This window comes from Myripristis murdjan, chromosome 15 (assembly GCF_902150065.1).
Source record: "Myripristis murdjan chromosome 15, fMyrMur1.1, whole genome shotgun sequence".
NCBI lineage: Eukaryota > Metazoa > Chordata > Actinopteri > Holocentriformes > Holocentridae > Myripristis > Myripristis murdjan.
In genome coordinates this window covers 18294748-18438926 of record NC_043994.1, presented here as the reverse complement: position 1 = coordinate 18438926, position 144179 = coordinate 18294748, and the positions used below count along the sequence as shown (strand labels likewise).

Genomic DNA, 144179 nt, shown 5'->3' with positions numbered 1-144179 from the left:
TTTAGTAGATTATTTGGCATTTAGTGTTAAGCAGGTGAGTATTCTGGCATGGAGAATTAACTAACAAGTTGGAAAAGTCTTTTTTTTTTTTTTTTTTCATTTTGTTGGGACTTCCCAGACCAGCTGAGAGATGTGTCATGTCCTGCCTCTGCCTGAGGCCTCCTCGCAGTCAGAGGAAGAGGAGAAGACCCAGTGGCTTCTTTATCAAACGACCAAACCACCTCAGCTGATACCTCTCAACACAGAGAAGCAGCAGCTCTACTCTTTGATCCTCATTCAGGCATATGTACTCGGTCTATGTTTGCCACACACACACACACACACACACACACACACACACACACACACACACACACACAAAGTAAATATGGTTTCTTGCAGTGTTCACCTACTCAAACCCCAATTTCTCCTTCATCATCCTGTGGCTTTGTCTGCTGATGTCTGAGGATACATAGACATCATCTGCTGTTGGAGCATTATCCCCCCACTTTTGCTTTCTCTCTCTTTTTGCCTGTACCGTCATGGCTAGGCCCATTAGTCGTGGCGTTTTGCTATAAACACTTGGATTTATTGAGGGAAACCGTCCATTCACTGCAAGTCTTGCATGATATTCTTTCATTGCATGAGAAGTGATCCCGTTGCACACTCAAAACACACAAGCCATGCACATGTTCTCCTTGCTGTCTCGTGTCTTCTGCAGGTTTCACATCACAGCCAAACACTCACATTTAGGGCAGCTGTCTTCTATTCCATTTCAGCTCCACAGGGAATGGTGTGTGTGCGTGTGTGTGTGTGTGTTTGTGTGTTCATGCATATATGTGCTGTTAGTTGTGCGTGTTAATGATCATCTTGTATCCTTGGTGGTGGTGGGAAGAATTTCTCCTCCCCAACTTGTTCTCTCAAGTGATGACAGGAGCCGTATCTCCCCCGCATCCTAATTCTGCACAGTGCAGCACAATGGGAGACATTCAAGCCACAACTGGCACAGTGAGTTGATAATCATTCTGTGTAGCCCTTCCTGTGTTTCGGTTGCTTGGCAGTCATCCTGAATTTACATTTTGCCATGCTTCATAATTCAGTCTGAACGTGGTATCCTTGGAGTCATCTTGTAAAGATAAGGATATTTTTCAAATTGACAATGAAACTCAGTTGTTGACCATTCTTCACTTTTTTCTTAACTGATTGTTGTGCAAAACAAGCTGATTACTGATAACAGGGTTTATTTTTGCTCTTCCCACATATTTTCCTTTATTTGTCTGAGAAAATGCAAAACATGGGCATGAGTAGATACTGTAAATGTGGCGTCAGGTTAATATTTCAGGCAAAAGAAAAGCCCACCTTTCTCAGAAACATGATTTATATCAGATTGCATGAATTCAATTACCCATTTTTGCCTGCAGTGAATAATGGAAACGAAACACAATAAAAATCAGAGATAGCATCTTCATTCACACCTCTAATCCACTCAGTGTCAGCTTGTCTGCAGACAGTGGGATTACATGGCCTTGCGTTTTGCAGACTAACACAGAACAAAAGTCAAAGTGATATGCACTGGCCAAAAAGCGTAATGCAGTTTATTTTATTTACTGAATTTATGCACTGTTTGCACCCACCAGAGCCTCTCTGCTTCATGCCCAGGACTATCCTCATGTCTTGGCTCCGCACCTCCTCTCCTCCCCTCCCATCTGCTCCAACTCCACAGAGTGGGAGCGACTGGAGCAGCCAAGGGGATTACAACAACAGCTCCTTTATCCAGCAGCACCCCCAAGGAGCGTGAGATCACAACCTGTATGTGTCTGTGTGTATCCCAGTGAGTTAGACTGAGAGTGTGTAATCACACCTCATCCATTAGCTGCTGGCAAAGATGGAATAAAATGGACATTATGGCGTAATCCTGTATCACTCTCTAATTCATGCTGAGTGGTGTAGTCATGATTTGGCTTAATATATGGAGAGAGATCTGACAAGAGAAGCAACAGAAGAGCCATAAATATGTAGAGGGGGAGAGAAGCCGAGCGAATGAGGGGAAGTTGTGGAGGACCAGAGTCCTTCAGGCGTCCACATTCCTAAGTACCCTTGGAGTGTGTGTGTGTGTGTGTGTGTGTGTGTGAGTGTGTGTGTGTGTGTGTGTGTGTGTGTGTGTGTGTGTGTGTGTGTGCGTGTGCGTGTGTGTGTTTGAGTTTGTCTGAAATAGACCCTTCCACAGGTGCTTGCTGTGAGGGGCTCTGACCTGAGGCTTGAGTTTCCAAAACATGGGCTTACACCAATACACAGGGGAGTGTGTGTGTGTGTGTCTATGAGCCAGTGTATGTGTGTGTGCATGTGTGTTCATGTGTGTGTGTCTGTGTGTGTGTGTGAAAGAGAGAGAGGGGGAGAGAGAGAGAGAGAATATTGCTCACTTTGAATATCCAAATAAAGTCAGATGTGATGGCCTTGAAACGGTGATAATATTCAGTAGGGGGAAAGGAGGGAAACTATTCAAGATTGTTTAGGTAGAAGCAGAACATACACGCACACATGCACACGCGCACACACACACACACACACACACATACACCACCACACACAGTGATGAAGGTCTTATTAAAGCTACATAACCCCTATGCTGTGTAAATACTTTATCAATTAATGATGTATATACACACCCACAAGATAAATACCTGAGGGTAAATATGATATGACGGATTAAACTGCCACACATGCATGACAAAGGCATCTCTCACTTTCTCTCATTTATTGCATTTATGTGCTACAAAGGTAAGTGTGAACTGGCTGCCTAATTGCTGAGATACAATAATGACACAATGTTTGCTAGTGAAATTAGTCATCAAACAATATTACGGATCTTGTCAGCACACATGAAACAGACGTGACTTCTGTTTTGACAAGAGAGCACCATTTCCACAGATTCACCAGCGGAATCCCAAATCTATACATGAGGAAGATAACTATTGAGCATTGATGGGTAGGTGTGAGGCAATTAGTATTCAAGATTCAAGATTGCAACAACTCCAGCACTGTGCAAGTAAAATAAGATAAAAAATAAAAATAAAATAGAAAAGTATATATACAATTATGAACATTAAGTGTGCTGTAATATAATAAATAGGAAATAAGATCTGTTATGCACGAGATACCAAATCCCGAAAAAAACACTTCTTCAAATATTTACAGTTAAAAAGCTATATGTCTTCAAGGAGTCAAGCACAAACAGTTAATGTGTCTACCGTCTTTATCTAAATTAGAGGAAATAACACTTGCAAGTGTGGAAGGGAAGGGTCATGTATCTAAATATTACAGAATATTAGATGCACATAGAATCGAATCAACATTAGATAAATTAAATGCTTGGAAAAAGGATATGCAAGAAGACATTGATGAGTTAGATTGGAATGATGCCTGTTTAAAAGCACAAAAACAAACAATAAATACAAGGTTTCATTTACTTCAATACAAGTGGTTAATGAGAGTATACATAACCCCCGTTAAACTCCACCATATGTCTAATTATATTCCAGATGTCTGCACTAAATGCTTGAATGAGAAGGGAACTTTATTTCATGGCGTATGGGAATGTTCAAAGATCCAGAAATTCTGGAAGGACGTCATAAAAAGTTTGTCAGAGATGTTTAACGCTAAAGTCCCCTTAAATGCCAAACTGTGTGTGCTTGGAATATACCCGAAGAACTTTCTGCAAACATCGAAGCAGTATCCAGTTCTGGACTTTGAGCTTCTTCAAGCCAGGAGAGCTATTGCATTGTGCTGAAAGAGTATGGATGCTCCTACACTGAGAATGTGGATATGGGAGCATATTCTGATTGTATTGGACTGGAAAGACTAACGTACATTGCCAAGGGCAAACGAAAACACTTTGCTGAGCTGTGGTAACCATATCTGCATATCATGACAGATGCAAATACAAGATTTATCTGAAAAGAGGTTGTAATTTTTGTGGGAAGTATATTTGTTTATTTATTTTGTTTTATTTTATTTATTTATTTTGTTTTTTTCCCCTTATTATCTAATTAATACAATTTAATTATCTATGTCTAAATTGAAAACGGTGCGAGTTAAGTGTATGTGTATGTCTGTGTGATGTGAACATAAATGTTGTATGTTTGGAAAAGTTAAAAAAATGACAATAAACACAGTGGCTGTGAGCATCAGACAGCAGGGGGTAGTAAGGTGCTGAGCTGTCTGATACTGCAGGTAGGTGATACGTGATGTTGTGATCTGTTATGAAGTGTTTTTGTTATGAGGTGTTTAAGATCCATGTGGCCTGGGGGAAGAAGCTCCTTCTCAGCCTCTCAGTCCTGGCTTTGATGGAGCGCAGCCTTTTACCAGAGGGCAGCCATTGTGGCTGGGATGGTGAGTGTCTTTAATAATCCGATTTGCCCTGGACCTGCACCGCCAGGTTTAGATGTCCTGGAGGCAGGGCAGTGCTGTTCGGGTGATGCGTTCAGCACATCGGATCACTCTGTGCAGGGCCTTCCTGTCCTGGGAGCTGCAGCTGCCATACCAGGCAGTGATGCTCCCAGAAAGCATGGACCCTACTCTGGTGGCGTAGAAGGTTCTCAGCAGGGAAGTAGAGATCTTGAATTTCCTCAGCCGCCTGAGGTGGTGCCACCGCTGCCTAGCCTTCTTCACCAGGGTCGTGGTGTGTGTGTGGTCCAAGTAAGGTCCTCAGAGATGTGAACCCCGAGGTACCTGTAGCTGCTCACTTTCTCCACCGGGGTCCCGTAGATCTTGAGAGGTGTGTAGTGGATCCTCTGCTTCTCTCTCATGAAGTCTACTACCATCTCTTTAGTCTTGGCAACATTCAGGTCCAAGTTGTTGTCCTTACACCATATTGACAGCAGCTCCACCTCCTCCAGATAAGCCGTCTCGTTGTTGTTAGAGATCAGGCCTACCACCACTGTGTCATCTGCGAATTTCACAATGATGTTGGATCGGTGTGTCACTGTGCAGTCATGGGTGTAAAGGGAGTAGAGCAGAGGGCTCAGTACGCAGCCTTGGAGGGCACCAGTGTTGAAGGTACAGGAGCTGGAGGTGTGGGTTCCAACGTTCCAACCTGGTAACACTGTCCAGTACAACTATACATGCCACAACCTGAGACACAGTGAGTAACCCACTAACAATGTACCACGCCAACAGGATACAATTTCGAAATAGCTAGTTAGTAGAATAGGTTATTGTATGATGGAGAGCTGAGGTGACATATTGAGTGTCCGAAGGGAAGGATGAGGGATGGAGGGATGGAGGGATGGGGGTAAGGGTCAAGGCATGAGGGGATCAGGGTTGAGGTTGAAAGTTATAAGGATGAAGGAGGGAAAAGGATCGAGGTATACGATGATTGGCTGATGTAGACTGGAGGCTGCAAAAGAGGAGAAAGCAGGGAGGTAGAGACTCTGAGTGGGCGATCTCATAAGACTGAGCCCCCAGTGGTTTCTGTGTTCAACAATGGAGAGAACAAAGAGAAAAAGGGGGTGCGGTTTGCGGACAGGGATGCTGACACAAAAGAGAGACGAACTGACTACGGTGTGTGTTTGAGGCGTCATCTTTGTTCCTGAACTTAGTTATAAATTTCATAAGCTGAGAGAAAAGTTGCAATAATAAAATAACGACTTACACTTTACATATCAGCATACACCACGGTTATATTTTCTTTTAATTGATACATTTTCTATTCCACAATACCCTTTGTGATATTCATGTCCCCATATTTACACCAATCTGCTCTTCATTTTTCATGTATTGTTATTATATTGCTACAATTATTATTACCATTATGATGCTTTTCCATTTCATTTAATTGAACTCTTTTATCATCACTATTAATGCAATCCCATACTAGCACAACTTCGGCAATATATGCTGGATTGAACTTCATGTCACTAGAGAAGAGAAGAGAAGAGAAGAGAAGAGAAGAGAAGAGAAGAGAAGAGAGGGGCAACAGTTATGTAAATGGACAATGAGAGTGTCAGATTACTGAGACGCAAGCCCTCAGTATTTCTGGCCTTCACGACACTCTGTGCTTCCCTATAATGTTCAATACACAGACCAATTAAAATATATTAAAAAAATATGTAACGGGTGCACACTCCCTCTCAAGCACACACACACACACGCACGTACACGCACACACACACACACACACACACACACACACACAAAGAAAAGGGCAAATGAGCTCAGTGCCAGACTAAATAGTTTATTCAACAGAGGCTGCTTAGATTTGGAGAGGACAAGCTCAGTCACACTCTCTCTCTCTCTCTCTCTCTCACACACACACACCACACACCACACGCACACACACACACACACACACACACACACACACACACACACACACACACACACACATACACACACTGGAACTTAAAACAGGAATAGCAAGAAAATTGAAACTCATCTCTGGCATCTCTGTTCACCTTCTACTGTGTGATTTTAACTTTCTTTCATTGTTTCTACACACATGATCCTGTTCTATCAATGGTCCAAGTGCCAAACTAAGGCTAATGAAAACAGAAGAACACACACACACACACACACACACACACACACACACAAAGACCAAACCTAAATTTTCCTGCTCCAATCAAACCCTGTCAGTCAATCTCTCATGAGCAGCATCACCCCAGAGGCACAGTGGGCAAGCTCTAGCTGGCTGAGAAACACACACACACACACACACACACACACACACACACACACACACACACTCACACAAAATATGCTATTTTAACATAGCATATATTGGAGTAGCAGACAGGAGAGAGGGAGAGAGAGAGAAAAGAGAAAGAGAGGGAGAGAGAGAGAAAAGAGAAAGAGAGGGAGAGAGAAAAAGAAGTAGGTGGGGGACAGAGAGAGGGAGAGAGGGAGAGGGAGAGAGAGAGAGAGAGAGAGAGAGAGAGAGAGAGAGAGAGAGAGAGAGAGAGAGACGGCTCATTAACACTCCCTGTTTGAACAGGTGTGAAGACATGGGTGTGAGTGTGTATGTGTATGATTTTTGTGTGTGTACATGGAGAGGGTGGGGTGGCAGAGTTATCACTCTTCATCAGGGACTGTAAAAACGTTAAACCTGCCTCTCCAAAACCTGTTAGCTGTCCACTGATGTTTTCGCTCTCTAACCAAGTGATTTGTTGCTTATTCTCTGCACAAGCACATCTTCTTATATATATGATTGTTGTTGTCTCTTTGGTGGCTTTGTTTATAGCGTTCTTGTCTTGTGGTGCCTTCTTGGCCAGGTCTCTCTTGCAAAAGTGATTTTAATCTCAATGAGATTAAATAAGGGTTAAATAAGGGTTATGATAACATCCCAGTATGTGCACACCCAAAATGTTGTCATCACCTGTGCATACTATAACAACTATAACAAAACATGAAGTGAAGTAAAACCAATTATGTTTTGAAAGTTAAATTTGAGTGACTGCTCTGTCGCCCAGTAACTAATGTTTGGCCTCTCTGATGTTACTGCCAGTTCCCTCCCGGCCCTGCTGCCATGTGCCTACTCCTCTCAGCTGCTATGATGCCTGACAGGAGCTTCTGTATTGTGGAGGGGCAGGTTATTGGCTTGCAGTTGGATGGGGTTGTTCCCTTTTGGGAGTCCTTCAGGATCAGGACTGTCTCACCTTGGGTGACCTATGGTGATTACATTATGTCAAACATTACATATTACAATTGCGAATTAAATTGCGGATATTTTAAATTTAATAATTACCAATATGTATAGTTTTAATGAAAGATCTATATACACTTTAGGTGGAATTTTCCTGTGGACATAAATATACCCTGAAAATTGACTTTATATTCACATGAATGTCCTTCCGTTCTACATATAATTCTGCAGAAACTGTAATTCATTTCTCTCTGAATGATGACAGTCTGCTGTAGAGTTTGAAATATTAAGCAGGTCTAACAGGATGCAGTAGCATCAGTAATTCTTAACTGTAAGTAGATTTTGATTATTCATCCATTTCTTCTTGACCTCTGTACAACCACTTCACTTTCATTTGGCTCTTATTTACAAGGCTCTTGATTACTATTTTTATTGATTGAACTACTTGTTTCCTCTACATATGGAGAGCACTTACACTTGAATGTATGGTGATGTGTTTCCAATAATTGTTCCTAGAAAAATAGTTTTTACAAAGTTTTTACAAGTTTTTAAGATGACACCTGCATGACCTCATGAACTCAGTATTTAGATTTTGTTTCTGGGAAAAGCCCACCTATCCGCTGTAGAGACTTTCGTGTAATTTGAAGCAAAAGAGAGAATGAACATCTCACTGTTGTTGTGGGATGGGGAAGATATGCTGGCATAAGATGTGGTGACCAAAGACAAAGGCTGGTCCTGATGATGGCACAGTCTCTCCCAGCCACCAGCTTCAGACTGTCAGGACCAGTTCACAGGGTAGACTGGATGTTACTTCAATTACTTAAAAGTTGATGTTATTACGATGTTGACATCTTGCGTTATTACATAAGCAAACAAAATAATATGTTTCTTTGTGCCTGTGACACAATGGGCACTTCAAAACAAGCAGTTAATGAGTAATAATTGTAATTAAAAAAATAAAAACTGTTGCATTTCTTTTTCCTCCAAAAACAGCAATAATACAAAACATGTAAAAAAAAAAATTGCATGCAAACGTGCAATGCATCTTTCATTTCTACGCTAATAACACAGTTATGACAACAATTAACATTAGGCTATAATTCATAATTTGCTCAACCTCAAAGCCTCCTCCTCACCTAGCTGTTTGTATGCAAGTTATGTGTGTGCACAAGTACAAATTGTGTTTTCAGTCCTGAGGGTCAAAGTTGACATCTGCACCTGTGTCTAAGCCTAAACAACTGTACCTGCCCCCAACTAAAAATAAATACCTGAAAACACCAACAAGCTCCCCATGTTTCTGGATATACACATGTGGTTAGTTACTTTTCCTTCTTCTCACCCAACACATTCTTTGAATTCTCTGTAGCAGAGTAGAGATCATGTCCTTGTTTTCCAAGTCCAAGTCGAGTCATGTCCTAAACTTTGACATAAACAAGTCATAATGCGCTAATCTTAATAATTTACTGTACCCTACCTCTGCCAGTCCTTTATATGCAACTTATTATACGCTATGAAATTCATAGCATTTGTTGGTCTGTCATATCTGAACAGACTGTTGTAAGCTCTGAGCCATACTCTTTTCTATTTGTCGATTCGGTGAGCTTTAGTGGCATGAAGTTCAATCCAGCATAAATTGCCAAAGTTTTGGTAGTATGGGATAGCATTATTAATGATGATAAAAGAGTTCAATTCAATAAAATGGAAACAAGTAGCATAATGGTAAAAAAAACAAAACAGAATGACCAAATAGAATAAATTTAGTGGGAAGAAGGCTATCAAATCTTTATCAAGTCAAAAGGCTTTAAGTTTAAGTAAAGTCAAAGTCAAGTCACAGGTCTGTCTTAATTTTGCCATCAAATGTGTGACTTGAGTCCAAGTCAAGTCAAAGTCATGTGACTTCAGTCCACATTTACGCTGTTTAGTGGGAAAATGATGGGAAAATAATAATTCAAACAAAAGGTGAGTTTCAGCATTTATGAGCAGCAAGTAGATGCCCACTACTCGGTCTTTATTGAACAGGGAGTGCAATGCAGTGTGAGGGACAATCAGACATCAATCAATAAGAATGACAACTTCCCTTTATGTCAGTACCTTGACAGTAGGCTACAGATCAACCTTTGTGAAAAAGTAAACTCATCTTTATAGTTCTTTGTCAAGTTGTACACTATGCATGGACTTATTATATTGTACACACACTCCAGGCTATGAAGCATTAGCCTTAAAACGCATTAAGTAGCCTAATTACCAGCTTAAGTAGAGCCCCTAGTTCCTGGTAATTAATGTATGGCAATATCCATTGAAAATGCCATCCTTTTTTGTTCTACCAAACTGACACGAGACATTGATGAGGTTGCATAATCCATGGGGTGATCAAATACAACCATGGAAACCAGGGCAAATATATTACACAAACATTTGTTTGAAAGAAAATACCATTCTAGGGATCAAATAAAAAAAATAAATAAATAAAAACAAACTTTAGATACTTCAGAGCAACTGCAAATTACAAATTTTCTCTTCACATGTCATGGGAACAAGCATAAACTGACAAATGTCTGCTCACAATTTATGAAAGCAGACAAGTTAACCTCCTGAGACTTCTAAGAATCAAGGTTTGGGCATTTAAATTTCCAGAATGTGTCAATGGAAACTACAACAGCAAAACGTGTCGGGGTAGATGTAGATCAGCAAAATGGCGTATAGGCCTAACAACAAAATGTTCTCAGCTATACTCTTTTACTTTTAATCCGGACAGCTGTGACAATCTTGAATCTTAACACTGAATTGGATCAGATGGATAAAATTGGACATTTCTTCAGTAAAAAAAAATAATTTCACATCTTGTGGAAGATTTAGCCTAAGTTATCTAAGCTGGATATCAAAAGAATGCTGTCCTTTACTTTGATTTGATTAGTGTAAGGATGTTGTGTTCTTCATAAACGTCTGGTTTTAACTTTCTTGAGTCCAGGAAAGGTTCTGGACCTGGATCACTGCTTTTTCACTCCACATTCAACATTCAGATAGGTGGGCAATAAATCTGACGCTAGAAGAGCAAGATCATTGAAATCCTCAGAACTACAATAAATCTTAACAAAGTAACACTACTGCCCCCTGTTGACTATCTGTCCAACTAACAATCAGTGTGTTTTTCTCAACTTAACTTGGGTCAACTTTGTGGCCATTTGAATAGCTGACCAAAAAAAAATCCCTGGATATAGCACTATAACACTGGGTAAAAAGCTTCTTACAGTCAGAAATAACTCAAACCATGACCAGTTTTTTGACAGTGTAGCACTAATTCGACTGTCCAAACTATATATGAAGATGTCTTTCTTATTGGCTTTGTCTGATCGTGGTGGGACAATTAAGGTGGCGAATTGGTTAGATTTTCTGTGCGTTTAGACTTAATCTTCACCCTACAGAGAGGGCAGACTGACATGATGGGAGACTAGAGCAAAACCACAGGTCTACATCTCAGCCTCCCTGTGCTGTGCTCTCCTCTTGTCATGCTGGTGCTTGGTGAGTCCATACTTGAAGAACTCATACACTGACCAGCTGATGGCTGTGGAGGGCATCTGGTAGATGACCCGAGCCTGGACTCCCTTAAAGAAGCCCTGCAGGCCGCCCAGCCTGTAAACTGTCCGGAAGGCATGGGCTAGGCCTGAGATGTGTCTGTGGGCTCCCTGGCCTTGGCCCTGACCCTTGCCAGAGGACAGGGAGCTGAGGGCTAGGGACTCCTGGGTATTGAGCAGGGTCTTGCAGACATCCAGAGGCGTAGTGGCTGCAGCCGCGATGGCCCCTGCCATGGCTCCGGACACCACATGAGATGAAGGATTGTACTGTCTGTGGGGGTTGAGCAACTCCTGGAGGTACTCGTAGGTCATGAAGTGGATTGCCTGGAAGGGCACGTTCATGGTGAGCTGAGTGGTGTAGCTCCGGTAGAAAGCTGCAGGGCCTTCTTTCTGCCACACAGCGCGCACACAGTCCAGCACGCCGCGGTAGGGAGAGTTATACATCTGCATACGTTGCTTCACAACTAGGAAGATGTGGACAGATGCAAAGAAAGAAGAGAAGGCCAGGTGCGTATGCGTCATTGGATCCCATGGTGATGTGAAAAAAAATAGAAGGAAAAGGATCAAATTAGTGATTTATCAGCAGCAGTAAAACATCTTAACTACATGCAGCTCCTATGTAAAATGAAAAGGAGATTATGTTGTTTTTAATAGTAGCCAATCCTTAGACAGCTGCACCCCATCCAACAGCTGCACACCATGATTGGTGTCCTTCACTGACATGCTTGGGCAGGTGGTCCAGAGGCAGCTGTGAATGTGAATATGTGAAACTGCAAGGTTAAGGCCACTGACTACAGATGGCTGGCCCAGAAGTCACACCTGTAAGCTCCTACTTGGACATTTTTCACTGGCAATGTCCTCATTCAAGAAAGCAAACATCTTACAAACTATCCAAATTCTTCTCAACTGAGCTGCAATGCAAATAGCATTGTATAAAGACTTCTTTCTAGGACATTAATGCATAACTTATGCCTGCAAGACAAACATAAACCACAGATCTGCAAACATATAAACCTCACTTCCCTCCATTGTTTTCATATCCTCATTTTGACATTGCCAACTTTAATCCATTCCACCTGAATTCCTGCTCTGGAGTAATTCCTTACCTTCAGCTGGGTTCATGACTGCATCATGAAGCAATGTGGCCACACACCCAGCTGTTCCTGTAACACACACCCATCAGCAATTACCATGCAATCAGTAGTACAAGAGCACAAGAGGAGAATACAGGCAAACAATAAGAGGCCATCAATCATTTCCATCTGCAAAGGTAAAGAACTTTTTTCTCTACTTGTAACGAACTCATTTCTTCCCCTGTCACTGCCTCAACTTTGATAGGTAAGGACATCATATCCAAGGACTAAAACCATCCTAGCAGAGTTGGTGCATGCATTCATATAACACAGGCACAAACTAAAGAGATTGCTCCTGGTTGGGGTCAGGAGGCTAAACCTGAACAAAGAGAGACACCTAGTGGGCAAGGTTGTTCATTGCTCCTTTGGGACATCTTAATTAACCCAGCCCGTGAGCTAGAGAGAGAGGGCCAATAGAAGACAGTAGATGAGACGCGGGAAAGAGGACTTACCCAGCCTCCCACTAAACTGGAAAAGAGGAGAGAGAGAGTAGGGAGAACAAGGGATAAGGAATAGGGTGACATTCAGAGCAGTTTTCCAAGTTGCATTTTTGGTTGAATTTACTCCTATTTTGCAGCCGAGGCCTCTTTGCTAAACTCGTCCCTAACACAGCAGTCCAGTGTTTAACTTTTCCAAAAGCCAGTGGATCTACAGTTGACACTAGCACTTCCTCAGTGCCTAATACTGTGGCTATGAAAAGGCTCTATCCCATTTGATGGCCTGCCAGGGTTTTTAGGACTGGTCAGGTGGTGTCTGGTCTATACTGTATATGGATTAGGCTGAGTCAGCAGGTCCACAAAGATCATACTGAGGGAGGCATGGGATGGGGCTTGGAGTTAGTCAGCTCAGGGCTGCAGTCTTAGATATCAACATACTGTCTAATGGTGATCTCATGGATCAGAGAGACATACAGCAGCTATACAGCTGTATGACACTGTTTGCATGTGTATATGTATGTTTTATGATACCATTAGCCAAATGACTGTTAGCCCCTGGGTGAATGACATCACTTAGAGTCTTTTTGAGTTTCTCATAGCAGGCGAAATAGAGGGCATGGGCAGGTCCCGCCCCTACAGCCGTCGCATTTAGCCCTCTCATTGGCCGCCAGATGCCCTCGGTGGTTACAATTCGCCGGAGAGCGTCCATCACATTCCTGTAGCGGGCTGCAGGGTCGGGCTGGAGGCTCTGCATGCGAGTCTGGAAAAGGGGAGAGGTTGGAATGTAGAGAGCTGGTCTGATGTTCAAAGTCAAACTTTTACCACCTACTGAGACCTGTCAAATCAGATAGAGACTAGCACTCAGATTATGACTACACTAATACAATGTGGCTTGAAAAAGGTAAAAAAAAAATAAAAAAAAATAATAAAAAAAAAAGAAGAAGTATGGAGAAGAAGTATAGCAGAGAAAATGGTGTTGAAGGCAGTGTGGTTTGGGGGTCAAATAAAGGAAATGAGAGTGTTGACATTGTGTGTGTGTGTGTGTGTGTGTGTGTGTGTAACTGAATAGAAGGAAGTATGCAGTTACAAGCTCAAGGTCACAGAGGGACATAGGCTAACTTCCTGTAAGTCACTTTTCAATGACCCTATGGCACACCTTTCTTATCCCAACACACACACAGAAAAAAATACCATAGATTATAGATTATAGCAACATTATCTAAAGCACATGTACTACGGATCAGGGTTTCAGTCACCTTCTAGCTGGTATTTAGTAGGGGTCACCTTGAGACTGAGTGAGCAAGTCATTAATCTGAGCAACTAGCTTTACTAAATGAAACACCAAACATCCAGCTGAATGGACAAACTTATATCCCACTGTGTGTGTAAGTGTGTAGTGGATTATCAAAGTGTAAACAGGGCCTCAAGTCGCAGCTGTGGAATGCAGGGCCCAATAAGAATTATCTTACAGTGGAGTGGGTATTTGCTTCAAGTTACTCCACATATTAAGGTTGCATGTCCACTTTTATGCAGCCACGCTTTGAAACAAAAATGACAGCAAATCTCTGTAGCAGTCAAGAACAGCTATGGAAAAAATGCAATCTCATCACTGCTCTTATCTTCATTCATGGCTGTCCCTACATGCACAGATGTACAACATTTGCTAGCAAAGACCGGCAAAAAAACATTTTAGTAATACAACTAACTAATGGACCTTTCACCAGGTATGGATGTTCTAAGTTTAACTGTGCTGTGTGTTTGCATACTCACAAAGATCCGCTCTGAGAGAGACCTTTGCACTGAATGTAAATACAACTTCCAACACTTTTCCCCTGAAGGCTTCAAGGCAAAGGCTGCTACATTTGTGATTTTTTTTTTTTTTTTAAATATTGATAATTCCACTCCTATGTGTTGTGCAGTGCAAACTACCTATAAACTGAAGATGACCTTTTTAATGTACAGACAATTTCTGGGGTTTGTGGTCAGTAAGGGCAGCATAACAACCTATTACAAACCATTTTGACACTACAAGCTTCCAAAGCTAAAGGTCACATAGACAGGAAGAGATCTGCATACACAATAGAGGTAACCTATTTATAATCAGTCTAAATGGGGAAAAGGCACGAATGCAAAAAGAAAGGACGTTAAGCAATCTGACAGACAGATGCATCTTGAGTATTTCTCCATTTTTGTTCGTTTTACAAAATGTGCTAAATCACGTCTTTTCTCAGCCCAATGTCACACACACTTCTGCGCATGAATGTCAAGTTTGTGCCTGGCTCCTGTGCACACTAGAATTAATTTTGCTGAGTCACAACCCTATTTCGAATCTCCTGAGGCTTGCACTGAGAGCCATTAGCTGTGTAACATGAACTCGGTACATGAGAAGGATGAGTAAATGTCCGTCTGGTCCAGGTTCAGGCTGCTCTCCCGTTAAACGTAAGCCAGGCAGGCTGCAACAGATGTACACTGCAGGTGGAAGAGACATGGATGAAGCCGAGGGGCATGAATAGATTTTCAGCCTGACACAGGCAGCTGACTGCACTGGGCTCGCAGTCATTCTTTCAATCTCTCCGGCTCTGTATGTGTTGTACAATGGCCACCGCTGCACAGGCAGGCCAGCTAGCATGTAGCTAACATTATGTGGCAATCAAATATTCCTTAGGTTTATGTTAAATAGAGCTCAACGACCTGGTTGGTATTTACACCTGTGAGATCCATGACTGCTCCCAGTTGAATGGCTGCTATCAGAGGGCTATCACTAGTATAGGAGACTACCCGGTGAATAACAATAGTGACCACATGATAAAACTGACCCTAATCAAATGGCATGACAACCATGTGATCAACTGACTACAGTAAACAATCAGTTATGGACTTGTGTGGAGCTGTTGGCCTACTACTTAGTAGACATATGGCAGCTCTTCAATAATCTATCACATTTTGTTGTGTAGCAATGAAAAATGTCCCATATCAAGACCAAACAATGCTTTAACTCAATGCATTTGTCTTGATTTAAGTGGCAGCCAAGGTGCACAGGAGCTAATCCAGGAACATTAACTCTTGGCCTTGACTTTCTGTAAACATAGCAGTCTGACTTCACCAAAATACGTGTCTTTTGGTGAAGTCAGACTGCTTTGTTTGTCCATCTCTTAGCAGTAACTCTATACTGGGCCACTGATACTGCTGGTGCAGTGAGTTGCACCAGCTAAGGAATGTCTTATGACTGACTACACATGCATGCCCTTTTTTGCATTGCATACACATTACATTACATAACCACCGAGGCTCTGACAGCAGGATCGGTCGATGAAGGTTGACTGTATGGGCTGCTGTGCTTTGACCCAGCTGAAGGTTAGCTTAGCTAGCCAGCAGCTACTAGCTAGGTGAGGTTAACTTGTAATGGCATGCTAGCTAGTAGGGGGTAAAGATGCTAGCCGAGCTGACTGACCTTGCCCTCGCAGCAGCCAGGCGTGCAGCGTGTCTCGCAAGCAAGCTAACCGGCTATGCTAACAAACAGTGGCTAATGTTATGAGAATTAGCAACGGTGAAGCTAACGCCACAAATGAGGTGACCAGTCTCCAAAAGCAAGGACATCCAACATAAAAAGTTGTGGGTTAACTAGCTATCCACCTGATTAACGTTAGCCGCTAAGCTATGCTACCTTGACACAGTCGATGGGAAACATTAGGCAGTGCTCCATGATTCCGGCCACGGCTCCAGCCAACATGTGGGTGCTGGTGGAAGCTCCCTGTGGCAGACCCTCGTAGTCTGGTTCACAGTCCTCTGTCTGATCTTGTGCACCCAAGACAAAATGAACAGTCTGTAGCTCTGTCTCCCCTCCAACCCTGGGTGTCAGACTTCCCACAATACTTTCCGAAACTCCCCAAAATCGACCCCCCCAACCATCGAACTTCTGCCCCGGCAGAGGCACCAGCAACCCCGGGATCATTGCCTGATGTCTCCGCTGTCATCCGACGCCTCCTCACAAAACCATCTGCTTCCATTAGAAACCAGGTAATTCGGTAAGTCTTTCAGCGCGCTGACACGGCGTCTTGTGGTCGATTTAAATTGGAAAGTTTTACATTCCCTTGAGATGATATCCAGTAGTTTGTTTGCTACGCCATTCCCCCACCCGCCTCTATAGATCCGAGCCGAGGCCGAGGCGGACAGACACACGCCGAGCCACACCACAGGCCGCAGCGGGGGAAATGCACTCTGATTGGCTACGGTGACACGTCCTGCTCATGCCATTGGATAATAGACACGCCACTCTAAGTAGCGCTGTGGCCGCAACTGGCAACCAAGCAGCATGAGAACTGACTGTGGGTTTCAGAGCTGACCATCTGAGCCACACATGGAAATAGACACCAATCTAAAGGGGATTTCTTTAGTTAAATGATGCTGGAGAAAATGGCAAATAACACAGACATGCCTCTTTATATATATTGTTATTGCATTTAAGTGTAGCCAGTTGTTCTCGTTTGAAAATTAGAAGTGCCCCTTGCATGCTGTAGCCTGTCTGAAGCTCTCCAACAGGCAGCACAACTTGTTAATACAGCGAACCATGGGCTGGCACAGCTTTAAGTCTATTATCATTATCCTGGTCCCAGAGTCTGGATCAGTGCTCAGAAATAGGTGGCATGGAATCATATACAGTGTATGTCCCTGTTTGCTGCAGGCCACTCAAATCTGTTGTGTCCTGTATTTTCATTTATTTATTTATTTTTGAATTCATGGGTGTTGAGGACATGACACAAGACACCCCCCCACCCCCGTTATCTGAGCCAAGTCAGACATAATCATGATTTACAATGTGCTCATGGGAAAAGGCTAAAATTACAGTAGATTTAATTAATTAATGCAGGCAATGTTGCAATGAGGAAGGCACCTCTTAGGCCATCCACAGGTATTCATTCTACATCATAATACCTTTTATGGACTGCTACAGGAGAGATGTTGATGATTTAGTGCTTAGGGACGCTGCTGTCTGTAAGAGCCATCAGATAAATGTCTCCAGGCCAAGCATCTTCACCACTGAACCTCTCTGCCTGGAGAGAAGGAGCTAATTTCTCCAGAAAATGAGGTAATTGTGTTTTGGTCCGGAGCTGTTATAAGATAATTTAATTTTCTCCTGTATTGCCAGGGAGAGCCTTCAAGGGGTGCAGTGTTGAATTTCTGCCGACAAAGGGGAATGAAGTGTTAATTTCTGCTTACAAGAACAAAATCTCCTGCTTCTGATCTAGTTATGGTTGATTGGCTGTTCTCTGCAGACGTTCCTTAAAGGAAAACCAAGTAGACAGCGTACCAGGGTCATTTCTCTTCCCTGAACCTAATGCTACTCTAATACACAGTGGGAGAAGCATGTTCAGTCTAGCGGGAAACCCTAGATCGCAAATAATACCTCGCTTCATTCCCTCTCCTTAGAGAGTGCACCATCCACATAAGCCCGAGGAATTATTTTACACAGGCTAAGCAAAACATGGTCAAAATTTGACATTATATGGACAGAAAATGAGAAGATAACCTGCTTATGTTCTGCTGTGTTTGGTTGTTTTTATACAACTAGTTAACACCCTTCCTTCCTTAAATCCCTGTAGACAACCGACTGCCTGCTCTGGCTACTCCCTAGGCTCCTACTTAGGCCCACAGTGTAATCTATGGCCTCTTATCATATTAAAGCACAGCAACTAAGCCACTTAGCGCAGTGGCCAAAGCCAATGAGACATCTTAAACAACAGCACTAAGAAATAGTTTTATGTTAAGAACCCACCGTAAAACTCTTAAAGTGGGCCATTATCGTAAGATGGCTTGTACGCGACCCCACCCTGGCTGTGAGAGGGTGTCTACAGCTGCTGTTTTTGTTTATTATATATCATATATTATATTATATATTTGTGTGGAAACATAAAAGAGCCATGTAAAAACCCACACATAAATGAGAGCATGAGAGCACACATGCCTTTTCTCTCTCTCTTTTTCCCACATTTTACTCATTACATCTGATTCTGCTTTATTTCAAATGTAAAAATTTCAATTCAAAAGTCAAAAATGCTTTTTACTGTTGTTTTCGTTTTGTTTTTACATATGTGAATATGCTTTTCTCATATTTTCACCTGCAACAGCATATGGAAATGTTTGTTTCACTTGTCAACATGTAATTTCACATGCAACGAGATAGTTCACAGATAAAATGTCTCTTAAATATCAGAAATGGGGAATTTTCATCCATTCACATCACAAAACCAATATTGAATGTTGTCCAAAAATCACATGGTCTTTGAATTCAAGTGTGTTTTCATGTGACTTTTCAGGGTAACAGCCAAGCTTTTGAACCAATTTGCCCCTCAAAAGTAACAATAAAAACAAACCAGTTCCTCTTGCAAATTAACTAATGAAGAGAAACTCTCTGGAAATAAATAGCTAAATATGGTACCTTATATCACTTGTCTACACCAGAGAACTTTACTGTTCCCAAACATTACACATGTTATGTGCATTGTCAAATTCTAGTTTTAACACCTTGCAATGGTGACTGGCCTTATGTGAGTTAGTTTGATGGGTCACGAGCAGGGCAACTCTGGAGTTGTAGTGTGCTCTGCCAGCCCGTGGAAACCAGGCAGCCTTTGAGAGGAGATTTTAATGGAACAAGTATGCCATCAAGAGGAATAGTGGGTAATGGCAAGTACAGTAATAATGTTAAATCTATCATTAACAGTGACAGGCTGCTTGTAAGTTGAGTGAATTGGAAATTGGAACACGATGCGACTCACTTAACAACTCATTAACACTGAGATATGATTATCAAACATTTTTGCTTGGTCTTGTGTTGCATAATGTGTAAACTGGAGCTGTAAAGTGTTAGAAAACCTTTGACTTGTTCTAAACATGGTTGCTAAATTGCATTCAGCTTCATGATTATAAGGCCTGCTGGGCTTTTGAAAAATATGATGATGTAACTCATTACAACCTATAGGTACCCACTGAAACCTATTTTCTCAATAGATTAATAAACACTGATTTTCACAATGACAGTGACTTTTTTTGCACTAAGTGCAGGCCTCCTTCCTAATTTATAGAGAACCATTACCCAGCACAGTAAACATCTGCAAAGTGTTTATATGTATGTATATATATATATATATATATATATATATATATATATATATATATATATATATATATATATATGTGTGTGTGTGTGTGTGTGTGTGTGTGTATAGATAGATAGATATAGATATAGATCTATATAGATCTATCTATCTATCTATCTATCTATCTATCTATATAACGATCTGACTCAATAGGGAAGTTACAAAATCTTTTCTCTCAGTCTCAATGTGACATTTCCTGTCAGCTGAGTGTTCTAAAAAGTATAGGCCTATACGTTGGTACAGGGCACACACACACACACCCACACACACACACACACACACACACACACACACTAGAGAGAAAAAGGAAGTTTTACAAAAGCCTGTTTACCAGAACATGTAGCTTACTATATTTCTTGAAGAGATAATAAAGCTAAATATGATCTTAAACACGAATAAACCCCACGTGCACACACACAAGTAAATATGTAAAGTCTTTAATTAAAGACGCAGTTCACCCAAAATACAAAACAGGCTATGTCCCCTACTTATCCTTAGGGGAATGTATCCATCCACATAGTATCGATGTGATGTGATTTGATCTATCTATCTATCTGTCTATCTATCTATCTATCTATCGATCGATCGATCGATCTGCGTGTGTGTGTGTGTGTGTGTGTGTGTGTGTGTTTTAAATAATTAAATCAAATCTAAATTTCGCGCCCCTCAGCTGAGATTAGTGAGTGGGTGGTCAAAGGAATCCGAGACGTGCTCTGCTTCAAGGCGGAGGGAAAAAGTGGGAGGGCAATGATCCCTGAATTCCTCGTCAAACTCTTACCATGGCTGCAGCGGTGTGGACGGAGCGCGGCCGCAGGGCAGTGACAGCCCTGGGGACGGTGACCAGGGCCAGTCACTCCACCGTCAAATCCCAGTACGACGCGCTAGTCATCGGGGGAGGTAGGACCATGAGGGGTTTTGGAAGAAAGAGGTGCAAAACACGAGTCTTTTACAGACTACGCAGATTTGCCCCAGCAACGTGCGCCACTTTTTGTATCGTATTGTTACAAAATTGCAGTTTAAGGAGTCGGGGAGTTTGCAGGAGTCGATAATAGCCATGTCTGCATTAGTCACTGAAGTAGGTTTGTCTTGCCAAGAATACATTGGCTCTGTCTCACATTTCCAGTGGTATGGGTTAGAGTATGATCAGAATAGGTAAACTTTGGACTCGTTCTAGTGCAGAATACGATGAATGCTGCAGTCAGCATGGTTTCTGCAGCATGCACTAGTACAATTAAAAATGTGATGTAGAAATGCATTTATACACCAAAGAATTCATCCAAGAGTGGCAACAAAAGCACCCCTTTCAAGTTCTTATTGCACAGGCTATAGGAAAATATAAACAAGGTTTAATTTTTAAATCGCAACAACAACAAGTTGAATATCAGAATTTAGAAATATTACTTGTAAGGTGCTCAAAAGTTATCTGACATACACATTTCATTACAGGACACAATGGACTGGTGGCGGTGAGTTCATGCATCATTTGAATCCAGACACTCTTGTTAAGTGAGTTTGGCCTCAGGATAAAGGTTGTGTGTGCTTGTGTGTCCAGGCTGCCTATCTTCAGAGAGGGGGGGTGAAGACAGCAGTACTGGAGCGCAGACATGTACTGGGAGGGGCAGCTGTTTCAGAGGAGATCGTCCCAGGTATGTCAGCCTCTTACCTGCAAAATACCTGGCTTCACTGAGTTCCTGGTTGTGGAATAAACAGCATCATTTTGATTATAGACTGCAAACAAAAGTGCAGATTGAATAAGTAATATATTATGTATGCTGTGTCGTGTGCAGGTTTCCACTTCTCCAGGTGTTCCTATTTACTCAGCTTGTTAAGGCCACACATATACTCAGACTTGGAGCTCAAGGTAAAAAAACACAGGCATGAAGTAGTCTGCCATTAGTTATAGTTATAAAATGTAACATCCCCTTGATTTACAGAAGGCTCAGTGTTTGTCTAACCAGTGGATATGAGTGTGAAGTTGTACACGTTGCCTTTTGCTTTATTTATCTTTGTCCATATGCTTTCAGAAACATGGGCTGAAAGTGTACATGAGGGACCCTCATGCCTTTACCCCCATGTTGGAGGAGGGGGTGAGAGGTGCCCCACCAAGGTCTCTCACCCTGGGCTCAGATCTGGCCATGAACCAGAAGGAGATTGGAAAATTCTCACAGAAGGATGCCAAGGTAATTTAGGCATCATTATAAACACAGAGGAAGTTCAAATTTATTGTCTTTGGCAGTCAGTTTTATGCTCAAATGCTTAAGGGCTTATACTTGTCACACCGGTATGAACTGAAAAAGCACCTCAGTGCCTCTGCTTGATATTTCTTTTCCTCCAGTTTCTTTTTCTGCCCTTTTTCTCACACAACCTCCCCGTGCCTTGACCCCCACTGCCACAGTCACCTTTCTATTCACCCATTCTTTGTTTTGCACCCAGGCATTTCCAGAATTTGTCACACACCTGGAGAAGCTAGCGGGAGCCATCCACCCTCTCCTGGATGCTCCACCTGTAGACATCCCAGGTGTCACTGCAGGGTCCCTGAGGAAGAGGCTGTCTGCTGCCAAGACGCTGATGCCCATTGTCAGATGTGGTGTGTTACAGTTGCGTAAAATAAATTTTGATGCACTAGCTCATCGAGTTAGTAATTTATTAACTGTGTACTCTTGCATACTGATAACATTATATTTTGAATTTGATGAGAAATGTTATTTGTGTCAAAAGGTTTGAAACTGGGCAGGAACATTCCAGACTTCTATGAGATTATAACTGCACCAATAATGAAGGTCTGTTATAGCTAACACATGGTTTAGCATTACTAAATTACTTGATTTATTACTTGCAATGACTTATTCAGGGCTAACTGATGCTTGTGTATCTTTAGATCCTTAATCGGTGGTTTGAGTCAGAGCCACTGATAGCAACGCTGGCTACTGATGCTGTGATAGGAGCTATGACCAGTCCTAATAATCCTGGCAGTGGGTGAGACACAGTGTGCCACATTTAGACGGATACATGTATATTTGCTTACATATAATTAAACATATGAGTTCTCCAAACAATGTGATTATGTATTTTATGTCCTTCTCCTGAAGATATGTGCTTTTGCACCATGTGATGGGAGAGCTGGAGAAGGAGAAGGGAGCATGGGGCTATGTAGAGGGCGGCATGGGAGGCGTGTCGAAGGCTATTGCAAGCTCTGCCCGCTCCCATGGAGCAGATATTTTCACTGAAAAAGTAAGATGATTTTGATTAATCATATTCCACTATGAATGATTACTATTATAAATAATGTAATTCGTAATTTTGCAAAGTTTCTTATCAGTTGTTAAAGTGTAGGTTAATTTATGTACATCAGCCTACAGTGTTCTCTATTGTGTATTTGCATACAGGATGTGGGGCAGGTCTTGGTTGGCTCAGATGGTGCTGCCAAGGGAGTGGTGCTGAAAGATGGCACAGAGATCCACAGCAGAGTAGTCCTATCCAATGCTACCCCATATGTCACCTTCAAGAAGCTCACCCCACAGGTAATAAAGAGAAGTAAAGCACCACATGTAAACACTGAATATGAGAATAAGATTTGTTCTCTAACATCCTATTTCTTCCATGGCAGGGCTCCCTGTCTCCAGAGTTCATCAAAGCTGTAGATCAGATAGATTTCACCTCTCCTGTCACCAAGATCAATGGTATACCACTTCCCATTTTCTCATAAGTTACTTCGTAACTATCATAACTTATTCTATTCTGTTCCATTCCATATAAATGAGGAAATTCTCGATCAAAAGCCCTCCAACAATTTTGGCTGGCAAAAGCTGTAAGTTATAAGCTAGAGTGAGATGCAGCCTTTATTCCTTGTAATGTGACAATTACACTTGAAAGAACCAGTAGTTAAGTAGACATGTGATGTGGCTACAAACTGTTGAGCTCACTGTCTCAAGCACAGTTTCTTCCCCTATAAGGTCTAAAGGAAAAAAATCATCCAAAAACACTTTAACACAGTGAGAATACGTGGGAGTTACAGTGACTTGTTGAGAGGTTCCTGACCGCTGTGTAGCTCCCTGTTTGTTAATTGGAATAAGGCATGGGCATTAATGCTTTCTTCAGGGATTGTTTACTCCCAGTTGAGTTTTTGCAAGGCTTATCTACTTTGTCTTTACGAGAGCCCACTTTTTTTTTTTTACAATTAATTTTAAATAGTCTAAATGTTTTTATTTTAAGGTAATTGAATTTAATACTATTAAACAAGCCAGAATTGCATGCATGTATTAATTAATCTAATGGGAAATTGTCTGGCAAAGTGAAGCTCAACCTGACACCTTGGTATTATAAATAAACAGATAACAGCAAATATAATTAGGGCTGGGTGATATGGACAAAATCAAATATCACAGAGTTTTTGACCAAATACCTCAACATCAATATTGTGATGATATTGTGGGGATGACTATTGGAGCTTTCACAAAATATTTACACAGAATCATCAGTAATGCCTATATCTGTCACGATATAACAACAACCAAAATCTTAGATGACATCTAGTCTCATATCACAATATCTATTATATTGATATATTGCCAAGCCCTAAATATATTACAACCAAATAATACATAATCTGTGCATAAACACTGATTCCATGTATGTTTTTCCTACTGTGTCCTGTTACAGTGGCAGTGGACAAGCTGCCTAACTTCCTAGCAGCTCCCACACCAGATGGGAAGCCTGGCCCACACCACCAATGCTCCATTCACCTCAACTGTGAGAGCGTGGCGGTGCTGGAGGCTGCATACAAAGATGCCATGAACGGACGTCCCTCAAAAAGGTACACACATCTATTTACACATATGAGCACATTTATACATATGACGCACTGACCACCATCATCACACATCATTTGTCTGTCCTATAGGCCGATGCTGGAGATGACAATCCCCTCAGTACTGGATCCAACTCTGGCTCCCCCTGGCTGCCATGTAGTGTCGCTGTTCACCCAGTTCACCCCCTTCCATATCGAAGGCAGGGAGTGGACGGACCAGGACAGAGAGGCCTTCGCTGACCTTGGTTAGAAACACAAAATAGTTTCAGGATTTCCCATAAGGCAAAGAAAGGTTAAGGCTTGGCTTTGCATATTAGTCAGGCAAAACTCTACTTCAAGTCTTTTTTTCTGTGATGGAAAATGAGAATTTCGGGATGTTTACTGATTAACCTGATCCAGTGATAATGCATGTGTATATCTATCTGTCTCTTTAGTGTTTGACTGGGTGGAACGATACGCTCCTGGGTTCAAAGGCTCTGTAGTGGGAAGAGACATCCTGGCTCCCCCTGACCTGGAGAGGATCTTTGGGCTTACCGGAGGGGTATGTAGATGTGAGGGCAGTAAGCCGAGATTTGATCGTCGATGCAGAGCTGATTTGCTTACCATCACGCTTTACAGTTCTCTGCTTGAGGAAGTAAATTTGCATCTTCGCCAGTCTTCCTCCTTTCGTTTTCCTGTGAGGCATGGTTGTTGGGCAAGCAGTTAATGGTTACAGGCTCTTTTACTACAGTCCATCAGTCAGAATCAAAGTTCATATCAACCATGCAAAGTGACTCCGCCACTTATTGTATGAAGTCAGCCACTGCTTATTACTCTTATTGCTTTATGTGACATCAATAAACAACTATGTTTCCTACTGACTAAATCAATGGGTATCCATTAATATTACACATAGAAACAACTTAATTATAACAAGAAAAAGAAAAGAAAGAAGAAGAAAAGAAAAACATATTCTCCTCATTTAAACAAATGCTCATGTTCTGTTATCTGTACAGAATATTTTCCATGGATCAATGTCACTGGACCAGCTCTACCTAGCACGACCTTTGCCCTCTCTCTCAGACTATCGCTCACCGATTAAAGGGCTGTATCTTTGTGGCAGCGGCAGTCATCCAGGTTTGCCTTTTCTTGAATATACAGTAGCTGTAATTGTGCCTTTTGGTTGGTTGTACATATACACTACCAGTCAAAAGTTTGGACACACCTTCTCATTCAATGTTTTTTCTTTATTTTTTACTACTTTCTTATGAAGCAAGATATATGGAATTATGTAGCAAAGAAAAAATTGTTAAATAACTCTAAATATGTTTTATATTTTAGATTCCTCAAAGTAGCCACCCTTTGCTTTGTTGACAGCACTGCAAACCCTTGGCCTTCTCTCAATGAGCTTCATGATGTAGTCACCTGAAATGGTGTTCGCTTCAAAGGTGTGCCTTATCAGGGTTCATTTGTGGAATTTCTTGCCTTCTTAATGGGGTTGGGACCATCAGTTGTGTTGTGCAGAAGTCAGGTTGGTGCACAGCTGACAGCCCTATAACTGTTAGAATTCATATTATGGCAAGAACCAATCAGCTAAGTAAAGAGAAACAACAGTCCATCATTACTTTAAGAACTGAAGGTCAGTCCGGAAAATTGCAAAAACCTTGAATGTGTGCCCAAGTGCAGTCGCAAAAACCATCAAGCGCTACGACGAAACTGGCTCACATGAGGACCGCCCCAGGGAAGGAAGACCAAGAGTCACCTCTGCTGCTGAGGATAAGTTCATCCGAGTCACCAGCCTCAAAAATCACAAGTTAACAGCACCTCAGATTAGACCCCAGATAAATGCCACACAGAGTTTTAGTGGCGGACACATCTCTACATCAACTGTGCAGAGGAGACTGCGCGAATCAGGCCTTTATGGTCAAATAGCTGCTAAGAAACCACTACTAAGGAAAAGCAACAAGCACAAGAGATTTGTTTGGGCCAAGAAACACAAGGAATGGACATTAGACCAGTGGAAATCTGTGCTTTGGTCTGATGAGTCCAAATTTGAGATCTTTGGTTCCACCCGTCGTGTCTTTGTGCGACGCAGAAAAGGTGAACGGATGGTGTCTACATGCATGGTTCCCACCGTGAAGCATGGAGGAGAAGCTGTGATGGTGTAGGGGTGCTTTGCTGGTGACACTGTTGGGGATTTATTCAAAATTGAAGGCACACTGAACCAGCATGGCTACCACAGCATCCTGCAGCGACATGCCATCCCATCCGGTTTGCGTTTATTTGGACCATCATTTATTTTTCAACAGGACAATGACCCCAAACACACCTCCAGGCTGTGTAAGGGCTATTTGACCAAGAAGGAGAGTGATGGAGTGCTGCGGCAGATGACCTGGCCTCCACAGTCACCTGACCTAAACCCAATTGAGATGGTTTGGGATGAGCTGGACTGCAGAGTGAAGGCAAAGGGGCCAACAAGTGCTCAGCATCTCTGGGAACTCCTTCAAGACTGTTGGAAAACCATTTCAGGTGACTACCTCATGAAGCTCATCAAGAGAATGCCAAGAGTGTGCAAAGCAGTAATCAAAGCAAAGGGTGGCTATTTTGAAGAATCTAAAATATAAAACATGTTTTGAGTTATTTCACACTTTTTTTTTGGTTACTACATAATTCCATGTGTTCATTCATAGTTTTGATGCCTTCAGTGAGAATCTACAATGTAAATAGTCATGAAAATAAAGAAAAAAAAAAACATTAAATGAGAAGGTGTGTCCAAACTTTTGACTGGTAGTGTATGTACATGTATGTAGGTTAGCATGATCATGTATGACATTCTGGTGTTAAAAGTGCACAGTTAGTGACCTTTGGATTACATCTTATCCTGACTACTGATGATATGGAAATGAAGTCAGAGTAGTAAAGTCATGTGAGTGAATAACAACTACACCTACCACTGACTGCACTGAATAAATGGATTCTCACCCCTTTTGTGTGTTCGATGGCCTCTCAGGTGGCGGTGTGATGGGGTCCTCTGGCTGGAACGCTGCTCTCGCTGTCATGACTGACCTGAAACGTAGCTGAGACATGGCACGTCATCACAGGCTGGTCTGCAGTCTGCAGTGTTCAACCTCTCCCAGGCCAGATTTGTAACAATCACTCCAGCAGCCTCTCTGATTAGCTGTGTCCTCATCATGTTATGCAAATAAGTCTATTTACAAAGATAAGTGTCCCGGGCATGGAGGTTTATTTAATGATACACAGCTATGCAAAATGTGTGACACTGGTAATACTTAAGCATCATAGTATGTGAAATGTAAATTGATTTAACAGCAAGTCTGTTATTCTCACAAAACAGGGATGTTGAAGAACAAGGCATTTTAAATAACCTGTTTCTGTGTTTTGTGTAATTAACATTTCAAGAATACCCTGGCCAAAGAAATCCATCTAACACTCCAATAAATAAGACTAAAACTACACTTACTATGGAAGGGTCAAATTTGTTGATCTGTATACTTTATAGCTTAATGTTGGAAATGATACCACACTGAAACTTTGTTTAACTTTAGCAATTTAATAAATCCACACGAAATTGTAAGCAGATGTGTTCCAGCTGTTTTTTTTTTTTTTTTTTTTTTTTTTTTTTAACTCAACATCATGTTCCGTTCAGCATTAAAACCATGAATAATTGCAGTTGGTAGTATTCCTGAAAACATTTTTTTTTCTCCTGGAATTGATGTAAAATAATAGAACAACAGGCAGTAAACGCCACTATTATTATGCAGCGATTGTTTTTGCTGAATTATAGATCATATTTTCACTGGACATATATTTATCTCTGTAGTAAATTTCATGGAATAAAAATATTTAAGTGACATGATGAGGCTACAAGATTACAGTAAAGTCCCCAAAAGGTAAAGAGGCCTTAAGGCGTGTTTGGTATTTTCTTATCCTTTGCGTCAGATGCAGGTGGAATGTATGTCATAAAGTCGTGTTATAGTGTTTTTTTTTCCCTCGTGCTGATATGGGTTTAAAGCGCAGACATGTGCTTCATGTGATTTGTACAGTACATGATATTATCAAAGCGGTGTACTGTGCCTTTAAGACGCTGGTCAGGGTGGTTCCAACGCCGATCCAACGTCAACGTTTGACGCTCAGGAAGCGGACTAAACCACCAAGATTCCCGCAGATTCGATACCGATCGTCCCAATGTTACAAACGTGTTTACACAAACCTAAACATTTTTAATTTCGGGGAGATATTTGAGACGATAATGCTGGATGGTTGCGCTCATGAAATTCACCAGGGATATATGCAGGCTCTTGGGACTCGGCAGCGGTAAGAAACGTCCCACTTTTCAAAACTTTCAAAACTCAGCCAGGTCCAAAGAAAGTTAAATTGATTCCGCAAGTGATAATGAAACTCATGTACCAGCGTAACTTTACATGGTGTTTTTCAGTGCCGGTTTTGTCGGGCGTTTTTTGACAAAGTTTCACGCTTTTCTTTGTCGTGAAGTTGGAAACATACTCTTGGTCAAACAATGAAAGTTCCCATCTTGCGAGTTACACCCTGTGCAGCACTTGGAGGTTTGCGCAGTTTGCTCAGTTAGTTTCTGTTAGACTATTTAAAACACGTTTTTTTTTTTTTTTACGGTTTGAAAATATCTTAAACTTGCTATAAAACAAACCGTGGAGCCGATTTGTGGCCTATTTTGAAGGAGATGTCCTTAGTCCAACACTATTACAGAAGAATGCTGTGGGGAATGTTAAATATTGCATGTTGGCATGATAACAATGCCACAAAATGATGGCAAAAGCTTTTTTCCGCACAGAGTCGCCCATTGTAATTTGTAACGTTATGTTATTGGAGAATCAAGGGATGGGACCTCATGCTCATTATCTCAGTTTTGCTCACATTTGTTTGTATATCTTTAATTTCCGTGTGTTAGCCCTACAAGTTGTGGAGTCGTTTGGTTTTCTGGCTGTATAAACCACATCCAGCCACATTCATGCAGTTCATCCTCAGACGTGTTTTGTCATCTACTGCAACTTTTGTAGTTTTCTTTTAAGTGCATTATGCTTTTATTGTCACATATCCAGATGACTGCACATTAATGGTTTCAGGCAGACTGAAGGATACTTGACTTTTATGCCCTCTTCCACAAATTGGCCATGGCATGTCGATTAGCTGTGTTTCCAAGGCCTGAGTCCTTGCTGTCCTTTTGTAAAGACTGGAATCCAGGCACAACAACTGTACCTTGCAGCCCTGCTCTGTGTTTTATGAAGACAGAGGATTCACTGATTACCCTGTGTATTGCACTGCACAAATGTAATGCTGGTCAGCCGCCTGACTGAATTTATCTAGGCAGCCAGCATAATGAAGAGCTTATCTCTTTGCAGAGCTTTCTTGAGGCAGTTTGTTTAAGTAAAAGATGAGGTGTGGAGTAGTGTTTAAGCACCAGAATGCTGTTGGTATTTTACATTCCAGTGGAGAGAGCTCACCTTTCAGGTCAACACTAATTTAGCCAGACTTCTTCAAGGAAAGAAACAGACACTCTTTTGTTGCCTTTGTCCACAGATCTTGGATATTTTATTTGTTAAGACCACGTTCCGCTATAGTGAAGATTTACGAAAACAAAGCCTGATTCAGCTAATGGGGATTGAGCTGTGCTTTAGGAGCGCTGTGTCTTGACATTTGAGTAGTGAGTGCACCAGACGTGGACAGCTGAAATTCCTTCCACCGTCTATGTATGGTTGGAGACGCTATCTCCTTGCTATGGTGGAGTGGTAGCCTCTTAACCGAAGACAAAGTCAGTCATTGCTTCCTGTTTGTTGGCACAAATAATTATATAGGTGTGTTTGTGTGGGTGGGTGGATGCCTGATGGGCTGAGCAGAAGGGTGGCATAATGGCTTTTATGGTTCACTATAATCACATGCCACTGGCACTTGTTTTTGTATATTTCATTTCTACAGTATATTTTTTTTTTGTTAATTTTTCATTGAGAGAGTGCACAAACACAAGGTGGAGACTCCCCATAAAAATAGATAATTATTAATCTTCATCAGACATTTTCAGCAACTAGGCCTACCACCCCTATGAAAACCAATTTGTCCAAGATGTTTGAAGAATAATAAGTATACAGGGCTTTTCCTATATATGATGGGAGAAGAGTTGTTCAGTTTTTTTCCTCTTAAACAGTGCAAAATTATGACCCAAACTTCAAAACTCTGAAGTGGGAGAAAGAATAGAATGAGAAAGTGGGGAAGTGCAGTTGATTATGCTGGGATCATGCCACAGAAAAGTAATATGGAAGACTTCAGCCTAGACCTTGCATTCACTGAGAGGCATTTGGCATTGGGCATCAGGAGAACTGTAGAAACCCCATCACTGTCTCATGAGATGAGTCACAGACAGAGCATGAATGTGTCATTGCTCAGGAAATCTTCGCTGAACAAATGGAAACCTGACACCACTCTGGTTCCTGCATGGTCCAATGTTAAGCTCCCTTTTGTCTTGTCATTTGTCTGCTACCATTGGGCCTAAATCAGCTCTGGGGTTCTGGTTCTATCTCCACCTCCCTGCCACAGACCCCTTTCCCCCCCTCCCCCATTCAGGGCTGTGGTTGTTTTCTATGTCCATATTCAGTCATTGACATTTCTGAGAAAAGATACCATGCTCTGATACAGCCATGCCTGAGAGTCAAGCTGCATACGAGGCCTACAGCAGTGGAAAACCCGTTTGCGTAAACATCTCTTTTTAGAAGAAAAGAGAGACATTTAGAACCAATCTTACCCTAGCAAATTTTATGTTCTGTGAGCATGTTTTCTTCAGCTATTGTGATTGTGTTTTTACAAGGACTCATTACGTCATCTTTTTCCTGTCTCCACCCAATTTCTTTTAGGATTTTGCCTTTCTGCTATCAGAGGTCATAGTTCTTTGTTTTAAATATTAATTGAGTAGGAACATGCTCATTTGCCATTAACCAGAGAGTCATTGATTTCTTTTTTTGACATGTCTATCAAGCTTATAATGCTCAGTCAACTAATTTGCATGGGAGGTGACCTGGACAACTGTGCTGCTACATAATTTGTGTTTTAATCGTGATAGGGCGATTAATACATCCTTGTTTCATTTCTGTTTTTTGTGTCAGTGCTGTGTAACACTGCAAAAAGGCAAGTTTTTGAAGATTTCCCTGCACAGGACTGTTTTTGCAGCTTTCTGCAGCTGGCCACCCTCCACAGAAATGACCAGGAAACTCATTTATAGCAGAGAAACACTCTTGTTACTGCTAACCTCCAACAAGGGAATAATACAGCTTTTTGCCAACATGCCATAGGAACTGCAAACACCACAGAGGTACTGATGATGAGACAAACAGTCTGGGAAAGGCTGTGGACACAGCATCAGAGAGGAAAACAAGGGGGAATAAGACAGAGGCTCTGAAAAAGAGGGAATAGGCCACCCTTGCCATCAGTGATCCTGTGTAATGTGCACTCCCTTAGGAATAAGATGGACAAACTCAAACATTACACCAGAACCTGCTAAAAGTACCGTGAGTCATGTATTGTGGTTTTCACAGAGCCTTGTCTGCATCTGGATAGTTCCAGCTCACTTGTTGAGTTGGATGGTTTATGGTGGATAGGGGTCCTGAGTTGGGTAAGACAAGGGGGGCGGTCTATGTATTTATGTAAGTGATAAGTGGTGTAGGCAATACACAACACAAGAGACTATCTGAAACCCGGACGTTGAACTACCATGCTTGAGTCCCAGGCCATTCTCTTCTGGGGGAGTTTGGGGACATGGTGATTTGTGCTGTTTATGTGCCCCAAGTGGAAACTCAGGGAGAGCTGCTTGCCCAAGTCACCGACTGTGTACATAGACAATTGCAACGTACACCAGATGCTCCCATGCTCATTTTAGGGGAATTTCAACCATTGCAAAATTGAAATAGCTTTGTTCGAACAGTATATTAAATGTGACAGTAGGAGCAGTAAAAGTCTTGACAAATGCTATGGAAATAGCCAGAATGGACATATAGCTAGAGCCAAACCACTGGTGTCCAATTATGATTACATCACTCAGCTCATTCCCATCTACCATTCAGTCCTTAAAAGGAGCAAAACCTCATGTTAAAACTGTTAAAGTCTGCTCCACAACAGTACTGAAACTCTGAAGGGGTCATTACAGCTTATGTTCACTTTTGTGTGAATGTTGTGATACATCAAAACACAAAACAGTATCCCAACAAGTCCTACATTACTAAAGACGTCAAGGATTGTATCAAATGCAAAAAGCTTGCTTTCAGGAATAAGGAGCAAGTACAACTAAGATCAACACAGAGGGGGCTGAACCAGTAACCGAACACAGCTTGAAGACTGTACAAGGAACCACTGAACAGGACTTCGGTGCAAATAATATGAGGAAATTATTGGCCACAATGAAATCTAGATCAAATATGACTCTCACCAGGAAACCACTGCACACAACAGATGAGAATACTTAAGCAAATGATTTGAACAACTTCTACAGTAGGTTTGATTCTCATGATTTCTCTTAGTGACAGTGTCATTAACACCATAATAATTGATGACTGTGTGCCAAGGATAGGCAGTCGTCCCAGTGCAGTCACAAGACTTTCTAAAAGAACAAACACCAGTAAGCAACAGGTCCTGATGGTGTCTCAGCTTTCCCTTTGAACACATGTGCAGAGGAACTTATGGCAGCCTGAGTCTCTGTCTTTCAAAGGTCCGTTGATTCACATGCAGTTGCATCCCTCTGGAAAATGGCAATCAACTTGGAGAACAATCAGTCATTGTTCCCCAAGATAATAATGATTGTAGACCAGTAGCCCTGACCTCTTGTGCACTGAAGTGTCTGGAAAAGTTGATGGTGTAGAAGCCGAAGTCAAACTGGACAGCTAGTTTCTTATCAGTTTGCCTATGAAGACCATTGTGATCATGCAGTACTAGCCATAATACACATTATTTTGCCGCATCTTGATAACAGTTCAAGGATGACTGATTGTACAATCCTTGAGGAACACCTGTGTTGATGACTTTAGTCTCACACAATGTCTGGTTTGTGTTTGTGTAGGGAAAGAGAACTGAAGGGAGAAGTAAGGTGAGAAATAGTTTCAGTAAAAGTAAATGGAGAATTAACCAGAATTAAAAACAAACAAACAAACAAAACACTAGATATAGGCTGATGTATTCTTTCAAATAAACTACTGAAGACTGGCTAAACAGGCTAAACAGGCTAGGGAAATTGTCAATGATCTCTGCCATGTCCTTTCTTCAGAATACTAACTGCTCCCATCAGGTAGATGCTACAGGCTTTCAATTAAATCCAGGAAAAGATTCTTGAATAGGTATAAATACTCTTTAATCCCTCCATCAGTGCATCTCCTTAACTCAGGACACAAGGAGAGTGTGAAATAGGGGCTGTATTGCAGATATTTGAATGCACTTAATGTCTGCACTTGTCTGTGCTATGCTTTTTGTCTTACTGTACCATAATTGTATGTATTTTATTATGTGGCAGCCTTTATGTCCAAGACAAATTTCCCAAGGGCAAACAAAGTAATCTGGAATTTGGAACTTGCAAATATACAGATGTGAAGAGATTTTGTCATTTCCATCTGATGCAGTGCAATATTAACTTTTTATTGTTCTCAGGCACAAATCTTGTGTTGAATGGCACAGCCTGTTCTTTTTGATACCCTCTCCTTCTTTTTAAGGGTGACCTTCTGCTTTTGTGGTTACTTTCTCCACATTACAGCCATTGGAAGATTTTGCATCAGATGTGGAGGCAAAGAGAAGCGACCAGTTCTATTCTGTCATCTTATCAAATGCTAATGTTACCTGTCTCATCTCATTTTTCATGCACAGTGAGCACTGTGCACTTCTGTTTCAAATCACAAGACCTAGGTGAGATGTTGTTCCTCTTTGGGGAGCCAAGGGAACTTCATTTGAGATGTTTTGGTCAAACCATGTTGCAGAGACAAACAGAAGCAGATTTTCAGTTCTGTTTTTCATTGAAACAAACAAACAAACAAAAAAACCCTAGACTTATTTTTCTCATCTAACTATGCATTACTGTTGGTGTAACACAATAATGTTTTACTGGCTTTCTATGCTCTGACTTTTCTTTTTTTCAGAGCACACAAGTAGAACTTTGACATTCTTTGAGAAGAGTTGTTTTGACTTACGGCATAATCAAAATTGACACAACTCTGGACACCACAAGAAGGTACAGTGAGGTTGTTTAAGGCTGATGTGTGTATTCCCAACAGGCCCCACTGTCGAGCAGCAGGAGGAGCAGATGGACTGTGGCGCTGCAACCCCTGACCCCGCTGATGATACCACTCTGTCACAGGTAAACAAATAGTGTCAGACTGACAGGGCGTTTTCAGTACTCTAAGAGCACAAGGTACAAGGTGCAACTCTGTGTGTGTGTGTGTGTTTGTGTTTGTGTGTGCAGGGCACATTAAATGGAGAGGAGGGTCTGAGTGAAGAGGAGAAGGTTAAACGCCGAGCAGAGCGACGCAGAGCCAAGAGGAAGGTGAGCACATACCCATTGGTTGTAGCTACTACCTCCAGGCATGGGAAATACAGTTAAAGGGTCATTAAGTAATTTATGACTATTATAAACCTCTGCTGGTGAAAACTGCAACAACATAGGCAGAACTCACCTGTGATGTGTACCTGTGATGGCCAATAATTGGCATTCATAACACAGTCATACCTTCAGAATAGAGAAAACTATCTAATTTGAGCAGAGATGCAACAGAAGAGTCTATTTAAGAAGCATAATGATGCACAGTACTGTAATAATATTACCTGGGCATTTTTTGTTTTGGGAAAACCAAAACCTCAGTTCAGGTTGTAGCTCCATCCTTCATCTTTGAGCTGTTGAAAATGTGAGTACAAGTGGAAGTGGGGGAATGTGTAACACAAAATGGGCTACACATTGAGTTTTCAAAGACAGAAAATCTCAGCAACTGATGAAACAATTGTTGAGTAGCATGAGCGGTCCATTGAAACCAGAAACCAGAACCAGAGCAGATATTTTAGTGTCATTTTGTGCTATGTACAGTAAAAGTCTTGAAAGATTATTGTGGTGTGTATAATAGATGAAGTCATGCATTTTTCATGCATTTTTTGATGTGTGAAATACTGAATCTGTTTCAGCGTCGTCGGAAACGTAAGAAGCAGGAACAGGTGAAGCAGAATGAGAGTGCTGAACAGGTAATGAGTGATGTAATCACCAAACAAGTCCTTTTGGAAATTTGCAGCAGTATTTTTCTCTTCATCTGCTATGGTTTTGAATAGCTGAATGTTTTGTTAATGTTTGTACACCAGGATGATGAAGATGAGGATGGTGGTGCAGAGTCTGAACTGGATGATAGTGAATCAGAGGCAGAATTTGGGGGTGAAGGGGAGAAGGAAGCACCAAAGGATGAGAAAAATGTGGAGAAACTAGCTATTTCCCACAAGTATGCCACCGCTCCTGCCATGGCTCCTTCAGGAATCAAGGGCCTTCAGAAGACTCAGGCCAGACCCAGTGAGGAGGTAGGAAAACAGAAAAGAGTGTTTTGTGTGTGTACATCCTCTACTGCAGTGCTGCAGACAGAGGTGCAAGGGAATGCGGGTTTTCTACAAGCATTAACATCACAACATTAGTTGCCTGTTTGAAGGTATGCCACTCTCAGCTTCTGTAGTGCTCGTTGGAATGAAAGCCTGCATACTTGAGGGCATTTATGGCACATAATGGAAAATCACCAATGTCTGTCTTCCTGTTTCCCCCAGGAGCCAGAGTGGGATGTGAGCAGTGCCTTCTTTGCTAATGCTGCTAGTCATATCAAACCCAAAGGCTCAAATCGAAAGTCCAAAGAAAACAAGGAGAATGAGGCCAGAAGAGAGGTAAACGGATGCTGATATATAGTGGGAGATCAGTAGGCATAGCAGGCGTATATATGTGATGCATCAGGGAAAACCATCCACTGTCACTGTGGCAGTAGTGTTGGCTGTTAAATTATGACAGGACCAAAGTCTAATGTGACGGAAAGTGGACTCTGGACCCTGAAAGCATTAAAAAAACTGTTGGAATGCTTGTGACATTCTTTAGCTCAGCTCTAATGTGAAGCATAGAGCCTGGTCAGTTGTCTTTGATTACATGAAGCTAATGAATTGCTATTTGAAATCTGTCAAATCCTTAAGTGATTCATCACTAGTAAAAGCAAATACATAGCAAACACAGGGAATAAACCCTGCTTTGAGTTTTTCTACAGTTTTGAACTGCAAAGTCAATGCAGTTTGAGTAATTTGTGAGTAGTCAATATACCAATACAAATGTATTAGATTATGAAAGGCAAACCAGTGAAGTGGAAGCAATGTTTAGTCAGTCACAGTAATACCAAGAATATACCCAGATTGATGATCCCATACAGTTCATGGCTGTGCATATGATCTGATAAACATGATTTTTTTTTTTTTTAAACACAGACAAATGGATCTGATACTGTGACAAAGAAAAGTGCTTCATTGACAGGTAAGGCATATGTATGGATGTTTTAGAGGGCACATAAACAGCATAATTTCTTAATAAGTGACTCATTCCTTTCTACAGACCTTGTGGGCAATGCTGTGGTCATTTGAGGCTTTGGGCTCCCTGTTCACCAGAGAAAATTATTCATAAGCATTTTTGTTCTGCAGAAAAAGGGATAAAGCTGGTGCAAGAGGGGCAGTACTCTCAAGCAGTCAGTATGTTTACAGAAGCCATCAAATGTGATCCTAAGGATTACAGGTATATCATCTGGTGTCATGATTTGTTTATGGCATTGAATAATGGGTAGCATCAGCATGTAGCATAATACATTTTTTTTAATCCCTTCATCTAGGTTTTTTGGGAATCGTTCCTATTGCTATAGCTGTTTAGAGCAGTACCCTCAGGCCCTTGCAGATGCAGAGCGCTCTATTCAGCTGGCCCCAGACTGGCCCAAAGGACACTTCCGCAAGGGCAGTGCTCTCATGGGCATGAAGGTAGGAACAGGCTGTAATGGTCACAGAATTTACAACATTGCATAATGAAAGGAATACCTACTGGTGGATTGATTAACTTCACACTTTGGCCTCAGTGGTGAGCATGACATTATGACCTCTTACTAGTGTGTGTGTGTGTGTGTGTGTGTGTGTGTGTGTGTGTTTTTAGAGGTACAGTGAGGCAGAGAAGGCCATGGAGCAGGTGTTGAAGCTGGACAAAGACTGTGAGGAGGCTGTCAACGATCTGTTTAACTGCAAAGTGCTACAGTTAATGGTAAACATGCTTCACTCAGAAAGCAAGCGCCATAAAGGTTTCCTGGAAGGTGTGCATGACAATAACCATAGCTTCCTCTTTTTTGTATTGTTTCCTCTGTTATGGGCATCATGTTGTTAAACTGGTTAGTTTCTCTCTCAAGGCTTGTCCTTTGACTCCATTTTATGACCGCTCAGTGGCATTTTGTTTCTCTCTGCCCATACTGCAGGAGCTTGGTTTTGATGAAGTGCAAAGTGTATCACTGCTGGAGAAATTCTCTACTGTACAGGCTGTTCTGAACTCCTATCCTGAAGTTGCCAGGGGTAAGAAAACAGCACTGAATGTTTTATAATGAGAGAGTTCAGAAACATCTGCATTTCCTCATTTTAACACTGGGGAGCAGTCATGTATAGAACAGGCTATATCCCTACAGAAATCACCCTCTGATAAGAAATTCATGTTCAGTCAGCTGAGCTTTTTGTTTTTTCTTCTAACACAGTGGCATGCATACATATGCTTTATCTCTTTTCAGCTGGGAGCCAAGATTCGTCAATGATGCAACCAGGGTAAGTGACCATTTGTGCAATCAAAGTCAGGATATGGGGGTTGGTGACTTCTCTCCTTTTTATAGCAGTATTTGTTTGCTTTACGGTATATTCTTGTCGTCTTTGGAGAAATTATTGATAAATTGGAAATCTGAAAAGATCTGATTGTTTTCTATCCACTCTTTCCATTAGAAGCCCTTGTGCATCTCTTTGGGTTGGAAATGTGACAACTGAGCTGACCGAGAAACACCTATGGGACCTTTTCAAAATGTATGAGCACATTCCAGTGAAATATGTTCATTCCACCTTAATTGCATGAATCTATATAATCTCAGTAAACACTACTTTCCTAGAATCCACTAACTGGGTAGTTTTTTCTTACACCTTTTTTTCTTACACCTTTGAACAGAAACATGGGCATCTAATATTCACCAATGATGGTCACTGACTTCTCCTCTGATTAGATGTTTGCTGTTTATTGCAGGTATGGGGAGATAGACAGTATCCGTGTGCTGCATGAGAGATTCTGTGCCTTTGTCAACTTCAAAAATGCAAACATGGCCGCTCTTGCCATGGAGAAACTAAATGTAAGTGCCTGTTTGCTTCCCCTCCCTTATTCTCACACTGTTTTACACTGCAGAGCTATGTACACATAGTTGTATGTTTTTTCCCCCCTCACAGGGTTATAGTATTGAAAATACACGTTTAGTGGTGCGCTATCCTGACCGTCGCACCCAGAGAGCCCTTCCCATTCCACTTAAGACCTGCCTCCCTGTTACACAGCAAGCAGGTGCAGCTGCTGGGTAAGGAGCACTTTGGCCTCGCTATAGAAACTGACTAAGCCACTAAGTCTTACTTTAAAGTTACAGTTTGCAACTTTCTTTACTCATACATCAGTGGAGGACATGATTTCAGTTTGTGTTTAGTAACTGAACTTGTAATGTTACTTTCTGCTTAGACCAAGACGTCGTGGCCCAGTGAACGGAGATGAGTGTTACTTTTGGAGAACCACCGGCTGCCATTTTGGAGACAAGTGTCGCTACAAACACATTCCTGATCAGAAAGGCAAGGACAGGAAGCCCTGGCAGCCTTGAGTTCAGTTTCCTCTCTGCTTCAGGAGCATGCAGGAAGCTTGGACGCACAAACTGAGCCAAGAGAACCGGTACTGAATGGACCAGGTTCTCTGGGCTAAAAACATTTAGTCTGGTAGAATGGACCAGATTATTCAAAGGACCAGAGGCAGTATTCGGGCTCTAAGGTAAGGGATAGGCTTTGTGCCATGGAGGACCAAGAGTCTGTAGGTTCCATTCCAATAAAAGACTATACCAAATGATTTTACTGATTAGTTTGGCTGAAGTTTTGCTAGTCACTGTATTCACCAGGTGTAGTTGCTGGTTGGAATGAAAACCTGCATGCTCTTTGCCTTCCATGGCACATGGTTGCTTATTCCTGCTCTAAAGGATACTGTCTAATCTCAAAGGCTTACAGTTATGTATTCTTCACTATTGGATTTTCCCTCTATCAAGGAGGAAGGGAAACTGGCCCAACCCATTGTTAAAATAGTTAAGGCTTTATTCCTGACTGAAGTTACAAAAGAGCTTGATATGGATTTTCAGGCCAAGGTTCTTCAGTGATAATCATGGGGACACTCTCTTTTTAGTAATTTCTGCTCAGTAAAGTAAACACAAAGCAGCATATCTACCTGCTTCAAAAGAACCTTGATAACGCTGAACTTTAACTTAGCAATTGTATCACCAGATTTGCCCCATTTTGAGTTTATCTTTACTTAAACTGCCTGTCAAACCTTAGTAGATGGACAGTGATTTAATAGAACATCTCATCCCTTCTACTTTGGGTCCTCAGGATAGGCTAAACCACAGTGCCACCCACCCTGCCACAAATGGGACTCTCATCTCAGCCTAGATCCTGTTCTTTTATTCTGTGCCAATATCAACAGATTGCCCAGCAGACCAAAGACTTACCAACAGACTTACTTGACATTTCAGTTCCTCCCAAATCCAGACAAGGTCTTTCGTTCATGCAGAGACCTAGAGAGGTGCCTTGGGACTATATGGTACTATAGACCCTTGTAGAGTAAAGATGATCACACACACACTGACAAATGGACTGTAAGAGCCACATCATGGACTCAAGGGAAAGCTTTTTTTTTTTTAAAACTATGCATAGATTAAGTCTGTTTGATTTTATTTACTTATTGGCTGCCCCCTTTGTTGAGACATTTAATGCACACACTCCATATCTGTTCAGTGACCATTACAGCAGATAATTGTGATGAATACCTTCTGTGGCTTTCAGTGATTGGAGTGCTGTTTAGATAACATTGAAACATGGAAAATCACCTTATTTCTTTACCGTATCTTCTTTCTTGTGCATTGGTCCTTCTTCTTTGGTGTGTAGTAGAGCTAGAAGAAGCAAAAATATGCGGCCTCTAAGTCATAATTTATGATGATTATTGCAGCATCAAAGCTATAATTATGCTTTTTTTGGGATAATATATGCATAGCGGGGTATCACAATACTTAAATGTCAATGCAAAAAGTGTATCAAGTTGACTGACTTACATACTCTTTTTGTAGGGCGTTGTCCCTGTCATGTGACCTGTCGTGCTGACACACGTGGCTGTCAGTGCACTTCAAAGAAATCTTGTTGATTTTGCAGTTCGCACTGCAGGATGATGCCTTACAAAAATAAATGCTCCGTCATGTACACACACACACACTTACTCATAGTCGTGTGTAACATGATTAACCTAAGGAATGTTTGTACTTCTAAAGCAGTGTTTTTGACCCTAGGGCCTCCATTCCAGTATTTCCCTGAACCAAAGAATGCTTCGATTAATGGCTCCTTACCCTGCACTGACAACAAACTCGCTCATTCTTACCATTTTGAACACTAGATAGTGTATTAATTAAAACTCATGGATGTGTAGCTTTCATTACATAAGAATAAGGACTATGATGCCTCATTTGACTCCACACTACATTCTGTCTTAAACTATGCACAGCTTAGTGGGGGTATTTATTTTACTATTTGTACTAAAATGTTTTTTAACAATGTACCTTGGGAGCTGTATTCAGCTTTTCATTTTACCCACCCCCCTTTTTTCACATAATAGTTGGTTAAAGAACACACCCCTTCATTTCCTCCTTTAAGCATTTGTCAGAGAAAACGTTTTGCTGTCTTAAGTATTAAGTGAAAACACTGTCACATGCTGCACTTCTGCTTTTCTGTCCATTTTTGTTCGGTGGCTAAAATTTGTGAAAAAAGAATTGAACTGCAAACCTTAGGAGAGCACTTGTTGATTGAACTCATGTTTCATGGTGCATTACATTTTACAGACTATTCGTAAGACTTGCAGAATGCGTTGATGTATTGTGATTATTTCATTTCATCTCGTGCATGTTTTCCAGTTTGGACAAAAATATATCTCTGGGTTTCTAGGTAACTATTTGGCATGTAATTTTTTTTTCTTTGTCCCTTGTAGCAAACTTTTATTTCAGGAAAAAAAAATGTGTTCTTAATTAAGATTTATCCCCATTGGTTTAACTTGAGCACTGCAATCTTTTTTTCCTCATCTACCAAATATTTTGTGTTCAGTTATCTATACTGCACTGCCAAAGAGTCTTTTATATTTAATAAATTTATTTGAATTATGCAGTTGTCTTTGTCTCTCTTCCACACACCTAATTACTAGTGAGAATTTGATCAAAAATTGAAGTTTGCAGTTATTCTGCTGTTATTTTGTTGTAGTCATGGCATGTTGTTCTTCCTTCCACAGGGCGGCAGTGTTGTATCTTTTACCAAAAAAAAACAAAAAAAAACTGCCATTTAAATATGGCACCAATTTGAAAGGCATACTCAAGGCATAGGCTTATACATGACATATAGAGTCACCTGCTTTGATCTACAGGAAAAAGCATTGAGAACCCGCAATAAGTCATTCTTGATGCTCTTGACACTTACTTTGATTTAAGTGGTTAATCAAAGCAATCTGGGCTGATGTGGGGCATATGGTAACCCTGTCATCACTAGCAGGAGACGGTCGTGTGGCCGGCATGAAGGATGTAGTAGGGAATCTGTAACCACTCGAACCACTCTAAGTGGGAGAAGGAGATGTGACCAACAGCAGTGATAATGTGTGGGAAAAGTATGCAACTACTATGAGAGAGGAAGCATTTTGAACAGAAGGGAATGAAGGCCTGATGTCACCTGCACATATGAGTGTGCATGCACAAATGTCTGTGCATGCATGACAAGGGAAGAGGCTGCAATGCTTCCAAAGATTACATGCCTGTTCTGAAGTGTTCATGATCTTGTCCTCAGACAAAATGGTAATTAAAGCTTGTTCATGTTGAGGGCTAGGTGCCTCAAATCAAAAAGGGTCTGGGTACACTGTTTTCCTGGCAAGGAGAGTAGATGATGATGTTATTAGCTGATGAAAAACCAGCAACATGCTTGCAGCAACACAAACTTTAGGCCATTTTGGTTTATTTTTAGAGCATAGATCTCATGTTTATCTGGTGGTCATATTTAGACTGTCTTCGGAAGACAAAGTTGGCCTTTGATGCTCGATGTAACAAGCTCACTCTGTCTGCAGCTCTCTGCTTTTTGAGAAGACACCTTTACTTATGCTGCATGCATACATAGAAAATGTGTATGAGCCATGTACATTTGCCTGCCAGGTTGTCTGAAAGTGAGAGTATTACGAAAGGAAAGGCTTATGAAAGCCCGGAGAGAAGGCAGTAGGGGTGAGAATGAGGAGGTGCTGTGATTTGAAAAGGCACTTGTTTATTGTTGGAGAGTATGTATTTATTTCATGCCTCCACAGATTGTGGGTAAGGGCAGAGCCGGCTCGTTCAGTGTAATTAGAGAGGTGGAGAGAGTGAGCGCTGTGCCACAGAGAGCTGCTCCGCTCAGATGCTCTGCTCTGCGGGCCCTCAGAGAGCCCTCTAACGCACTCTAACTAGCACACACACCCACTGAGCTGTTAAGTATTGGCACACACACAGGACACCTGTCTTTAATATGGTTTAATTAATCTATTATGTAATACTGCAGTAAGAATTGCAGTGGAAAGACATTGCTATGTGTTGGTCCATTAAAATGCTATGCAGGACTGATAGATATTCTAAACTTAGCTCATGTCATCCCTTCCCACTTTTCCTTTCTCTCTTTCTCTCCTGTCCCTGTCAGCCTTGGAGATCCCTCTGATTAGGCGCCTCTAATAGGGGGCTTGTCCTTCCTGTTAGGGTTTACCAGTCAGGGAGGAACCGCCATGCAGCCACCCAGTGGCACCATCACTGGTACACACAAACAACTCAATCACAGCTTTCAAGTTCAAGTTATTATTTTTATTGAATCTGGAATCTGAAGATGAGTAAGCTCTTGGCAAAGTAAGTATGTTTTTGCATTAGTGGTTGAAATGCCTGTCCCCCCCCCTCACCTGGCATGATTGTAATTTTTCACGTCTATGAATAAACCGTGCTGCCTTAAAATGGTAACCCATGAGGTTTACCTTAAAACTGAAATACAATTTATCAACACAACCCCCTGAGGTAAAAAAAAATTCATGGAGCTAATTTTGTCATAAACCCAATCCAAAAAATACTCCAAAAATAAATAAACAGCTTACACATGAGTAGCAAGACCTTACTGGACACCTGCAGGAAACCCACATCTAATCAACAGCACTGACGCCTGCTACAGCGCCGTGAAACTGAGGACATTTATTAACACTTTATTTGGATATTATGATTTTGATACACAGCTAACTATAAGGTGACAAAAAGTAGACGTTTAGCCAAGTGTCACTTAGCTATTTGGTGCTAACCACAGATACACAGATATCACCCACGTGACCTGAATCTGAATTTCTAACATTAACCCCTAAAATTAACCCTTGCCTGTAAATGAATATCCATAGAATACTTTTCACATAGTGATTAATATCACTTGAAACTCATTTTTGAGAGACACATTCGAGTGACTTGATAAAAAGTTGAGCAACAGTATTGGATTTTCAAGTGTGACTGGACATTTTCCTTCAGTTCGTACGTATAAAAAAGGTCTACGTGCAGCTCTACAACGATAAACTGAATCTGTATGGCTTCTATAGCGTGGTGGTAGGTCCAGCCATGGTGATGTACTCCTGGGCGGGGGTGGGATGGCATGTTCTCACCAGTCACGTCCCCCCTGCTTTCACCATGGCTACCATCGCTGCTGTGAGGCTGGACCTTTTTTTAGAGTGGTGGTTTGTGGCCATCTCAACAAGGAAATATCTACCCTGTGGTTTTAGGGAGCTTCTTTCGGATACTTGGAACTTGACGTTTGAAACTATTTTGGAGCCAGGTTCTTCCTGTTGGTTGCACTTACACACGTGCCCCCCTGCTGTTGTGTAAGGCTCTGTGAATAGGGTTGTGTAAAGCATTTGTAGCCTATCAGAGAAGAGATGTGTAAAAGGCCCAATCAGCAAAACAGATCATTTGGACATGTAAATTGGAGTCATATAACATGGATTTGATAAAGGATAATGATTCACTTCATTCATTATTCAACTGTCTAACTTGTCTGGCAACATCACACCCTGAAATTGGTGCGTCTGGCGGTTTGTGTGGACTTATTTTTTTAAAAAAAGGTTGTACTAAAACACTAAATCTATCTTCACCATCTGTTTCATTGCTTGTGAGAAAAGATCCCTGTTTGCTTTATGTCTTTGTTCCAAGCACCCAGAACTCGTTCAACAGGCTCATTGCTTCAAAACAGTCATCTATATTCATACAAATGTCAACAAGGAAAAAGAAAAAAATAAATTTCAATGACAAATCTCCCCTTGACAGACAGTAAGGGAGGGAAGCCACTCTTAGAGATAACTTGCAATGTTTATGTGAGAGCAATTATCTTGAAGTTTTATGTTTGAGTTTAAGATTTAGGTTTGTCATTTCTGAGGCAAATCTGTACTGCTGATTAAAACTGTAGGGTATATGTTGGCATTGTGAATGAATCAAATGTATCCATATGAGAGAATGAGTGATAGAATGAAGGAGAGAGCAGTGGGAGGGAGGGAGGGAGGGATAGAGGGAGAAGGAGGGAAGAAGGGAGGACTGACTAAGGAGAACATCTAGTAGGGCTCACTCCTTCACACAGTCACTCTCCCCTTGCCAGGGACTTCCAGGACTGCAAACCTCAGCTGCCTGCCAGGTGAGTGAACTTTCACCTTACCTTCTCCTGTTGTCTTACTTTCCTGATTAATACTTTACTTTGTTTTACTTTGTTTCATTTCATTTTATTTTACCAAGCAGGCAGGTCCATTAAGAACAAATTCATGACATTAGGATTTATTTTCAATTTCGCAGTGCACATGTAAAGTCAATATTGCACTCTAAGAGCAGGCTACATGTGCAACAGGTGTTTAAGGGCTGAAAATGTAAGGGCAGGTTTTTTTTTTTTTCTCTTCTCTGGTTCATGACTTCTTAGTATTATGTTGGTCCTGTGATTATAAATTCCATCAGCTTTGATGAAAGCAAATTTCAGACATGTAGAGGGTTGGGATTAGGGTTAGTACTTGCTTCTTGTGGTCCTCTTGAATCTTGGAGTTTACAGTGGATTACCTTTTGTGATCGCAATTCCTACATTTAGGCCTCCATACACACATTTTAGCATGATTTCTGTATACCCCTTGCTGAATTATTTATTGCTTTGTTTATTTATTTCATTATGGGTGAAATATTATAATATAAAAATGTTTTGCACAGGGACCATCTGTGTGATTGCCCAATGTGTCGGCCTGCAGTGTTTCAGTGGTTCAGTGGCTGTCTTCACCAGTGTTATCAAATCTTTCCTGTTGTGCTCTTGTTTGGCTGTGACACTTGTTAACCTCCAGTTGCAACCTGCCTATCTTTCTGTCTGTGCGTAGAAGTGAAATACGGCTTGGACGCCTTGGGGGATGTTTATTCACGTGAATGTCAGTATTGAAGTGCACTTCTGTATCACTAATTATATGTCTGTGTCGCGAGTGAAAAACATTCTTATGTTTATGCGTTTTGGCTTTCTTTTGCACTGCTTTGCGCAAGACTGATGCTGCTCCACTGGTTGTAATTTAGGATATTCAGTGCAGGACTAGAAAACAAGCAAAGTTACAGCGTATCTCCCCAGCTAAATCAAAACATGTAACCAGTGCCACAACAAGGATCGCTGTCTTATCTCATTTCTCATTCGCTGATAAAAAAAAAAAAAACGTTGAGAGCATCCTAGTCGTGGTCTGTCGTTGAACTGGCTACCTGTGCTCTTTTGTCCAGAGGATGTCACCGTTGTTCTGCATAACAGCCATGCCCTTCACTACGACCGCAGCTATTTCATTGCGCTGCACGGTAGCGTATATCTAGATTTATCCGAGATTATCTGAGATCTTTCTCATTACAGGGAGATTAGCTCTTAATTGGCCTGCCTGCTTAATTGTCTTGAGTGATCAACTGAGCGTGAAATAAATGACATAAAAATGCTGTGTTGTTGGCTGTTCACGTATGACAAGTACAAATTGAATCACTTGAGTCAAGACTGAACGTTTACCACCTTCACCCCCAGACCCCCCTCCCTTGCTCTTGGACATGACGATCCGCGCCCTCACCCTGTGCTTCAGCTCCCTCCTCCTCCTCCTGCTGTCCCTCTCCTGGCGCGGCCACGCGGAGCCCCGTCGGGCGACGTCCTCCCAGCGCAGGTCAGCTCGCGCCCCCGCTGCCAAGGTGCGTCTGGTGGGGAACTACGCGCGAGAACCTAACGAGGGACGCGTGGAGGTGCTGCACAACAACACGTGGGGGACAGTGTGCGACGACGAGGTGGACATCAAGCTGGCCAACGTGGTGTGCCGGGAGCTTGGTTTCCAGGGTGGTCTTACGTGGGCGCACAGCGCTAAGTATGGAGAAGGACAGGGTGAGCGCTATTACACAGCCGCATTCCACTTACATGAAAGCCAGAACCACCAAGACTCAGTCTGTGCCAGAAAGTTAAGTAAGGTCAAAAGACATTTTTTCTCTAAGCCCAACTGGAATCTGAGCCAGACTGGATGTGAGAGATAAAGTTATGCTTTGATGTCATCAGCATAGTTACCAATCTCTGATTAGATTTTGAATATTTTAGACCTATTAGTAGATCAGCCCTGGTACTATCCAACTTATGTCTCCGCTCCAAGTCTTTCACATGATAACTCGCTTACCCAACAACACCCTAAGAGCATGGCTTCATAAAAAGGGCACCAATTAAGACTCCCAAAATAGCTAACCATCATAAAGCAACAAAGATAACTTGCTATGGGATTGGAGTTCTACATCTCATTAAGGTCGCCCGTAGGCTGGCAGAGCAAATATATGGGCCGAGAGGGGCATTTGTTGTAGAATAATGACAGCATTTGCTTGCCAGAGTTGTGCTACACTTGCTGTGGTTTATGGACATTCTTTATTGCTGCTTTTAAATCCAAATTAAAGAGAAGGTTGAGTGAATTCAAGGGGCAGCGTCTACGACACCCTGCCTTGGGACGCTGTTGTGAAATACTGTGCATCCACTGCTAAACACACCACTAAGGTGCAACCCTCAATCAACCTGCCTGTAAAAGTCGAGTGCAGGGTGTTTAGGAGCTGCTTCAATCCCTCGTGTGGATACATGGGCCAGTCTGTCTGTTATACAATCAGTGAAAACCATTGAGACAAAACTATGAATGAAGTGACGAATTGTTTTCTGCTTTCACCAGGCCCAATATGGATGGACAATGTACGCTGCGATGGCTCTGAGAAGTCCCTGAAAGACTGCAAACACAACGGCTGGGGGGTGAATGACTGTAAACACTCAGAGGACCTCGGGGTGATATGCACCCCTGAGCGCAGGCAGGATCAGACGACCAGGAGAGGCCACTCCATCGCCCTGAGGCCCAACGTCAGTCCCTCGCCTCAGTGGCAGAACACCCTGGCCAGCCGCAGGAGTCCAGGACACGGGTACTATGGCAACGGACATCCACAGGAGATCCCCAGGTTTCACAGACACCACCACTACCCGGTACAGCATTGCCACCACACTCACTGAAAGTCAATAGATTTTCATAAGTGCTGCTTGAAAGGAATCTTAGGTCATTTTTGTGCAGGTGTGTTTGATGTTCTGATGTTCGTCTCCCTCCAGGGGCACAGTAAGGTACGCATTGAAGAGGTCCGTCTGCGGCCCATCCTCACAGCCACCAAGAAGAAGACCCTGATCACCGAGGGTGTGGTGGAAGTGAAGCACGCTGGGAGATGGAGGCAGGTGTGCGACTTGGGCTGGAGTCTCAACAGCAGCAGAGTTGTGTGCGGAATGCTCGGCTTTCCGGAGGCAGCCCCGCACAACGCCAGAACATACAAGTGAGTGCGACCCCCGACTGAAACCATCCCGACTGACCTGTATGAACTCAGTTGTTAGCTCCCTGGCCGTAGTTCTGAAGGGCAACAGGCTAAACCATTCATCCCATTGTTAAATGAATAAACGCACATCCTCAGGAAAAAAAACAGTGGCATCCCGTTTAATGCAACTTTGAGTAAGGGCCTTTTGTCTGGCTTATCTTCCTCCCCCAGCCACTTCTCCCCCGTCTCCCCCCTTGCTCCCCCTCCCATCTTCACCCTCACGATGATGATAAAGGGATCTCTGTCCCTCTCTCTGCGGCCCTTTCTTTACACCTCTCTCTAGGCAAATCACCTCTGCTCACCTCATTGCCTCTCTCTCCCTCTCTCCCTCTCTCTGTATCTATCTCTTTCTGTCTCTTCCTCTGATCCTATCTGCAGCTTGCAGCTCTCAGACAAACAGCCCCGCTTTAACTTTTAGATTCCTGTGAGGAGGTGTAATATCACTGCTGATTGTTCTTTAACTGTCCCATCGATATTGTGGTGTGGGACAGAGACAGCTATTGGAGAGCGGGATGAGGCCCTTTGTGAAGCAACTTGTCTTATTGGCAAGCCTGCCTCTGCGGATTTAACTCAACCATTCGTCTCCTCACTTTTTCACGTCACTCCCTCAGCATGTTTGACGTACTACCAACGTGTGTGCACGTTTGCATGTGTCCACATATGTTGACATGTACGCTGTACCTATGTATGCACTTGGATTCGTAGTAGATGTAACCTATTTGAGTGCCCTTTTCACCCAGCCCAGCACTTCCTCTCCTGTTGAAAAAAAAAGTCAAGAGTGGTTTTGGGACGGTTGTGCTCTTAGCCACAGCAGAGCCACACATTAGCAGAGAAATTACTCCAGTGCCATTACGAGAATGAATGGTGTCTGACCATTTACTGTCCTGACTCGAGAGGATTGGGGACCCGGTTGTTCATAGAAAGCTGCTGGCTCTAGGTGATTCACAGTTTAGCTATTCCTTCCCTCACTTGGCCAGTGTTGGTCTGAGTCAACTGGTGATAGACCACAACATGTGCTCTGTACTCTAGGTGCTAGATTCCTCCTGCTGTTGAAAGGCCGCACTATTTGGGGGTAATTCATTTCTTTTATAGACTTTTCTAACTCGTTTATAGACTTTGCAAACTGCCCATATCAGAGTGTGAATCACTCACTCAAAGTATTTCTGCTTTGCCCTTGAATTAAGTGATCTCTGCTGAACTCTGGCTTGCTGTGTTAATGGGAACACAGTGAAGCTATAACTGGATTCTATTGTTGGAGGAGGGCAGCATCAGGCGTCATAACTTAAATGATAAAAGGTCCTCAAGGATGCGCAGTAGCTGAACAGCGTGATCGGAACGGGATCATTTATTAGAGCACAGGATCCCCGCATTGCAGGTGCAATGGTCTCCCTGACTCTGTTGATTTCCATCACAGCACAGATTTGCCAGTTAATGCAAAGAATTGAAAATGAGACGTATAAGTGGATCTGTACGGCGGAAACATAAAAGACTTGGCTGCTCACCAGAAAGAGAGGTATGACGGAGGAGGACAGGATTGCTGTAGCCTGAAGGACTTGGAGTGAAGTCTATAGGGAAGCTGCTCACTGACTCTTTCAGGACGCTGTTTTTAAACCAGCCTCCAAGGTCAAGGAAAAGGAAGTTAAATTATAGCACCCAGTGGGCTCTTTCAAGTCTCTGACCCTAAGCCACAGCAAAGTGATAACATGTTTAACATATTTGCTTTTTAATGTACAGTGAAAAGCTGACACAGACATAAATGAAAACTGCCAGATTCTCATGTCACTATGTTCATTCCTCTGGTATAGCCGCGGTCACGGCTCGATTTAATTTGGTCTGTGCATCCCGGGCACGACCTGATGTTTTTCTGTAGCGTCTCACGGCATACCTGTCTGAACCATGATGTGTTTGTTTCCAAATCTGTACTTGTTTACTGTTTTCATTTCTATCCCTGCATACATGAATAAACAGAATATTTCAAATGTTTCCAAGGGCCAAAATTAGACAGCTATTACACACTACAAAAATGGGTTATGGTATATAACAGTCTTATTTTGGTTTCTCATAATCAAGATAAAAGCTTTTTTGTGTTTTTGTAAATATGATATATTTATATAAATTATCCTAAAACAAAATACCGAAGATAATGTAGAGATATCCACTCAATCCTGTTTCAGCCTAGATTTATGGATGATTGTAAGACAGTTGCAAACTACAATTTTAATTGCCACTGCAATTATAATTGCATAACGCTCATATAGTCACCACCAAAAAAATGCTTTCCCGTCGTTTTCGAGACAACACAAAAGTTCAGTTCTCATGTAACATCTCTCCACCTTCAGTGTTTTCCAGAAAAGCTGGGGATTGTTTTGCATGGCCTTACCAAATTTAGCCAGCGACATTCCCCCTCTGTTTCTCCACCTTCCTCTCAGTCTCTCTGGTCCATTCTTAGAAAGCCCAGACCATGCCATGTCTCTTGGCTGCCTGTGCCTCTCTTGGATGGGACTCTGAAGATGCTGTAATTACAGGTTGGGCAGGACTGAGGCTCTCAAGGGGTTTCTGCTGAGAGTGAAAAAACACCCCCAATTATAGCTGCGTGTGAGACAGTTAGAAAGAGAACAGGAGGAGGAAGAGAGAGAGAGAGAGAGAGAGAGCGAGCAAGAGAGAGAGACAGAGAGAGCAAGAGCAGCACTCAGATTGGCCAGGTTTTCACCAGCTAGTGTGAAGTATGTCCCAATTACAGCTGCTGTCTGCAGCCGGTCGCTGTGTCAGCAGCTGTCTGTCTTCCTCTGTCACTATAGTGATTTGGGGACTTAACTAGCATTTTATGTTTAATTATGTTTTTGCTGAAATATTTTCTTAGGATGAGGGTATCATTTTCAGTCCCCTGGGTGACATTTTGTGTGACCGAATCTGGTTTGGTGTCTTAGGTCTATGTGATCTTCCGGAGTGATCTTCTCTCTAATTTATGTTTCCATCTTTTAATTTTTGCATGCATGTTCTTTATGTATGCTCTTTTTGTGGTTTGGAACAGTGTCTGGAACCCCGCTTTCCGAGCCAAGCTCAATGAAACATAAGGATTTTTAGCAGCTCGCTGAATTCTGAATGGACAAAGTTGGCAACTGTTTCAAACCCAAGATTCTTGTCTTGTCAAGAGTCTTGGCATCCCGTTGGTTGTGTAACAGTGATAACATGGTATTTTTGTCCTGTTTTGTAATTTAGTTAAATCCGCACATTTACTTTTGAGATAACTTCTCATTGCATGTCATTATACAAGGCATGCTTAAAATAATTTTAACGCTACCTGATAGACTTAACAAGTATTAACATTTTTGTGCATTTCTATGATCAGCACATTACAGCATCATGAGCAAGCTACAAGCTTCAATGGTAAGAAATTTTAATATGTTTTAATGCACCCTACGAATAAGATATAAGCCAGTAGAGTGTGGGGAGGATGAAACCAAAACAGTGATGTGATGCTTGCCCTTTAACACGGAGGTGGGACTCCCTATCATTAGTCTCTCTTGTTTAGCTCGGATGAAATACCCTCTTTGGTTAAGCAGGCTGATGAATGCTATGGAGGTGGAAAGCTCAACAGATAAACACATCTAAACAAACTGAGTCAGTCACACCAGATGAGCACACAGCTGTGATGCTCTCAGATAGTTATTATTGCCCACAATGCCTGTTAGTGTACCAGTGTTTACGTCGAGACACTTGTTTTCTTCATAACCCCCCGAGAAAGACTTCATTTTTGTTGATCATATTTTTAAAAATTGTGTGAAATTTATGTGTAATGCTGCCGCGGTTTAAAATTCAGCATCAACAAACAGTGCCGTAAGTCAGTCAAATGAAAGACTTGGGGGATCATTTATAGCCTGTAGTAGTAGTTGTGTTGGATCTTCACAGTCAGTGTGGGTTTCTGACGAGGGAAAATGGTTGACTGATTGGTCTGTGGTGAGGTCACAATCAAGTCACAGACATGTTTGCTTCATGGGAAAGAGTGTGTGTGTGTGTGTGTGTGTGTGTGTGTATGTGCGTACTCCTCTGTGTCTGCTCTGGATGACATGTTACTACAGAGCCACATGGTAGACACATTCAAGATACTTTACAAGCGTAATTTAAGACATCGTTAAGGATAAGTGTTAAATTCTATACAGCGTGTCAGTCTTGGTTTACACCGGGTCGCGTGACATCACTTATGTCTTATTTTATGTGTAATGCATTTGATGTCAGATGGTGTCTTTAAGTGCTATTTCTACTTAGTATTGACCCACTTATTATTGATCACAGTAGCCTTCAAAGGTAGTGGTGATTTGTGAGACTAGTAGTATGTAATCGAGATCTCATTTACCACCCTTCCCAATTTACACACTCAACTCTGAGCTCATCACAGCTGCTTTTGTGCCTCCTTTAGCAAATCCATCTGAAGAGCCCCATTCAAAAATGATTTATCTACCATTTGTAAAGCGTCATCTCATGCCGTATGATTGATGAAATGAAAGTCAAACTCATTCTGGAAAAGTTATTTTTATACAGCTCCCTGCCAAATGCTAATATTTTTCGAGGAAGGAATTGTTTATACTTTTGAACGATGGAGCGGTGAACCCTCTCCTGGACCTCTGACTACTTACAGCATCAGGAAACACGTTATTTTTTTTTGATGTAGGAAAACCATATAGAGCACTTACATCCAACAGGCCATATCTTCATAATTAAGCACCTGCGTAATGGCGGGGCAATGACAATGCCTCTATTGATTCCCGCATCCTCAGTTTGTTTTTTAAAGTTTCTGTTACTTTTAGCTTGACGGGAATGTCTGTAGTTTTATGTTAGGAATCCAAACATTCGACTGCTTTAAAATGTGTACCCATGCTTGTTTCTTTAAAGGGGCATAGCACTGGATTTCAGCCATCAGGTATGTCATTTGTATGTGGTAGATATAAATGAGAAGCGTTTGAGCCTCCCACAATCAACAATGCGACAGAGACTGAATGTGAAAAGATGTAAAAAAGTAGAAATTCTTTGATATTACAAACACCAACTGACCCTCTTTGTGTCATCGCAATGTTGTGTGAATTTTTAGCGGTGCTGCCCTTGCTGCCGCCGTGAATAAATATGAAAGTGCCTGAGTGTGTGTTTTACTGTACAGAGTGTCGTACTGTAAGCTAAACCTCACCAGCTCTTAACTTTTGCCCTCTTGCCGTCTGCTTTGATGAAAGCCAGCTGTATTTGAGAGTGTGTGCTGCTGTGTTCTGAGTAATTGAATGAATGTTTGTGAGTGTGTGTGTGTGTGTGTGTGTGTGTGTGTGTGTGCACTTTGTGATGTTTGAAGGCACCCTGGCATGGTCTGAGTGGGAATGCGAAGAGAACGGAAGGCTCTCGTCTCCGCTGCCCCTCCCCACCAGCTTGTTGTATAAATCTCTTTTTTGGCTCTGGCATTTCTCGGACATGCAACCGCCACAGTGCCAGAGTTCTGTGGATTTGTTTGTGTATGCGTGCTTGGTCAAACCCTGCTTTCCCAGAAATGTTCTGCATCGCTGTTATTGGATGTCAAGTTTTTTTTTTTTTTTTTTTTTTTTTTTTTTTTTAGACTACATGTGGCTTTGGGGGTTAACTGTATAGTGCAAAATGTCTTACGTTTTTATTTTCATCCTTTTATAGTTCCAACATCCTGTAGTTATGTACAAATCGCTGCTATGTTGCAACAAGCAATGCAAAAGAAGAGTTTCGGCTTTGTTTTATCTTCAGCTCAACACGAGTGATATTAAAATAAAGTCCATCTCCATTTGGCAACCAAGATTTTTGCCTCTCTGGCAGGTTTTTGCCTCTCTGGCAAAATCTGGCCTCTCTTTATGTTACTGTGTCGGTCGGTCAGCAGTTAGGTCCGTATCTCCAAATCTCTGTAGTGGATCTCCATGAATTTTGGTGACAACATTCATGCTGCCTATGGGATGAAAATTAGTAACTGTGGTGACCCCATGACCTTCCCTCTAGTGCCACTAGCAGGGCAAATTTTCAATATTGCAGTGGAATATCTCAAAATCTATTTGGTGGATCACCATGAGGTTTGGTGCCAACATTCATGTCGCCCACAGGATGAAATATGTCCATTTTGGTGATCCCAAGAACTTTCCTCTGGTGCAGCAGGTGAAATTTTAATGATGCATAGGATATATCTCTAAGTCTATGTGATGGATTGCCATGACCCCCAGGACTACCAGCAGGCCTAGCAGGGCATGTGCATTAGAAATAAAGAACTTGTTTTCTTACACATAACCGCCTCTACTATCAACGTGACTTAATTATATATGCAAATTTGTACAGAAAGCTACGCTCTGTTGGCCCATAAGTCTGGTCCATGTGATACACTGAGTATTTGGTCTAAACATAAGCACAGCCAACCAGTCTAGACATTCCAGATAGAAATACACTCAGCACAGAGTGAGAGAAACAGACAGGAAGTGAACTATTTCAGAGAACAGACAATGCTCTCTGCCTCAGACTATACCAGTTCCTCACCATGCATGTATGCAGGAGATCTTTGCTCAAACCACAAAGTCATGCACACACTTCCCTCTGGTCTCATATATAGTGTTTATACGTGGAGGTGTATGATTGAAATGTGTTTAGTGTGCTTTACCAGGATCCACCCAGTTCATCGTGGCACTCTGCTGCCCCAACTAGAGATAAACACTGTTGCTGGAGCTCAGTCCTTTAATGTATCCTTACTCCTCTGTCGTCCATCCCAAATGCCATCCCTACGTCCTTTTCTCCTATCTTACATTGGAGGCACTAATGCTGTGTTCATTTCAACTCAGAAATCAGAATTTCTGACGTATGCATTCTGATCTGCAACGTTGCACTCGTGGTGTGAGCTCAAGAAAAATGGATGCCAAGAGGAAGACACGGTCTGTTTTCATCCAGAGACAAGCGTATCCAGGAGTGTTTTCTTAAGTTGTAATTAAACTCTGTTTTACTGATCAAGTTCTTACTATAAACAACAAAAGCATTTTTTCCTGCTGTTTGTGTGTCCTCTGACATCACATGAACTGTTATTGGAGAAACAGGAGCTTTGAATTGACCAACTTGTGATTTTGAGTTGGATGATGATTCACTTTTTTCACAAGTGGGAGCTCATTTTTACCAGGTTCTGAGTTGAAAGTAAAGTGAAGGAATCGTGAATGCAAGAGAAGTGAAAGAGATGTACCCTGTGTCTTTTTTGGGTTGGTGGGTGTGTGTGTGCTTGTAAGTGCAAGTGAATGTGCATGTTGGAGAATGTTGTGGCCACATATAATATAAAATAAACAGCAGCTGCAGTATTTTACAGCAACTGCTGACTCTCTACAGGAGGAAATAGTCACTGGTTCACCTCACAGGACGACTGGCATATGTGTGAGTAACTTCAGTAAATACACAGAACACAACTTACATCCCTGTCTGCCTTTGTTCTTTTCTAGGAAAATATGGGACTCCAAGGTTTCAGATCCATCAACAAGGTACAAAAGAGACTATTATTCACATTCGATGACCTTTTCTTTGCTCAGTTATTTCATGATTCCATGATGACCATCTAATGAATTGAATTTTGTCACTGAATTCATTTCCACCTCCCTCTAGACTGAGCATCATGGCAAGGAAGAAAGGATTCTGGGTAGAAAAGGTACACTGCCTGGGCACTGAGAGCACCCTGTCTGAGTGCCGTGCTCAGCTGTCAATCCCCCGCAGTCCGTCCCCCTGTAAGAATGGGAGACATGCTGTGGCCAAGTGTGTCCCGGGACCTCAGTTTGCTCGCATTTCCTCAGGAAGACCCCAGGCTCCTTATCCTGTCGTGGTAAGGGCAACAAACACAGGCCTACATTAGCATGATCACATACGCATGAATGTACGCATAGGCTAAGCTGATCTCCCTCCTCCCGTGTGCAGCCCGTGCGTCTGAAGGCCGGTCCCAGGCTGGGTGAGGGCCGAGTGGAGGTGCTCCGTGAGGGGAAATGGGGAACCATCGTGGACCACCAGTGGGACCAAACAGCAGCCAGCGTGGTGTGCAGGGAGCTGGGCTTTGGTACTGCCAAGGATGCCCTATTGGGAGCCTTTATGGGACAAGGTGAGACAAGAAAAAAAAAAAAAAAAGGATTTCAGACTTGTAAGACTTGGTGCTAAAGCGCACTCTGAATTGAGTCATTTTGAGTCTGTGATATGTGTTTGGGTGTTTGAGTGTGTTTAAAATGCTTCATGACATTCCAGAGAAGGGAGGGGTGCTTCTCCAGTCTTTTGCTTATCTAAGAGTCTGCACCCGTCTGCCGCTGAATGGTCTGAGGATATTTGTGTCTGTGTGTCTGTGTGCGTGCATACCTGTGTATGTGTGTGTGTGTGTGTGTGTGTGTGTGTGTGTGTGTGTGTATGTGTTAACCTGTGAAGCTGCAAATGCTTTGATCACAAAATCTCCAGCTTTGATAGCCTTACATCAAGCCCACCACCTGCCCAAACAGCACACACACACACACACACACACACACACACACACACACACACACACACACACACACACACACACACACACACACACACACACACACACACACACACATAATACTGTAAGCTGTTGTGGTTTTCACTGGTATTTGCTAACTCAAGTCTGAGACATAATCTTACTAACTACCAGCAAGCTTTCTCATCCCCTTTCTGTGAGTCCTGTGCCCCTTTTCCACACTTTTTGAAGTCGCACTCATCGTCTCAGTGAGTCTCCAGTTGTGTAAGAGCTGTCCCCACCCTTAGGAGACGTGAGAATGGCTTCCCCACGTCTGGGACTGGGGTGTAGCCTTTAATCATGCTGATCAAGATGAAATATGGGATGACAGTTTGCTGGTTTAGCTGTGCGTTTGATCAGACGGAGGATATTTTTGTCTGTGTTACCTTTATAACGCCTTAAATGGGGTTTTCAGCAGATGATGTCATTTATACTACCTTGCTTTTTGATGGGTCTAGCAGAACTAAAATCTGGTGCAGTTCAAAGGGACACAGGATACTGTTTGTCGTCTGGTCATAATCAGCACCGTGTCAGGCCAGGGCTCAGGTTTGTCTGCAGCTTCCAGCAGTCTGAAGCAGAGGTGTTATAATTGTCAGGGAGGGGCTGAGAAGCTTTTAATTTTCAAGCCAAAATAAGTTCACATTTCCCTTGTCCACCCACATGGTTCCAAATATGCATGTGCATCCATGTGCCAGCATGTGTATTTTCTGCAGACATGTGTGTATGTAATGAATTCAGTCTCAGAATTATAACATTATTTTGCGGCTCTGCAGCTGTAATCTGGTTTGGCAAATGCCGGGTTTACTCTCTACGACATCTACCTCGTATATTACCCTGGCCTCCTTGCTGAAAATGCAGGTTTTTATGCTGCGTCTCCTGAGTTGGCGTTTCACCCATTCACACATAGATGCTCAAGTGCACGCACACAAAACGTTTTGTAATGGCTGTCCCACTGCAGTCATAGCAGGGTCAGAGGACATCAAAGACACCTCACAGCTTCCTCTCTATAACATGCTGCCTTTTAGACATTTTACTGTCACATATAATTTTCCATGTGCTCTGGAAGCCACATAAACATAGCCCTATATGGTGTCAGACAGGGCCTTAATTAAACTCTAGATGTTAGAATCAAGTCTTGTCGAGAAAGACAGACAAAAAAAAATTGAATTGAATTGTTTTTTGTTGGGATGGGTGGGGGGGTCATTATATGTGAGAAATCATTTTGTGGGGTCAAAAATCTGTATTGTTACACTTACTTTCACATCGTCTATCCATCTGATTTGTTGAGACCCATGATTTTTGTTTTTACTGCCAACTTGCAAAAAAAAAAAAAAAGCATTCCTCATGACTTCTATCAAATCTCTCATCCAATCAGACGTCTGTATCTACGTGACCTCAAAGGAGAGGATTTGCATGTGTGTGACGGTCCCGTGTGATAGATGTTGCGGCTGACTGGTGATCAGAGGGGAGGGAGGTTGGCAGACAGTCTGGCAGGTGGAGATCCTGGCTATGAATGCAATCCCTCCCATCTCGCATACACAGATTTGCTGGAACGCTTGCTTGCACAGATGCGCTCGCCTGGAAATGGGTTGAACACACACACTCACACACACAGACACACACACACACACACATGCATTCTCTCTCTCTGTCTCACACGCGTGCACCAGCTTATAAGTAGTACACCACCCTTAAAAGCATGTAGACTAAGGGAACATGACTATGATGCCAGTTGGCTGCCATCCTCAGACCTACTCACCAACTATGTGATTTTACCACTTAGACTTGGCCAAGCAGCGGGACCAATCAGATGACAGAAAACGGCTCGTAGTTTGGATTAGAGACGTAGAAAGAGATGTTCCACGGAAAGAAAAACACTACAAACACTACATCAATGTGCCTAAAACGGAGGCTAATTTCAGAGAGGAAAAAGGCCAGGGTTTCCCTTCTAACCACTAACCAACTATTTGTGCTATTCTGAACAAGTATGCGACCAAACATGCGCTGTTTCCATCTCTTAAAGTCCATTTTCTAATCTGTGCAATTGATATGTGACATCTGTCAGATCTAAGTATAAGATGTTCTCTTTCTATAACTGCATCTTGTAAATAGCTGCCAAATTTTTAGACTACACAATGTCAATTTATGCCTCAAACAGTGTCTGCTGTGCACCTTGGAAATTTTATTCTGAAAATCACCGTTTGATCACCAGTAAACTGATAAACGGGAGCTGAGAGAAAGTGAAGAACACAGTCTAAGCTCAGTCTAGACTCCACCCTATCTGCCACCCATCTAACTCCCATCATTATCACATTCATCATCACCATCAGTGAGGTAAATTACAGGGACAATGTCTGTGTTCTATTTCCTCTCTTGACCAACACTGGTATATTTCTGCCTCACTGTGTAATTTTAACTGTGAGGTACATCTATACGTGTAAGATGGTAAAACACCCCTAATGCTTGCGAAGTGTGTGAAACCGATTTCTTGGAATGCATCTCAGCCCCGCCTGGATTTCGTAAAAAACTGAGGTCTAACTGCAGTATGTCACTGTTAATTTTGAGGATCCCTCATGTCAACCCCGTGTTTGTGCTGATAACTTAAGCAGGGGGAGTTTAGATGTAGCCCAAGGCCTTGACCGTATAGATAGAGGTGGAAGTGGTTTCGGTGTGCCTTTTTCATATGGGTGAACATGAACCCACGCATTGTGACCAGTTTGGAACCAGGCCTGCAATCTACCAAAACCAACACAGAGACAGGCCAAGTAAGGCTACAATCTATCCCTTACCATATCAACCATCTTCATTTTCTCCCTTCTTTTTCTGTTGCTCTCTCTCTCTGCCTCTTATGTTTTTGTGGTTTTTGTTGTACGAGTGCTTATTTGGACGGTACCTCAATTCCAAGCGTACAATTTGTATCTTTTGTTGTAAGAAAACACTGACACCATATTTTGCCCTGTGTTTTGATATACTGTCACCATTCGAGTACTATCTGTTTGTTTCGCATTTTTGGCGTTTTTCCTCCAGTTTCTGTTTTTTTTTTTTATCCTGTCTTAAACGCCAAGTGAGTAAACTACTACATGATTTGTTGTTTTGTTGACATAGATTTGGCCTTGCTTTCTGGTGTGGTTTACTTACTTTTCTGTTTCGCTCACCCAGGGTGATGGACTACCCACAATGTTGTTGTTGTTGTGCTGAAGGCAACAGAATGATGGTAATGAGGTGTGACAGATCGCTCGAGTACAGTGATGGCGGTGCTGCTGCTTGGCTGGCAGGAATCTTTTGTTCTGAGAGATAGAAAGCTTTTATTGTTGATTTGACGCCGAGGTGGCGAAAGCATGAGTCGTTCACATGGTACACACATATATTTTATCTGCTGTTCCTCTGCTATAGTTCACTTTTGTTCGTGTATGTGTGATAAAGTATGTTGGTGATGATTGTGCCACGATGCCATCATGCCTGGGTCAGGTGGTCCAACGCATGGCACAACAATTGGCACAACAATTGTCTTGATGCTCTTTTTCTCTCTTCATTTCCTTCACCATAGTCCTTAATCTTACTTTCATACCTAATTTTCCTTCTCCAGGCACAGGGCCTATCCATATGAACAATGTCCAGTGTCTGGGGACGGAGCGCTCCATCTTAGACTGCCAGTACCAGGATGTCCCACTGTGGACATTCAAACACAGCCAGGATGCCTCCGTACGCTGTAACGTCCCCAAGACTGGCATGGAGAACACGGTATGAAAACAGCGTCACCAAGAGACATGTCGTTCCATTTCTGACGATAATCCATCATAAAATCATCGTTTGCATGTGACTGATTTTCAGGTCAGGTTGGCTGGTGGAAGAATGCCAGGGGAAGGCCGTGTGGAGGTCTTGATGGATGTGGGCGGCCACAAGTGCTGGGGCTCTGTCTGCAGCGAGAACTGGGGCATCAATGAGGCCATGGTGGTATGCAGACAGTTGGGCCTGGGCTTTGCTGCCAGTGCTCACCAGGTAAAAAAAAAAAAACACATTTTACGGTCTATAATTGACAGGGCATTATGCCTAGTTGTCCCTCACAAACAATGCAGTCCCTCTCTGGCTCAGTTAGTAATAAACATGTTAGCTTGTTTTGACCTCTATGCAGAACTCCCTTAAGAGTGTTGTCAAATTCAGATCACTGGTGTTTGGCATGTTGGTCCCCTGTGTAAGCCAATGAATCTATCTTTGATGCCATAATGCATTGGTGAAACGCATTATTCCCTCTAGATTTGTCAAGTCCAATCAACAGTGTCTGAACTAGCATTGTTTAAATTACTGAACTGCACTGTACGCCCTTCCCCCACCTTTCTGCAGGAGACCTGGTACTGGTCTAGCAACCCAAACGCAGCTGAAGTGATTCTCAGTGGAACCCACTGTGTTGGCACCGAGCTGTCCATCCAACAGTGTCGCCGTAACAACCATGTTCACTGCCCTCGTGGAGGTGGAGCTAAAGCTGCCGGGGTCACCTGTTCGGAAAGTAAGTCATGCCATTTCAACTCTCTACCTTCAGCTGTGTCGACTCTCTGGCTCGAAAGCTGCTTGAATCTCAACGTCACCCTCCGATCTTCTACAGCGGCCCCTGACCTGGTTCTGGATGCCCAGCTCGTCCAGGAGACAGCCTATCTGGAAGACCGACCCCTCCACCTGCTGAGCTGTGCCAACGAGGAGAACTGTCTGTCTTCCTCTGCTGCCAGGATGAACTGGCCCTACGGACACCGCCGCCTCCTGCGCTTCTCCTCCCGCATCATGAATTTGGGCCGGTCCGATTTCAGACCCAAAGCCACCAGGGACAGCTGGACGTGGCATCAGTGTCACAGGTACAGCATCCAACAGGGGGTAAAGGAAGTTTTAGATTGCTTAGGTAGATGGGTAGCTGGCAGTGGAACAGATTACATATGTTGTTCCACAACTGCAAGGGTGTTGAGGTTGCATTTGTGGTCATTTTAAGCATTTTTGGGGAAACTGTGGTTTGGGTTGTCCTCAATACAGGTGAATAGTTGTGTGGTTTCCAGAGGGCCATGGGGCTGCCAAGAATATTCTGACAAACACCTGAGCCTTACACAACAGTTTTTTGTTCCTGCATTAATGACATAAGTGCCTCCATGTCAAATAATTCAAGCTGAATTTAATTTAATTGAGTTGAATTGCTGCCAGGTAAGAAAACATGTGGAAGCATGATGTCTACACCAATGAATTTAGTGCATGTGGTGTGACGAGAGGTCCAGGGGTAATGCAACACTGGCTGACACATAAGACCCTTTGTCTGTCAGTGGACCTTAGCAGCGTTAAGTCCGTTAGTCTGACATAGATGACATATTGTCCTCAGGTCTGCTCTTAACACATTCCACTCTATGTCTGAGAAACGCTTTCCTCAAGACAGCTACTTTCTCGTCAGATGACGAGAGCACTTTCAGGCCTGTCGTCACTAGAAAAGAAGGAGCCGTTTTAGGCCGACAGAGTTGGCTGTGTGACATGTGGCCCAGTAAGTTATGTGTGGTCCAAAACAGTGTTGTCATCTCTCCAGATTCATTAGCCGCCTGCATCACGTGTCTGTGGAAACGACTGCTGAGCCGGTGCGGCTGCCACAGGCCGGGTGTCAGCCCCGGTTTGGTCCACCTCAGCTAATCTCTTACAACAACACATCAGAGCCATGGATGTGTGTGTTTCAAAGCCCTCCTTTCACTCAGAATGGGTAAACAGCGCAACCTAGCAGGCACTAAAACAAGCTTCTGTGAGAGGTGTTACCGTGACACCCACACTCGTGCTCGAGAGCTGAGGTCATTAGGCGACGAGCCATAGGGAGCTAGTGTTCCATGCACCAACACACACATACACACATATACACATACATACACATACACACTCTCACCAGGACTTTCCCCTGTTTTGTCCCAGGCACTACCACAGCATCGAGGTGTTCACACATTACGACCTGCTGACACTGAATGGCACCAGGGTGGCAGAGGGACACAAGGCCAGTTTCTGTCTGGAGGACACTTACTGCCCCGAGGGTAACGTTCACCACCATTCGTTCATGCATTAAACTCCTGAAACACGCTCTCTCCCCAACAATACTTTTTTTTTAGCTAAAACTTCTCATACTTTTACTTTGTGGTTAATGTAGCAAATCACTGCTGTAGTTGTTTGTTCACCCTCCATTTGTTTGTTTTATCATGGATACATTTTTTAATACGATTGATATACATTATAGTGCAATTCCTGAAGCTAAATGCTCTTACAATAAAGAGAAAACACCAAGCAATAAGTGAACGCTCACTTATTGCTTGATGATGTGATTGATGTTATTGTGTGTGTGTGTGTGTGTATGTGTCTTTTAGGTCTCCAGAAGCGTTTCTCCTGCTACAATATGGGTGACCAGGGCATCTCTGTGGGCTGCTGGGATACATATCGTCATGACATCGACTGTCAGTGGGTCGACGTGACAGATGTACGACCAGGAGATTACATATTCCAGGTCAGGCGTCATCTCGTCTCTCACTCCACCCTTCTTGCAAATGAATACCTTTAAAAAAAAAAAAAAAAAAGTTGTGTAAAGTCAGAGATATATTTCATCAAACATCAGTAACTTTGTGCTAAAGGCCAAAAAATAAGTGAAAGCAACAACAGTTAATACAGAAAAAGATACACTCCCACCAAGTGTAAGCTATCCATCAGTTTCTGTGTGATTTGGTGAGGTTTCCAGGTGGCGCCAGTGTTTCCTGTATCTTGGCACGGCAGTACTGTCGGGCTGAACGAATGAAAGAATGGTTGTTTGTAAAGTTCAAGCAATCAAAAATGCAGGAAAAAAAAACTCAACAGCAACAGTTCTTTCCAGAAACAACACTACAGATAGTCATAATCCACAGCCCTCAAGAGTGTACAGCTTCTTTGGGAACCATGTCCTGCCAAAAAGCATCAGCAAACTTTATTCATCTGCCCGCAAAAGAGTACAAATTACAGACGGATAGGGAGACGTTTTGACAGTTTGATCACCACTCAGCCCCATTGTGCTGGGGACAGGGAAGGTCACAGCATGACTGGAAACCTCACCAAATCACACAGAAACTATCTGAATGGATATATTGCACTGGAGGTAATTGGAAATATATGTTTGTCTTTTTTGTGTATTTTGGGTAAACTGGTCCTTTAACAATGAGAAGGGGATTCACAGCATCTCTTTCGGTGGTTGGGGTTTATTCAGTGTTTCCGTGTATCTCAATAAAGCATCCAGACCTCCTTTAGTCACCACAGTCCTGTTGGTCCACCTCACTCTTCTCTGTCTGTCATTATGTCGACCCAGGTCAATTCGTCATATCATTGTGGTCACCAAAGTAGAACACATCAAGGACTCCAACCCCCATTATCCTCCAACTCCAATGCAGACTACTAATCCCATCATGGTATGCAGCAGTTCTCAGATCTGAGCATGCTGCCAATTACTTTAAAACCATGGGAGAGGGGTAACGGTGTAACGGGCTGGCTGATAATTATTGCTTTTACCTAATCCTTCTGAGAGGTTACACTCAATCTGCCCCCTAGTAATTATACCTCTATTTATCGGGGATGGATTTATTTAATTTACCCGTAATGGGCACGAGAGACACACATACACATGCACACAAATGCATGTGTATGCAAACTGGATGTATTTTAAGGATGCCTAGCGGAGTGGAATTATAAAGTGGCACCTTGCCACAGTTCTGCACTGTGTGGAGGCGGGTGGGACAGGGAGGGGGGGCCAAGAGAGGAGGGAGAAGGAGTAGAGTAAGAGGAAAGCGGGAGACAGATGGGAAGATCTACTGAAGGTCAAAAGGTTAGGGTCAGTTGAGGAAACGGAGACTAGGACACTTTACTTGGGGAGAACAACAGAGACAGAGAGAGAAAGCGAGAAGAGAGCCACAGATAGCTGAGCAGCAGCAGTCACCAAGGTTGCAAAAGTGGAGAACACAAACAGCTTTTACAACTCTCTTACTCTCCCTGCTGTGTTCTTTCATTTATCTAGTAAAGTTGGAGATGATGCCCCGCGTTTCTCATCCTGGGCTTTACAGAGGGATCCAGAAAGCCTGCCCTTGAACCACCCAGAGCTAATGAAACACACCAATTACCCAAATTAACTACGGCCTCCCTTTAGTCAAACAGCACCTAGTCCCCCCTTCCATTAGGAACGGCTAATTTGCCACCAAGGAATTTCTCCTGCCCTGTTTTTATTTTTATAGCCACTTTCTCAGTGAGTAACACATTCCGCTACTGCACCGGCTCTCAGCAGAAAGCTCATACACTTAAGTCCAACACTGTAATTTACCCTGAAAAATAAAGAGACAGTTTTTGTGCATTCACTAAGTTTTTTAAGTTTTCCTTTTTTTTAAATGGAGTTTGCCTTGATTCCCTCTGTAGCTGTTTGTAACCTGTACTTAAACTGGGTGTAGCAGTTTACAGAGCAGCTATTAGAGTAAATGGCTTCTCAGTATTATCACCAGACCGGATTAAGAGAATGGTTGTATCAGCAGTTATGGAGCTGCTCTGCAAATAACTGACTATTAGTACAATGTATACTAGCACTCAGAATAGAACCAATTTCAGATGCAAAAACATGCTTATGCATAACTACACTGTTGCAACAGACTTCCAATTTCAGGCCAAAAATTGCATTACCTGTATTCGTGCGAGTAGAGAGCGAACCTCTCCGTGGCTCGAGTGGGGAGCCATGCTGTGGTGTAGATGCATGCAGTGCACCCCAGCTATAAAATGGCATCACCCTTCTGCAGAAAGACATCATGTTCTGTGTGGGCGACATTGCCTTTGTTGCATTACACAAGTTTCCATGCAAGTTATAAAATACTTTTACGATGGGTTTTCCTTAAAGATCTAGCACTGTGTGTTGCCCTGTGTGTTGCGCTGGTAAAAGCAAATGTTTGACCGCAGCATGTTATACAGTCCATATGCCCCGCTGTAGATGAACCCTACTGTACCAAATGAATGTCATTCCAATGTACAGTCCATAAGTAGTAGCAGTGTATTTATCTTTCCAAAACGAATACTATATGGAAAAGTCATCCAGCTTTTTATGGATGTGAAAAGGATGGACTATAAAAACAATACCAGCCATGAGTGCTTTTTAATAACAGGCCCTCTTACAATTTTACATCCAACTGAGCTTTATTTCAAATAGCTTTCTCAGTGTGTGGACAGAGGAGCACACACTCTTGTTCCTTGTTTGTCCATGCGCTTGGCCAGCTCCAGATATTGGATGGAGGAGAGAAGAGTGAAGTGATAAACTCCCTCTGTTGTCTAATAAATGCGTCTGTGGTGATGATGAAGCAAGCAGCTGCAAGTCTTAAGGCCACCCAGAATCCACTGCTGTGATAATCAAGCGTGAAGTGTCAACAGAGGTTGTGATATGATCGTCTTTCATTTCAGGTGGAAGTTAATCCCTCGCTGGATATGGCCGAGTCCGACTTCATGAACAATGTCATGAGATGTCGGTGCAAGTACGATGGCCACAAAGCGTACATGTATGGGTGTCATGCAGGTGAGGACAAGAGACATACTTTCCCTGCCCCCTTACTCTCTCTCTTTGATACCTGCCAACCCTTCCATTTTCCCAAGAGTCTCCTGCCTCCTCCAGTTTTGTCATTTCTCCCTTTAATCTCCTGTTTTATCACACACATATCCAGTCCAAGGGGTGTTGGCAGACAAGACTTGACGTATTAGACTAAGTTTTTCTTGTGCAACCTGGCAACCCAAGTTGACTCTGCCCAAACTGGCTGGTCCACACTAAAGACTGATTGAAGACTTGCGTTGTTTGATATTTTTATTTTACATTTTGTGCATAAACAAAGTAAATATAAAATGCAAAACATATCTTAACAAGATGGATAGACAATTTAATGGCCATGAAAATCTCTTTTTCAGAATTGACAGGTTTGCACTTTGTTTCTCCCTTCATCCCTGTCCTTGGGCTCTGACTGTATGTTTTTATTTTTCCTTCAAAGGAGATGCATACAGCGCAGAGATTGAAGATCTGTTTGAGCACCAAAGGCAGATCACCAATAACTTTGTGTAGCCCACCCCAGGGCCCAGTTTGAAGGCCCCCCAACGGGACCCAGAGACTGCTCAGGGTGGGCTGTGAGGTCTGAGAACCTCACAACACCAGACAACACGCAAAATGGCACCCGTTCATCTCCTTGGCAGATGTGGATTACACAATCATCCATGCATCACATCACAGCAGAGACCCTCGCAGAGACTCCAAACTCAGCTCAAACAGCCACTGACAACAAGAGTGGGACAGGTGCCATATAGCCTCAACTCATTTTTACTCCTGTTAAGTAAGAAGAAATTGGATATCGACTCAACCTTTACTGTTTTCTGTGAATGTGGACTACTAGTAACTTAACTATTCAAAATGTATATGTATGAATGGCTTTCATAGCTAATCTGTAACAAGACTACAGGAAAACCTGATGATGTTGGGAAAACTCATTCCCATGCTACAAATAAAGAAGACTAGAAAAAATGAGAAAGAGACAAAAAAATATATAGTTTAATCATATTCTACGCCAAACCAACTTTATTTGGTCTAATGCACAATGGCTTAAGGTACTATATTTGGCTCTGTCTTTTGTTGGTATTATTCTTTACCTATTGGATCGTGTATAGCTGTTGACTATTATCTTATTCCAGTACTGGTGCTCCTAAATGATACTGTATATTATTATATTAACCTCACTACATTTCAGGTGAACAGTGTTGTACAATGCATTTTCTGATAGTTTTTACAATTCCTAGGTATTTTATTTTTGCTTCGGTGTTGTGTTAACAAAATCCTGTTATATACAGACAAATCCGACCAGCTTAGTTTGGCTTCACATCTAGAATTGATGTTAGAAGAGCTCAAACAGTTTCAGTGGAACGAAGCACTTTATCTTTTGAACATCAGTATTTTAATTCCCCCCGACCCAACCCCACCCTCCTCTTAATCAGCCATCACACTGACATTGACATGTCATATTTAATCCAGAAAAACAGCTTTTATTTTGTTTTACATTTTAACAAGTGAACTTTAAAGCTTGTGTTGTTTACTTTTTTCTTTTCATATACAATGTACTATTTATGGTGTAACTTTATTTATTCATCGGTTTCACACATAAACAGCATGCTCAGTAAAGAGCTTGTTAGCTAGCTTGTAACTTCAAGTTACAATACTGAATACGCTTTGACATGTTTGTTTACTTTTTCTAAAATGAATGAACCCGGGGGAAAATAGGATTTCAGAGTTAAAGGGTATACATATTAAAAAAGGTCAAGATTCCCATGATTCAGTTGAATAATTGTTAATTCATCTAAGAGTTATTAAAGCAGCAGCTGTAACTGTAGTTTCTCTCTTCCAGCCTTCTGATGGGAGTGAAAGCAGGCCTGAAAAAAGCCCACAGTATTGTGGTAAGCAGGCTGGGTTTGAGAGCATATAAAAAGCCTTTTAATTACATCTGTTTGGGTTAGACTGAGGGTTACGGTTAAGGTTAGGGCGATAGCATGAGCTGTGTAAAGAAACACTATGGAATAGAATATGGGATCACAGGAAGAAGGAGCACTGATATTTCTAGCCTCACACAAGCAAAGAGAGAGATGAATAGTTTCGAGGAGATTTACAGAGAGGGAGGGAGGGAGTGGCAGGAACAGAGAGAGACTGAAAAGAAAGATGGAGCAGAGAAAAGGAGAGGGAACGGTGAAATTTTAATGCAGAGTTTTCACTCCGCGAGCTGCCTTTCTGTAGGCTGCGTTACGGACACAACAAGCTGGCATTTTAAGCCCCTGAAGAGAACAACATGTTTGTCTGGGAGAAAAATAAATGAGTAGATTCATGCTTCAGCACGGTAAACAGTGGCCTTGTTTTTCGTTTAACCCAGGCCTGCTTGAAGTGGACTGTATCCCTCCACATCTTTGCTGAATAAGCAGCTCATCAGTACAGTTACCAAACAGTGATGTCACAGCATGGACTCACCAAACCATGCTTGTCACCGCTTTGTCCAATCATGTTCTTTTAAACATTTAGTGCCTTTGATATGCTTGACTCATTGTCCTTTTTTTTTGGTTAAACCTGTTAAGATGGTTTTCTAATAGACAGCTTCCAGGTTATTGCGGCCCAGTCACTCATACAGACAGGAGTAGACTTCCTTGAATTCCTTTAGCACATTTTCTTTCCTTTATTTTGGGCCTTGATGAATTGGACTCCACTGAGGAGCTCTAGAAACCATTGTATGTTATTTGGGAATTAACTTTAGCACACTTCTTAGCATTAAAGAGTGGCATATGTCCCATCAGTGCCATTACCAACTGAAGTTGCAGATAAAATGTCACTAGATTGACCCTAGAAGTTTAAATCTTGTGTTGATGACACACTTTTCTATTGTTTTGTGCTTGTGTACAGTTGCTATTGACATATTAACATGGTCTGTTCTATGTTATTTAATTTTGTGCCATTCCATTAGCTTCATTAACTCATATACTTTGGTCCATAATCACAACACTCATAATATCTCATTACTGTATGTGTATCCATGCTATGGAAATATAGCATTGGGATATCTTTTGTACATGGCCAGTTTGACAACCAGTTATCCTGTTATACCTATTTTAAGGTGAGCATGTGAGCTCCATGTGCATGGGCATATTCATAAAAAAGCTATGCTCTCAGGGACTTTGACCTCATCTAAAGAGTAGAATAAAAAAATAATACGTAATGTGATTTGGCTTTCTTTTAGCTGTGATGATGGGATCAGCTGTTTCCTTGTCAAGTCTTACCAAAATAACCTCACATGCATTCATGTGTTCTTTCAGATGAAACAATTGAAAATATAACACGCTTTGTGACATTTTGCTTTGGGGAATAACAAGGATAACTGTGGGTAGACACCGGCTGAGTTGGAGGCAGAGTTCGGCTGAAGAACAAATCACAATCCATTCATTCATCATTACTGTGAATCAATAAAACTTCTTCACACACAAACCCGTACCCTGATTCCTGATTCTTTGTTTTTTTGTTCATATGGCATGACCCTGCAGGATATTTGTTAATGAAAAAGTGGCTCAAATGAACCCCGAGTATGTTTTCTCTGTGCCACAGAGGCTGTAGTACGTGCAGCTTTTCCTTGCACCTGCTCCAACACATTTGAGACAAGTAATCTTGTCGGAGGATCATATGTGCCTTAGCTTGTCAGTCCGGCTCCCAGGGAATTGAGGTTTCAGAGGTGTGGAGACTGACACTTTATTTTGGGAGGTTTCTTCTAAAATGACCAGTAGTCCAAAGAAAACCCTTTCAAGCTGTTAGCTTTTCTGTGACTTAATCATATGCAAATAGCTGCTACAAATACCCATGGGAAGTGAGAAATTGCAAAACAATTTCAGTAACAAAAATACACCAAAGTGTCCAGGAATTAATGACTAAATTCAAACATATCAAATCTGGTACACATGGGTGGAGTAATCAGCTATGTCTGGACAGAAAATTTGCTCTCGACAAAAGTCCGATTTGATCACAGCTGACGCGTCCACCCAGAAAGAAAACAGTGAAGTGAGCTGTGAAGTGGTCACTCAGAAGAAAGCACAAGTCAATACTGAGATGAAACAGCTGCTAGGCAAACAGGAAGGCAATACTTGAAAGCAGAGCACCTGGGTCAGTGGAGTGTACTCTCACATATTGAACATCCTTTCATGCCCAGACTGGCATACATCCACAAATATCAGCATACTGTGTTCCTGCAATTACATATACATTTCATCACCATATGCACTGCAACAATGTCCAGCTTAGCAAGTTATTTAGTTTTGAAGTCTAATAATTTCTCAAAGCAGGTGAAAGAATTCTGCCAGTAGGGTGATATAATTCAACATATTTGCAATTTGTTGAAACAAGGCAAAATGAAGCAGATAACTCCAAATCAGCAAACTGATTTGATATGGCAACAGTTGAAAGTATCTTAATGCAAAGTCAGGTTCTTTCACTTGTGTTAAGAAAAATATGAGTTTAACTGATTCACCTGTTAAGAGGGATCTTTATCATAGTGTGAACTAGGGAAAATTGATATTTAAGTAGTGAGTCAATCCTATTTTTTTTTAAATGATACCAGTGCCAGTTTTTTTTTTCTTTTTTTAGTAATACTGACTTGATTCCTCATTCTGTAACTCAGTGTTGTAATGTGGCCGTAGTGCATATGTTTAAATCCTTACAACACTGCATTACATTCATGTTTACAGGGCTGGAAATCAAAATGAGAGCACATAATCATAACGTGTGTCATGTAATCATGTGTTTATTGTTGCAGGACCCAATAAAATGCCCTGTATTTTGTTTGATTGCACTGTTTCTCACTTGAAGGCTGCAAGCCAATGTTGCACTTGTAACTCTTATGTAACTTTACTGTATGTGTTTACCATCAACATGTGTTGAATGGGATTTCTGATTTTGCCATGATTTCAAATCAGAATTATGGATTTTCACTGGTATTGGTAACAAAATTATGGTATCGGAACATCTCTAATGTGAACCGACAGGCAGGATACAACCCCTTTGAGATAAGCTTATAAAGCTAAATTGGAACAGGAGAGAGACAGCAATTTAAAAAGAAGAGGTGAGTTGCGAAAAAATAAGCAAGCTGCATATAGAAATACTCAGCCACCCTGTTCTCATTTTATCCTTACAGGCCCACTTCCTGTTTGCAGCACGTGTTTTTATTCGGGAGGCCCCATGCCACCGCACCCTGGCCCAGAGGGGACCACAGACAGCTCCACAATGGAGACTGTGTGCGCTCTCTGAATGACAGACCTGTCCCTACAAGCTACAAGGAACCCCCACTGTCACACATACACACACACACACACATACACATGCAGACACACACTTGACTGGACTGGATAACAGATTTCACCATAATTCTTTTGGAAGCAACGTTCCATGCTTTATTATGTAGAGAGAGATGAGGGGGGATTGTGATCAAACTCTAGATTACTACGTAAGTGATGATAACAGACACAGTCGGCTCTCACTGTTCTCTTCTACTGCCTGCTGTATGATAAGTCACCTTTTATCACACACAGCATACTGAGGTGCCATGCTATGTGGGGAAAGGCTGACGAGCATGCTCATTAGCTTCCACTTTCATCCGTTGGTCCATCAGTCAGCGTTCTCAGTGATGTGTGTGTTTTCTCACGTGTTGGTGCTAAATAGGCAGACCACCTGACATATGGATAAATCAGGTCCTAACTTATGAGCTGGGAATGTTAGTATTTACTGATAAGGATTTCTTATTAAGGAGTCATTCAGCTAAATGATGACCATATTTGCATAATTTCCCCATCCTGTTGCGAGAGAGAGAGAAGAAGAAAAAAAAAAAACATTATGAGACACATTCAATTTCCATCTCAGACCCATTGAGAAAGTAAATCATTGTAAAATATAATGACTTATGTGTTTACAGGGAAGCAAAGGAAATATTTACAAATGAATGGCAGTCTCTCTGTCTATTTTACTTACTTGTTTGTATAATTTTATGGACTTAATCTGTGAGTGCATCTAGTGTGTTGTGCGCACATATGTGTGTGTGTTCGAGCTCTCCTCAATGAGATTTACTGCAAACAGCCCTGTGAGAGAGTACACATGCTCTGCCCAGTCTCAGCACTGCACCCTGACAATTACTGCTATATATACCTCTCCAAATGAGAGCCATGAACTGGCGTGATTATAGGGTGGAGTGGTAGCAAAGAAGAGGGAGAGATGGGGGAAAGAAGAGGTGAGCTGAGGGAGAAGGGGAGAGAGAGAGAGAGAGAGAGAGAGAGAGAGAGAGAGAGAGAGAGAGAGAGAGAGAGAGAGAGTCAGAAATGAATGAATACTATGGGGATATACAATGGGGAGTGCCAGACAAGCTTCAGCATAGTGATTGCATATTGTTCCGTTCACATTTGTCATAGATCACATTTTATATGACAGGCTCCAATTTAGTCAGAATTGCTTCAAAATAGTGAAGTGGGGGTGGGGTGGGGTGGGATGGGATAGAGGGATCAGAGGCAATTGCAGGAGCTGAGCAGAGCAGCATCTTGCCTTTTTTCTGTGTGAAAAAAGTCAAGATTATGACTTCTGTCCATATGTTTCCACTCAAAAGAGATTCAGCCAACCCCGCTCTCTTGCAGTTTTCTATAAATTGCATAGCAGCGAAGCTATAAAAGCTGCAGAAGACTGTATATGGCTGACATTACAATACCATTAAGTAAAGAAGTGCTGCCCTCTTCTGGAAGTGAATGGAACAGTGCATATGGAGAATGGATGGAGGCAGAGCGAGACGACATTTGGCATGAGTGAGAAGGATAGCATTTTCCTCATCAAAAGTATAAGATAAGCCAGCGCATTACAGATTGTATAGACTGTCCCCCATTCATACAGGAGAAGAGGAATTTGAGATAACAGCGAGAGCAGAGACAGATGACGGCTAGTCGTAGCGGGTGAAAGAAAGCTGAAGGCCTGACATGGACGCAGACATTGGAAACGAGAATTATGTTTGACACTAACATCACTCATGGGAGGTGAAGAGACTTCCACGGGCTATCTGCAGACTGTACTCTCTCAGCGCCCATTTTTCACTTTCCTGGTAGCTGTTTAACATCTGGCCTGTCACTTCAGTTGAGTCACAGCCTCCTGTCAGTCAGAGGGCTGGCCTGAATGTGCAGTCACCTCAATCCGACAGTCTGTTCAACTCTGGCTGCCTTGTCAGAGCTGGATCAGCCTAAAGAGAAGCAGCACATAGCCATGGATGGATTGACAACACAAAACCCCTGTACACATACAGCATGATGTATTGACTTGTAGGATACAAAGCATACAGGGTGTTACAGAGCTGAGACCCTGTTGACAACTTATCTGTTTAACATATCTGTCTACCTTATGGGGTCACAGAGTCTGTGGATGAAATGCAAAGTGTAGAGTCGAGAAATGGCTGTTCTTTCAACTCTCCTCCATGTGTGAAAGCCATCCCTGTGGGGGGAAAGCAGCAGGATCACATTAACTATGGACCAGTTTTCATCGTACAGAAACCCACGCTCCGCCTCACTCCAGCGGCTCGCATAATTGGAAGCATCTTGGCATGAAGATAGAGTCAAGGTGGCATATCAATGGGCGCTTACTCCAAGGGCATGCAGATAAGAGAAGGCTGCTTCTCTTAACAGGTCGTGTCCATGATAGGGTCACTGGCCCTCCCTAAAAAGACAGCAGGCTGGGTGTTGACTCACATACAAATAGCTATAGCAGATCAGTGGTGTGCAGACACAACACAATTCACTCCCAGTGGCACTCATCCCTAACACCAACAAGCAAACAGTTTTGTTACCGAGGCACGTTTCATTCTGTATGCATGTGTAGCAGCGGGAAGGTCTTTTGTGAATCCTTGGTGCTCTGATTAAAAAAACATGACCCAGTGCTCAGACTTTAACACAGTTTTCAGGCAACACCCTGCAAAAAAAAAAAAAATCTCCGTCTTAATCATCAATTTAGCCTCATATTTACCACTAAATTTTTATTTTCTCTTAAAACAAGTGATAAAATCTGCCATTGGGATGAGATAATCCCATTTTTTCCAATGCAGTTTGACTTGTTTCAGGACTTTTTTGGCAACAAGTATAAGTATGTTGAAACAAAGCAGAATAAGGCAGATCTTCCCTGGTATCAAGACAATGACAGTTGATGTAGAAAATGCTGGAAACAAGTTGACTGAACATAAGTGGAAGTATCTCTGGAACTTGTTTTAAAACAGGAGTTTAATACTAAATTCGAGGTGAAATGACTGGGTAAGACTTATTTGTGTGTTGTTTTTTCAAGAGGGATCTTAATTGCTCTTTGTCCTTGCATGACATTTGAAAACATTTGAGCTCTACGTCTGATGTTGGTTTCTATATATGTAATCTCTCATAATTTGTTGTATGAGTTCCAGTGGCTACAGTAAACACGGTCAGTTCCTCATTCTTCCACCCACTCATTCTGTCTCAGCCAAGCGTCCTCCATCTCCCCACTTCTCCTCATCCTGCAACAGTATCTACTTTGCTCTATGCCACTCCAGAAAGTGGGGGTGGAGGACTTCACCGCCTCCGCACAAATAAAACTGTGTGCCAAGCCGCATTAACCCTGCATCCTTATCGCCTTTTTGACTAGAGACATTTTATGAGCGGGAGCTGTCAGCCCCCTCAGACTCCAACTACAAGAGGAGGTGTGCTTCATGCCCTGCTGCATCACTGGCCCACTACTTAGTAGACACCATTGTTATTTAATAGCATTAACAACAAGAGAGGTCACATTTAGGACTTTTCAGTTTATCATGTCACATTATATGATATGTATAATGGGGCTTTTAATGCAGTCCTTGCATTAGGGGAAAACTGAGGGAGTTTGTGGGGAGTGCACACACACCACATATACACAGACACATAGCTGGGTTGAGCAAACAGCTTTTTGGACCAAAGTTACTGCTACCACCACACACCATCCTCTGCCAGCTTAAACTAGCTCTCCTTGAGTTTGAAACACTGGACTGGACTGGCCCTCAGTGTCTATGACTGGCTCAATGCCGGAAAGTGACTCTGCATATTTACATAAATAGCAAATGAAAAGTCTAAAATAGTGCAAAACATCTGTTTTTGAATCAAATAGCCAGTGGCATGTTTTAAATTGGTCAGCACACTTGACCAGGCCAAACTTATTTCATGCTGTGAAATCTATGATATAAATATTCGTTCCAGTACTTTCTGGTTTTCGGTATTCACATAGGGTTTCCTAATTCAACTCTACATGTATTTATTTAGCAGCAGTATTGCTCTAGCTTGCCCTCCACTACAGCATTAGGGCATGCAAAATCTCATAAACACGCAGTGGCTTTGGCCCCTTGTGAGTTCAATAGCAGTAACTTAATTCTGCTCCACTAATCATAATAATTACAGATATTACAGTAGCCTCACTAATTACAGTTGCACAGTAGCTCCTATGGATGCTTAAACAAACAGATTTCAGATAAGTTTGGAAAGAAAACTAATTTATGGCTGCTGAGGGGAGATCAATCAGGTGAGGGGGTGGTGTGTGGGAGGAGGTGGTAGGGTGGGGCTCTGTAATTAATACAGAATGCAGTAAGAGATGGAACCAGGCTCTTCCTCTTTTCAATTCTCTTTCCCTTTCATCCTTGCATCCCTCCTTCTCTACGTCCCCTTCGCCACATTATTTATCTGAGCTGTCACACTGTTGTTGTGATTATGGATGTCACACAGCCATAAAGCGCTCCACGATCAATAGGCCTGAAATTAAACCAAAAAATGAATTTCCGCAGCGCTGGCCACATGCACTCGTGAGCAGGAATTACCTAGCTGGAGAATGGCTGATTACCCCACTGAGGAGACAGAGACAGAAACACAGTTGGAGAGAGTAGCTGCATGACTGAAGCTGGCAGTGTTGGCAGCAGTACAGGACGGGGGCATAGCGGTTGATTGGCAGTGCAATGACAGCATTTCCGCTTTTCTACACCTATACACAGGGGACATATATAGGCTGAAACTTTGTTTAACCCGTCACTCATCCAACAATTTAAGTTTAACCAAAGTTCATGTTAAATGTGGGGTGACTGATCCGTGCAGTGAAAGATATTAAAGTTACTAGCTCATAGCTGCCAGCAGCAACTAATATATTGCAGCATCAGGCCCATGTGATGTGTTTTGTGTAGGATGCAGTGCTAAACGACTGTGATGTAATGTACCAAGCCTGGCCGTATGACACAGGCCAACCACGACGATGATGTAGCCATTTGTCCCTGGCTGGAATCAATATACTATTAGACATGATGAGATGGAGCAGCGTTCATTATTCCTATCACCAGGTCAGTTAGAGGAACCTGTGCACTGGGAGATTTAGGTTGAATGGCAAGTCCTCCAAAGATGTACAATGTTTAAATTAAAGGTGCTCTATATAAAAGGTTTGTCTTAAAGGAATACACCATTGTCTTGTGCAAAATACCCCTTTTTCCAACTTACCCAGACTGTTAGATACCATTTTCACTTCTGTACGTCCAGTGGTTCGGTTCCTATGGGTAGCATTTTGTGTTAGCTTAGCATAAAGACTTGAGGTCTATGAGAGTCATTAGCCTAGCTCAGTCAAAGTGAACAAACTAACTTAATAGCAACTCCACAGGATAAATGTGTTCAGCAGTTACAGCTAAAACAAAGTTTGTAAGGAGAGTCTAAATGGTTTACATTACTTACCTGGTTCAGTAATATTTCACGTCTAAAGTGCCCTAACTTAAACCAGCCCTTGGCAGCTTTGCATAGTGCACTTTTAACATGTAAACTTGAGGAGAAAACTCATGAAGTCAGTAGTAAGGAACTGAGTACAGGAGGTCAGGTGTATCTGAAAGGTGCATTAAAGGGCTACAGTTTGACTCTGTAACACTGATGGAACTGCATCATTCTGAATTCTGTGACTAGTAAATGTCAGCTGCATGCAAAATTAACCCCTGCAGCCGTCTCTCCTCCAGGATTATGCCCAGCATAATCAGGGAAAACATAATCAGGGAAAACAAGCAGGGAAAGTCTCATGACTTTCCCTGCTGATGGAGGACTGACAGTTGCCGTTGGTATGCCTGACAGAGAGTTAGAGAGAGACACGAACGGCTGCTGGGATTTGTTTATGTTTATGAAAGTCCTCCTGTAGCTCTCTCCTAACCTAAAACGCTGCAGCATCTGCCTCCACTTCCCCTCTGCACATCCCTCCACCGGAGATGGACACGTCCCTTTTGTTTCTCGCTGTTTCCCCTCTCCCACATTTAGAATCGATTTTCTATTAATGCAAGAGCGTCAGAGAGGGAGGGTGACAGGGGCTGAGGTGGTTGCAGCTGCTTGACAGGCTTCTTCATCTCCTACCAGGAAGTTTGGTTTACATCAGCCCTGGGGCGGGAACTGTCACTGGGGAAGCTGAGGGATAATGGGCTGGATTTATGCTTTCTTCCCCTCCTCTCTACATTGACCAAGTTGGAAGAAGTTGACCACTGATCTGAAGTCTTTCAATGTTGTTTCTCATATGGGTTATGACTGAGGTTTTGGGAAAGAAAGCTGATACAAGACCTGCTCTCAAGGGCAATATAAGTGTATCATTTGTGAGCAGTGAGCCTGAATTCAAACACAGCCATCCTTACATTTACTGTATTTAACACTTATATAACATTGTCGAAAATAATTTCTTAACTTTCCTTTCCCCTGACTGGCCTGTCAAGACATGTTTCATTTATCACAATTCCTGCAAAGACCCCGGTACTGGGCAACAACCACAGTTTGATTTCACATCAATTTGACAAATCCTCCAGGATTCATAAAACAGTCTTAGAGCAAATAATGGCCTGACATATTAGATTTGCAGTTTAGACAGCATTCAAATCTGACATGTGATAAAATGGGTTAGGGCTTCTGGGTGTGAAAAGGAACATAATGTTTTGTGTCGCTTATGTTGCTGTGGTAAGATGCCAATAAAGGTTAGCATTTTGAATACAGTATAGGCAGTGATGTCTGGAAGCAAATTGTATAGTACAACATGTTCACTGCGACTATCTCAGCCCTCAGCCCTGAAGAAAAAGGGATTTAAAAAATTGTGGTTGTTTTGCAGTTAGAGGATACAAAAGTGAAAATGTCTAATGAGTCTTCCAACTGTACAGCCAACTGATTTTATGAAGGTAGACCTCACATTTAATAACATGGGTATCACATGTATGTTGAAGTGCTGTGATGACTGTGGTTATTATGGGCATTTTCTTTTGTAAACCATCACACTTTTGGTTTTCTGTCTCTCCTGGCTGTTTCTTTTTCTATCACTTTCCATCTCTTGTCTCCCCTTCTCACTCCCATCCTTGTGTGCATCGCAGTGACTGAACTCATTCTCAACTATTTATTTGCTTTATTTCCTGAGATCAGCTATAAAGAACAAACACTATTAAGCCAGCCAATCAATAAGGGAACATCGGCGCTCTTAGGTTCCCTCTCCACAAAATAGATTTATACCCTGTGCCTGGGCGACATAAATCACATATTCATACATTAAATTAAAAATGTGATTGATAGCGATGCAGAGAGTGTGTACAAAACCTCATGATGTAAAAAAAGATTAAATATTAGTTGGGGGCTGCGGAGGGTGAACAGAAAACAAACATCATTTTTCAAGTGTAATTCCTCTCAGCCTTGCGAGTCTGGGAGATGAGTTGTTGCTTTGGGAAAGCGGATGCTTGATATGACTGTAGCGGCAAGTGCAGATCATGTTTATAATTAACAGGATCCAAATGCTCAGATTCAGTGTTACTTAAAGGTTTCTAATGCAGGAACACCACAATGACAGTCTTGCTATGAAGATGGCTGGATGAACAATCAGGGCTCCGGTGGAGATTTATGTGGACCTGAAGGCAGCTGGTCAGCTTCCAGCCTCCATCCTCTGCATGTCATTCTGCGAGGTGAACTGAGTGTGGAGAAACAGGTTCATTCACAAAGTGACACTTAGTGGGATATATACAGATTGTGTCATGCATTACAAGGCCCAGTGGTTATGGGAGCATTCCAGGAGAGAGAGGCAGAGAAATATGGCAGCATACATCAGGAGCTTGGCCAGAGCAGAATAGGTACAGCGAAAAGAGAATGGGAGAAAGAGAGAGCGGGGTGGTGGTGGGGAGCAGGGGGGGTCTCTCTGCCAAGGACATTTAAGAGAGCTGTCAGGGGAGGGTGATCTATGAAAGATCCCATCGGTTAAACCTATATGCCAGCATGTTGGCGTGTGTGTGTGTGTGTGTGTGTGTCTGTGTGTGTGTGTGTGTGTGTGTGTGTGCGAGTGCGCGCGCTGAGGTGGAGCATAAGCATCAACACATGGTGTAGCCAACACATGCGCTCACACCCTGGACGCAGAAGTCAAGCAGAGCAGTGATATTGCACAGTGCCTCTGCTCATCCACAGAGAAAATCAAATGTTTATTTTGAGCATGAGATGGGAAAACAAAACAAGGGTACAGAACAACAGATGTTCTACTCAAAAATGCACATATTCATTCTGGAAAAAAAAAAAAATCATCACATTAAATTTATCATTAAATGTATCATTCATTTATCATTCAATATCTTTTAAATAAATTTTGCCATTTTGTCAGCCATGATTGAGGATAACTACTAGAATTGTAAAAGAACCATGTTAAGAACCATGATGCTTCAGTCCTGAGCTCAGACTTGAGTCCTTCTCAAATCAAATTTTTGATGACTTGTTAGTTGAAACTCAACGCAGATTTGAGTATTGATCAGTCAGATTTGCACTCGAACTTACACACTATAGACGTGAACTTTTAACATGGGAATCGATCCCCTTAGACACACAGCTCTTTATCTTTTCGATCGTTATCCTAAATTTGCACCACATGTTCTGGTTGTTAGTGGTGTATGCCTCCATGTAGACATAGGCTGTGATAATATACCTTGCGACGCAGCCGCTGAGAGGATGACGTAACATATCATGAGAGTGTGCAGTGCCTGCGAGTGAAAATATTGCTATGCAAGTATTGTGAGCTTACATTGCCAGGACTTTACATGTTCAATGCATTATATTTTATTAGATTTACTAAATGTGAATAATGAAGGACAAACAAGGACTGTTCTAGAATGGATCGCTCAAACTGGTTACTCAAATACTGAAGGCTTGAGACTCAACTCCAATATGGTGGCTCAAACTTGGACAACAAAACTGATAGTGGGTGAAATTTCTATTGGATTATTTTTTCCCCCCTTTAACACTTTGATGCATGAATTATGAAAGCCTGAGTCAAGATTTTTTTTCTTATGTGTTTTTACTCTTCTTAGGGCATGAACACTTTTGTGAGTCTCCATACTTCTTTAAGGATACAGGACTGGTATTACCATGCCATGATACTAATATTAATATGTTTTCAGCAGCAAGAATTGACAGTCTCTGCATAAACCTCAATGGAGGGCAGCAGCAGAGAGCATTCTAACAGCTGATATGCAATTCCACCATAGAAGCCGTTGCATTTAGGAGAAAATGACTTTTAAACAGCTGTCCACTGTAGTGACCACTATGCGCCAAAGGGTTAAGGAACAAGTCACCCAAAATACAAGGAACACTGGCAAACTGTATCTATGTGCCCTCAGTGAGTACAAATCAGGGGCGGATAGGTACAGTTTTAGTTTTTCACATGTAAAATTTTGATAGTTTGAGCTCCAGAAAGGCCTGGATGGATGGAGGGCACAAATAGGTAAATGGGAAATTATCTGTTTTTTTGGATGAGCTATTACATGTGGGACTAAATAAATGACAAAGACCACTGGCTCTCTTTAACCAATAAATACTGATTTCACTTTACATTTTGGGCACAGGCGAAGTGAACTGACCCAGCTCAATATGTTCCTCAGTGGCATCCTCCTGTGGTAGCCCAACAATATCATAGCAGCAGCAGCAGCAGGAGCAGCAGCCCTGAGGCAGAGTGGCTTGTGGCCGGTGGATCGCCAGCAGGCCTGTTAGCCAAAGGAGAGAGAGCCAGGCAACCCTGCCAGGCGGACGCAGCTCAGGGACCATTATTAAAACTTAATGATATGAAAAGTGTTCTCCCATCTACCACGGAGGGGATTCATCACAACGCTGTAGCACTATACATCTTTCAGCAGCCCTTAAAGAGGAAAGGGGATATTTCTTCATGATGTAGTAAAAGCTGGGATACCCCCCTCCACGACCCCTCCCCCTTCCCCTTTCCTCCCTTGAGCTTTCTACATTCTTCATCTCCACTTAAAGAAGCTCTATTTTAAGATCATTGCATCTAAGATGGGAGGGGTGGGGGCATGACCTTGGCGATGAGTGAGGCTGAAGTATGGTGGTGAGAACTGTGCATGTGCGTGAGTATGTGTGTGTGCGATTGTGGGTGTGTGTGTGTGTGTCCGTGCGTGCATACAGCAAAATCCCATAACTGCCGGAGCCGCAGACAGTCACAAACCACAACATCGTGTCTGGGATTTGTCCCAGTGTGCCCCATGGGAAGGAATACAATTCACTCTCCGGCTCAAAGTCACTCTATACACTGTCATTAGCTTCAGCTGAGTGCCGATAGATGTCTCTTTGTCCCCTCATAAATAAAAACACCCTGGTCTCAGCTGCTGGAGACTGTAGATCAGAGAATAAATAGCTGGAGGTATCATGCTCTGCACTAAGTCAAGCCCCGGCACATTTTCCCTTTCTCTAGCCCTTCACATTTTGTGACGGTGTTAGAGAACACTGCAACCTGTAAATCAAATGGGGCAGATAAACGGCAACAGATGGACAAACTAATGAGTAAAGGCAGCTGGTGCCATCATGTCTTTTACTTAATTTTATAGCCTGAAGCCAATATGCAGTAATCATAACTGTTTGTTAAACACGCATGGAAAAGCTTACTATTTGGATCATATTATTTGCATTGTTTGACTCACAGCCACCTGCCTGGGGATTTACAACAGTAGATCACACACAATAACAGTAAAGACAGAAGTGTGCTGGTTTATGACTTCAGCACTTTCTGTTTGAAGTGTTCCAGCACCAGTGAGTTTAAATTATGGTGGGAGACGTCCTTGGGATGTGAACATCTCATTCCACCAGGCTGTGCACGTTCACGCAAACACGTACACGCGCGCGCACACACACACACACACACACACATCTAATTTCATTGGGGGTCTCAGGGAGGCTAGGGTCAGTGGAGCATGACAAAGGAATTATACATCTGGCAGCAGTAAACCTGAGAACACCCCCCCTCACAGTCACACGCACACACACACACACACACACACACATACACACACACAGAAATTGCAAATGCTATGAGACAGAATGATAACTTTTTGTGCATCACTATGCAGAAGAATTCTTTCTTTTTTTTTCTTTGAAGATGAGTGTGATTTAATGCTTATAACTCTTGCTTGATGCAGATGTGATGCAGCTAGTTTTGCCCCCATCAGCTGAAAAAACGTTCTCCTAAAATGACAGGTCATGTGAGGCAAATGAATAGCACCCTCTTTCACTTATAAGGGTGCAGCTAATTACCTTAAACACTTTTTTTTTTTTTTTTTTTTGCAAAAATGTAAACAAAAATGTCACTATTATTTTAAACTCTTAATTTTTCAGAATATTTAGAACAAAACAGAGGAAAGGATGATCCCACACATGACACAGATACCCAAACTTTGTCATGTCAAGGACCCATCATCCAGGTAAAGGTTTTTTAGACCACACACACCTCCATTTGGGAAAGGTTTAGGGCAAAGGAACACATTTTGAGGAGTTTTTTGTGACTTCCCTTTGTTTCACTCTTTAAATCTGGAGATAACAGCATGAAGGCAAAAACTGCTGGTGAGAATTGCCATTTTATGTATTGTGCAAAAATTAACTTCTGGGCACAAAATGATGCTTTGAAGCCTCCTTCAAGGATCTCCAGGATCCCTGGATGGTAATCACAAATGATGTCACACACACACACACACACACACACACACACACCACTGTAGCAGACACACTGTAGCAGACACACACATACACAGACACACCAAAGAAAGGAAAACAACCTATGATGACAAAAAAAAAAAAAAAAAAAAAAATCTGGCATACATCCTATATGGACGCATGTGGACGGGACAGGAGTCAGAGCATCCCAACTGAACCGAGAGAAGCACCGCATCCTCATCCCAGCTGCACCCCAGTGCAATATTATAATGAACACCTGGGGACATGCCCACCACGGGCTTCCCAGCTCTCCCATTGGCTGTCGGTTTAAATATTCTGCAAGGTGCCCGGTGATTGGCTCAAATCTTACACAAGTGATTTCATAAAGCAAATCTTTTGGAAGTTGTGTAAAGGGAATAAGTGGGAAAAACCCCTGAGATAACTGCTGCATACCACAGCACAATTAGCCGCCGAGTCTCTTCCTCCTCCCTCTCTCTCTCTCTCTCTCTCTCTCTCTCTCTCTCTCCATCTCTCTCAAGCATCGGAGGATTTGTCGGAGTTTCCTGGCTTTATCTGTGAGTACCTGACTTTCTTTGACGCTGCGCTCCCGTGGGTTTGGGATAACTAGCGCTCCGCTGGGATCTGCAAAAAAAAAAAAAAAAAAAAAAAAAAGTTGATCTCCATCCTCTTTCGAATGCAACTCTCCCGTCCGAGCGCGGCCACAGCTCCGACTCAGAGACTTGTGTATCAGTTTTCTATCAGGTAGCTCGTAGCGCTCTACTTTCTGCGCCTAGAGTATCTCTGACACGGATAAAGTCCTGCTTCACAGAGTGGATTCCCAAACCAAACTGCTGATGCGCAGATAGTGAGAAAGGAGACGACTGCAGTATCTTCTAAGTACTTATTGCGACACTTTTTCATTTCTGAAAAATATTATAATGGGTACTGATACTTTCCCACTTTTTCTATTTGTACATTTATTCATAATTATGGAATTACTCTAAGAGTTATGGGTTTTATTTAATCTGTATTTGATATTTTGTCTTTTGGGAGAAGTAAATAGAAATAGAAATATGAAGTTATTAATAGCTTAAATAGTTAATATATAATGCATTTATTTATGTATTAATGTAACATTAATTAAAATGATGATTAGATTTCATATGCAGGTGATGTACTGTTTGGATCATGTTGCAACTTAAGCTGTCTGATGTCCCCCAATAAAACCCTATAACTTTCAGAATAGATTTAATTATGAAAATGTATTGACTGTGATCAGACGGCAATGATTAGATCAATGCTTTGCAGAAAAGGAGATGAGGCATTACAGCCACCAGCTGTAGTGAACATCTCTGCCGGGATGAGTTTTTGTATTGGCTGTCGTTTCTGTTGTTTAGTGTTATGGCAAATGATTGATGAATTAAGCCAGGCATTAGCTGTCGATTGCTCAGAGTTAAGTGCAACTCACTGGGACTGCTACAGTACTGTATGTGTGTGTGTGTGTGTGTGTGTGTGTGTGCGTGCGTGCGAGTGTTCAGTGTTCTGCAGTGAGGGTGTCCTTCACAGGGGAAGGGGCTCTAGAAGTGTGTTTTGAAACTGAAGATGCTGCTGTTGCTGGCTCTTTGTCGCAGTCTTATCAAGATCACAGCCTGGCATGAACGCTCCAGAAAGCACATGCTGATGTTGCACGCTGTGGTAATGGCCTCTTTATGCCAGCATAAATAACCAAATCGAAAACATCTTTCAGCTTCAAACAGCAGTTTTTCTTCCCAGGCACATTTCAGGGTGTCTGACTGCTTTATAACAGCATATCGAAAAGGAAAAACCCCAGTCTTACAAGAGAGTAAGCACCACTTAGTAGAAATTCCTTTGTTTGGTGATTCCTGTTCTTTGATGACTTTAGTGGGACTGGTGCTTTGCCCTGTAAATGATACACACTAAATCCCCAATGACTGCATCAAATTCTCTGTAAATTCTCGCTGCTGGAAAAGTCACATTGGAACTTTAGTTGCCTACTGAAGTGGGGTGTCTTGGTTTTGGTGGTGTACTGCAGTGAATGACGGGCATGGCTATGTCCTTGGGTGGATAATGTACTCCCCTACCACTTTATCAGGCCAATCCCCAACTGTTTCAAGCCCTCATCTATCCTTTTCTTGCTTCCCTCTTTCATCTGGTTATTACTGTGTCCTGCTGAATTACTGAGGTGCCTTTACCTCCTTGTGTTTTCAGACTAATGTGGAAGGAGGGGACGGTAGAGGGAGAAGATGTGGTATAATGCTGAGATATGCCCACTGTCCCGGTACAGTACCACAGGGATAAAAGCTGTCCCGTGTTTTATCCTCATTTGGCATTAGCAGAGTGAGCAATCTCTGCAGTTCGGCTGTCCACCTGTGAGGTTGGAAGTGATGGAAACTGCGTGTTTTTGTCCGGATTTTCTATTATAAAAGAATGCCCGATGTTTTGTCACCTCATCGTAACAAAAGATATTCTGGAAGATTTCATCCACTTCCAGTACACCTTTTCTTTTTAGTTTTCTCATCTCAAGTTTTACCACTTTCCCTCGCCTCTGTTCAATTTATAGCTTGCAGCCTCTATCTAACAAGGAGTATATTAGCAAGTGTGTAAAACTGCCTCCTGCAGTCTGGAATTGCTTGGCTCATTTGTCATCACATCCTGTTCTAATGGGAAAAAACGGCCTCATCGTCAGCTCTCGGTGTTGTTAATTAACCCTCCTTGCTAACAGACGCGGGCTACATCACTACCAGCTCCCTGACCAGCGTTATCACTGGGCTGCCTGCTGGGACGGCTAGCATTAGCCCAGCCATATTTCTGCAGGTGTCACAGGAGGTGATCCGCTGTGCTTCCTCTCCCTGCCTGTGTGCATCTCAGAGTATTACTCCAACAGCAACACGGTTTTATCTCAAATTGAATTGTTGCGGGAGATGTTAAGGAGCCATACATCACCTGGACATGCGGTGCAGAAGGAGAAAATCCGCACAGTATGGAGGCAGAGATGGGAATGGCTCAGCGTTATTGCAAAGGGGAACAAGTACTATGACGAAGTCTGTGTTTATAAATCCACTGGAAATCAAATCAAGCTGTCAGCTTGTAAAAGCCACTGAGTGTGTGTGTGTCGTGTGTGTAAAAGTTTCACAGCTCTGTCTTTGCGCGGGTATGTATTTATTGTTTGGCTTCAAAGAGGTGACCTTTCTCTTACCTCTCCTCTCTGTGTGCTGATGTGCCTCTTCACTCCTTGAAGCCTGAACAGGCCATCCCACCCCTACTTGCCTGCACTTCACAAGTCAATTGGATCAATTCCTCAATGTTCACCTTTAATCTACTGAACACTAAAAATACACTTACCTGCTGTACCCTCCGTCTCCCCTCTCACAGCCCTCTTGTCCAAAAGGGTTGCTTAATAAGAGCCGGTCTCACTCCCAGAGGTGGGAGTGCCGAAGATCTGTTATATTGGGTTATATTGGTTTCCTCTGTACTCGCTTGGCCTTCTGAAAATGCCCTGCTCCATGTATGGATTTTCCCCCCCTGTGATTTCTCAGCCTGTCTGCACGTGACGGGCTCTTCAGATTTAACTCTGCAGATTGGTGCTGATTGCAGCGGTATATCTTCATCTTTATGTCTGAGGATAGCAAAAAGCCCTGCCAAGAATTTGCTAGATGTTTGTTTCATAATAGATTTGGAGAAGTAACAACAAGGGCATGTATTGCACTTGGGAAGTATACGACTCGATATTTTCATTTGATTTCTATTTGCATCAGCTGCTGGGACAAATATGCGTTTCAGTTGAAGAGGAGTGTGTGTGTGTGTGTGTGTGTGTGTGTGTGTGTGCGTGGGTGAGTGAGTGAGCTTTGGGCTACATTTACTTATATTGGACTGTAACTGAATAAATTTTGCTGTGCTGTGTGTGTTATGATGTACATGAGCAAGTGTGTTTTTCAGAAATGTACTGTAGCATTATCGCAGTTCCACTTTTATGTCCATCAGTGAATTACTGCTTCACTTTTGCTCTTCACTTACGAATTGTTTACACTAATCAGCCTTTGCAGCGCTAATGGAAGACAGATAAAAGCTGTAGCTAGAGCATGATGGGAGCCTTGTTCAAATGCTGCTGTGGTACACAAGTCTGTTTCCACCTCCAGGTAAAGATGCTGTGGCTGCTTGTGCTCCTGCCGGCGCTCTCCTCAGCTCAGCGTTCAGAGCCCATGTTCTCAGCTGTAACCCAGAGCGTTCTTCCTCCTGATTATGAGAATAACCCCACCCAGCTCAACTATGGCGTGGCCGTCACTGACATGGATGGAGACGGAGACCTGGAGATTTTTGTGGCCGGGTGAGGGAAGTAACAATGTCCTGTTAAAAACACTGCCAGTCGAATTTTAAACTTGTTGGTGACCCCTTAAGTCCATTAGTCCTTGCATTTTATAGCTGTTACAAAGCAGATTTTTTTACATGTGAGTTTGGAATTTATTAAGTTATTAATTTGTTAAGCACAAGATCAGCGTATATGTCATGTGTCCCTTCCATTTGTTCCCTGTGGTTATATTTCAAACTTCGGTTTATATGTGTCATGTAACAAGACACTTACACACATTGTTATAATCGTCAGCATGTATGAATAAACATTGTGTTTTTTTTTTTTCACTGTCATTGCCAGTGCAAGTGTCAGTAGTGCCTGCTCACCCAGTTTTTGCATTAGGCTGCATTTTAGTTGCAAAAATATTTGAGATATATTTCCTGGCAGATCTTTTAGTTATAACTAGACTGATCCTGCAAATCACTTTTGGCTTATGCATATGGTTTGGGCAGCTAATGAAACATTTTGGCTAAAAGGCTGCTATAATACCCAAACACAGCTAGTCTACTACAATATAACTGCATGGTATCCTGATTATACTTACATGCTACACGCTGCAAACTAAGTGGGTTAATACTTCTTGTTTTAGGTTGCAGCCCCTCTTTTGTACCTTAAGTCAGTCCTACATATTTCACCACAAACTGCACCTGGGACTCACAGAGTGAACAATTAGAAAGCAACACACTGAGCAAACTAATTTCCACCATTATGGTCTTCTTTTATTTCAGCCATTATGTGTGCTATAAAAAATAATTTGACAGCAGTTTATCAAGGTTAATATTCTACAGATGGAGTTAAAAAAAAAAAAAAAATCATCCCAGCTTTCTGAATAAGCTGAAATATTCCTCAATGCTGTGTTGTTCTTCTTATAGTAATATAAGCACTCCTTCTTTTCACCTTGTGCACAGTTAGAACAACACATTAACTGGAGAGTGATCTTTGCACTAACCCTAGCACGGAGGTAAAAATGGATGTGCACTATTTTCTGAGCTAAAGGTTGAAGACAAAGACAAAGACAGGAGATGGTAAGGTTGGTAAGGGTGCCCCGAGGCTCACTGAGCTGATGAAAATGGATGTGATTGGATAGAGCTCCATTGATGAGAGCAGTTTGGCAAGCCTGCGGGACGAGTCTGTCCAGTGAAGCAGGAATGAATTCCACAATGCTTAACAGAATATAGATTGAAGAAAATGACCCTCCTTAATAAATGTCATTTAGCCGAGATGTCCTATTCAGCAGGTATCCTGGACAGGAAGCGAGGCCATCACAGGATCTCAGACAGTCGGCTCTTATCTAACACATTTGAATAGATGTTTTAGCTTTTTATTACTCTGTCAATGTTGCGCTGTAGGGCTTTTGTTCTAGTCTAGAGTGGCATGATGAAATGGAAATTCATGCAGTGCCATTAGACTTTGATCCAGGTTTCCAAAATTTCCTTAAGAGGAACAACAGGAAATCACTGTGGTTGCACTTTTGTTTGTCCCTGTTTGTCCCCTGGTTTTGTGTTCTAACAGAGAAACCTCATTCATCGCCATAATCAGATTGTATGGCGGAGCTAGGAGAGAAATGTTGATGAATCAGATTATTTTCTTGACCTCCTCGTGGCCTCCTGTCTGTCTCACTCTCAGCATGACCAGACTAGCAACAATATCCCCTGGAGCCGAGTTACAAAAGACTTTGTATTGAAAAACATGTGCAGCGTTCAAGTGACTTATGTAACTTTAAAGCCCAGATAGAAATTGCATCTCTTAAAATGAATCTCTGCTTTGCATAACATTTACATTACAATCAGCAGTTTCTCCACCATCCCACTATGCCAACATTATCTATTCCTGTGAGAAAATACAAAATCACTGGTCGTGCCCAGGCAAACTAAAACAAGTTTTAGCCTCATATATAATGGCTTGACAGATAAATCAGTACTCCTGATTGTTACACAAGTCAGATTCTCTGATTAGGTAAGCTCCCCACAGAGAAATTTTATGTTGATTAGCCATTTAAACAATGTTTAATTGCCCCCATTTGGCTACACAGCGTTCAGAACATATATCTTATGCTACATCCTCTGTGGCATATGAGAGAAATAAAGAATTATTTTACTTTGGTGCAGTATTTGGTATTTTCAACAGATCATGCATTATTTAAATTTGTATATTTGTAAATTTGTAATAATGAATTTACTGCTTGTTCTAAAACTGAGATACACATAGCCAAAAAGAGCTTTTGTTCTAATGAGAGCTGACATAAAGGTGCAATGATAAAATCACATCTGTACATCTTGATTTTTTTTTTTTTTATAAAACAATGAAGCAGTGTGAAAAGTAATTTCACATTGATTTATTAGCCACTAATTAAGAGGTCTTGAGTGTAAACTGATGAGGAGGCTGCACTGGCTGATTTAGGCTACAGAAAACCTGCAGATTTGTGTGTACCAGAATACTAACCGCGTGTTACTGTTCCCTGCTGACAGCTATAATGGCCCTAACCTGGTGCTGAAGTATGACAAGCAGAGGAAGAGACTTGTCAACATAGCTGTTGACAACCGGAGCTCCCCATTCTATGCCCTGAGAGACCGTCAAGGCAACGCCATTGGAGTGACAGCTTGTGACATCGATGGAGATGGTCGGGAGGAGATTTATGTCCTGAACACCAATAATGCCTTTTCTGGTACAGTACATGCCTTTGCTCAGATGCAAACACACAAACATACATGCTGACGGATACACATACACATGCATGTGTGCATGCACACAGAGGGGCTCTACCCCTCTCCAGGTACAGAGTCGAAGCAGAAGGAGAATCAATATGCAGATATACAGCTTATCTCATCTGAGTCTTCATCAGATAACAGACAGCCTTTGTGCTGCTATTAATCAATCTGAGAGGTGCAGAGTGCACACTGCCAAAGCTGCGATACCACAGCTCTATCACTTTCACACGAAAAACACCTATTGCAGTTCTCACTTTCAGCTACAGTAACTACGTACTGTTCTGTTTTTAATATTCCAGCATTATTGGATTGCATAATTCCTCTCCTCTCTTCTGCTCATTCATTCCCATTCCTGAACTCGGCGTTTCTCTCTGTTCAAGGTCGAGCGACGTATTCTGACAAGCTGTTTAAATTCCGTAATGGACGCTTTGAGGATCTGCTGAATGATGAGATCAACGAGCACAGAGATGTAGCCAACCGTATGGCTGGGCGCTCAGTGGCCTGTGTGGACAGGAAGGTACAACAAACACACACACACACACACACACACACACACACACACATATATATACATACTGTATATGTGTATAACCACGTACACACTGCAAATGTAACTCTCCAGAGTGTCGTCCATGTACATGCATGAGTGCATCTGTGCGCTTCTGTTTGTTTACCAGTGATAACTCATGCCCTGCCTACGCCGCCCTTCTCAGCATGTGCTATGACAGTTCATTTGGGGGAATGGTGTGCCATTTTGTCTCTCTTCTGTCCATCGCACCAGTGTAATTACAGAAGCCAGGGCTCGTTTGTTTTATAGAACATCGTACGAGGGGAGGAGTGATGACTGCACACTCCTGCCTTCTGGTAGTGGCATTCTCTCTCCATCTCCCTCTGACTCTAGCTCGCTTTCTATCAGTTTCTTCTCTCCTCTCAACTTCTTTATCTGTTTTTTTCTCTGATTCTCTCCCAGCCTCTCCCTTTCTCTCTCAGTCTCTCCCTCACTGTATCTCTCTCTCTCTCTCTCTCTCTCTCTCACACACACACACACACACACACACACACACAAACAGACAAAAATTCTCACTTCCAATCAGGGTAAGGGATAAAGCTGGTAATAGTGGGAAGAGGACAGCAGGGATCAGAATAGATTTTTTTAAACCACAGTCCCATCTCACTAAGCACTGATAGGTTGTATGGCTGCCAAAGAGATATCTACCTTTAATGGCGTAATGCTTTTAGAATGAGCCAAAACCCGGATCTGTGTTCTCAGTTTGTCCCAGCAGACTGATGGAAAGAAACTACATTTTCCCCATTGCTGAATAAGCTTCTTCTTCTTTTTATCTCATGGGATCATGCATTTGGCTGCGTGTATCCATCTGCGTGTGAATCTGTCCACAGCTAACCTTGGATACTACAGGGCCAATCAGTCTGTTTTTTTGTTTTTTTTTTTCTTGTGGACAGTTTTGACTATATCATTAACTGTCATGGTTGCAGTGCTAAGGAGTGCTACCGTATGTTCTCTTCTCCCGGTAGGCGGAAAAAAGGGTTTACGAATGGGTTTTGGAATGTTTTCTTTTTTGAGAGATCTTTATTTCGAACATAACCATCCAGATTTGCAAACTAAGGCAAGGCGACACACCTAGACGAGTGAGTGAGTGCACTCTTCTAGCTTGTTTTTCTGCTTCTGCTTCATCTTCTGCTTTGTATTGTTCTTGTTCTTGTTCTTGTTTGTCTTCAATCGCTTTTCTCCCCTTTAGTTTTCTTCAGCCTTCTCTTTACACAATCCTCCTAAGTAACCCTCTAACTTAACCATCTTTCCCAGTCAATGGTGAAGACAGTATGGGTTTGTCTCATCATTACTGGAGCAACAGCAGAAGGTTACAGAGGTCAATACTGGCTCAGCCATGTTGTATAGTCAGCTGGGTAACTAATGTGTTGGGTCTTGTTTACCTACACGCCAAGTGCTATCAGTCAGAGAAAGAGAGGGATAATTACTCATCCAGACCACTTCATCTCTCCCAGTCTCCTTGAAAGTGACGTTGCATCATTAGTCTCATACAAACTGATGAAGGTGACATATTGAGAGGTCTCACGTTGAACTGATGGATTGGTTCGCTTTTTGCTGGTGTGCAGCAAAGAGCTTTGATCTCAACTTTTCTGGGGAAAAAGTGTATTTTACAAGCCTGACAGTAGTTGATAGACCTCTTTAAAAAAAGCATTTTGGCTCCATAACACAATTTCCTTTGAAAACAATAGAAATGAAATGTCACAGTAAGGTTGGTTGCCTCTTTCGGCAGCAGGATCCATCCTGCTTCCCCAATGATATGGGGAAACACTGGTGCAAAGGGTAAAGATTACTCTGTCACTGCATGAATGTGCACTTTGCAGGCATGCATGTCACACCACTCACAATGGTAATTCCAGTGACAGAAATTAGCCTTGGGTGAGGACTTATTGAAAAATCATTGACTTTTAACTCTGTTAAGTAACCGCCAGTGGCCTTCAAACCTTTCATTCCAGTTCACTCTAATTTTCTCATGTTTGTTAAATGTGCATGCGTGTGTGTGTGTGTGTGTGTGTGTGTGTCACATACCACTCCTCTCACCTCATTTGGCTATTGTGGGAAACTGTAGCGCTTGTTGACATTTACCAGACTCATTTACGTCTCTGTTCTGTGGAAATATGGCAATGTCTACACAAATGTTCTGTGCTTGTGTGTGTATGTGTGCATGCGCATGCACGTATGTGTGTGTTTATATTGATTGAAATGTGTTAGCCCTGGTGGGGAAGCTCATTGAAATCAAGTGTGTAGTCTATTAGTGCGGTTCCGTCTGTGAGTTTGTGTCTGCAGGGACTCCGACTGATAATGGAGTGTGAAATTAATCTCTAAAGGGAGGCTGAGAAAGGGGGTAGGGGGAAAACTGGAGAAAGTGGGGGTAAAGGGTAGGAAATGGGCGATGGGCGAGATAAAGGAACAAGAAAGGGTTTGATTGGGAGGAGATGAAAAGTATCGGGATAGCGAGAGACAAAAAAAGGAGAGATCATTATTATTATTTTCATTATTATTATTTTATTATTATTGTTATTATTATTATTGATTTAAATGCAGTTGAACATGCATTTTCTTGTTTGTTATGGTATGCCTGCCTTTCCAGGGTACTGGTCGCTATGCCATCTACATAGCTAACTATGCCAGTGGCAATGTGGGTCCCCACGCCCTCATAGAGATGGATGAAGCTGCCAGTGACCTTTCACGGGGCATCATTGCCCTCTCCAACGTGGCAGAACAGGCTGGAGTCGACAAGTTCACTGGTAGGTGTGAACGGGTGCATTTCTCTTGAGGTGTGTGTTTGTATGTGTCTTCACATTACTGTGCTTGTCACTGGAAAGAATAAATGACTGCGTGAGTGTGCGTGTGACGCAGACCATGACTTTATGACCACCGGGCACAGCACCACACTGGACTCTCGGTCTGATTTATACAGACACCTGCAGAGGAGCATGTGCTCACTGTACCCAGAAACTCTGAAATATAGGGCCAGGGCACAGAGAGCGCGGGGTGTGGGTTGGAAGGTGAGTGAGGGAGAGGTGGAGTGGTACAAGGAACATAAAAGAAAAAGCGAGAGAAAGTAATAGAACACGATGAGTGGTTGAGCTTGGGTGGAGAGAGAGAAAGAGAGAGGCGTTAGTGGGCTCTTTTGGCCCTGTCAGCTGTTTACTCCAGTCAAAGTCACAGGGAAGCGAAGGAGAAGGGCGACACATCCATAGATCAGCCTGGACCAGCTCAATGGTCCAGAGATGGCATCTATCACTGCCTAGTGTGGCTCCCCAGGCAACATGTCCCAGGCCTCCTGCTAGGGCCTGATGAATGAATGTGTGCTGATGTCACTATGAGATCATACGTGTCTTATATGTCTTTTTGCATGCCTACAGTCAGTCTAAGTTTTATATGGCCTCAGTTTGAAAAAATCAAGACTGTCATTTAGTGACTTACAGTAGAAGCTGACAGGACAGCATGAATGCAAAGTACCACTCGGTTATGTTTTGTTGCAAGCCTGAGACATAGTTCCCATGAACCTTGAAAATCCCTGAAAGTGTGTGGATTTTCAAGGCTTATGGCTGAAAATGATTTGCTCTGAAAGTGAAATATTAAATCCCGCAATATGCCATCTCTCTGGACTTCCGTTCCTGTGATCACGCTTTTGCATCTTGAAGAAAAGGAATTTGCTTGCTTGGATATAGAAATAGGTTTAAAAAAGGAATGATTACATCATGATTTCCTCACTTGGCAAAAGGACCAGAGGTCAGGTCCAACCCCAAAACATATCAAGTTTGAGACCTTATATTTCACCAAACAAGCAATAACCTTGACTGCAATTGCAAAATTCTTGTTGTTTGATGTCCTGGTGACTATGCTGAGAACATTTTAGCAATAGAGGTTCTGTTAAAGTATGCAGTCTGTATTTGAGCATGCTAAAAAAGAGCAAGTCCTAGTCCCATATTGATTTTTCCACATGTAGGATATCATCTGTGCCACAAGGGGGCAGAGTCAGCCAGCACTGATTGGTTGTGAATGATCTACTGTAGATGCCTTTGTCATCAAACTTCCATTAATCAGTGCAAAGGGACAGTCAGTGAAGTTGTATATCTAATGGTTACATGTCTCTGGGGAGACATTAGTGGTTTATGGCTGTAGAGGGCTGATGATATTTGTCTGGCCTGATGGAGCAGGCCAGTAAATCAGGGGCCAGCCTGGCTCACAGCTCTGACTCTGCATGCTGGAAGGGCAATCAAAGACTCCTCAACTCCATAATTAGAGTCCACAGTGAAACACTTTATTTTACACAATGTCATTGGAAAATCCTGGGATGATACTGAGTGTGTTTTGAAGGAGCATATCGCTTTGGTTGATGCAAGAGATTTTCGGTGTGTGGTGCACCTGTGCATGCATGCATCTCTTTGTGCTTGTATATACAGGTGTTTTTATCTGTGAGTGTATTGTGTGTGTAGGTGTGTGTGTGTGTGTGTGTGTGTGTGTGTGTGTGTGCGCGCGTGTGTGTGTGTGTGTGTGGTGTGTGTGTGTGTGTGTGTGTGTGTGTGTGTGTGTGTGTGTGTGTGTGTGGTGTGTGATTGTAGCCCATCATAGTCAGTGTCTGTGTCAGCAGAAAGGCCTGCCCTGCTTAGAGGAAATGGCCTGGAAAGACAGTAATGATCTCACTCTGATCACTTCTGTTATGGAGCCTGATCTTTCTCTTATTCTGTTCTCTCCCTCTTTCCCTCTCTAACCTATCCCCCTTCATTTTTTTCTCTCTCCATTTTATTTGCCCTCTCTTCTGCTCACCATCTCTTGAACCACCCCATTTTCTCTTTACCTCTGGGTCTCATCTCTGCTCTTCGCTCACTTCTCTTCCTCTCGCTGTCTCTGCGCAGGAGGACGAGGTGTGGTGGTGGGACCCATCTTAAATCCAACCTTCTCTGATATATTTTGTGACAACGAGTACGGACCCAACTTCCTCTTCAAGAACAACGGAGATGGAACTTTCACTGATGTGGCACAGCAAGCGGGTAAGAGGAAGGAGGGGAGATAAAAATACAGATTAAGTGACATAAACATATTCTTTACACTCTTGTTACCCATCAGTCATCTCCAAAAAGTAGTCAGTACATTGCAGAAAAAACAGAATACACACAGTGAATTTTTTTGGCATTCCCCATTTCACTTGATCATGTGTCTGTGGTGTGATTCCCTAGGTGTGGAGGACCCGATGCAGCATGGCAGAGGGGTGGCTCTGGCAGATTTCAACCGTGATGGCAAGACAGACATCGTCTATGGCAACTGGAATGGGCCACACCGCTTGTACATGCAGCTGAACAACCGCAAACAGAGATTCAAAGTATGGCCCACAGTCTCTCTTCACTATTTCCTCATATCAGGGATGGAACAATAGGGACATATTCCCATCCACAATGGCTGATACCAATACTGACACCAGTATGAATTTTTCACAAATTTGAATACTAATGCTGGTGCAAAACAGGTGCAGCTTTACCAGATCAGGATGTCTAAAGATAATTAAGTGTGATGTAAATAAAAGACCATGCAACAAGGTGCTGCATCTCGATGCAGTGGCTCGGTGCTCCTCCAACACTGAATGTCATTGTGCATTTAATGACAATAAAGGTATTTATTAGTTTTTTTTTTTTTTTTTTTTTTCTCCGGCTAATTTGTAATAATGAGATACTCTGACTATAAGACGTCTCAAAAATTTCACGATCAGCCAAATACCAGCCCTAAAAATAACAGACCTCCCCTACCTTATGTATAACAACTGTACATGTGCACAAAGCGGTAATGATTGACTACTAATAAACCTCCTATTATATTTCGATTAGCTCCGTAATGTAATCAACTAGCTCTCACTCCATTTCTGTATCGAGCTCTGCATTGATCACTGTAATCTTCATTCTTTGTGCCAACGATTCTCCTGGCAAATGATCAAAGCAGTCACTGATGTAGGGGACTTTTAGAGAAGATCTCCTTGGCCAGAATCAATGCTCAACAAATAAGCAGCACAAAGACAACAAAGTTCACCTATTAACATTGTGAATCACAGGATTATCAATGCTAATGGATGGCTGGTGAATTAGCACTAGTCAGTGCTTTCTCACTTTGGGATTGAGTGAGATTTAAAGATTGGCAGGCCACGATTTACTTTGTGCAATGATTTTACTGACAACCACTGTCCAGCAGTGTGTGCAAGTGTGTGTGTGCGCGTGTGTGTGGTAGCAGGAGAGACAGTGACGGGCTCAGCTGTGTGTAAATCTGCAGGTTTTACGCTCAGTGATCTATGTGTCAGCACCTGTGACCGCATCCTTTACCGACAAGATATAAATGTCAGAGGCGACATGTTTATGGGGGTCAAATAAGGGGTTAATGCGTGATGTTCTACCCAGAGACAATTCCATCAGTATGACACATGCGCAAACACACACACTAACTTGTAAATACACAAGCACACAGAAGACAAAATTAATTAGCTATCAGATTTAAAAAAAAAAAAAAAAAAAGAAAGAAAAAAAAAAACAGCAAGGTGGATTAATCACAAACCCACAACACGTTTTAAGACACACTCCACACACAAGCTGACTCTCCCACTAGCCGTGTTGACCTTTGGCATCCATAATGAAGCTGTTGTATCACTCCAGTAAACCGCTAATTAAATTGGGCTGAAACAGCAGCTTGCCTGGGCGGTGGAAAGTGCCGATTAGGCCTGTTTGCGCTTTAATTAAAATCTATTGCAGGGGTTTCCCTTGCCTCCCTTTCTTTAGCATGCACACACACGCACTCACGCACATACATATGCATCTTGATGGAAAAGGTCCCAGCTAGAAGTATTGATTCCTCTGTTAAACAGTTAAGTCACTGAAGTACTCTTATTCAAAGTAGTAATAGTTATAGAGGGAAGTGAAGTCCAGAAGATCAGTGACTGCTGTGCAATAGTATCCACTACTTTAATTTCTCAAGATAAAAGCTACTCAAGGCAAAGCAATGGTAAATTCCCCCAGGTTTTATTTCTACAAGTAGAATTAAAAGCACAGACTTAAAAAAAAAATACCAGTGAGAGAAAATCTACTCAAGTGCAGACAAGTGCACTTGAGTCACTTCGATTCAACATCAACAACTTTTCTCAAAAACTCTGGCCCCTCATCCCATTTGGACTGAATCCCATAATCTCCAGCTGTACATTTCTCCTCTGCTGACTCTGGGGAGTTCTCTCTCCTGTTAACTCACCTCCTGACACATTCATTCATCCACCCTCTGCATGTGTACATCCTCCCGCCTTCCCCAACAGCCTCATGGCCTCACTTGGCCATCCCCTCTCCTTCACCTGAGAAGCAGAAGGTCACTCTGGGCAACCCTCCCTGTGACTTTATGAGCCTTATAATTAAAACAGGGAGTAAATACTGGGGGGAGTGAAGGGCCGCTCTATAACTCTTCCTCGACTTATCACTGTGTCACTGAAGCGAGGAGATATCCGTTACTTTCCCATGCAAAAAAACTCCCCTGCCGCAGAGTCTCTTTGGGCACCAAGGCTGCAGCATCTACCCTCTGCCCAGTGGTTTCTGATGGTGAAAGACCTTTGTTCTTGTGTTTTAAGCATATAGCTTGCACTTTTGCAGATGGGGTTTTGGTGTCTTGCTCAAGGACACTCTTGACAGGACACGTGGCTGTTGATGAACATGTTGTATGCTGTGCAGATTGAAGCTGTGACCTTCTGGTTATGGGACAGCATCTCTGGCTACTAGATCACCCTGCTTCTCTTGTTCTGGTGCTTGAGATGGAACGACAAGAGATGTGATATTGTTTTGGCTCAGTTGATGCTGCAGAGCAGAATGTCAGACTTTTATGCTCTTGAGGGGATCATGATACAACAGTGATAAATTATACCAAAGTTAAACTGGTAATAATCAAAATCTTTGGTTATATATGTTTTTGGCAACATCTTTTGTCGTAAGTGGCCATTGCTGCAGGATTTTTTTCACAACACTTTCCAATAAGACTTTGATATCCTTTTTTCTTGAATTTCCTGTTGATGAAGTATGAGTTTTTACAGGCATCAGTTTTGTTTTGTTTTTTCATTAGACATGGTGACCATTGCTGCTCATGCTAACTAGCCACTTCCGCTAAATCTAGTGCTGTTGTCGCTGCTGGAAGTGTTACTTGAATCACTTCCTGGATGCACTGTGTCTTTCCCATGAAAAATACCTTGCACTGTGTTTGGAATTGCACTGTAAACACTTTCATAAGATGGGCATATTTACAATCACTACTATTCTGTATCAGTGGGAAATGGATTTGCAAAATGAACATTTTAAATGAAAATGTTGGTGATTATTATTACTTACTTTATTATAATTTCTCCAAACAGTGTTATTATGTACCATACAAACAATAAAAAAAAATGACATAAAATGAATTAGAATCTCATAAATGATTAAACGATTGGATAATATACAGGCAAAATACTTGTCTGTAGACAACAGTGTTAATGTCAGCCTCTATGCTCTGTACTCTATGTAAAACATAAATGCGCCAATGTCCATTAAGGGCGCTGGGCCATCATCCCTTCTGCAATTCCAAATGTGCTAGTGCACATTTATGTAAGAAATGCATTGAACTACTGACTCAGATTGGCTAATTAAAAAGTGTGTGGTCAACATAGAGTAGAGGATTACATTTACTTGGCTCTAAATGTGGCATTTATCTATCACTCCCTCCACAGAAACATGTTACTGGTGCACGTTCAGCTGCTTGTTTGATTGTATATACACAGTATGTATGCAGTAGAGTGTGTGTTCCACTAAAGTCTTGGTGTGTTCCCTCTGCACAGGATATAGCATCCCAGAAGTTTTCCATGCCATCCCCAGTGCGTACCGTCATTGCTGCAGACTTTGACAATGACAATGAGCTGGAGGTCTTCTTTAATAACATTGCCTACAGGGGCTCCTCTGCCAACAGGCTTTTCAGGTACACACTCACAGATAGCAATCGTACACGATGCGGCCAAGCACACACACACACACACACACACACAACATATACACATGTCGCAGTATAATAACAGGTTTTAATAGCGGTTTGATGATGAGCTTAATGGACTATTCTTGTGCCTTGATTTAGTATTCTAAAACTGAGTTAAGAAGCTGAGAAGAATCTGAAATTCCCAGTCAAGGATACTTATCTAGTCTGGCACCCCGCCTCCTCCTCCACACATGAATGAATTTTTCATTAAGACAGTTTTAGGTCTCTTTTTGGCTCTTGGTTTGGCTCGCTCTCTTGATAATATTAATGAACGCAGTTCTAAAAATGCAATAAATGATACTCTTACATTTCAGTTATTAGAACTTAACACTAGAATAAACTCATTCTGTTTAAACGAATATCTGATCTGGCATATTTTTCTGAACAGGATGTAACAGTCAGGATAAATGTTGCCATGAGCTAGTGGGTCAATTCATGCTGAATGTCAGTAATCAGATTGAGTCCCAGAAAATTTCCTGGATGAGAATATTCCCAAATGCCAGTTTATTGGAGGACAATCTGTCTTGCTGGACAAGATGTTGGTCTGATGGGGGTCACTGGTCCAGAAACCTTGGCTGCACCATTATGTAGTATGAAGATGAATCAGCTAAATTAAGCCTGCTTTCTGGCAGTGGAACACCATCCTCAAACTATTGTGCTCAAGCTAATTAATTCAATACAACCAATCAATGTTTAGCTGAGTTTGGGTTTTAATAGCAAAGATCAGCACATAACTTAACTGCACTGCAAAAAGAAATTATAAGTTAATGAAAGTTTGATATAGAAATGCTTTGTCACTGAAGGTAGCAGCCAGTACAGATGCTCACACAATCTGCATCTGCCCTGCATCAGTACTGTTGTTTTTTCCCCTCAATTTTCCAAATTGTCTTTTGGGCGAGCTGCAACAGCAGTGCAACAATCCTGTAAAAAGCAAAATTATAGCATGGCTACATGTGTATTTTTAAACAATGTTACTACGGCAACTACTTCTAATACTACTACAACTACTGAGACTTCTACTTCTACTACCACCACTACTGCTACTATTAATAATAATAAATAATAAGAATAATAAGCCATGATAGATATGGATATCATGTCTGCTTTATCTGCATTCAGATGTAATTGGGTGTTGTCAACATAAAAATAATAAAATGGAAATGGTGATATGTTTTCTAATTATCTGCCCAAAATGAAGCATATGATTGGAAAATAAGACTGAGCCCAGGATGGAGCCCTGTGGTACTCCACATGTAATTTTATGCAGGAAAGTCCAGGGGTTATGTAGAAGGATCTGTCTATATTATTTAGTAGGAAGACAATCCATGCAGAGCAGTACCTGAGACACAGACACAGAGTCCAAGATGGTCTAAAGCAGTGGTTCCCAAACCAGTCCTCAAGGTCCCCCTGTCCTGCAGGTTTTTGTTCCAGCTCTACTGTTGCACACCTGACCCAATTAAGGCCCATCCACCTTCATGCATGCTCTGTTCAGGTAGATCTTGAACTGCTTCTGCTTCTTCAAACTCAAGTTCAAGTTTATTTAAAGCTCCATACCACTTTTTACAGTCCCACATGATTACAACAAACAGGACAACACCCCCTGACTTAATCACCATAGTGTGCAAGAAAAAACTCCCCCCAGAACCCAGCTTCTTATTGAGAGAATAGTGGTCAAGGGAGATTATTTTGAGTAAAGGTTTCTCAGTAGCCTTAAAATATGGGAACTGTGCCAGAGGTTGAAGAGATTAATTATGATCTTAAAGACAGGAGCAACAAAAATCAAAAATTCTTACAGAAATCTAGTTTGTCAGAATATTAAGTTATGGAATGAAGACCTCATTTATCCTATAGTTTCATTCAGTAAATCTAATGAGACTATAAAAATCGCCACAGGCCCTTTTATTCAGTTTAACATGATTAATTGTGCTCTCAAAGAAATTTAAAAGCTTTGTGCAGTTTTCAGTAAATGATTCAGTGCTGACAATATGAAGGATCTCTGCTAATGACAGACTAGAGTTAACTTTTTGTTCTTTTCTTTCTTTTATCCCTTAATCAATAACATCCCCAAATCAAAGCACCCTAGCATTTGCAACCTCCACATTCAACTATTGCATAAAATTTCTACGGATGCTAAGAGGAAACAAATTTAGTGGCCTTCGATTTTGAATGATATGATTTGGTAATAGTATAGTCCTAAACATGTGTAGATAACCTTTACCAACTCATTAATTCAATGATGTGACAGTGATTTGCTGAGTAACTGCCGTGCTGTTGCAACTGTAGGGTTACCAGGAGAGAGCACGGAGACCCTCAGATAGAGGAGCTGAATATTGGGGAGGCAGCTGAACCAGAGGGACGAGGAACTGGTAAGTATTGCACCATACAGATAGCTCTCTATCAAAACAAGAGGATTGATTCTAACCAAAACAGGATTACCCAGAGGCCTCATATTTCTTGTAGAGATGTCCCTGGCATAAATGTGCTATGCTTCTGTATCACCATCAGATGGCATCAGAGCTCCACTAGAGATATGGGATTCCTATATACTTTGAATGTCTTTATTTCACACATTTGGTTCTGTGACTACTCAAATATTATGCCCCAAATTCCCTGCAAGACAGTAAGAGATGTTACAGTTTGTTTTCTTAATTGTTTAGTTGCATCATGAGTTTTATGGATCTCCAGGAGCTGTAGTGACAGACTTTGATGGAGACGGACGTCTGGACCTGCTAGTGTCACATGGTGAGAGTGCAGCACAGCCACTCTCCATTTATAGAGTCAACCAGGTGAGGATGCATGAGTGCTTCAGTATTTTGGTTTTAGTATTTTCAGTATTAAACTTGATATGAGTCTTGCATTATGTGGGCGTTGTAATCCTAACTGTTATCTCTCCTCTCTTTCTATCTGTGTCTCAGGGCACCACCAACTCATGGCTCCGTGTGATACCCCGAACCCAGTTTGGTGCATTTGCCAGAGGGGCCAAGGTGGTGGTGTACACCAAGAGGAGTGGCCCACACACACGCATCATTGACGGCGGGTCAGGGTATCTGTGTGAGATGGAACCCGTTGCCCATTTTGGCCTTGGTAGGTTTGCTACCTGAAGGGGGAATTTTGAGAGACAATGTTAAAAATTTCTTTGAATGTGTAGGTGACATCTATAATTTGGGCATTTTCTAGTGTCCAGTGTCTTGTGTAAGGATATGTTGACAGAATACATGGCTGTTACCAGAATCAAACCTGTGACTTCTTGATAATGGGATGTCTCTCTAACAACCATTTCACACTACTGTCCAGAGAATAGATAGGTAACTTCATACAGACAGACAGATAGAATAGGGACAAAATGAGCAATACATAGAATAAGTGGGAGAGAGAAAGTGAAAGCTCCATGTGGAAAGCATTGCTTTAATACCTCCTGCCTGATTGGAGGCCCAAGGGAGAGCGAGCTGTCTGTGGGAGGGAGCTGTGTCGGAGGAAGGGGGAGAGATGGGGGACAGGTGCTCCAGCTGGAAGCCGGCCTGGCTTGTTAGGAACCAGCTCCCTGTCTCAGACCCCCCCAGGCCAGTCAGCTGGTGGCCATCCAGCCCTGGCAGCCCACCCACTACTGCTCCCTGGCCTTGCTTATTGGGCCTGTTCTGTATCAGGAAAGTCCCAGCACAGATCAGCTCTGCAGACACTCAGTTGCAATGCCTGATTACTTATTACAATACTTGCTGTAAGAAGCAAACTGTTTCCACACCACTGTGGCCCCAGAACAGACCTCCATGCTTGCAAGAGCATCTCTACCATTAGACATGTGAGACACACACCCTACCACTTACTGAGAGGTTACCATACGGATGCTGAACAGGTGAAATGTCCTTTGGCTCTTCAGAGACACACCTGCTGAGCAGAGCACTGTCTGGCAGGTAACTCAAGATCTGTTTACATTAGAAATGCCACTTTAATTAAGGGCCCAAGAGGCCCTCTTGTGAGGGGCTTTCTCTTTGCCTGATTAATATAGTTAATGGAAGGAGAAAAGGGGAGAGCCTCTCTCTCTCTCTCTCTCTCTCTCTCTCTCTCTCTCTCTCTCTCTCTCTCTGTGTGTGCGTGTCATAGACAAAGATAAAAAAAAGAGAGAGGAAAAAGCCTCATCAGACTACCTATGACAAGCTATGAACATGTGTAATATAGTAAAGGAGCTATTAATTAATGACAAATTATTTCCTTGACATATGAAGCCACCCCTATGTGTCTGTCTGACCAGGTAAGGATGTGGCCACCAATGTGGAGGTGTACTGGCCAGATGGTCGATCAGTGGCCAGACCTCTAGAGCCTTCAGAGATCAACTCAGTGCTGGAGATCCCCTATCCACGAGATGAGGAGGAGGCCACTCCTACCGTGGAAATAGAGGTACGCTACTGCACGTCAGCCTAATCACACTTATCACAGTGAATCCTAAACTCTCCTCATCTAAACTACTGCAGCTATGTAAAAATAGTTTAAATGCTCTCATAAAATACACTGTCTTTATTGGAAAATTTTGCAGGGTCTTCTCATCAAACTGTTTTTCAAGTCATTGAAACTGTACTTGTTTTTCTGCCTGTGTTTTTTGTCTGCTCTAGTGTGGCCATGGGTTTGCCATGAATGAGAATGGCCGATGCACTGGTAAGTTTAGAGTTTCAGTCTCTTCATCCCTGTATCTGTGGACCTCTCTGTCTGTTTCCTTATGTTCAGCATTCTTAAGAAATCATTTCCCTCACACCCCCATCGTCTTACTTGCCCCTGTCCTCCCCCACCAGATAAAGATGAGTGTACCCAGTTCCCCTCTGTGTGTCCCCCTGACCGTCCCGTCTGCACCAATACCTTTGGCAGCTATAAGTGTCGCGCCAACAAGAGATGCAACCAAGGCTTTGAGCCCAACGATGATGGGTCAGCCTGTGTGGGTGAGTGGTCTTGACAGGGTCAGGGCAGACTTAGCTGGATTACCAAGATTAGGACAGTAAAGCAAGTATGGCAGGAGAATGAGATACCTTAAGCTGCCTTAATTAATCTGTGTTTGAGTAAAGGCTTAGAGGTGCTAACATTCCTCCGAGTGTGTCCCCTTTCTGCACCCCACTGTCTGCATGACTGACTTCCCCATGTGAGTGAGCTCTCCTGCAGCCATACAGACACAGATGTTGGCTATCAGTAACTTCTCCTGTCCTTTGCTTGCTTTTCTCTCTTTCTCCTGCAGCCCAGGTGGCTTACTTTGGGGGGACACAGTCTTCCGGGGTGCGAAAGTGGTCCGGCCTTTCTCTCTGGCCTCTGTCTGTCTCTGTGCTACCTCTCCTCTTTATCCACCTCCAGACTGGACTACTGTAGCTGCTGCTCTCCTCTCCACAAAGGAAATAATCCCTTCTTTCCCAGCTCTTTCCTCTACCACTGTCCCGTTCGCTCACCACTCCGAGGGTGAATGGGAATGTACACAAACTCTCGGGGCAAACTTTTCACGGAAATGTCTCTTCCGCCTTCGCTTCTTCTTCTTCATTTTAGTCAAAGCTATCCATGGACCTCTCCTCTCTTCTTTTTTTGTTGATTGTTCATGGTCTTGCCCCTTCCTTGCTGCTATGTGTTTCCTTTTGGCTCCCGGCCCCCTGTGGACTGTAGAGAAACCTACACAGGGAGCATGCCCGCTGGGAGCGAAGGGGTTCAGAAGTAACTGTGTCACGCCCGCGGCGCTTTCACGTCATCACCTGGCACTTATCTTAGTGGGACCTGAACTGAGGCCAAGTTATTAAGTGGAGCTACCGTGTATAAACCACTGTACATACAGCAGACGGATCCACTGGCTCTGGCTACAGACTACATTCATTAGAGACACGCTGAGGCCCCATCTGTATCTCCACCATGCCACTATGTTAATCCTCACAATGTCACTCTCGTTCTTATTATAGGCTTATTGGGATGCTGAGGAACACCAGGTCTCCCAGCTTTAGGTTTTCTGTGTGTGTGTGTGTGTGTGTGTGTGTGTGCGTGTGTGCTTGGGTGTGTGCATGCGTGGGTGTGTGTGCGTGCGTGCAGTGTCCAAAGAAGCAGTTGGGTAGAGGAACATATGCCAGACCATCTGTCTCAGACTCCAGTTTGCATTCTGTCACCTATGAATAATACAAGAGCACAGTATAGAAGGTATAAAACACACATGTACACGCGTGCTGGCACAAGCATAGACAGACACAGATTTTCAGGATATTTGTACAGTAGGCAAAGAGTGGAATTGAATGCACTGTGATTTACCTAACAATATTCAAATCACTACTGAGTTTGCTGTTTAAAATATCACTTGGTAGATATACTGTATGTGATGGATGTATCGAATAAATGAACATCAGCTTACAGTATTTACTGTGTGCTGTTAGTATTAATTGTAAATTAGGATTAATAATGCTTGTTTTCCTGTTCCAGTGAAATAAAGGTGAGGTAAGGAAGACTGCAGGAAAGAGGTGTTGGTTTTAGTTTTGTCTAACATTCCCCGAGTAAACTGGTGTTATTGAGGTGAAGCTGAACCAAATTCCCCCCAACAGTCCCTGGTGATAGAGTCATATCCCATTTTTCACATTTTGCTCATGTTGGGGGCTTTAGTATACAAAAAAAATGCCCAAAGCGCATGAAACCCTTAAACTTTTCATGAAAGTTGATGAAATATTTTGGCACAAAAGATGACCAACAAGAGAAAATGTGTTCCTTCCGCAAGATGTTGACAGCATGTTGAGCCACAGATCTTTTGCTTCCCAAAACTGCAGGAGTACATCTGATCTCTTCCCAGGACTCAGCAGTCCCAGTGCAGTAACCAACCAACATAGCAACCCAGCTCACAGCTCCCATTCGCATCCATTTTTAGACTAAGATCACTATCACAACAGGGGATGCATTCTTCATCTTGCACTGGCCAGAACTCCAGCACAGTCCTCCAGAGCAGTGTGTGTGTGTGTGTGTGTGTGTGTGTGTGCGTGCATGTGTGTTTGTGTGATTTGTGGCTTTCTCCCCGTTCCCTCAATGAGGCAAGTGTTATATATTTTCTAAATTTTTAACTTAACACCTCACACATTCCATTTAAAACACAACACCAAACGCAGCCCCTGACAGCAAGTCCCCAAGCCTGCTAACGAGTTGGACGCGAACCACCGATGCCACCTGGAAATTACAAACACTTCAGCTGAGATTCAAAGATTTTCAGTTGTTCCTCTCAGAGAAATGTTTAATGAAAACTGACAAGAACAGCCAGAGCATGAAAAACCAATAAACAAATGATGAGGGATGTGTTAAAATTACTCACCACGGATGTCTGTTGGGTCCATATTTATGATGTTATCATGTTTGCTGTATTCTGTTAGGCAATGACTTTGTGGAGAGTCTTGTGGCGTACAAGAGCTCAAAATCATGTCCACTAAGGTGCTACAGGTTACGTGTTTGGTCATTTTCATTAACTAATATAACAGAGCAACTAAAGATGTTATTGAAGGGATAGAATTTAGAGGGTTTTTTTTCTCTGTCATTGATTGTAATTTGAATCACGTGGGCCAGGCTTACAGTAAATTGTTATATGATATGATATGAGAGAGTTAATTCAAGTGCACTGTTTGCATGGACATAAGACCCATAGGTGTTTAATGAAAAGTGCATGTTTTAAAAGGACATCCAGACTTTATTCACCTTCATTTTTGTACTTGTTATTGTTCATCTAGTCCCTCTTAACATTCCCAGGTTGTGACTAACAACTGAGGTCACAGATTAGGCCTACCATACAAAGCTCTAGTCAGACATTAAATATGTCTCTAACCAGTGGAACTGTGATTTACTGAAAGTATGAAGTCATGTTGAAGAAAATAAATGACAAGGTAATGTTTACAATGATGGATTATCTTGCTCAACTGCTTTAGACATCCCTGTAAGTTGAATTTCATAGTCTTTGGAGGAGAACAGAAATACATGACTTCAGACAGGTACTGAAATGATATATGATCTCAGTAAGTGCAATACCAGAACATAGACAGCACCGAGAATAATGCAGAGAGAGGTAAGCTAGAAAAAACAACTCTAAAACTGTGTAATGTACCTGAACTTTGTTGTTGACTGATATCCAACCTCCTGTTCTTTGGTATTAGAAGGCTGCGGATGTGTGTGTGCGTGTGTGTGTGTGTGTGTGTGTGTGTGTGTGTGTGTGTGTGTGTGTGTGTGAGTGTGTGTGTACGTGTCTGGCATGGTCACTGCCACTGCATTGTTCATGTCCCTGTGCTGACAGAGGCTCCAGCTGTGTTTCTCTCTGCTGAAATGAACTGCTAGTGGAGATGTCCCTGTGCGAAATAAAACCTGGAACACAACGTTTGGTCTGTGTTTGTGTCAGGGGAGCTGCTTTGGAACTCTGTGTGTGTGTATGTGCATGTGTGTGTGTGTGTGTGTGTGAGTGCGTGTGCATGGACATGGGTGCACGGCATGTTTGTGTGATGGCATGTGTTCCATGTGGAAAAATACTCCAAATGCCTCTTTTGTACTTCAGACCACCAACCGCAAAACGGCCCATGAACAGCAGTCTCACAATGTACACAACCTATGTTATGTTCACAGAAAATGAGAAGAAATCTGATATGGCAGGATACTTTGAGAGAATATTTGTATTCAAGGGAAATGACCAAAGGTGAATATGCTGAGAAAAGGAATCGAAGCAGAACAGAAGAATGAGTCACAGAAGTGTGGATGTTAACGTTGCAGTCTTTCATCTTGTTTTATCTGCAGCTAAAGTGTATTCAAGTTTGTTGTTTTTTTTCCCTGACTATAAGATTTCTGATAATAAGCTTGTATCTGAAGCAGGTACAGTAAGTGAGAGCATTTTTGGCAAGTGATGTAGTGGTGTTGGCAAACTCTTCTTTCCTCTGACAGGCCAGTTAGGGCCAGGCTCCACCAGGGTGCATTGCAGGACGCATTGCAGTCTCAGATAAAATTAATGCAACATCAGTTCTAACTCCCTGTGTTTCCCTATCCTGGTTCATAGTTGCTTGAGTGCATTCCAAGTCATTTAGGTTCAGTTACTTCGACTAATTTCACCATGCTTGGTTTAGCAATAAGCACTATGGCAATGTGATAAAAAAAAAATTAATCTGTTTTCACGACCAATCAAGTTGAACGACATCACACAACCATTGGTTACTAAATGATGTGATAGTCATCTTGGAGCCAGGATGTGCAATGCTGTTTATATATTGTTTAAGCAGCATATACTAATTGATGCTGATTTGACTCATTTATGAGTCGTGACATTGCAGTTTAACAAACCACTTGTTCAATTAAGTGTGAACAAAATAAAGTAAGTGACTATACCTAATCAAATGCCTTTGTCATTGTCATTTATCCTTCTCTTTACCTGCTTAATCCTCTTTGAGGTATCACAGAGCTAACACAGGTAGACTATCACTATCACTCATACTCAGATACATATGAATAGGAAATTAAGACACCAGTCCCCCACACACATGGGAAGCAGATCCAAACTCCAGACTGAAAGGGCCAGAAATCAAACATGGGTCCCTCCTTCTCTGAGGCAACAGCACCATGTCAGTCCCTGATGCTGCTTTTGCACTTCATTTTATTCTACGCTAAAAAGCTCTTGCCTTGAGATGGAAAGGTTTTATGCAGACAAAAGTAATTCGAGGGTCAGCTATGATGCAGTTACTCCAAAATTAGGTCCATCACTCCCTTGAACTAGATTGACAACAGCGAAAACTAATGAAATGCACTCAGGTGCTCATGTCCTGCAGTCAGGTCTGACTCAGGGAAAGAGAAACAAAGTTCTTACGCCACTCATTTATTTGTGTATTCAGTGCCCCAATGCATCTTGAAGTCAGACCCTCTGTGTCTGTCTAGTTACACTGTGTGTTAACTGCAGAGTCACACTGTGATCTGTGTCATGTACTGGCTGTGATGTCATTACTTCACTTAACCAACTTCTCCCAAAGGTGAGTAGTTTGCCAGCAAGTCTTCTGTAACACACACACACACACACACACAAGCATACATAAACATGCAATAAACCCAAATAAATCATCAGGCTCTTTTGAAAGTTGTGAAAGGACAGCCTTTGCCACAATGGAAACATGACTTTTCTGCTACATTCCCCATATACCAGTCTCAGGAGACCTGTATTGTCTATGAGATGCAGAATTGAGTGAGACTTTAATATCCCTGAATGGCAATTTGCTCTGAAAACAGTCCCACATGTCGCACAAATATCCAAAATACATAAAAATACATTCACTTTGTAGAAGAAATGCATCCAGGAATGTCTTTGTCTCATACGCCCCCACCCCTTGTTTCTGTGTGTGTGTGTGGCCTGGTGTTTGTTGCTGGATGTAGAATAGAGTCAACAGTTCAAACTCTTCCCTCTGACAATCTTGTCCAGCCTATAAAAGGCAGTCAGGACGTGAATGATACCATTTACAGTATTTGACTACAGCAACTGATCTAGGAGGAACAACACACAATGACCCCCCTGCCTCACAATTAACCAGAGTGATCAGAAGTGACATTTTCACTGGAACCACAGGTTTCCAGCCTCTGATGCGTAACAATGTGTTTTCATGTAGCATTATGGGCTGCGTTTGGTTGAAGTCCAGCGGCAGACACAACACAAGGGCTGTCAATCAGACTGAGGTTAAATAAACCAAGCTGGTGTCCATGCCAAAGCCAACAGGCAGGGTAGTGGTGTGGAGGGCTGGAAATCAATTCGAAAGAGAGCCTCCAAGACCAGGCTAAGCACAATAAATCAAGTGTGGCCAAAGCACAGACACAGAAAAAGAAGGTCTTGTACTTTCCACCATGCTCTCTCTTTCTCTCTCTCCCTCTCGCTCTCTCCGTTTCTCTCTCTCTTCAAAGCATTGCGGCTGCCCAGTCGTGCACATGGAATTTCATGTGTGATAAATATTCAAAACAAATGTTGAAAATCAGACGGAAATTGTAACAGCAACAAACCAAATGGGTGTGTGTTTTTAAGGGATCACTAACATTGATTCTTTCTAAACTATAAAACAACCCATGTAACATGGAAAAATATAATAATATTTGCTACATCATCCAGGATTTTGTTTAATGCACAATCATAACTCACTGCTGTGCTTTTGGATTTGGAAAGATATAGACGAATGTCTGTTGGGCCAAGATGAGTGCAGCCAGGTGTGTATCAACACAGTGGGATCTTTTTCCTGTGCCTGCATCCTGGGCTATGAGATGGATGACAGTCAACAGTATGTGGGTAAGGGGGCTTTTCGGAAAAGTCACTGAAGTGTTGGAATGGATATACTCATCATGTCGTTGGTTAATGCTTCAAAATAAAGGTCTGGCTCTGGGCAAAAGAAAACACTTTGCTATGTGATCCCTAAAGGGGCTTGGTTTGACCATCAATGCTAAAAAAAACAACCTCCAATTCCTCATATTTTCACTGTGTGCGTGCATGTGATTCAATACATAGATGAGTGTCAAGAGCAGAATGGAGGATGTGCACGTTTGCCACAAAAGGGGCTCCCATCACTGCAACTGCAAGCCTGGCTTCACTCTGTGGCCTGATGGCAAGAGCTGCTCTGACAGGCTTGTTTGATACATTACATGCAAACACACAACTATAAACTTTACCAAAAGGACCAAAATGACCACACTGATTGGTCACTGTGGTTGTCAAGCAGCACTGCCAGTCAAAATATTGTTGGAACACAATGGCGGCATACTGATTTTGTCATTTGTAGGAATAAACATTTTAATACGAAGGAAGAGATTTTTTTTCCTTCTTCTTGTTCAGTGACTCAGACAGAAAAGAAATTGTGGAAAGGTAAAACAGAACCCTTATTTATTTTTTTTTCTTTTAAGAGAAGGTGGAATGAAAGACAGGAAGGGTGTGGAGGAAGTAAAGCACAACGGAAAGAGAAAGTGCTATGCAGCCAAAGAAAGAGGAATTTTTTGGGGACTTGGAAACTCAAAGCAATTGTAACACCCTTCTACCAGAAGGTAGAAAAGATAGATGGAAGTGGTAGAAGAAAAGGAGCTTGTTCTGTATGGGGAGAGAAAACAGGGCAGAGAGAGAGAGGCTTTAGAGATAGAGAGCAGCAGAGCAGTGAGGGAAAGAGCAGTGTGTTAGCGCAAGTGTGACCTTTCTCCACAGGTGTTGAAGTTTTTCTTCACTCCTCTGCTGCGTCTTTGAAAATATATTAGCTCACTCTCTCTGTCTGCAGGCCTGTGATCTCAACAAAGCCTCAGTACCTGCCATAACCTTATCGCTCGCTAGAGCTGTAGCCTTATGAGCAGGCTATGATGGATCTACTGTACACCTCTCTCACTGCCTTACACACACACACACACACACACACACACACATATAGAGACACACTTACAGTAAACAGCCTGCACTGTCAACACTGTAAAAAATGTCCACTCTAACAAGTCAAGTAGTCTTGTACTGAGCCTTCAAGTCTTATTTTTCTTCAAACAAGTGATGATGTTAAAGTGAAAGATTTGTCCTAACCCAAACCTTAGAACCAAGGTAATGATGAATAAAATCTTTGAACAAACTGATTTGCATTTGAAGTAAGCAAATAATATACAATAAGTGCAGGTAATGGAGCTCAGGTTTGAACCCATGTGAATATTTGCATGACAAACATTGTGACATGTCAACATCATGTACAAAAAAGAATCTGACACTCACCAAAAGCTTCATAGGTCAGTGTATACTTAATGGATCTGAATGATAATGACATGTCTGTTGTTGGATGGTGACATAGTTAAAGTACAGCCACTCAACCTTTCAGTGATGTGCTTAAATTAGATATGTGTGATCATTCCAAATAAAGTTGGAACAAGGACATTGAATTTCATTGCAGCTGTTTGCACTTAGTTTGAATTATAAGTTATGATTTGATACAGCAATGCCTACATGTGTCAAAGGTGCTTTTGGCAATCTGAGAAATAGCATATAAATAATCATCATCATCATAACAATAATTAGTTAATACCATGGGATCTCAGCTGTACAGAGAAGTAAGGTTCTGCGATTTATATTTTGCTGTCAGCAGTTTCTAGCGAGGCAAACCAAGTGAGACCTATAAGCACAATAGAATATGCTGTTTTTATTGTTTTGCATGCATCAGTTGACTGTGAATGGTGACAGTCAAAATGCAGCATTTGGCCCATTGGGATGGCTTTGCACTGAATGTGGCGGGACGGCTCCAGCTAAAGGTTAAGATGCGGACACGGACACTCATGTGGTTATGCAAAGTCACAAAGAATGACATGGATGAGCCTACATCCAAACGCATGAATCGTGTGCCAACTATCCTAATCGCAAAAAAGTATCAACTTTTTAGCATTGGCCCCAAATTTCATTAAATTCTATCAACCACAATGATGGACATATTTTTTTGGAATTTGTCATGCCCGTATTGACCCGCTCTACGCCACAGATGCTCTAAGTTTTGTCATGATTTAATAAACAGTCAATAAGTTGTGGTCAATTGTGTGCCAGGATATAATGCTCCTCATGTGCACATGGAATCAAATAGTTGCGATGAAGATATGCACTGGAGGCTTCATGTTTTACAGCTGAACAATAAACGTCTAAATTTCTTCACACAATCGGCACCTCCAGCTGTGATGTGCTGCTCTGCCGGCTCATGTGCTTTACTCAGTATTGTGAACAGAGTCTGCTGAGCAAACTATTAAGATAACATGGTTTTAAATCATCTCAAGTGCTTTTTTCTGCAATAGGTACATTTCTGTTTCCCATATCCCATCTATCCATGATGAGCCGATACTGGCCAGCTGATAATCAGAATCAAAATCCCTCTGCCACAGATAGCTGTTGGTGGTGCCTGTGTTAATCAATTTTCAGTCTTAGACTTTGGCAGACATGGTTCCTTGCCTCTATGGAACTGATGTAGGCTACAAAGTCTTCTGATAATTAGAAAAAAATGGTTAACATATTTGTACGTTTAGGTCCCAATTTTGGTAGAACAGCCTCTGGGGCAAAAACAGCCGGTAAGCAAAAATTCCAACATGGCGGCCAACTAATGGTGGCCTTGGGAGGAACATTTGTGGTTGGATGTGTTTCATAACAAGTTTCTTGTCAACCAGACTTACAGTGCAGGAGTTACTGTGTGGTCTTTTAATTTTATATCTCTTGTTTTTTTTTGTTGTTGTTTTTTTCATAGCATTTTCCAGCCCCCATAAGACTGATTGGGGTAATTGTATGCACAGGTAGCACATAACAGTATCTATTATCATGCTATTATGAAGAGGAAGAAAGAAGAAGAAGAGATTTGTGAGATTATTGAATAATATGTATATTTTGGCAGTGAAATTTTCTTGTATCCCTGCATAGCCTGCAAAATCATTCAAGCAAGAGTGACATAGCTGCATGACAAGAGGACCAAAGACTGGGGGAAATGTCCCATTTATATATGTCAGAATATTTGCCTTCTCTGGCCTGGAACGCCTGTCCTATGGTGGTCGCAATCTGGATTTCTCTTCCCTGGATGTCCTCGAAGAGGCAAGAGAGCGAGAGAAGAGTTAAACAGGGTGAAGAAGGGAGAGAGAGACAGAGAGAGAGAGAGAGAGGGGAAGCATCCCAATCACTACCTCAGATGTGCTCACATGTTTTCCAGAACAGAGGCACAGCGTGGATCCAGTTACTTAACAATGTCTTGTTGAGGGACATGGAGGTCAGAGCTGTTCCCATGGTTCAAACCTAGCTAGATACCAACAACATCTTCCTGTCACAACAAACCCATCTCTCTCTGCCATCTTCAAACAATGCTTTATTCATCTCCTGGAGACAGCCCAGACCCATTCTCTCCAGGGTTAGAACAATAATCAGCTTTGAGAAAAAAGAGTCAACCACATGAATTTAGTACAATAAATATGTAAATAATGTTATGTAAACACATAAATAGCATCAAGATAAGTTATAAATTTTTAATTTTTTCTTTATCTCAGCAGCAGCACTGAGGGAGTGACTTTGGAAATCAGGGATTTAACTTTTGGCCATCTGGTACTCAGTTTGTTTATGCATAACATGCAGCATCCCACATACATTGCCGTCTCAATCTCCCCGAGGCAAAACATTCAGAGCACAAAGCACAAAGAGGCTGGTACCAGGACTGTGCACAACATCATTTACATTTTAGGAAGACATCATATTGCACTATGAATAAATTCCCACCTTTAACAACAGCAGAATATACATATCTGGACTTACTGGTGACTCCACACGTCAGGAAGGACTTGCTGCACGCTCAAATACAGTACAGAGATAATGACATGGTATATGAGATTTTTACATATTAAAATGGACTGTACATCATCACTTAGCATGTCCAACATGCTTTACATTTCCCCATGAGACCAAGAGAGGTTTGTTATCTTGATAGTGAGCATTTTGGACACAATACTGATTTATTGGCTCACATTTTTACCTGTTTTATAATAAAGTACTTATGTATGCCTATGTCCATCATTTTATGAAAAAAGTTGTGCATTGAATAGTCTTTCCTCCCATTACTGTCTTTGTTAATCAAAGAAATAATTCCTGAAAGAACATGCTACATGACATAATAAAGCCATAAATGCGGCACACAGTGCTTCTGATTTCCTCACAGTCTTGAGAACTTCAGCCTAAGAAACTGGTACACTTTGGACTTTCCCCTGAGGATCGTTGCATTGTCATCATCATAATCTTCATCAACAGTGCTTACACAATATTTACCTCAACCTTAATAACTGACATCATTATTATCATTTACGACATCATCAGCTACATTACCAACATTTCACAGACCTACACTGAACGACTCATTCACAAAAAAAAGCATCTTTTTCATTCAGCTCCCAGCTGTACAGAGGGTACGCTTTTATGACCGCTCTGTCACTTGATGTCCAATGTAGAAAGGATATTAAATATTATCAAAACAGTCAAAATGGCATTGGTGACTGAAATAAACAAAGCTTTGGAGCAATGAATTCAAAAGCATTTCCATCCAGTTCAGCTGAATTCCAGTATGGAAGAGCAGTGACAAGCATGTTTCAGTTCATCTCCTGTACAGTTCATATACATGTCCACTCATTGTTTGTTTTTATACATTGTCCAATGAGCTCCTTTATTTGCTTATTGGCAGTGATAAGTCATTTTATATTGTTTAGTCCATCAGCCCCAGGTTGGGTATCCATTCCACTAGGATGAAACATGAAGGCATCAAAAGCGCAGGAGGCTGAACACAAGCACAACTGAACTCAACTGCTAGGTTGAAGGAAGGAAAGGGGCCAGACTACCAGAGAGATGTATATTAAAAAAATAAAAAATAAAAATAAAATAAAAATAAATGAAATAAAATGCTGAAAATGGTCCAAAAAAGAAAGAAGAAACCCACAAAGACATTTGGACATTTGTGTAGATGTGTTGTCTCCTGGTAACATTTTTTGCTTTCTCATCATCTTTTGGCTTATCCTCCTCCTCATGCTCAAATTATTCAGCCAGAATAAACCTCTCACCAAGAGAGGGAGGGAATAATGCACCTCAAGCCGCATGTGTTAATGTGTAGGTGCCAGATATTGAGAGCACTGTATCATAATAGTGAAAACGCAGTGATCTGTAATTATTAGGTTTTACTAAGGACTTGTATCTTTTTTTCTGTATGTTTTAGAAACCTGAATCTTTTGAGCAGCATTAAAGAGCATGCCTTTGAGTTGACCCTAGAGGGTGCTACAACTGTGTTTTCGAGGACAAAAACAGAATGGCACATAAAATGACCATGTCTCTGATCACACATGGGTAACAGTGAAAAATGACGGATGGCATTGATGAACAACATATGATGATGCAAACATTTTGGATTTCAGATCTGTATATGTAGTGTATATGTAAAATATTGTACAATGACATCATCTGGTGTCCTGGGTGTTTAGGTGCATGCTGTACACTAAGTAATATAATCATAATATAATCAGCATCCACTCTGCATTTTCATTTCTGTTCAAGAGAGCAACTGAGTTTTTACTTCAGTTTACTTAATTATGGCACTTTGAGTGGGCTGATTCCCCCAACACACACACACACACACACACACACACACACAAGGCTGTCATTAACACCCACACAGGCTTGCAGATACTCATTAAACTGAAGTGGTACCAACCCACACTCTGTCAGTTTTCAGTGAAAGAAATTAGTCGGAAAAAAGTTTATTCAGGACTTATTTAGGACATTGATCGATGCTCTTCAACAGTCTCCTGAACAATTAGCAGCCCACCTTTCATTTCATACTGGGAAAGGCTGAAATTGGTACCTATGCACGCACCTACACGCACAAAATGTATCATAGTGTATGGGCACACACATGCATGCACCCATGCACAACGGACATGCCAGATACACGCAAAACTTGCATGCTTGGGGTTTGCTTGCGTTCCCAATGAGCTGAGACAGAGAATACTGTCTGGCTGGGTCAGCTGCATGGCTGCCAGAACTTGTGTGTGTGTGTGTGTGTGTGTGTGTGTGTGTGTGTGTGCAGGAGCACTTGGCCACGGGCCACAGGTGTGTATGTGTGCATGTGGATATGCCTGTGTGCACTTGTACATTATGTGTATGTGTACGTGTGTGTGCATCTGCATGTGAATGTGTGTGTGAGAGGGGAGGACAGAGTGAGAGTTTGTGTGTGTGTGTGTGTGTGTGTGTGTGTGTGTGTTTATGACTGTGACCTACAGCTGTGATGTGGATCACTAGTATCCAGTGCTGTGAATGAGAAGGATAAATAATCCAAGGTGCTCTCTGTTAGCTGTTTGATATTGAAGCCAAATGCATGTGAACAGAGCATAGAACCAAGCCGTCCCACAGCAGGCCCAATTTGCCAACATTCAAAGCGGCTTGACCCCATCCACCCGACATGAGTGCAATCATTCAGGAAGACTTGAGAACACTGGGTCTCCCGAGAGGCCGGTAGTTTTCCTCCCTCCAGATCTCAAAACCGCTTCACAGACCTAGGGGTACATGAAACACTGCCATCTTTCCAGCAGACAGACATAGTGACAGTCAGGTTTTGAAGTCCGGTCTAATCAGGGGTGAGTGTGTAGAATCAGCTGTAACACAGAGATGGTCTGACTCATGGAAACAGACACTGAGATGGAATGAGAGAATAGGTGAAGGAAAAAAATAGTAACAAAAGAAAAACAATGATTATTTCAGTTTGGGTAACTTTGAAGGATTTTCACTCACACACACTCTGGACACTGGCTTGTCTCTATTGTCTATGTGTGGCTTCTGTTACACTTGTGTTTAGTCAGTTGTGCACCTGGTGTGTTTGTTTATGCTGTCTCCTGTTCTGGTGGTGGTACGTCGCAGGCCCCCAGAAGGCAGCGTGTACAGGTAGATGCTGTGGACCTCCTCGCCTCTCTCTCCGCCTCGTCTTAGAACCTGGTGCTCTCATGTTTCAGCATGCGGATGTTGGTGAGCGTCCCGCTGCCCCTGTGGTGGTACCCATAGCCCTGGCGCTGCCCCTCCAGTCACCGGGCGCTGCTGCCCGCCGACGACATGCTGCTGCTGGGAGTGGAGCTGCCTGAGCCCCGGTCCTCAAACACACTGATCTCTATCTGAGGGCAGGAGGACTGTCAAGGATCATCAATAATAATGCCAGTGTGAATAGTGTGATGGGGAAAATGCAAAAGGTTATTGTTAGTTGTCTTAGGCCTGGGTACTAAGGCTGAAAAAAAAAATGGTAACACTTTATTTGGACTGCAGTATCAACTTTTTATCAACTTAGTGTCAACTTAACTTGACTAAATCTTTATTTGGACTGTCGAATGTTAATATCCAACTTAGTAGCAACATAATATCAACCTAACCCTGTAAGACAAAACCTCTTCCTTAATTCTAATTGATTCAAAGTTGATATGAAGTTAAAAGTCAACTGATTAAGTATTTACACTGGACAAGATGATATTAAGTATTGTATCTACGCTAACTATACTGTGAAATTCAACTGACCCAAAGTTTATATCGAGTGGAATATTAACTTTGGACAGTCCAAATAAATTGTGACCAACAAATTAAAAAGCTCTGGAGTATGAATCATGCAAACATAACAACAAAACAGTCTGATACAAGTTGGACACGCGTTAATTTGTCCTTAGAGAGAATATGGCTTACAACTGGCCTTCTCTCTATCTCAAACAGAGGCTATACTGTTTAAAAGTGTATTGGCTAATAAGTGTAGGTAATATGCTGGCCCCGTGTGTTGGAGTCTGCTCTCTGAGTCAGTGTGAGCCAGCCACACTAAGCCAGGCCTGTGTGATGGTCTAGTGGACACATTCTCTCTCGCTCCTCCTGCCTTTCAACTACACAAGGAACTGTGCTGGGATTACTCTGAAGGACAACAGAGAAAGACATGCCTCTGGCAACCTGAATATGTGGTGACACATACAAGAGCATAAGCTGGGCCGCCTCAAAAAAGTTGCAGCTTTGTGATTTTAGAAGAGATTATTTTGGTAATTTTGGTATTATTTCTGCTTTTAAAAATTTAAGTTGGACATATGGAAACTAAAAACGAGATGATATGGATGTCCACGGGACGCACTCAGAACATAAGACATCCATAGGCACCTTAGGCTGCTAATTCACCATATCATGCTGAAAAAAGTGATTTTTATTCATGTAGGTAAAGCTCACAAGGCATGGGATCTTTTTCAGCATCTCTCTGGTTCACCATCACACCTGTCAAGTGTCAAGTATCTTATTCAAAAACATCTTGATGATTTTTCATCACATTTGCAACCCAGATTTTGAGCAGTGAACAGCCGCCCATGAAAAAAGGATACAACTCTCATGCCTCTCTCTATGGGATCTGTCAGGAGGAGACCTCTTGGAGCATAGATCTTCTCATTCTGCTCCTGGATGTAGCCTGATATCTTCTTTAGCACCTGGAGAAAAACAAGAGACACAGAGGGGGAATATAATCCAGATTTTATTAAACTGTCAGAGTCAAAGCGCAAACCTAAAAAATGAACGCTATCTGTGCTGTATATAGACCGGATATCCATAACCAACATAATACTCGTAAACAAACATTCTGTATTGCATACAATAGCAATACATCTAAACAAAGGTGAAATCAGGACAAAGCCGAAGCAAGCTTAACCCCCTCTTGTGCTGCCTTGGGTGGAAGAAAGGAAAAATGGAAGAAATGAGTTCGCAGTCCTTCTGTGCATAGTTAGTATACAGTATATGATACTGAATCTCCCGAGTCATTGCCTGCCTTTATTTTTCCTGAACATTATAAACTAAACTCCAAGTAATTCCATTATGCTCTAAGTACAGCAGTTATTTTTTTTTATTCATAGTTCCAAGCTACTCATGTCAAGCAAAGCTGTATGAATTGAATTACTGAAATTGACGACTATGAGCTTTTCTCTGTTTGAAGTTTTCCATTTGGAAGCTTTGGTCCGTAATTCCAAAGATGGCTCTCTTAGGCAAAATGTCACGGCTTGGTTAACTGTCAGGGCAATTTGGAAACACTCTAAAATGTGAGGCGAACAGTTTATTTAGATTGCACTGGCACTATACTTTTTCTCAGTTTTGCAAGTGAGTATTGCATCAGCTGTGCAACAGCCACAGAGCAGCAGTGGAGTGAAGCTGAGCATTACGTTAACTCCACGCCATGGCACATGTATGCAAACTTGCAGGCCTGTAGGCGTTCACAAACAGACGCGCACACACACACACACACACACACACACACACACACACACACACACAGTATGACTGACTAAATCTACGCACTTTGATGTAGTCCCATGTTGCTGCTGATAACCACCAAATGACTGCTGACTGATGGCCAGTCATGCTAAAAGGACAGCTATTAGCTGGAGTGGCATCATTAGTGCAGCTTATTCAGGCTCAGTTATGCATCCATGGACACCAACACGATGTGCCATGCCTCTCCTGAACACTGCCAATCCACATCAATCAACTGTGCCATGCTCTGCTGGAGCCCATGTACACTGAGAGAGCTGTCCACACTCTCAAAACGGAGCTGCCATTTTTATTTTTTTTTACATGTCTATGCCTACTTTAAGATACAATACCTTTATTTAACTTTTTAACTTTCAGGATCTCAGCATCCTCATGTCTACTGCTAATATGTGTGGACATTAACATAACTTATGGGGAAAAGACAAGAAACACTAATGTGTGATTTGTAAAAACCGACACATCCTTTGTGTGAGTTAACTAAGGGTCATGACAGCACACGGTCTTGTGAGATTAAAACAATACAAAGTGAGCTACATGCTGAGCAATGCTCCTATGGGATGCCTAAGGCCTGCTACAGCTGCAGGCACAGCTGCTGATGTAGTGACCCTGGTATTGCAGTGCTAAACCACAGAACAGTCACTAAAACTTCACTGTTTCCCCATTTGAAGAGGATGTTTTTGGCAGTGAAATGTCTGGAAAGTGTTGTAATGAATGGGGAGCAAACACGACATGAGGTCCCTCTGTGAAAAGCCACAGAGGAAGTCATCAAAAGGCTGTGCTTTGCCTGGCTGCACTGCGTTAAATATGTCGTTTTGTCACCGTCCAAAAAATTTGAAACGAAAGAATATTTTACCTATAGGGAAACAGGTATAGCCAAATGTCGTCATCTTGTGTGCAACTAGTTTCATCAAGCTAATATTTAGATAAGAATCATTTTGCACATAATGTAAACCCACGACTTCCTAAAAAAACATACCAACTAAATGTCTTGAGCCAGTGCCTTTGCTTTTATGTGTCCACTAATAGTACTTACAATTGATATGTCCCCTTATTTATAACGATACATTACCATTAACTAGTCAGTACTTATCAACTGGGAAGGGGGATGCTCAACTTTTCTTGAGGAACACAAAAAGGGCAACTAATGATAAGACAGTCTATGAAGTAATGATGCATTACAAGTAACCAATCAGCATGATGCATTAATTTACTTAAAATAGTAATTAATGTGAAGGTAATATTGATGATGTGTCAGTTACCACACAGGACAAATCCGTCAAATAAGTGGTCATTATGCAGATGCAGAAATATCCAGGAGCTAATAATTAGATATTTCATTTACATGGCATCTAACAGGCTGCTCTTAAGTAATTTATCAGTATTTATTATACAGGATTTGATTCAGAGCACTATTTGTTAAGTAGCAGTTCATTTTGTTCAATTTGTTCCTCTCACATTTCTTGGTATCTGTGCACGGTATGTTATTGCAGAGTGTTACCATTGCCATAAACTCTATCAAAGCTTAAGAGAATAAGCAGAGAGACAGAGAAAGTGGAGCCCTGACCAAACGGTTTATTAGGTCCCAGGAAAGAGGACAATCCTTTTATTGCTAAAGGACTCGGGGCAGCAAAATCCTCCTCAGTGCAGCGATATGACACAGTCATGGAGCTCCGAGCTGTGTTCCTGTAGTGTGTGATAGCCCTTGTGGGAAAAAAGGCTTTGTGAGTATGTGTGTATATCCTCTAGGAAGCAAAGGTGTCACAGTCTGTTTCACATGCGCCATGAAAGTCTGTTCTTCTCCCAGGCAAGTATGGATGTTGTTTTATCCGCATTTACAAGCAGAATTGTAGCCACATTCACATGAAAAAGAAAGAGGCTATGTGTGAGGGAAAGTTTTTGAGCGCTTGTATCTGTTCTGACATGCTGGGAGTAATCAGTGTCCTTTGACAAGAGGAGATGTGAGCATCAAGGGCTTTGGCTACTTCAGGGAATCTGCACACTGATCCATGCTCACTGGTGTGTGGCCTCTTATCAGCTGGAGCAGCACTCATGCGCATGAACACACACACGCACACACACACACTCACACACAAACACACACGCACACTCACACGCATACTGTCAACTTGGGTGGGTATATTTGATCCTCAGTCAAAATGTCATTCAGCCAAGATGATTTAGTAAAATGGGTAAATAAACAACTCTCCTCTGATAGCATCTCAACATCTCCATAGAGCGTCACCCAGCTGTCGGGGAGATGAAAGAAGTCCCAGACCAGGCCATTTCTGCATGGCTTCAGAACGGCAATGAGTCCTTTTGTGCTTCTTGGTCAGCTCCCAGTACCGCCGTATTGCTTTGATAAAGACATGTTTACAAAAAGCAACAAGACTATGGAAATGAATGTTGTGGGTGATGGAGATCAGAGCAGGGGGTCATGCTGGAACTTCACGGCTCTCTAGTTTCATCTGTAAAACCAGCAGGTACGCACACACAGTCAACAGAGGATTAATCAAACCTGTGCTTGTTCTGTCTCAGTGAGTGACAAGCAGTAACACAGCCGAGCAGAGGCTTAATCACCTGCCCTTTCTCAGGACGTCCACCTTGGCTGCGCTGAAGCTAAACTCTGTGTTCTGGTTAGCGTGCCATGCCTTGCCCACTGGCACACAGGTGCAGGCTTTAGAGCAGGCAGTCAAAAGGCAGTGGCCGGACAGCTGAAGGGAACATTGTGTAAGCGCAGCACACAGAGAGCGAATAAGATCATATCTCATGTTTTTTGGCTCAGTCGCTCTGTGTGTGAGTGTGCGTGTGTGTGTGTGTGTGCATGTGTGTGTGTGTGTGCCTGAATGAGTGTGTGCTCTGGCCTCAGAAATCAGACATCTGCAAAAGCATAGGAGAGGACACAATTGAATTTGCGTTTTTTGTGTGCAAGAGAGTTGATTTACATCAAAATGGACAAATACAGCAATAAATGTAAGTCTTGTTGATGGGCACTCGTAATAACCAGCTGCTTATGAGTAAAACTTCAGGGGCTGGATGCCCAGTGCACAGCGGTGCTTTTCTAAAATGGCAAGAACAGGAAAATATATGCCTACAAACATCCAAATATTCTGCTCCACATTGAAAGGCTTCAGATCCATTCTATTACTTTCCCAGCGTTATTTCTTTAGGCTGCCTCGGATTTGCTCTTCAATAGTCAACAGGTCATATTTGTAATAATAATAATCAGATGTACATGTATAATATTTAAAGACTAAGAAAATAATCTTTACCCTAAAAATTTACATTAAAAGTATGTACTTTGTGACTAGTGCTGCTTCAGGGCATATTTGGAAAAGCAGATCCTGTATGGCATACATGACATGTAGCATGAGAATGGGAGCGACATATTGTACAGGCATGTATAAACAACTGACTTCCAAAATATTCCAAATACAGCTTTGCCAATGATTTGTCATGGCAGGAAATGCATGTAACATGTTTATTACACGTCAGGGACACACACAGCTTGTTTTGGTGAGAAATTTTGAACGTAATGAAAAGTGATTGCAAGGACAACTACACTGGGTGCTTTTAACAAAGTAAAATTTGTTCAGGTATTTCTATAACATTGTGTTAAAATATACTACCATGCGACTAAAGTAATTCTTCTACAGTTGCAGACAAAGGAGAATACTAAAGAATCACAATCTCTGCAAATAAATCAACAATTCGTTTGCTCTAAAAAAAATCAAAGATATAGAACCAAGGGAAGCGTCTCAGGGCTGAACTCACAAAGAATGGATTGTTGCCACTGATAGCATCATGAATTGTGCATCACTTGCGACCACTATCTGCCATCTCAAGGTCTCAAGGTCCAGTTCACAAAAGATGTTGCGCTAATGATATTACAAAGACGGCCATAAAGTTTTGCAGCTGAGTGCAATTTGCTTGACCAGGCAACCAGTATCTGCAAATAATCTCAGTTACTTCAAAAAGTGATATTCTCCTTCTAGACATCTGCTCTTGAACACGCCTGGCATGGAAAGTCTGGGTGTGACCCCCTTATAAATGCACTTCAATTAACCACCAACTCAGTGGAGACGCTAATAATTTCACTCTAGCTGTATGAGGCTGCTAGTGCTGCTCTTTGTAAGTTGGAATGTTTTTACAATGAGGCTCATTTGCATAAAAGGGGCCAATTTTGTGCCAAATGTATGCATGTTATCTACTTTAAATACGTGCAAATAGCAAAGGCGCACCATGACGCATTTCATTTTAATCTGTGTTGAGATAAAACATTACCTTTCGGGTAATGAGGTGGTACAGCATATGTGCTAGCATTTGCTGTGGGTGTGTGGAGGTTTGTTACCTTCTCATAGCGTGTCTCCATGCAGAGGAAGATGATGTAAGCCGTGGCACAAGCCAGACATCCCTCCAGGTACGACTGACCTCCGATCATTTCTGCCTCCGCATAGTAAGAGTTCAGAGTCTTCACTGTCTCCTCAAACAAGGTCCGCTCGATCTACTTACGTACACAAACAAACAAACAGATACAAATATGGAAGCATGCACACACCATAAGGACTCCGACAGTGAAAAAGTGTTTTGGCAAAACTAGGGGAGCAAGCTGTTCAGCTTTAAAATAGCCTGCCAAATATACAGTACTCACTGTCACTAGCTGCATTTTAAGCCCAGCTGAAGTGCCGCTGCTTTGTAAAACATTTTAGAAACCTGCTTCACTTGCAGAATACTTAATGCTCTTTTTTTTTTTTTTTTTTTAAGAAAATGGTCAGAATTGTGAAAGTAAGGACAAGTAACTGAAGCATCTGACAGATACCATTTCTGTCACCTTACACCCTCTGTGTGTCAGTCTCTCCTCTCTGTCCCTCTCTCTCTCTGTGGACTGCCTGCCTCAGATGCTAATTATCGGATAGGCCTAAAATAATACACATCCTTCACACTCTTCACAAGCATTAACACCGCTGTAAACTGAAAATAGCACATTTGCCAGTCCACACCATCTTTTCTCTCTAAGTCTCAAGAAAACAACAAGTGCGACATGAAACTATAAGGCCTTAGTACTTTCTCCTCAGCTGTACCTTTCTTCTGAACACACAGAGGAGACTTTAAACATCACTTGTGACCTTTTCTATTCTACATCTGTCTGCTGATCTGGAACCGCAGGATGTTAGAGGTCATGCTGCAAAGCTCTGTATCCATCTGTAGGGGGGGTGGGAAGGACATCTTGCAATGTCATCATACTTTATCATTGTATGGGATAGTCTTTTGTCTTCCTTACTTCTCTATGTATGACGTTAATGCTTAAAATCACTGGACGGCTGTCTATGTTCAACATAGAAATTCATCTTGTGTCTGTGGCTCCTCCACATTCCTCTTCCTCATTCTGTGCATGTGTTTGTGTCTGTTTTGGTGTGTGTATGTGTCTGTGTGTGCTCACCCTGCTGTCGAGCTCTGAGGGGAATTTGGTCTGGAAGCGGCACACGGTTCCTTCGCTGTAGTCTCTCTGTATGAACACCTTGGTGGCGAGAGATGCACTGTGCCTCAGCTCCTGCAGGTTATGGAACTACAAACACACACACACACACACACACACACACACACACACACACACACACACACACACACACGCAATAGTAGAGAGAAAACACATACTGTAGGTGTATTTTTCTGAACCAAAGCAAAAAAAAATATATACATATATTGATGGATACAAGTGCAGCCAGACGAACCTTATATAACTTGATTGTAGCTCAAAACTTATCTATGAGAATGTTTAGGTGCTTTATTCATATTTGCACTATAAGTCTATATAAATGTACTCTATAGGATTTAAACACATGTAAGATGCAGGAGGGGTGGGTGTGAATTCTTACCCACTTGTTCACAACAGCCAACCTAAACAAGGAGCTTAGTTATATAAAGATATCCAATATTTCCCGCTTTGCATGGTATTTCTTGTTGACAACACAGGTGCAAGCGGGCTGGACAGAGTGCAGAGTACTACATTACTCTGTCAACAGCATCGCAGGCTCAGTTAGCGCTCTCGCTGCATTCCTCCTGCATTAATAGGCCCAATTGCAGTAATAGCCAATGCTTTGAAAGGCTCCCATTTACAGCACTTTGGTGCTGAGTGGTGTGTTTTACACCCAAACAGTCATCCACTTGAGAAGCATACAGTAGTGGGCAAGTCGGCCAGTGTAAACTTGTCCCCCGCTGATCTGAATTACTCCCCTCAAGAGGACGGTAATTAGAGATACAGCAGGAGCATGGAGGGAAGACGGGGGGGTGAAAGGATAAGTGAGAGAAAGACACAGAGCAGACATATGAGGTTAATATTAGGGCCTCTAAAACATTTTCATGATGACTCTATATTTCACAGGAATATGTTCAACATTTAAATACGATATTCAGATTTTTTCTTCTTTGGGATTTTTTTCCTTGAAGCACAAATGTTGGTATTTTTCAGTGGATATTTTGGCCAGCAACTGGCTAGCTACTAAAATGTAATTATTAATAAACGTAAGCCGGGTAATAGAGGCAGTATTTATGAGGTTACTTCCACATGAGCCCCACAGTAGTTTCCATGTAAGCAGACGTAGTACAGTGCCAGCTTTTCAGCTCCATATAGGCTGTATCATTCACAACCAAGAATAGCATCCAAGCTGCTATTTTCATCTGTGATCAAGCCAAAAACATCCCACAGTCGCTAGATCTCTCTGTCTACCCTGAGCTTTTAATATCCTCCTTTCTGCTTTCAGTGTCTTGCTATCCCTCCCTCATCCCAGCTCCTCCTCTCACTATCTTCAGGCCATCATGATGAACAACAAGTCACTCTATTAATAGAAGCAATTATCAGCACATGATTGAGCTTAATTTATCCGTGTAAGATCCATTTGGCCTTGCATCAGCTTCATTGTGATAACACAGGTCATCTGTTTGCAACCGTGTATGTGTAAGTGTATAGCCTTGTGTTTGTTTGTGTGTGTGTGTGTGTGTGTGTGTGTGTGTGTGTGTGTGTGTGTGTGTGTGTGTGTGTGTGTGTGTGTTTGCCCCGTTTACCCCGGGAACGGCGCTGTCGGCCGGCACAACAACAGGATGTGATACCGGTTGCAACGAAATGCCGGAAATGATGTACTTCGGCGGACCAATCACAGCTCTTGTGGGGCTGCGGAGGGTCCGCGTAGTTACAATTTTTGGGAGGCGCGCGGCAAGGCTCTGCGGCGGTCGCACAACCCCCGTAAGCTTCGCACAACCTCCGTACGCTCTTCCTACGTGGAAGCATAATTCAGCCTTTAATGTTCACACATGTGTAGACACTAGCTAACATTAGTTCTTAGCAACTTTATCCACTTTTGTTAGCCACGAAAACTACTTGGTTAAAGTTAGGAAACGGTCATGGTTCAGGTTATATCAGGTATGTTGTATCTATTAAATGAATGCATTCATGCATGAATCCAACTATGCATAGCTCTGAATGAGAAAACACTGCCAAAGCCCTGATGCTTTGTGCAGAACACCTGAGCTGAAGCCAATGCTTTGGCTGACTGGCATTCTGGGATCAGTCTAAAGGCATCTGAACGAAACTGCCTGGCTCACCTTGCACTGTATCCAGGCCAGTGGAGCTTCAAAGTGTATTTTGGCCTTTTGTTGGCCCACTGACCTCGGCCTTGCATCTCTGTGCTAGCTCACACACCAGTGTGGTGAGTTTGCAGTGGGAGAGAAGCTCTTTCTGTCTCAGTGCAACTGAGCCAAGCAGCCAGAAGACAGGGACACATGCCGCAGGCTCTGTGTCCCTCCATCTCAGGTGATGTCTCACCCACCACTGGCCTGATTGTGACAAAGTGTGGAGGCACGATGCATCTTTGCATTTTGTTCCATCCATCCATTTACCATAGGAGGCTGAGGAGGTCAGCCCACACAGTCCTTTCCAAGGCCACATCCACCAGCTCCGCCTGGGGATCCCAAGGCATTCCCAGGCCAGCTGAGATGCATAATCCCCCCGGTGTGTCCTGGGTCTGCCCTGCAGTCTCCTTCCAGTTGGTCCTGCCTGGAACCCCTCCACCAGGAGGCGACTAGGAGGCATCCTGACTAGATGCCCAAACCATCTCAACTGGCTCATTTCAATGCGGAAGGGGCAGCAGGCTATACTCTGAGCTCCTCGTGGATGGCCTCTCAATATAGCCTCTCATAGTTTTTACTTCTCTCTGCTCCATGCTTAAAAGCCAGACAATACCAGTACGTAGCCACGGCTACACATTAGTGTCAACTTCAAATGACATTAGATCCAGGCGGATATGCTGGTCTCTAGTAACTGGTTAGGGGATTGAATTCCCCTCCTTCACGGAAAACGGTTAGAGTGTCGGCAATGTCAGACTGAAGATGGAAACGAGTAACAAGTTGGCAATTCAGTCTTGACATCAGATATCAAACTGATTGGCCCAATGAGTGCCTAAATCACTGGTGGGGATTTAGATGTTCTCTCGCCTAGTCTCTTTCTCACTCACGCAAACACAGCAACCTCAAGCAAGCATGTACATAGCCACTAAAACACACTTGCACATATGCATGCAACATACACACATAGGCACTGATTTTACAGTCAGAAAACTGTAGATCACTGTTTCTGTCTCCGAGGAGAGGTGACATTGGTGACACCCAGTCCCCATCAGATATGTATTTTTCTGCAGCATAACATCCGTCCCTCTTCTCTCAGTGCCATATGTGGTTATGGCTTCATCATCATGGACATTTACTGGACTTTAAAACCAGTTTCCCCAGTCTCACACCAGTGAAAAATGCAAGTGTGGTGTGCATGTAAAAAGTGATACCTCGGTGAATACTGGCAGAGTGATCTTGACCATGTAAGACTGACTACCCCACCTGAACGAAAACGTCCCTGTTGATTTACTGCTTGACGTTTACTTTCTTGTGTGGGAGTGGAGAGTTCAAATCCAGGCTGTTCTTTGGTCTAAATATAGAACCCAGGCAGACAGCAATGTTAAAGTGTCAAACTAATCACATGCAGTAAGGCTCTATTAAGAACCTCTGCATTGTGTTGCATTCCCTTCCACCCACTCCTGTTTTGGTTGTGCTTAGTTTACATTTATGCACATATAGTTTAATCATGGAAACAGTTACTTTCAAAAAGAAGAAGAAGAAGAAGAAGAAGAAGAAGTTAGAAGAGGACGTACATAAATTGGTTCCAAATAAATAAATAAATGAATCCAGAACACCGTACAGGGGAAAGAACAACCAAATGCACAAATACGAACTTAAAATAATCTGACATTTTCAAATGAATGTCAACTTTTGCTGATTTGCATCACCAACACAATGGTGATTCATCTTAGTTTTATATTTACTTTTTTTCAGAAGAACTGGGTAGTTAACATAAGTAGTAGGCCACCCTGGCGGAATAGACAAAGAAAAAAGCACAACCTACAAAAACTAAAACCTCCTCATCATCAACAACAACAACAACAAAAGGAACGAATGGAAAAGATGCTACAGCTTGCTTGCAAAATGGTCTTAAGGAGGTGCAGTGCAAAAACACCACAGCAGAGTTAAAGCAGGTCACTGCAAGAGAAAAAAACAAGAGTGCTTGCTGATTGCCATTTTAAATACAGTCTCTTTCTCATACCCTCTCTACCCACCCTCTCTATTCCCCACCAACACACACACAGACACACACACACGCACACACACACACACCCTCCCCCCTCTCTGTTTTTTCCCAGCTTTGGTCTGTTGGATTGTGTGGCTCTCATTGCAGTGACATGTTTCCTAGTTTAGTCACTCCAACTCGAGGAACGCTCAACGACAGCATGGGTGAGCACTGCCAGTGGGCAAGCAGTACAAAGGGCACACACAGAACGCACGCACACACACACACACACACACACACACACACACAAACACACACACACATGCAGACACACATAGTGAATTAACTCTGAAAGTTAGACGTCTCTCTCTCTCTCTTCTGATAGCTCTTTCAGCTTTTTTTCTCCTTCTTGCTTTCAGCCCTCTCTCTTCATCCCCTCATGATTTAACTGATTTCCCGCTGTTGAGAGCAGAATTTATCCCATTTACTGCCAAGCTGGGCTAGCCCGAGGTCTATAAATCATTGAAGTTTAGACAGTGACGACAAAACAGTCAAATTTCCTTGACAACTCAGTGGAGGATCGTCGACTTTGGGACCAATGCTGGGAGCAGAGACCATTTTGGAAGAATGCTTGGTCCTCTGCCAGCCGCTTTCTGATTACTGCGCTTCAACAAATTGTTCCTTAATATTGTAATTCTCCAGCCAGGTCTAGCTTACAGACTGGAGGAGGATCTGGCAGTGGGGGCCTTGGTAGATCCAGAGACCGTCCATGCAGCACAGTGCAGCCTGCAGTACGAGCTGATTGAAATACACAGTATGTGTTGATGGAACCCACTCACTAAGCCTGGTTGTTTGCTGACTTGGCATGCAGTATGTCTCACTGTGAAGGACTGGATAAGAAGTGAAGACACAGAGACAAAGATTGGAAGAGAGAGAGAGAGAGAGAGAGAGAGAGAGAGAGAGAGAGAGAGAGAGAGAGAGAGACTATGAGGTGAACTGCGCTGTTCATCTGAGACTCCAATCACTGATGGTTACAAACTACAGCAGCCTGTTCACATTAAATATGTCATGGTTAATTGATGGGACTTGGACACAGTATCTACCCTGGTTGAATGTACGTGTGTGTGTATGTGTGTATTTGTGTGTGTGTGTGTGTGTGTGTGTGTGTGTGTGTGTGTGTGTGTAATTGACGAGGCTTGGACAGCGATACTGGCGGACCACCAGAGGAAATCAGCTCCACTCTGCCATCGTCTTGCAGGCTCAGAAAAACACAGCCATCAATCCTGACAGCGCAGGGATTACTATGCACTGTGTCTTTACCTGCGGCACTGTCAATCTTGAATTAGAGGTTATTTTCAAGCACCAAAATCCAAATGAACTCTCTCTCTCTCCCTCTCTCTCTCTCACACACACACACACACACACACACAGGCACATGCAGCATGAGTGCCAGCTATTCTGAGCTGAAGGCTGTCATCATCCTAAAGTTACACCAAACTAATGACTGTCCTCTCTATCGCGTCCATTATTATGATAACCAAGGCAGCCATCTCCCCAGCACTATGGGTGACATCACCAAGGACACGGAGAGAGGAAGATGTGCTGCTGGCCTCAGCGCTACTAGGAATTACGGGGGCTAAAAATACATCAGCTGTTGATGCTGTTAGGGGTGACTAGTTGCATTGCGTGACATCGCCTGTTACACCCTTCCAAAACTGTTGTCTGTCAGGGACCCTCTGTGGTGTCTGGTATGGGCTGATGATCTACCCAAACACATTCTGTTGGAGGCATGAGGGCACAGTGTGTGCAGGGGAAAGCTCAATAGCTGGCACATCTGAAGGGAAAATGACATTGACTCTAATGAACCCTTGTCAAGCCAGGGAAAAGATGAGAATGTGTGTGTGTGTGTGTGTGTGTGTGTGAGAGAGAGAGAGAGAGAGAGAGAGAGAGAGAGAGAGAGAGAGAGAGAGAGAGACTTTGTCCCTGTCCATGGTGCTGACGGCTCATCACATCACGACTTCCACCAACCTCCTGGGCTCTCAGCCTTATAAGCAACACCTGAATCAACTGGGTTTCAACTGTGGTTTAAAAAAAAAAAAAAAATCATCACTTCACCTATTCTTCCTGGCTTTCTGTGCATGAGAGATAAAAAAAAAAAAAAAAAAACTGATGAAAATGAGTGAAATTTCAGCTCCTCCACGCTCTGTCTGCTCCACAGTATCTGGGTGTGTGAGGATAATGCTGAATGGTGCTCGACTTTACATTTACAATAAGCCGTGTGTCTAGTGTATTAATTTGTCTTTTTTTTTTTTTTTCCTCGTCGGATAATTTGATTCAAGGCAAGATTCACCAGCGCCACGATCCACCACATAAATCAAAAGCACAACAGACAAGACAATCTGCCAAGATCTCTTGAGGGGAGAAAAATACAAACAAGTGTAAAGGCAAAATTACGCCTGTTGTGCAAAGAAAGCTAAAGAGGTGGTGGAAAAGAGACTCAAATTTCCTTACCTCTGTCGCCATATTGCAGTACAGACGGTGCAGGATCTGTCCCGCGCTGAAAACGGTGAAGGAATCGTTTGCTTGTGGTGTGGGACAACACGACTGGAGCTTCGCAGGAGGGCGGTACGTACCATCGTGTGTGTGTGTGTGTGTGTGTGTGTGTGTGTGTGTGTGTGTATGTGTGTGTGTGTGGAGAGAGAGAGAGAGCGAGAGAGAGAGAGAGAGAGAGAGAGAGAGAGAGAGAGAGAGAGAGAGAGAGCTGGAGGTGTGTGGGTGCAGATATGCTAATTACATATTAATTTCTAATAATAAATAAATCGAGGATTATTTGCTCTCAGCTTCTGCCATCAAGGTCAAGAAGAAAGAAGATGAAAGAAGAGGAAAAGGGTAGATCTTCTTATTTTCCAAATGCCCACTGTTTATCTAGGTTATTGTTTCTTTTACGACTTGTTTTTTTAAATGGGTTATTAATAATTCCATTGATTATCAATAATTCAAACGCAGTGCCTTAGCTTCCCCACTTTCAGGCTGCAGTCAACAGCATCAACAACTCACATCCTCCTCAGTCAGGCTCTTTAGCCCTGAAAACTCAGCCAGGCAAAACACAGTGCATCAGAAAGGGTCAGATCAGCAGGGGGGAAACAGTTGCTTTATTCTACTGTACTCTTCTGCTGAACATACGGTCCAAAACAAGCACTGGCTTATGATCAAGTCTACTCTAATACAAACAAGTGCATTTTAATTTCAAGACCCTTATGAAAAAGGGCAGCTGAGGTCAGTAATATCACAAAAAACTCCACAGCGCTGTACAAAATCCTGCACTATATCTTAATATTGATATAGGAAAGGATTTATATATGAGTATACTATGGGAGTTATTGTGATAGACCATATCAGACTCAGTATTTATTAGCACAATATGGCACAGAGTTGCTAAAACCATTAGCGGGCACTAAAACGTTTTCAGTGTTCAGTATTTATCGTAGTAATCAGTATTTAGAGTAGATTTATCATTAGTGCAAGACAATCTTCTTAACCAGTCATTGGTTTTGCACAAGCTATAAGTGTGTGCAGACATTAAAGGCTGTAGTAGAGCCTATAGGTGCCTATGGGGATATTACACATAATTTTTGTTACAGATGAGTCATGGCTGACAACTGTCAGGCTCTATTAAGTGAAAACAGTCTTTAAATTGAAGTCTGTTGTCATAATTACATAGTGAGTCACTAAGTGCATTGCAGCCAATACAGTTACAATAGCCATTCTGGTAAGGCAGGCTGTGTCAGGAGTGGCAATGCTGGGTTGACCACTTATATTTAATTTATTGCCCTCCATTAAACATTCATCAGGACTTTCAGAATGGCTGAATGTCACGTATTACAACTTGAAATCCTTTAATGGACAGCAGTTTCCTCCAGGTCACTGACTTTTAAATGAAATGGTTTGAAATTTTTAGAAGGCTGTCTTGAAACTCAGTATGACAAGTAGATTAAAGCTTAATGTCTTTCTTTTTCCCATTCTTGATACAATCAAGGACAGAGAACATGTCCTTTTCTTAAAAAAGAGACAGAGAGACACTTTAAGGATAGAGGTTGGAATCACTTTGATGACACTATTTTGGGTGAAAAACCTAATTTGGTTTTTCCTCTCTGACATCATGAGTCACGGCATGTGCTGAAATTAGACATTTACTCTATCATCACTACGTTATCCTTTCCCTGAAGTGCGCTTAGATCAGCCTTCTGGCAAGGACACACAAACACACGCTTACAAACACATCCACAAAGACACATACATTTCCCCTCAGCAGCATCCAACTACTATGAATGGAAAACAGAATCCAAAAATAGAATGGAAGAGCATCAACAAAATGAGAATTATGCAGAACTAACATTATTTGCCAGGATCCTGCTGCTTCCTCCAGATTGCTTGAAAAGATGCGTATCTAATCACACTCTGGCACACATTCCTTTGGTGTGTGTGTGTGTGTGTGTGTGTGTATTTCTGTGCACGTTCATGTGTTTATATGCATGCATGTGAGTGTGTGTACCGGCCCTCCAGCATCCTCCAGCATATTTTTTCCTCCTCATGCATAGGCACTCGCTCATTCACACATACAGTCACACACACATTCAGATACAGATATCCGCACAAACAAGCCCAGATCATCATGTGTCATTAGAGGTTTGAGCGTCTCATGAGACCATATTTTGTTTTGCTTACGAAGAAACCGAAACCTAAAAAGCAATTCAGGTCATGGAAATGAGGTAGTTCAGGTTCAGACCTATATGAATAATGTATAATTAGTAAAACTCAACTGGAAAACAAGAAATATAGAGCATCAGTATGAGAAAGCAGCAGAGAAGATAGCCTGGGGTCTGTGGTTGTGTGTTGCGCACAGCCTTGTAGAGCAATCTTCTTATTAATAGCAAAAGGAAAGGCCTTTAGAGGCTTGCAGGCACAGTTTTTTGCTATGGACTGACACAGGAAATGCTGTGTGTGTGTCTGTTTGTGTGTGTGGATGGGTGTAGAGGTCTTCGTACAGACTGACACAGGCATGTTGTGTTTACATTTGTCAGTTTGACTGAGATTGGAAAGATAGTGAGGATGGATTTTGAATTGATTGTCTTTTGGGCTACCAGCGGATGTGGGCAGACTGAGGAAAATTGCGGGGTGGTTTCGGTCAAATTTCCATCCTGGTTGAATGTATGCATTCCCGCTCATATTGAGAATGTAATGCAAGATGATGCATCCATAAAACATCTCATTCTGGTCCCCAAATGTGTCCGAATCTGCACTTCAGCAGAAAGCAATAACTTCGCCGCAGTCCTAAATTATCATAATAAAACACACGCTGCACACACACACACACACACACACAAATACTGCCTTATTTCACATCACACAGTTCATGAAATAATTCATCTCAGCAAAATATTCATGGTTTCCGCTTCGCTACCAAAGTGCCAGTTTCTATTTGAAGCTGGTGCCATGAAATCTTGAAGATGGTGATATTGACTCAGCGATGAAAAGAAAAACTAACTTTCAAAATCAGACTGTGGTTTCTTTCCCATCCTGTCAGTCGACTTTACATGTAACATTAATGGTAAGTATGTTCTCAGTGCTTCTCAGTTAATGTGGTTTTGACTTTACTCTTTAATCACACAGCTTAGCAGTCCATACGCATTGTTCTTTGACATTAAGCTTTTCTACATCATTCAGTAATGCCACTCATTTCAACCAAGATGATTAAAACATGAAAATGATACTTACATTGGTAATACTAGAAATGTGTGTTAGCTTTTGATAAATCACAGAAATTAATCCAAAAAAATAACAATGCACTCATTTTGGCTTTTTACATTTCAAAACTTGAGCTTGAAGTCTTAAGCTCTGTGTGGAGGAATATTTCAAAATAAGTCCACATGAGCCCAGAAACATCTGAGGGTATTGCATTTCTTTTCAGTGTCAGTATTGATTGCTCTATTTGTTTGTGACAACACAGAGTAAGAAACTCTCATATTTTGGCTCATTTCAGTGGACAGAGTGGAGACAGTGGGCCAGTGGGTGGCATGCATGTACACATGTACGTGTGTGTGTGTATGTCTGTGTGTGTGTGTGTGTGTGTGTGTGTGTGTGTCTGTATGTATCTGTGTGTGAGTATGTTCTTGTGTTTCTACACTTACAGTATGAGAGTCAAGTACAGAAAGATGAGGAAAATATGGACACTTGTAAGTGTGGACACTTGTAAAAGAAAATTTTAGTAGATGGATTAGGCAAGTTGATCCTAAAACTAATTTTATTTTCTTGAACATTCTTGAACTTTCTGTCAATAGGTTGTCATGCAACAGCTCGGTGCTATTCTGCTGATCATAATGATGTGATTAAAGTTACTGAAGGCCTATATATTACTTGATGACCATAATTATTGTGCTATGTATTGGCCTATAATCGACCTTATAATGATTCTCCTTTAATGCCCTATGGGCATTAAAGGAGTCAATCAATCATCCAATCAATCATCCAATCAATCAATCAATCAATCAATCAATCAGTCAGTCAGGCTAGTGTGAGTTAAGGCTTAAATTACACATAGGTTTGAGTTTAGGAAATGCCTGTTCTGGGCACTGATTGCCATTTTATTGTGTACTTCCTGCCCAGGGGCTAAGGATGAAAAATAGCTCTGAAGCTCTAAATCTGGAACAACAGTGTTGTGTGGGGTCTCAGACAAATAAACAAATAAGCTAAACGAAACCAAGCTAAACTATGTTTGGACATTTTCTGAAGAGGATTAAAGTCGAGGTTAGAGGTTATGGAATGAATGTAATCCTCCACAAATTCCTCACAAGTATAGTTATGCAAACATGTGTTTGTGCGCTTATGTGGTATTTCTGTGTGTGTGTGTGTGTGTGTGTGTGTGTGTGTGTGTGTGTGTGTGTGTGTGTGTGTGCGCGCATGTGTGTGTGAAAGAGAGAAGGATACAGTTCCCCAAATTGTGGGAACTGTTTTCTGTTTACATAGTCTTTTGTGGAGACGAACCTGCCTGATGGGGACAAAATCCTGGGACCCTGATTAACAAAGAAGCAAATTATTAAATAAATAAATTTTAGGGTGTGTTTGTCTATTGAGGCTGATCCCTGATCAGGTTTTGATGTTACCCTAACCTTAATCAAACTCATTTATTTGCCTGACCTAACCTTAACACTAACCTTAACCAATACTAAATGTAACCACTAGTTTGAAAAGGTAAATACCACAGTCAATAGAATTTCCATGTGAAAAAATGAAGTATGAACGGGGCTCAAAAACAGCTTGACCCTTCGCCTTGAGGTTAGAGACTTGAGTTGGATATGGTTAAGATTAGGGTAAGGCTTATGAGAATGACTGGAAGTCAATACAATATCCCCACAATGATAGTAATACATGGCCTGTGTGTGTGTGTATGTGTGCGTGTGTGTGTGCATGCGTGCGTGTGTGTTGTCGGCCTTCCAGGAATGTTGACCTGTCCCCTTTGTTGGCAATCAAATCACCGTTGAAGACAGATTGTATTTCTTGGAAAGTTTGCATTCCTACAGCAGACTGTCTAAATTATATTTTGCCGCCGAGATCTGAGCTCTTGAAGGCTCTTGTTTACACAGGGATTCTTGTATGTGTCGTACATTGTCGTCTGCTGCCCCTGCTTTTGTATGCACACGCTACCTGCAGCAGGGAGTGATGCGTCAGGTTTGCGTGCGCCCGCATATATGCACCATGCTCTCTATCTCAGAGTTTTCTAGGCGTCGTGCCACCGCAAACACCCGTCTCCTATTGACTTAACCACAAGTTGAGAATCACGCACACACACACACGCAGTCAGCGGATCACACTGAGAGAGATCTTGTTCCCTTCCGACATGACAGGAAATGAGAACTCTCAAACTAAAAAAAAATATATATTAACTTGGAATCTCTAAAAGCAAATAAACATTGCCTCAACTCCCTCCAAGTTTCTGAATAGTAAGATCGAGCAGAGCAAAACTGCACGAGTTGTCTTACTCAAGTGAGTTTGCATTTGGGACCGTGAGCCACATCTTGGGTCTTTCATAAGCTTGATTATTTAGAGTGTGTGTGCGCTGCTGTGTCTGTGTTCCTTGTCAGCGTTTGGATAAGTCTCTGCTTTGGCCCTCCAGGAAATGTTGATCTGTCGCCGTCACTGGCAATCAAATCAGACTTAGGGACTGTTAGTTTGGGCGCCAGTGGAGGGGTTTGCTCTTGTGTCTCGTATCAGCCCTGGCAAGCTAAACGCTACATGCCAGTTTGGGAATTGGTCATCACTTTGTGCAAAACACCGTCACATGCAGCAGCTTCATCATCTTGGTTCACACGTCGCCAAGGGAACCGAGTCGTCATCTCTGCAAACAGCTGAGAGGAGGACGGTCAAAGAAGCCAAAATAATTCACTCTCTTAACTGAGGGACCACAACCCCAGCTGCAAAGAACAGAGAGAAGCTGATAAAATGATGAATAAATGTCTGGAAAGGAAAAGATTAATGATAAGGATAAGAGGAGAGCGGGGTGTGGGAGAAATTCCCATGTTAAAGGTTATATAAAAGTGAGAGTTAGTGTGCTTGCTTGTTCTTACTGGGGGAATAACACGGGGAAGAGATGGCTGCAGCGAAGGCAGACAGATAAAACCCAGAGGTCGGTACACGGTATGTTCTCTATTATGTCCTGGGCCAAAATACAATCAGAGGTGATGGAAAACTTCCTCGGTGTAATACTCCACATATGATTCCATGACCGTTCGCGATTAATAGCTGAAAGGAGAACAGGCTGCCCCAGGCCTGAAAGGGACAATCACCGACTGTATATAAATCCAGCTGTATAGAAGTATGTATTCCTTCCAAGGGAGGCTAAAAATATTATGTTGGAATCTAATAGGATGGCTGGAACGAGAGAGTGACGCGCCTCGGGCAAAATAGATCTTCCTCTAATAAATTTCAGATCAAGGGAGACATCAGCAAGATTTAGTTGCTTAGAACTGCTGAGTGGGGGGGAGGTGTGGTAGAAGGATGGAGGGGAAAAAAAAGACAAAACAAAAATACAGAAAGACAGAGAGGATGTTGATTTGTGTGCATATAATCCCCTGTGAGTGATAATAGTGCTAATTTAGCAGCGGGGAAGATAATAACAAACACAAGTGAAATTCCCCTGCCAGTTTGAGCCAGTTTGAGGCTCCAGTAGTGATCGACGTTTCACAAATTTGTGAAAATCAAAGCGTTGCCTGGGGATAACAATGACGTTAGCTTCAATAACTTACAGTCAAAGACAGACTTCAGTTAAATGTAAAGAATGTAATGGTTTTTTTTTTTTTTTCCCACACTGATTGCACTGCGAATGCACTGTGAATTCTCAATTATAAGCCTCACATTCCTGCTTTAATCATGACAGACTGCCTTTATGAAAGACAAACAACAGGCAGTGGTTCTGACTCCAGATTTTGATAAAAACTCCGACACACGCGCTTCATCTTGCTCCCACTATGAATGTCAGTTATTCTCAACTTGCAGTCCCATTAAAATGATGGTTCACAGACTTTTCATTGTCCTACTGAATAATAATTTCTTTCACTGAACGCCATGTCGACAAATGTAGCCCTCTCCCCACTGCCAGAAGGAACGGGATGAGAGAAATTAGATGAGCCAACAGAACCCAGCCCCGATCATTCATATGCATGCCGCCCCACTGCCATATGAAGACACATTCAACTTTGTTTAAAGACAAACACAGATACACAGAGAGAGAGTCTTTCCCAAACTGCACACAGTCTTAACAGCATCAGCCTTGGCTAGTCTTCACCCTGTGCCTATGTTTGTCCAACTTTCATCTAAAGCTTTGTCAAATCATAAAGCTATGAAGAGGTTTACAGTACAATAAAATCCTAGATCCACAAAGCTTGGTTTCTCAATTTAGTTTTAGATTAACTGTTGGCCTAGCCATAGCTGTAGAGATTATATGGCAATTTTCCTTCTTTCTCTCCTTTTTCTTTGCGGGCTGTGCAAAACGGTCGACAGGTCTCGCAGCTCTTAAAAGACTTGAGATGGACACCTATAAGAACCCGGAGACATGTGGAAAGGCTTTTATGGCAGAGAAAACATCACAGGCGGTCGGTGTGACTGAGACATAGCTTGCCACTGAGCTAGTGGAACACACAGCACGCTATGTATTCCAGTTACATACGTAAGTATTGTTTGTTGCCATGGTTTCACTCACCTTGCCACTGTGTCTTGTAAAAAAAAGTCCTAAAAATAAAACTTATTACTTAAGCATGAAGAGATTTTTTTCTTGCTTCTAAAAATACTTTTCCTTTTTCAGTGGAAATATGTTTATGAATAATCAATGAGTTAATTTTCCAGACCAACATGCGCTCCAGTCCTGCTGTGTGACTTTATAGCGCCGTGTGCTGCGGTCTTGTTTTCTACCTAATATGTTTTAATGCTGAATGTCAGATTCTGTTTGACTTGTGCCATAGGAACTGAACTGAGTGGTTTGTGTTTGCACTGTCATCGCTTGTGTTATGCTGTTTGATCAAATGCTGCACCAGTATACCCCAGAGCCAATACATGAAAGCCACTGTGTGTGATTGGTAAATAGCAGCCGTCTGGGCATGCAAAGCCAGATTAATGGCAATAATGTAATGATGTGATTTTCTGCTTTGGTTAGGGGATATTTACTGAGTCGTGGTGTTGTGTGAGAGCTGATTGAGGCTTTAGCTGAAGCTGCTTCCTGCTTTCTGCTCTGGTGATGTTGCTCCAATCTGCTTCTTATTTACAAAGCAGAGCACATTGTGAGGGAACCGCTACGCTACACAGCTTAGTCAGCTTGGATCTGTTTGTCTCTGTTGGTTTGTCATGGCTTGAAATATTTGAGCCACAGCCCAAGCATCAAGTTATGGAAAACAAGGTGTTTCCCCTCATACATTTTTTCACCATGCCTTTTCATGAACATCACGCATTTCCTGCATGGTGGTGTGCAGCAAGATCACGCAAATCAGTATTGGGCAGCATTGAGTGCAGTATTGTAAACAGCATATGTGACAAGAGGAAGACAACAAATTATCCACACATGCACAAACATATGCAAGCATGTCCATTTGCCATGCAATATGGACAGTATGGCATAAAAATGGCAATATCTCCTGTAATGAAGAGAGAGGGTCCTGCCAGAAAGCGGTTGATGCAGCATCAGTCTTCATTTCTTCGAAGGAGAAGTAGGATGGAGAGAGAGAGAGAGAGAGAGAGAGAGAGAGAGAGAGAGTCTGTTCTACTTACATAAGAGGTGATTTGAAAAGTGTTATAGAGAGGTGAGACTCCTTTGCCCACATCATTTCTTGCTGAGCGCTGGGTTAGCAGAGGACACCAGTCGATAGACAAAAAGTCTTCTCAGATGATGACAGTCATGGCTTGTGATTATTTTTCTGTACATGGGGCTCCCGTCCTGGTTTGGTGCGCTGTCCTCTGAAAATATTGGCAGTGTACACAGGAGACAGTAAGCCCTTAGACATAAAAGGTTGACTTTTAAAACAGAATTTATGAGTTTTCATGGCGGTGCACAGTACAGCTCTGTCAGTGTTACTGACAGCACAGAGCATGAAAGCTGCTGGATCTAGCCCCATGATAAAGTGCTCTGTAATATAGCAGAGTGTAATGATACCACCAGCAGCAGCCGTCACTTAGAGAAGAAAAATGATCCTGTCATGGAAAAGAAAAGAAAAAGATTGTTAAAAAAAAAAAAAAAAAAAAAAAAGCAAAAATCCCCCCTCAACGTTCTGATGTGCAGCTTGGCTGTGGATTGACTTCTGACAGCCAAGTCTCTACACAGATTAAAATACACTTATTCCATCAAACGTCCAGCAAAGCAGCCTGCCAGTTATCTGGCTGCTGTTTATTTACATGGAAACCAAAGGTGGAATCAGAATGATGAATGAGAGCAGGTCCATACTGATCTGCTAGTGGGGAATAGCAACATGCCTGCAATGAGAAATACCAGGTGTAAAATTGGGAGACCAGGATATATTTTTGTATAGCTGTTACAACATCAGAATAAGGTGTTCTTTGACCTTTACTAAATGAGCCTCATAATTGCATGCAAAAATCTATTTCCAGGGAAAGATATTTGAATAGAAGAGCAGATCATGCTAACGCACGTCTCATACATCACATCAGACAATAACACCACTCTTGCCATACACAAAAGACTGTAATCATAACAAAGTGAGGGTTCAGGCTTCATGACAACTGTGCCTTGTTCTAACCCTCGATGAGAGCACAATTCCAGGGTGCAGGAAATGTTATTTTCTGCTGTGGTGAAGTGAGAAGGAGCGCATGTTGTAGAAGGTAAGATGGAGCCAGCCATTTTCCTGCCCTCAGATGGCAGAGCAGATGGTGGAGTCCTGTGGGCCGAAGCCACAGCTTGGCACCCAGCTCTGTATCAGCAGCCCTCACATCCTTATCATGCTACAGAGGAAGGAATGGCTCAACTCTACTCAAAAGGTGTTTCCTGGCTCAAAACAGGCCCACATAATCCCAATCAAGGCAAATAAATCAGACAGATTGAAGTGAAATCCTTTCGAAATGAAGCAGGAGTGAAGGTTTCTCATAGCATGTCATTATAAAAATCAATGCACATAGTCTGAGATGGTGAGAAATGAGCCCAGGAGGATGCAGCTTTATAGTCCATGTCCTCCAAGATGGGTCAGCCAGAGGCCAAAGATCAACTGTGTCCACTGCCCCCTCTAGTGGACACAGAATAAAAGTAGGGGAGAAAAAAATAAATGGACAAGTATTGTAAAAAAAGAGTAAGAGGACACATTTATCCTCCTGCACTGGAATACTGATAAGTCATTCTCAGAACTCTGTGGTTTGGGTGTTTGTGCAAAAACAGTTCCGATAAAAAGAAACTGAATCAGTGATTGATTATCTGATATACAATATCTGTAATTATTTTTCCATGCAGCATTTGGGAAATGAACAACAACGGGGGGAAAAAAAGGCAAGCAGGCAAACGCAACACAAATAGCGGAAAGAACAGAAGGGCTTACAATATTCT

At 42.3% G+C, this 144179-nt stretch overlaps 6 protein-coding genes across 7 annotated transcripts; 4 read left to right on the top strand and 2 right to left on the bottom strand.

Moving 5' to 3' along the window:
• Positions 1-9578: 9578 nt before the first annotated feature.
• On the bottom strand, positions 9579-16961 carry slc25a28 (solute carrier family 25 member 28). Its single transcript, XM_030070327.1, has 4 exons — positions 16425-16961; positions 13292-13520; positions 12297-12353; positions 9579-11654 (listed from the first exon to the last, which is right to left on the bottom strand). Exons 1-4 carry the CDS (start codon positions 16710-16712, stop codon positions 11086-11088), a joined length of 1143 nt encoding a protein of 380 aa, XP_029926187.1. The 5' UTR covers positions 16713-16961; the 3' UTR covers positions 9579-11085.
• Positions 16962-20650: 3689 nt separating this feature from the next.
• Positions 20651-28294, top strand: pyroxd2 (pyridine nucleotide-disulphide oxidoreductase domain 2). Its single transcript, XM_030070624.1, has 16 exons — positions 20651-20811; positions 21361-21380; positions 21467-21560; positions 21702-21775; positions 21939-22094; positions 22348-22501; positions 22633-22694; positions 22793-22890; positions 23004-23145; positions 23301-23435; positions 23522-23594; positions 24574-24727; positions 24815-24966; positions 25156-25262; positions 25717-25837; positions 27711-28294. The coding sequence occupies exons 1-16, from the start codon at positions 20694-20696 to the stop codon at positions 27779-27781; spliced, it is 1731 nt and encodes a 576-aa protein (XP_029926484.1). The 5' UTR covers positions 20651-20693; the 3' UTR covers positions 27782-28294.
• A 565-nt stretch (positions 28295-28859) lies between these two features.
• LOC115373076 (stress-induced-phosphoprotein 1) lies at positions 28860-42214 on the top strand. 2 transcript variants are annotated; one of them, XM_030071318.1, is made up of 16 exons: positions 28860-29035; positions 34990-35072; positions 35178-35258; positions 35888-35944; positions 36059-36268; positions 36506-36619; positions 37202-37247; positions 37412-37502; positions 37597-37738; positions 37908-38012; positions 38221-38314; positions 38524-38557; positions 38729-38806; positions 39021-39123; positions 39218-39339; positions 39495-42214. In XM_030071318.1, exons 1-16 carry the CDS (start codon positions 28978-28980, stop codon positions 39628-39630), a joined length of 1554 nt encoding a protein of 517 aa, XP_029927178.1. In that variant the 5' UTR covers positions 28860-28977; the 3' UTR covers positions 39631-42214. The 2 variants fall into 2 exon arrangements, with proteins under 2 accessions (XP_029927178.1, XP_029927179.1); XM_030071319.1 differs by lacking the exon at positions 38729-38806.
• A 3507-nt stretch (positions 42215-45721) lies between these two features.
• Positions 45722-68570, top strand: loxl4 (lysyl oxidase-like 4). The gene is made up of 15 exons (XM_030071381.1): positions 45722-45754; positions 47138-47482; positions 48297-48598; positions 48719-48933; positions 56433-56471; positions 56593-56806; positions 56899-57076; positions 61086-61240; positions 61331-61498; positions 61841-62003; positions 62100-62343; positions 63422-63537; positions 63865-64001; positions 66944-67055; positions 67519-68570. The coding sequence occupies exons 2-15, from the start codon at positions 47161-47163 to the stop codon at positions 67587-67589; spliced, it is 2436 nt and encodes an 811-aa protein (XP_029927241.1). The 5' UTR covers positions 45722-45754; positions 47138-47160; the 3' UTR covers positions 67590-68570.
• Positions 68571-84476: 15906 nt separating this feature from the next.
• crtac1b (cartilage acidic protein 1b) lies at positions 84477-109023 on the top strand. Its single transcript, XM_030071103.1, has 15 exons — positions 84477-84612; positions 88195-88382; positions 90875-91071; positions 91495-91631; positions 94270-94426; positions 96545-96679; positions 96866-97008; positions 100507-100643; positions 102981-103063; positions 103383-103483; positions 103613-103781; positions 104944-105089; positions 105302-105344; positions 105479-105622; positions 105913-109023. Exons 2-15 carry the CDS (start codon positions 88201-88203, stop codon positions 106038-106040), a joined length of 1902 nt encoding a protein of 633 aa, XP_029926963.1. The 5' UTR covers positions 84477-84612; positions 88195-88200; the 3' UTR covers positions 106041-109023.
• A 10201-nt stretch (positions 109024-119224) lies between these two features.
• On the bottom strand, positions 119225-133653 carry golga7bb (golgin A7 family, member Bb). Its single transcript, XM_030071105.1, has 5 exons — positions 133604-133653; positions 126926-127051; positions 125837-125989; positions 120555-120656; positions 119225-119330 (listed from the first exon to the last, which is right to left on the bottom strand). The coding sequence occupies exons 1-5, from the start codon at positions 133613-133615 to the stop codon at positions 119244-119246; spliced, it is 480 nt and encodes a 159-aa protein (XP_029926965.1). The 5' UTR covers positions 133616-133653; the 3' UTR covers positions 119225-119243.
• Between the last annotated feature and the right edge of the window lie 10526 nt (positions 133654-144179).

Coding starts and splice junctions, on each gene's coding strand:
- slc25a28 (XM_030070327.1), bottom strand. CDS start 16,712: ATGATCCCGGGGTTGCTGGTGCCTCTGCCGGGGCAGAAGTTCGATGGT. Junction 13,521..16,424: donor TTCCCATCGACTGTGTCAAG/GTAGCATAGCTT, acceptor CCCCTTTTCCAG/ACTCGCATGCAGAGCCTCCA. Junction 11,655..12,296: donor AGTCATGAACCCAGCTGAAG/GTAAGGAATTAC, acceptor ACATCTTCCTAG/TTGTGAAGCAACGTATGCAG.
- pyroxd2 (XM_030070624.1), top strand. CDS start 20,694: ATGGCTGCAGCGGTGTGGACGGAGCGCGGCCGCAGGGCAGTGACAGCC. Junction 21,381..21,466: donor GACACAATGGACTGGTGGCG/GTGAGTTCATGC, acceptor TTGTGTGTCCAG/GCTGCCTATCTTCAGAGAGG. Junction 22,891..23,003: donor CCTAATAATCCTGGCAGTGG/GTGAGACACAGT, acceptor CTTCTCCTGAAG/ATATGTGCTTTTGCACCATG.
- LOC115373076 (XM_030071318.1), top strand. CDS start 28,978: ATGGTTGCGCTCATGAAATTCACCAGGGATATATGCAGGCTCTTGGGA. Junction 38,315..38,523: donor CTATCCTGAAGTTGCCAGGG/GTAAGAAAACAG, acceptor ATCTCTTTTCAG/CTGGGAGCCAAGATTCGTCA. Junction 38,807..39,020: donor CTATGGGACCTTTTCAAAAT/GTATGAGCACAT, acceptor TGTTTATTGCAG/GTATGGGGAGATAGACAGTA.
- loxl4 (XM_030071381.1), top strand. CDS start 47,161: ATGACGATCCGCGCCCTCACCCTGTGCTTCAGCTCCCTCCTCCTCCTC. Junction 48,599..48,718: donor ACAGACACCACCACTACCCG/GTACAGCATTGC, acceptor GTCTCCCTCCAG/GGGCACAGTAAGGTACGCAT. Junction 62,004..62,099: donor CGGGGTCACCTGTTCGGAAA/GTAAGTCATGCC, acceptor GATCTTCTACAG/CGGCCCCTGACCTGGTTCTG.
- crtac1b (XM_030071103.1), top strand. CDS start 88,201: ATGCTGTGGCTGCTTGTGCTCCTGCCGGCGCTCTCCTCAGCTCAGCGT. Junction 96,680..96,865: donor TGATGTGGCACAGCAAGCGG/GTAAGAGGAAGG, acceptor GTGATTCCCTAG/GTGTGGAGGACCCGATGCAG. Junction 103,782..104,943: donor CGTTGCCCATTTTGGCCTTG/GTAGGTTTGCTA, acceptor CTGTCTGACCAG/GTAAGGATGTGGCCACCAAT.
- golga7bb (XM_030071105.1), bottom strand. Junction 125,990..126,925: donor CCTCAGAGCTCGACAGCAGG/GTGAGCACACAC, acceptor GTACGTAAGTAG/ATCGAGCGGACCTTGTTTGA. Junction 119,331..120,554: donor TAGAGAGAGGCATGAGAGTT/GTATCCTTTTTT, acceptor TCCTGCCCTCAG/ATAGAGATCAGTGTGTTTGA.